At 37.9% G+C, this 119,554-nt stretch overlaps 1 protein-coding gene across 1 annotated transcript; it reads right to left on the bottom strand.

The window, feature by feature from the left end:
• Positions 1-586: 586 nt before the first annotated feature.
• KPNA3 (karyopherin subunit alpha 3) lies at positions 587-100,818 on the bottom strand. The gene is made up of 17 exons (XM_030310186.2): positions 100,578-100,818; positions 50,874-50,918; positions 34,511-34,600; positions 34,295-34,324; positions 34,156-34,208; positions 33,928-34,023; positions 30,939-31,024; positions 27,222-27,308; positions 26,689-26,858; positions 25,293-25,337; positions 11,097-11,228; positions 9,991-10,119; positions 7,344-7,448; positions 7,176-7,247; positions 6,862-7,024; positions 4,912-5,006; positions 587-3,172 (listed from the first exon to the last, which is right to left on the bottom strand). Exons 1-17 carry the CDS (start codon positions 100,644-100,646, stop codon positions 3,074-3,076), a joined length of 1,566 nt encoding a protein of 521 aa, XP_030166046.1. The 5' UTR covers positions 100,647-100,818; the 3' UTR covers positions 587-3,073.
• Between the last annotated feature and the right edge of the window lie 18,736 nt (positions 100,819-119,554).

The raw sequence follows: 119,554 nt of genomic DNA, 5'->3' as shown, positions 1-119,554 counted from the left end.
CCACAGTTACTTGTTTTCAAGGATTAGACAGGCCATAAAGTGTGATTTTGTCGTTGTGGTTTCATGAGAGTCACAAGCACACCATTTTCTCACCAGGCCTTTCTAAGTCATGGTATTTGAACCTGAGGTATGCGCAGAGAATGCCACAGGACGATGATGAAAGCAGAGGCTCGAGGGACGCCAAGCACTGCCGGGGACACCAGAAGCCGGAAGAGACAAAGAGGGGCCTCCCAAGAGCCCACAGACACAGCGCGTCGCACCCAGCAGCTTGATTTCCGACTTCCGGCCTCCGAAACCATGCAACCATAGGTTTCTGTTGTTTTAAGCCACCTGTTCTGCTGTACCGTGTGGAAGCTCTGGAAATTAATAAAGATTTAGGTATTTCTTATTTGTCATAAAATACTCTTAAATCGAGCACTGCTATTGTCCTAGTTTGTTAGAGTGGAAGAGAGATATTAAAATACAACGAAAGAGTAATTCATGATTTGCCTCCACTGTGGTTGATGTTTGAAAAATAGTTCCAAATTTAAATTTAACCACGCAGAAAACAAAACTAGGAAATTAAGAAACTTTTAGAAATAAGTTCTTCAATGTTTTATCAGATTTGATAGCAGCTTTTTTTTATTGGTTACAAAACCTAAGCCCATATACAAAATTAGGAACACATTTAGATGCCTCTTTTGAAAGAACGTTTTAGTCTTTTTTAACTGAGTTTAAAAAAAATAAAAACAATGCGATTTTCAACACTGTTCTGAAAACTTAAAAGTGCAGCAATATACTTAGTTTCCTTTGTCTAAGAAATGGTGCAATTCCAATTCCAAACTGATAAGGTCACAACAAATTGAATCAAGCAAATGCATACATATGTCTGCACTACTTGATGCTAATGTTCACTTATGTTAGTTTGCACTTAAAACACAAGAGGAAATCGGAATCGGCACAGTAGAGGCCTGATTTAATCTCAATGTGTGCAAAATTTAAAAGGTAACTGTCAGTAAGTAGGATGGAGAGTCCAGAAGAAACTAAACCAGGAGGGGTACAATTCACAATATCAAGAAGATTTGGACTTTAAGGGTTTCACCGAAGTTTGTGACCTTAATTGGCTTTGACTTTGTTATTCCTACTTTTAGTGAACACCACACAGTTTCAAAAATTTAGACTACAGTGTCTGAACAGGATGCAGTTACCATATGAAGCTTTAACTCAAAATTTGGATAAAGAAAAAAAGGCACAATGAACTTCAACTCAATTTTATGTGCACAAGAGTTGAAAAATCTGAGCCACCTTAAAGAGAAATTGATTCTAAAATTTATAAAACCTATAAATAATCAGAGGCCAAACCACTATATTAAAACAGATTCTCTAGCAAGTAAAAATCTTGCAGTTTAAACATACGCTTGTATCCATTTTGGATACAAGACAAAACTCACTCTTTAAAGTGGCTCCACCTTGGCAGATACATGTATTTGTAATGAATGCACACCTGCTATGTGTTGTTTATCAGTGAAAACACCCCAGCTGATTCACAAAGCTCTGATGGCATCGGTCTCATCTTCATCACAGTAAATACACCCCCATCGGATAACTACGTTAGTTTAGATTTTCTATCCCTTCACATCAACGCATTGGGAAATTATACCCAGTAAACAATAGCAACAAAACCATTTCTGTGACAGCACAAATCATTCAGTTTAAACATGTTCAAATCCATATTCTTTCATTAATAACTGGGTCAGATGACAATTTACCAAAAGCAATGACTTTACATAGTAATACCAGATTTTGCTTCAAGATCACTGCAAATCAGGTTTATGTCAAATAACTGCAGATTATTCCTCTACACAGATCCTTGACTGAATCTTTTAATATGTGAATATGCTTTTAGAGTAGGATCTGAATTAACTTTCCCAATACTCAAAGAATGAAGTTGTATAACACTTCTAAATAGTTGCTGGTTTGTTGCCAACCACATTATCAAAAGCACTGGTTACTAAGTAAAAAATATTTTAAGACTAAATTACAGTAAACATGAAGGCTCCACAGTTTAAACCCAATATAAATCAACCATATCCAATTATCAATTTAAAACAAAAAATATTAACTCCTGAAAGCTGAAAGCAAGATTTTTTTTTTTTTTTTTTTTTTTTTTAAACATCACCAATCGGTACGTTAGACCTTTGCTTTTTGTTGTTGTTTTTTATTTGTTTTTTCTTTGTAGTCAGGGACTCTTGCTTTCAACTTAAACAGAAGTTCAAGTCCGTAACAGGTTGCAGCTCAGGTAAAATACCATGCACAGCATTTGATTACTTCAAAACAGCAGGAACACACAGGCTGAAGTGAGTGGTCAAATAGGGCTTGCTGTTCTCAAAAATTAGGTATAATGGCGAAAGCATTACCATCCATAGCTAAAGTTCTTCCTCCAACCCTGGCTTCTGAGGCAGATAATAAACACATCAATTACTGGTAGATGAAGCACAGTTTTTTAAAACTTAACTGTTTAATCAATAACCAAGTTTCTTTTTTTAAGTTCCTTTTTTTGTGTGTCAGTTCCACCAATGAAAATCATTTGGCTTGTACTTTAAAATCTATTCTTCCACATAAAGAATATGAAAATATGTTTGTGGAGGACAATGATGGAGGCTCAGATCAGACTGCACCTCTTTAAAGTCTTCCAACGTGTATATGCATCATACCGAAGTGTCTTGATCCACAGCGCACCATTTTCCAAAGGAGTATCAAGTGGGCAGCTGACATGCCACCACTATGGAATATTCTAAACTGGAACTGCAGTTGTCAGCGTGTGGCACCAGGGAACAGGGAAAAATAGGGTAGTCGAGATTGTTAAGGAGAATTCTAAAACAGTTTAGGAAATCATGCATATGCATTTACAGTCCATGTGATAGTAACTTTTGGCAACTGCAAAGTGACTGAGACATGGCTTGCTTTTAGAAGCATCAAAACGAAGAGGCATGTGTGTTTTGGAGCCTTTTGTTGTTGTTCTTCTTCTTGTCATTTGGTAGCCATCTGGTGGTGCTTCGTATTGAATTGGGGAAGATGCTGCACTCAACTGAACTTAAAAATTAAATTCTTTTGTTTGAAGGTTGGCTGTTGGGTCAAAATTGTAAGTACCTCCTTGTGTTGCTTCAGGAATCAGGCTAGGATCTTCATCAATCTATAAAAAGCAAAACAAAAAAAAGGCCTTTGTTAAGATACTACATGTTATGGTATAAGCAGAACTTACTTCTTACGAGAGAATTCTGTACGGATGTTGTAATCGTTCTATATGATGTTTTAATCGATAAATTAAAATATTTAAGTAAATCAGTAACATTAAGAAACTTAACAATTTAATTAAACTGAACACACATTTCAAAATTGTTTTAAGTTCTTTTTTTTTTTTTAACCCCCTCCCCTGTCCCTGCCCCATTATTAAGTTTCTGTATCTGTAGATTTATTTTACCTATTTGAACACACGTACTTTCTTTCGTTTTGTGATGTTTATTTTGAGAGAGAGATCACGTGTGTGGATGAGCTGGGGAGGGGCAGAGAGGGAAGAGAAAGAATCCCAAGCAGGCTCCGCACTGTCAGCACAGAGCTTGATGCGGGGCTTGAACTCACGAACCATGAGATCATGACCTGACCCAAAATCAAGAGTTGGCCGCCCAACTGACTGAGCTACCCAGGTGCCCCTGAACACACATCATTTCTGTAACTGCAGTTGACCCTTGAACAACACGAGCTAGGGGCACCAATCCCCCACCCCCTGCAGAGTCAAAAATCTGAGTACAACTTCTGACTCCCAAAAACTTTACTAATAACTTACCAATGACTGGAAGCCTTACCAATTACATAAACAGTTGATTAGCACATATTTTGTATGTCACATGTATTATATACTGTATTATTACAATGAAGTAGGCTAGAGAAATGAAAATGTTACTAAGAAAATCATAAGGAAGAGAAAATACATTTATAGTACTATACTGTACTGAAAAAAATCTGCATATAAATGGACCCATGTGGTTCAAACCCTTGTTCAAGAGTCAACTGTACTATTTTTTCCCATTTAACAGATTAGAAATATAACAATAAGTGGGTTTTTGTTTATTTGTTTGTTTGTTTATTTATTTATTTATTTTTAAGTAATCTCTATGCCCAATGTGGGGCTCAAACTCCTAAGCCCAAGATCAAGAGTCACATGCTTTACACCGACTAAGCCAGCCAGGTGCCCCTCAGAGAACTGTTTATACATTTTTTACCTTATAATGAAGTTTCAAACATAGTATTTAAAAAAACTGATTGAGGGGTGCCTGGGTGGCTCAGTAGGTTAAGCATCCAACTCTCGATTTTGGTTCAGGTCATGGTCTCACAAATTTGCGAGACTAAGGTCCGTTGGGATTCTCTCTCTCTCCCCCTCCCCTGCTCTCTCAAAATAAAAAAACTTAAAAAAAAAAGTAAAAGAAAAAAATAAAAGAAACTGATTGATGGAAAACAATCATTAATTTTTTAAAATTTAGATTATTAAAAATAAGTGGAAAATGCCACCTCAAAAGTATCTGATAGAAATAGAGGGGTGTCTAGGTGGCTCGGTCGGTTGAGCAACCAACTCTTGATTTCAGCTCAGGTCATGATCTCACGGTTCATCAGTTCAAGCCCTGCACTGGGCTCTGCGCATCGGATGGTGCAGAGCCTGCTTGGGATTCTCTGTGTCCCACTCTCTCTCTGCCTCTCTCTGCCCCTCCTCAGCTTGCGCATGTGCTCACATTCTCTCTCTCTCAAAAATAAACCAAAAAAACAACCAAATACAGTATATACTTGTCATATTAATGATAAAAAAATTCTTAGTGAACGTAACAGTATGTGTAGGTTTTAATGTACATGTAGGCATACCATACTTTAATGGATACTTACATCATCACCAGAGAAATACTGATCTATGATTTCAAATGCTAATTTATATATGTCTTCATTTTCATGTTGCTGTAAAACTTCGATTTTCTCCAAACCTGATAAAAACAAAAAATCAAATAATCAAGTGGACATGAATAAAAACTGTGTTCATTCTAGTCATGGAAAATCCTAAAGAACTCACAACACCCTACCACCACACCCCGAAAATGACAGTTTGTCTAAAACACAGATAAAACCCTGAGCTGCTCTGATTGGAGGACCAGCATCCCACTAATTTCTTCCTCTCTAGAAACCCTTGACCCCAAGAGTTATCTGGTATCTGAGGCAGACAGTTTAAAAAACACCTAAATACTCCATCTGACAGATGAGGAAGCTATCGTATAGAGATGTAAAGGGGTTTATTTTAGGTTGAGTGGCAAGTTAGTGACAGAACTTGAACTGAGATCTCCCCAGGCTGCTTTAGTGGAATCATACCATCTCATATAGTAATTTTTATCTTTCCTTTTGTTTTCAAAATGCTATTACTTTTATATAACAACAAAAACATGTTTTCAGAAACTTCATGATTAACTGATATAAATAGAAGACAAAGCTTTAAATTTTGAAATAATTTCTTTGAAGAAAAAAACAAATAGGGTGCTTATATCCTATAGCCACAATGAAATTGAAAAATAAGTTTTCAGAACTGTAGAATGTCTTCATTTACATTCCCAATATATTTACTCCATGCATCAGATGCACAAGTCTATAAATTCAAATCCTTAACAATATTCTTCCTTGAAATATCTTTTTAGCTAGGTTATTTTGAAATAGTTGCATTTTTTTTTCTTTTTAACAGCAATATAAAAAACCAGAAAAATGGGAATATAAGTGTCACAGATAATGGATGTAAAGTTCTTTACAAAATTATAAAATACTAAGTAAACGTGTATCCTAATTGTGAGTATACTTCCCAGAGACCGAAGCAACTATATTGATTAAAGCTGAAGAATAACAATTCTGCAGCTCAAACTTTCTGGGGTAAGTTCTGAATTAGACTACAATGCTAATTTCAAATTATCTCAAAATATCTTAAAACCAGAATGAGCAGTGAATTAAGAGTATGAGGATCTACTTCCATGGCCATAGACAAAACTTAACATCTCTAGGATAATTTCTTCTTGTTATTAAGAAGATACTTCCAGTCTGAATGTTTTATGATGTGACTACATTTACTTTCTCTTAAAAAAAAAAAAAATGAAAGGGGTAATATAACTGTACATAATAGTCAATAAAATATACAAAATAAAACATGACAATAGAATAAATTAAGGTTTGGGCAACTTAGTACATATTGAACAGGTATCCTTAAAATATGCCTCATATATCATTATCAGAGAAATATTTAATATTTCAAATAAGTTTTTTTATTAAAATTTCAAAGTAACTTCTGTGGTAATAACTTCAGCAGACAGCTCTAGCAATCACAAGACTGAAATAAAATACCTAGATGACTCCAAAATCATTAACCTTTCCAACAACATGGAATAGTATTTCACAAAGTAAGGTCTATAGAATCACGTATCAGGTACAATGTGAAGAAAGTGTTTCACTGTCAAGGATTCTAAGAAATTCTGGATTAAATAAAGCTTATAACTTTCTCTATCATAGCAGTTCCCAAGCTTTTGCTCTCGCACACTGTGACTTCAAGAGGAGTGTTCGTGTCACCTAAAAGGCAATGTGACCCTCTAGGAAGGTCACAGAATGACCTTCACAACCAGTTTTCCCCAAGTACGGACTGATGCCTGCTGGAAAACCCTCATGTAATGCTAACTGGTGAATACAGGACAGCAGCATACTTTGATGATGGAGCAGTGTTTCCTGACAGTTTTCTTTCTACTTAGTTGCCTTGAAAGGAACTGATCTTTCAGCATTCCACTGCTCAACTATTTTTCTTCAATGCACTCTTACCTCCACATTCTTCTATTATTTCAGCTATTGTGCTTGCTTCATCACCAGCCATGATCAGAATGTTTTTCAGACCATCTAGAACCACCTGAACAACTTGAGAATCTTTTACAGACAGTAAATTACAGAATGGTGGTATTACATTCTGCTGTACAAGGTACTCAACCTAGGCAACAAGAGAAAAATGTTTATTTATATAATTATCTTTTACCCAAAAAGAACACACTACAGGGCTTATGAACAACCAGCAGCTCCTAAACATAAAAGAGTAGTGTACTTTCCGATATTAACAATCCTAACAGTTTTTCCAAACTTACCTGATCTTTTCTGCCACTTATCGTTAAGTTACTAATTGCCCAGGCAGCTTCTTTTTGTGTTCCAAAGTCTCCCTGAAGGTTAAAAAAGAAATGATTGTATGAATTCTTTATTAAAAAATCTTGGTTATAATATGTTAATGTACACGATAAACTCACAATATGACTGACCTTAGCAAGCTGATGAATAATCATAGGAATTAACCCGGCGTCTATTACAGCTTGAACTTGTTGCTGGTTGCCTGCTGTTATGTTGGAAAGGAACCACACTGCTTCCTATAATTGAACAAAATACAGGGTACCTTTGTTTGAAAGATTAGTTTTAATGCATTTATATTTTTATTTTTATGTAGTTTACATAAACTATAACAAAGTCACTTGAGTTGCATTAGGGAAATGCATCTAAAAAGCAATGAGATGACACAGAATGTCTCATTTTTTTTTTCAACGTTTATTTATTTTGGGGACAGAGAGAGACAGAGCATGAACGGGGGAGGGGCAGAGAGAGAGGGAGACACAGAATCGGAAACAGGCTCCAGCCTCTGAGCCATCAGCCCAGAGCCCGACGCGGGGCTCAAACTCACGGACCGCGAGATCGTGACCTGAGCTGAAGTCGGACGCTTAACCGACTGCGCCACCCAGGCACCCCCAGAATGTCTCATTTTAAACACGTTATAAGGAAACTTCCATCCATAACATGTGGGCCCACTAACCTTGCACTGATCCACCCAATAAAATATATGCCTACATCACCCAGGAACTACTTTATTTTATTTATTTTTTAATGTTTATTTATTTAATTTTGAGAGAGAGTGAGAATCCCAAGCAGGCTCCGTGCTGTCAGCACACAGCCCAACACGGGGCTTGATCATACAAACTGTGAGATCATAACTTGAGCCAAAATCAAGAGTCAGATCCTTAATCAAGCCACCCAGATGTCCCTGGGCACTATTGTAGACAATGGTAATATGGCAGTGAACAAAAGAGACAAAAAAATCTTTACTCATGCAGCTTACATTTTTTGGTGCTTAAGCTCCCTCTAAAAGATAATGATATAAATAAATAAGAGACTCAATTTCCTAAAAGTTTGTTAAAACTACTCCTAAGAAAGGAGAATTGCTTTCCTGTAAAAATATTTACTTGCAAGATATATTTAGAAATTAAGTGTCCAATTAGTCTGGGATGGGTCTATATAACAAACTTTGCTGTAACCTTTAAGGATTTACAAGTCACAAACACGCAGGTCTGCTGTAATTTTAGTGTCAAGTGCTGTCTCTTCTTCCTCTTCTACAGTGAAAAAAGTTAGCTGTAAATTTATTTTGCCCAATTGTGGGAGAGGTTAACAACTGGTAAGTCAGTGTTCACTGTACCATTCTTGCAAATTTCTTGCAGGTTTGAAACATTTTAAACTAATATGCTGAGGGAATAAACCCAAGTTTGATTCTACCTTGAGGGTCCCATGATGATCCCAAGTCCAAGTAACACAAATGCTCAAGGTGAAAAACTTCTAAGGAGACTAAATGGCTGCTGAGGCTGAGTAAACATCTATGTGAACCCTTTGTCCCCCATGATACCTTCACTCAGAGCATATTGATCACATGCCACAACTTCTCTACACCCACTTCTGTCCGGCTTCCTCACTTCTCAGCTCTGTTTCCAATTATGGAATACATTTAGCTATAAAAATCCCAAATTATTGAAATTTCTACAGTAAAAATAACTGGCCCAGAGGCTAAAAGACTCTGGCTTCTTTCCCTTCATTGGAGCAAATGCATTCATAAAATGCACTTTTTCGACAACATACTTTTCTGTAACAATCCAACTGTCAAATTATAGTTGAGCAACTATATAAATACAGCTATGACACAGAAGAAATGATCAGTTCTGCTGGTTTGGGGGATGGTGGCATTTCAGGCAGATAAAACTACATTAAACTAAATGCGAATCAAATCCATGAGACATCATTTCACACCTACTAGAGTGGCTATAATAATTTTAAAAAAGGAACTGGAACCCTCATACAGTGCTTGTGGGAACGTAAAGTGGTACAGCCACTATGGAAAACAATTTGGCAGCTCCTCAAACAGCTAAACACAGAATTACCATATGACTGGGCAGTTCTACTCCTAGATATATGCCCAAAGGAACTGAAAGCTGGGACTTAAATAGACATCTGCATGCCGATGTTCACTGCAACATTATTCACAACAGCCACCAGTAGAAAAACTCCAAGTGTCCACCAACAAATGACTGGATAAACAAAATGTGGTATATATGTACTATGGAATATTTATTCAGCTATAAAAAGAAATGAAGTTCTGACACATGCTCCAACATGGATGAACCTTAAAAATTGTATGCAATGTGAAATAAGGCAGATACAAAGAGACTGAAGTACTTAAGTATATTTAACAATTAATAATAAGTCTGTATCTAAAGTTGAAATTTTAAAAAAGACTTTTTTGATCCTTCAATTTAGGCACTGCATCTTTTGGTCCAATCTAATTTCATAGGGAGATTAAATTATGATCTGTTTATAAAAGATACCAGCCATCCAGTGAGAGATTTTGTATGGATTCTCACTTCATGGCTACTAATTTACTGATCCTTGCTACTGCCCAATTTATTTAAATAAAAACACTGGTTATAACAAAATAACACTTGTAACAAAATAACTGCAGAGGTGATCTGAAATAATTCTCATCATAACTATAGTGCTTGTGAAGAAAATTATGATCAAACAAACAGCAACAGAAAACAAGGGGACAGTTTATACAGACAGAAAGAAATGCACCAATGAGGCTATTATGTGCCTTACCTTATTTATCTTCTCTTTGGGGTGTGATAAGAGATTGGGGAAGTGTGACAGGACATCACAGTTGAGAACAACCTGGGTCTGCTCATCGGTGCCAGTCACTATGTTGCCAACTGCTCTGAGTGCTGCTGTCTGGGGTGGGGATAAAATACCTTCTATACATTTATTTGTTTATGAGGAAACTGACTCTATAGTTTTCATAATCCTGAGAAAACGTAAAAATGCAAGGGGTGAATGATTAGCACTTACTGTATTCTTAGGCAAAGTACTATGTAGAACTGAGAGGCAATTTTGAATTTTAAACAATAGTCATAAAAAATGGAACTGCAGAACTATGGAACTACAGAAAAATGTGTGAAAAACTATCGAAAAAAATTTTTCAAAAAATTTAAAAAAAAAAGAAAAATTAACAGGTAAAGGTTCATTTTAACAGCAGCTATTTCTAATCTATTACTAAATGAGTAGCACAGAAATATTTTAATAAAGGCCTGGAATGGGCACACATTTCCATCTAGAAAGTCACTTTGGTAGAAGTGGAATAAACATCTATCAGCCACCCACACCTAACTAAAGTGAGGAGAAACGAGAGAGGAAAAAAATGCAGTTAGGATGCTGTTCTAATTATTTGGACAGAAAAAAAAAATGAGTCTTGAACTAAATCAGTGGCTCAGGATACTAATGGAGTAGACAGATTCATAAGCTATATAATAAGAATTAACAAAACTTTGTAATGGAGGGGAAAAGAAAGGAGGAATCAAGGTTTGAAGCTTGGACCATGTGGTCTACTGAAAGGAGATATATAAAGAGGAGCAGGTTTGTGGAAGAAGACGATACACTTTTTGTCTGGTTAAAATGGCAATAGAATGCTTTAAAGGAGTTCTCAGAGGAGACGTCTAAGGGCTCAAGGACAACTGGGTTCTAGGAGTCTGAAACTGTGAAGAATCTGGGTGAGATAAAGATTTGGAAACCAACAAAATCAGGTTCAGTAAAACAGAGGAGAAATATGGAAGATATGTACATATGGACCGAACTGAACCCTGGTTGTTCAAGTTAACAGGTTATAGCAAACACAATTTTAAACAAGTTAGAAAAAATTTTTAAATACTTACTTGGACTTTCACTTCCTGGTGGCTCAAAAGGGGCACAAGAAATGGCACAACCCCTGAATCAATAACCATCTGTATCTGCTCATTACCTCCATCTGTCAGGTATGACAGAGCCCAAACAGTATCTACGAGAATCTACAGGAAGTAAAAAAGAATTACAATTCAGTTATTTTTTCGAATGCTTAAAATACATAACTCAGAGGTGGTAATGTAAAAAGTAATTAAACTATGTTTTAGCTTGGTGGCAAAAGTATCTGCTTACTTGATAAATCTACTAAGCAGCAGAGTACTCTCTCAATGCCTACCTCAGATCAATCACTCTTTACAAAAATGAGACATGGAAGTGTGAGACAACTTCTACCCCAACTTATGCATTTATATATCAGATAAATGAATTTAAAAACAAGCAGAAAAGTTGTTCTCTCTGCCCCGCAAACTGAGTACCTAATAATCACAAGGAAACACTTTATATACAGAACAAGACCATATACCAAGCTGCTTCAAGTCTAGAAGAGCCCAAAAAGATCACCTGTCTATACCAGTGGTTTTCATACATGTTTAGCAATATAATTACTTGTTTAGGCTATTAAAATAAACAGATAAAAGAATTAAGTTGGCATTTTAACCTTAGGAAATTATTTGCAAAGCCCTTGAAAAAGGTCCCCAAATGAAGAGCACAGAACATAAACCATGACCCATAGCCATCTGATTTTGCAAATAACAAAAAACAAAAGAAAGACTCAGGTTTATTGACTCTTTCAAAGTCAAAGAGGTTATATGTAAGCATAGATCTTATCTCATGTGAAATCCAGAGATGTTTCTTACTAAGGTATGCAAATTAAAGACATTCTGTTGCTTTTAAAATAATGCCACCAGGGGCACCTGGATGGCTCAGGTGGTTAAGCATCCAGCTCGATTTCTGATCCCCGGGGTTGTGAGATCAAGCCCTGAGTAGGGCTCTGCACTGAGCATGGAGCCTGCTTAAGATTCTCTCTCTCCCCTCCCCTGTCCTCCCCCACCCCACACCCTCCACCACTCACACTCATACTCTAAAATAAAAACTAAAAATAAAATAATGCCATCTGAATTAAGTCCATCTACATATCTTTCAAGAAGTATAGAGATCAATAAAAAGAGCAAATAAAACCACATTTAACCCACACCTTCAGCATTACTAGAAGTCAGAGACTACAAATTTCAAATTACCTGTAAGAAGAGAAAAAATTAAAGTCTAGCTTTTGTCTGGACCTCCTACCCCAGGCCTGTGTAAGATTTCAAAGAAGAGGAGTGGTAAGGAGAGTTAAGTGTTTAAAACTACCCCATGTTAGTGGGACAGAGACCATGTGGCCCCAAAAGCCTACAATATATACTATCTGTCCTTTTCAGAAAAAGCTGCTGACACCTTCTTCATTAGATGATGAGCTTCATTCAACTAAGAGATGCTTGAGGAAATAGATCATTACAGATCACAAACAAAAGTGGAAGTAAGAGTAGAAGAAAAACTTATAAATGGTATTTATTCTGAAAAAACAGAAATATTGCAACTTCAAGAATGGGACAGAAGGAAGTTGTGCATGAGAGCCGAGCCCACCTACCATCCCACCCCAGCACTAAGGCCTCCCTACTAAAGGGTATTTGCAGACGTGGTGTGTGTGAACAAAGCCTGTCTACTACCCAGTGTGGCAGTAGCAGGTAACAAGACTTAAATAGAAATTGGAGTCACATAACAGAACACCCAAAATGTGCAGGCTTACAAGTGAAAACAACTTGTCATACCAGGAACATCTCAAACTCAAAAGGGAAAAGACAGTCAACAGATGTCAATGCTGAGATGACAGAGATATTGAAATTCTCTGACAAAGATTTTAAAGTAACTATCATAAAAATACTTCAGCAAACAATTGTGAACATATTTAAAACAACTAAATATAGGAAATCTCAGCAAAGAAACACGACATAAAGAAGAACCAAACAAATTTTTAAAAAAAGTTTTTGTTTATTTTGAGAGAAAAGAGAGAAAGTACGAGCAGGGGAGGACAGAAAAAGAGGAGAGAGTGAGAATCCCAAGCAGGCTCTGCCTTTCTAGTGCAGAGCCCAACATGAGGTTCAAACTCCCGAGATCATGACTTGAGCCACAGAGACTTAACCAACTGATCCACCCTCGTGTGCCCCAAACAGAACATTTTAAACTAAAAAATTCAGTAATCCAAATTTAAAACTCACTGGAAATACTCCCTAGTGAAATGGAGAAAGAAAAAAAACAATCAACAAACTCAAAGATCAATACAAATCATCCAATCTGGATAACAGGAAAACAAACATCAAAAAAGATTGCAAAGAGGGGGCTCCTGGGTGGCTCAGTCAGCTAAGGCTAAGTGTCTGAGTCTTTGTTTCAGCTCAGGTCATGATCTCAGGGGTCGTCGGGTAGTCACTGTGGAATCGAGTCCAGCATCAGCCTCTCTGTCTCTGCCCTTCCCCCACTAGTGCTCTGTCTTTCTCAAAATAAATAAATATTTAAAAAAAGATTGCACAAAACCAACTGAGATACCACCTCACACCAGTCACAGTGGCTAAAATTTACAACTCAGGAAACAACAGACGTTGGCGAGGATGTGGAGAAAGGGGAACCCCCTTGCACTGTTGGTGGGAATGCAAACTGGTGCAGCTGCTCTGGAAAACAGTATAGAGGTTCCTCAAAAAATTAAAAATAGAACTACCCTACGACCCAGCAATAGTACTACTAGGAATTTATCCAAAGGATACAGGAGTGCTGATTCACAGGGGCCCATGTACCCCAATGTTTATAGCAGTACTTTCAACAACAAATCATGAAAAGAGCCCAAATGTCCATCAACTGATGAATGGATAAAGATGTGGTTTATATAGACAATGGAATACTACTTGGCAATGAGAAAGAATGAAATCTTGCCATTTGCAACAGTGTGAATGGAAATGGAGGGTATTATGCTAAGTGAAATATGTCAGTCAAAGAAAGACAAGTATCGTATGTTTTCACTCATATGTGGAACTTGAGAAACTTAACAGAAGACCATGGGGGAAGGGAGGGAGAAAAAACAGTTTCAAACAGAGAGGGAGGCAAACCATAACAGACTCTTTAATACAGAAAACAAACCATAAAGGTCGATGGTGGGGGAGAGGGGAAAACGGGTGATGGGCATTGAGGAGGGCACCTGTTGGGATGAGCACTAGGTGTTGTATGTAATCAGTGAATCACGGGAATTGATTCCTGAAACCAAGAGCATAATGTATACACTCTATGTTAGTTAACTTGACAATAACGTAAATAAAAAAAAAAAAAAAAATCACAGGGGCGCCTGGGTGGCTCAGTTGGTTAAGAATCCGACTTCAGCTCAGGTCACGATCTCGCACTCTGTGAGTTCGAGCCCCGCGTCGGGCTCTGTGCTGACAGCTCAGAGCCTGGAGCCTGTTTCAGATTCTGTGTCTCCCTCTCTCTGACCCTCCCCCGTTCATGCTCTGTCTCTCTCTGTCTCAAAAATAAATGTTAAAAAAAATTTTTTAAATCACAAAGAAATACAGAGAGTTTCAGAGATCTGTAGAACAATAACAGAAGATGTAACATTTCTGTCATCAGAGTCGCAGGAGAGTGAAGCTGAAAAAATATTTTAAGAAATAATGGCAGAAAATATCCTAAATTTGGCAAAAGACATGAGCCTAAAGATTCAAAAATGGGAGGATGAGGCAAGACAAAAGAGAAAACAGAATAAGCTCATCAATTATTGTATAGCTATTAGATACTAGTCAAAATATACTATCTGCCAAACCAGATAGTAAAAGAAAAGGGCATTATAAAAGGTATAAATAAAAAGGTAATATTAGAACAAAATGAACCTTCCTAAATAACAAAATAAATGAAAAAAAAAAAGCACACCAAATAAAAAATAAAACACACACAAAATATCATACAAAATGTGACTGAGCTAAAAACAAACATATCAAACAATGTGAACAAGCTTAACTCACCTATAAACCAGAAAAAGGTTCTTAAATTGGCTCCCAAAACAGAACCGAACTCTCTGCTGTATACAAGAGACACAACTAAAATTAAGTAATTCAAAAAGGCTAAAAATTAAAAGAATGAACTAAGGTACACCAAGTAAACATTCAGAAAACAGAGACTATAATCCTGTTAGTAGACCAGAACTTAGGCTAAAAAGCATTACAAAGAACAAATAATGCTGCTTTATAAAGCTAAATCCTACAATTTACAGTAAAGACATAACAGTTATAAAATCTACCCACCAAATAACCCTGCAAATACAATTACAAAGCAGAAACTAAAAGGATGTGAGACAAAAATATAAAAATAAACGAGTAATGTATTTTCACACACGAGAGATTTTCAGTATGAGAAAAGTAGATAAAAAATGAGGACACAGATCTTATGAATATATATTGAAATTTATACCTTGCTAATAGATAATATAACTTGCATATGGAGCATAAAAATCATGTTAGTTCCAAAGAAAACATCAATAAATTAGATAAAGCAGAAATACTATAAAACTATTCCAATACAAAAAGTTAGATAGACATTAATAAAATAAAAACCAAAAAGACTTCTGTTATGGAAATTTAAGAGCCATATAACAAACAACTCTTGGATGAAACAGAAAATACCAAAAAAACTAAATTTTGAAAAAATTACAAGGAAAACACCACATACTAGAAAATAATGGATGTATGTAAAGCAGTGATCAAAGGAAAGTTCATATTCCTACAAATTTACACAACACAACTAAAAGGATGCAAATAAATAAATCCCAAATCAAGAGCTAGAAAAAGAACAGTAAATAGCACATGGAAGTAGAGTTGAAATCTAGATGAAAAGAGTAACTTCTTAGGGCAATAGTTAATAAAAACTGATCTCGGAAGACACAGAGAGCTTAAGCAAGTCAATTTCCATAGCAAAGACAGAGAAAATTATCAAGGAACTAACCCCACAAAGTACCAAGACTCAAAAATTTCAAGGGCAAAACTACCAAGTCTTCAAAGATGGGAGAGCCCCCAGTGCTATATATATTGTTTCAGAGCATAGAAAATAAAGGAAGCACAATGTTAATACCTAAACTTTAAAAAAGCAATAAAAATATAATATCAATACCTAATGAAGATAGCATAAAGTAAAACCACAGACCCAGTATCACTTATGTGAATACTGGTGCAAAAATTCTCAATAAAACATTAGCGAATATGATCCAATACTACACTAAGAAAACAATATATGATAATCAAGTGGAATTATTTAAGAAATACAAAGAAGGTTCAATTTTAGAAATATCATTTAGATGTTAGATTAATAGATTTAAGAAAAATCCTGATTATCTCCACAGTCACTGAAAAATTAAACACCCATTCTTAAATTTTTTTTTAATGTTTATTTTTGAGAGAGAGAGAAGAGAGACTGCGCACGTACATGTGAGTAGGGGAGGGGTAGAGACAGAGCTGGAGACACAGAATCCGAAGCAGGCTCCAGGTTCTGAGCTCAAAGTGGGGCTCGAACTCACGAAGTGTGAGAACATGACCTGAGCCGAAGTCAGTCGCCCAACCAACTGAGCCACGCACGTGCCCCTAAACACTCATTCTTGATGTCAACACTCAAAATAGGATTTTATGGATATTTCCTTAACATAATAAAAAATTTATTAACTCAGGAAAAGGATTTAGATTCAACAAAAGATTGATAAATCTGATTACATAAAAAATAAGTCTGCATGGCAAAATGTATCAAAGACAAAAGACAAATTAGGAGAATATCTGAAATAATGTATCACAAAGAGCTAATATCCTTAATATATACAGAACTTTTAAAACCTAAGAGAAAAAGACCAAAAATCTGATAGAAAAGCAGGCAATAAATACAAACAGGCTACTTACAAAGATATAAAAATGGCCCTTATATATACAACATCATGTCCAACTTCACTAATTAAAAAAAAAGAAAGAAAGAAACAAGTGCAAATTAGGGGCACCTGGGTGGCTCAGCTGGTTAAGCACCCAACTTCAGCTCAGGTCATGATCTCACATTTTGTGAGTTTGGGCCCCACATCAAGCTCTGTGCTGATAGCTCAGAACCTGGAGCCTGCTTCAGATTCCCTGTCTCCCTCTCTCTCTGCACCTCCCCTGCACCCATTCTGTCTCTCAAAAATAAGCATTAAAAATTTTTTTTAAAAAAAGAAATGCAAATTAAAACTGACATACATGGGAATGCAAGCTGGTGCAGCCACTCTGGAAAACAGTATGGAGGTTCCTCAAAAAACTAAAAATAGAACTACCCTACGACCCAGCAATTGCTCTACTAGGCATTTATCCAAGGGATACAGGTGTGATGTTTCGAAGGGACACATGCACCCCCATGTTTATAGCAGCACTATCAACAGTAGCCAAGTACGGAAAGAGCCTAAGTGTCCATCAACTGATGAATGGATAAAGAAATTGTGGTTTATATACACAATGAAGTACTACGTGGCAATGAGAAAGAATGAAATATGGCCCTTTGTAGCAACGTGGATGAACTGGAGAGTGTGATGCTAAGTGAAATAAGCCATACAGAGAAAGACAGATACCATATGGTTTCACTTTTATGTGGATCCTGAGAAACTTAACAGAAACCCATGGGGGAGGGGAAGGGGAAAAAAAAAAAAGGGTTAGAGCAGGAGAGAGCCAAAGCATAAGAGACTCTTTTTTTTTTTTTTTTCAGTGTTTATTTATTTTTGGGACAGAGAGAGACAGAGCATGAACGGGGGAGGGGCAGAGAGAGAGGGAGACACAGAATCAGAAACAGGCTCCAGGCTCCGAGCCATCAGCCCAGAGCCTGACGCGGGGCTCGAACTCACGGACCGCGAGATCGTGACCTGGCTGAAGTCGGACGCTTAACCGACTGCGCCACCCAGGCGCCCCCATAAGAGACTCTTAAAAACTGAGAACAAACTGAGGGTTGATGGGGGGTGGGAGGGAGAGGAGGGTGGGTGACGGGTATTGAAGAGGGCATCTTTTGGGATGAGCACTGGGTGTTGTATGGAAACCAATTCGACAATAAATTTCATCTATTAAAAAAAAAAAATAGCCAAAGTATGGAAAGAGCCCAAATGTCCATTGAGGGATGAATGGATAAAGAAGATGTGGTGTGTGTGTGTGTGTGTGTGTGTGTGTGTACACACACACACACACACACACACACAATGGAGTATTACTCAGCAATCAACAAGAATGAAATCTTGCCATCTGCAACTACGTGGATGGAACTGGAGGGTATTATGCTAAGTGAAATTAGAGAAAAACAAAAATCATATGACTTCACTCATGAGGACTTTAAGAGACAAAACAGATGAATGTAAGGGAAGGGAAACAAAAATAATATAAAAACAGGGAGGGGGACAAAACATATTTTTCTTAAATATGGAGAACAAACTGAAGGTTACTGGAGGGGTTGTGGGAGGGGGGATGGGCTAAATGGGTAAGGGGCACTAAGATATCTACTCCTGAAATCATTGTTGCACTATATGCTAACTAATCTGGATGTAAATTTTAAAGAATAAAAAATAATTAAAAAAAACCTGACATACAGTTTTTTTACCCATCAGGTAGGCAAAATTTTTAAATGTGATAACATATGCTATTGGCAAGGCTATGGAGAAAGTCACTTTCATACGGTGCTGCTAGAAATACAAAATGGCACAGTCTCTAAGACAAGGAATTTGGGCAGTATGTAAGAAAATTACAATGCATTCATTCTTTGGCCTAGCAATCCCGCTTCTAGGGATTTACTCAAGGGTATTCCAATAATATGAAAATACACAAGAATATTTACTGCTACATTATTTATATTTGCAAATTCAGGAAACAGCCTAAATACCTATCCATAATAGTGTGTCTGAATAAACCATGTTCACAAAACAATACTAGTTAAGTTGGCCTGTGTTTTAGGAGGCTGCTAAATAAAATGTAACCTCCCCCCCACCCCCGCCATGTGGCACCCACTACTAGCAGAAAACCACCTTTTTCTATTATACAGAGGTTTAGAAAAATGAAATATTTAAGGCTTCTAAGCTGAGGTCAGTGAATAATTTTCAGTGGATCTCCATGACAGTATCTTAAAAACTGGTGGGTTCAGCTAAGTCTTAGGCCTCCTAAAACTGCAGGCTCTAGTCTCTCTTTAATTTTGTTTAGTGATATACTGGGTCTTCACTGAAAATTTCATTTGAAAAAAGCTCTAAAAACTTTTAAATTCATAGCACACGATTATCAGGCCATTCTAGCTTCTTCTGTTTTCATCAAAATTTGCTTTTCTCATCTCCATTATCAGGCTAACAGCTGCTCTATGTCTCTGATGTTTATAATTTTACCTTTTGTTAACTCTTCCCATTTGAACTGCTTCTGCTCTTTTATACCTTCTCCTTCTGCTATTCTTTTTTCTTGGATTTCCCCTTTTCTTGATTTCTATGCCAGGCTACCTGGCTCTTACAGCTATTAATAGTCTATGAGTGTACTCTTTTCCTTCTAGCTAATAATCTGATTAATGATGCTCCAACAAAGTCTTCAGCAACCCTGGTCTACTTTAATTATTTTCCACTATTCATTTCTGTTTTTCTCTGCTACAAAGCTTTAAAAGTTTTTTACTTCAGCCAATATTTCAGGTACTTAAAGACTTCCAGGAAAGCTCATCTCTAGACACACAACAGAAAGCACAAATGCACCCATGCAAAAGACTGACAACTCTACATGGTTAATGTTCTGAAGAAACAATCTTCTTGAAAACTAGTATATGAGTCAAAGGGCAATCTCTTGCAACACAAAGTCTTCCAACAAAAATATGTTCAGCTCAGAGACCTTCAATGGTCTCCACTCCAATAAATGTGCTAACAAATCATGTCCTGCTAGGTACTGTTACTAAAAATGCTATTAACATGTATAGCATTTCCTAGAAGATTAGACGTCTGTGGAATATCTATGAAATGTCAACTTGACACATGCTTCAGAGACAACTAGAGCTGAGTCGAGTTACAAGAGTATACTTACATTTAATCCTTATATGCAATAAAGGGTAACTTAGGAGGCCTGAGGTACTCACATTCTATACATTCCAAAGAAAGGACTGGCCCTTGATCAGCAACTTTGAGATAACCTCTGAGTTCTTGGATTATACTGCCTAATGATGTTGTGTACCTCAGATCTTGGGCAAATAAATAGCTATGTAACAATGTGATTTTATGTGAGTACCTCTTTTAGTTTGCTTGAGGTTGTGGGACACACTTGTATCAGTTTGACCTCCGGAAGAGGGTGAAGCCTGAGGTAAGGGCCATCATGCGGGATGTCCATGCCTTTGGGACTGACTCCCAATAAATACCTGCACACCAAAGTTCAGGAGGTTCCTGGTTAGCAGTATTTCATGTGTTCATATGTGTCACACATGACTGCTGGGAAAATAAAGCACTGTCCTTATAACTCTACTGGGAGAGAATAACTGGAAGCTTGCATCTGGTTTCTCCTAAACTCTGCCCTCTGTGCCTTTTGCCTTTGTTGATTTTAATCTTGTGAAATAATAGGAAATATATATTTATATACACATATATATGTGTATATATATACATATGCATACACACACACACACACACACACACACACACACACACATATATGATATGAGTAGTGTATTTATATATAGGTGTCTGTCTGTGATTCCTGGCACAGAAGTCCTAAAACCCGGTAGTTTTTAAAGTGATAAGAGTACTAGGAGCTTCTCTTGTTCTAGTATTTGCCTTTGACCCTGTCCCTAACACAGAGCTCCTAAACTCTTATAAGCTCCTAAGTGGTAAGAGCACTAGAAACATCTTTTGTTCTACTGAGGCGACTCTGGGTGGGTGCTGGTTGCCAGAAAGACCAAGCCCTAATCAGAAGTTTTGGAGTTTTCAACTCCATGCCTCATCCTCCGGAGAGGGGAGAAGGGCTGGAAATAGAGTTAATAATTGATCATGCCTACATGAGGAAACCTCCATAAAAATTCCAATAGGACAGAGTTCAGTGAGCTTCCAGGTAGGTAAACATGTCCCCACCAGAAGGGTGGTGGACCCTACCTCCACGAGGACAGAGCTCCTGCCCTCAGGGCCCTCCTAGACCTTGGCCTATGTATCTCTTTATCTGGCTGTTCATCTGTATCCTTTATCATCTCCTTTAATAAACTGGCAATTAAAGTGTTACCCTGGCTTCTATGAGCCACTTTGACAAATTAATCTAATTGAACCCAAGGAGGGGACTTGTCGGAACTTCCAATCTATAGCCAGCCGTCATGAGCACAGGTGATAACCTGGGCTTGCAACTGGCATCTGAAGGGTGCGTGTGTTGGGGTAATCTGGAAGACCTGAGCACTTAACCTGTGGGACCTGACACTCTCTCCAGATAGACCATGTCACAATCAAATTAAATTGCAGGAAACCCATTTGGTGTCAGAGACTTGCCTGTTGTTGTGGGGAAAACTCCCACACATCTGGTGACCAGAAGTGTCAAGAAGTAAAGTGTTCTGTGTGAGTAATAAAGGAGACACACAGAAGATAAACACACAGCCAGGAAGAACTAGGTCGTTCCCTATGTAGGAAGGAAAAAACTGAGTTTTTCCTAAATGGATCTGTATCCTTTTGTGGTAATAAACTATAAGCAAAACAGCTTTTCAGTGATTCTTTCCGGAAATTCACTGAATCTGAGGGTGGTCTCCGGGATCCCTGACACACTTATCATCAAGTGTCACTAACAATCAAGTCTCTACACATAACCCATCTGCTACAACTGATTAATTTTATTTGTGCTAGCAGTAAAAGAAGCTAGATTTATATCAAATGTTAGGGAACACTAAAAATTGTCTAGGCATGTCAAGCCATGGACAGCTTCAAAAAGGGCAGGAAAACCAAATGCTACAGAATCACTGCAACTGCAAATTAACTTTAAGAAGCATAATAGCCAGAAAGCAATAAACACAGACTAACCTGAATCCGTCCAGATTTCTTCTGTAGTCCTAAGGGTCAATATTTAGTTTTTCTTCTAATGTCCACACCCCAACCCAGCTTCTCCAGCATTCTCACTAATAAATTAAGTCATTCCGGCTGTTTCATTCCTCTGCCTGCTACTATTCTTGTTTTCTGTTGTGCCCTATACCCTAAAACCCAAATTAGAAAGCTGGATATTATCCCCGACTTCCTCTTTTCTTACCACCCACGTCAAACCCAGCAAGTTATCATCGAAAAAATTTTCAAGTCTTCTCTTGTCTTCCTAATGTCTGAGCTCTAACACTGGTGCTAATTTTCTCTCATCCATACTACAAAATCACCATTGATTTGTCTTTCCAACCTTACTTTCCCCTTAACTCTACACTCCACTTAATGGTATGAATCATCAATCCAGAACACAAATTAGACCATTATTCTTTGGTCTGCCATCAGCTACATAAAAAGGATATATGGCTCTTAAGGTGGTATACGAGATGCTGTGTGATCCAGAAACTGCTAGATTTCTGCCATATTTCCCCCCAATCTTTGCTTTATAGCTTATTCTTCGATCTCTCTAGTTTTAACAACTCCTTTCCTGGCTCTTTTTCTCTTGCTGCCATTGCTTAAGTGTAGAGAGTTTCTTAGAATTCAATTTTTAGCCCTTTTTCCATATTTTCATGAATCCCTTAAATACGGACAAATCTCAAATCTGTATTGCGTTTTCCTACTTGGACTACTGCTATGGATGAACAACATGGTTCAAGTAAACCAGAATCAATGTGTCTGCCCTACGATAAACTCATTAACTTCCTCTACTAGTCTCATCCTTTTGCTTTTTACTCCTTCTGATACTTATGGCATTATTATCCATGAGGATTGCTAAATTAGAAAACAAAGTAATTTTTACTTTTCCTTCATTTTGATCCTTTCCTCTCGAAGTCCTACTTACTTTATCTCTTAACGCTCAAATTTTCCCTCTCTTAGCCATTACTGTCTCTAGCTCAGGCCTTCATCAATTTCTTTAGACTTACTATGATAGCAAAATAGGCCTACTTAACATTCATACTTTCCCCAGTCCAAACCTTGCATACCTTTTCTAAGTTATTTGACCATAACAGATATGAGCACATCATTTCTGTTTAAAAATCTTCAAGGACTCAAAAAAAAAAAAAAAAAAATTTAAGGCACGCCTGGGTGGCTCAGTCGGGTGGGCATCCAACTTTGGCTCAGTTCATGTTCTCATGGTTTGTGGTTCGAGCCCCACATTGGGCTCTGTGCTGACAGCTCAGAGCCTGGAGCCTGCTTCTGATTCTGTGTCTCCCTCTCTCTGGCCCTCCCCTGCTCACGCTCTGTCTCACTCTCTCTCAAAAAAAACAAAACATTAAAAAAAAAATCTTCAAGGACTCTACACTGATTACAAGATAAAGTCAAAACTCCTTAACACAGGATTCAAAACCCTGCAACTTAACTCCCCAGCAAATGTGCTGGGTTATTAATTATCTGTGTTCTCCAAACGTCCTAAGTATTCTCTTGAGTCTTTAATATTTTTCTCCTCATATACCTGAAATGACTTTTCAACTTGACAAAATACTACTCATTTTCCATCTGTATATCATTAGACAGATTAGTTACTTAGATATCTGCCTCTTACCACATTTGTAAGAGAGAGAAGTTTCACTTACTTTTTATGATATTTTGGACTATGTCACAAATGGACAGTTACTTTAGTTGCAAAAGTATTCCATCCTAAGAGCTTAAAGTTCTAAAATGAACTAGAGAAATGTGGTGCAACATTAGCATAGATGTATCTTCTTCACCCCAATGACAAATTACACACATAATTCTGGCATACACACATTCATATTATGTATGTATGTAAACAAACACAGAATTATAAAAACACAAACACGTAACAAATCAGAAAGAGATCTTAGCTGAAACAAGAGATGTCAAATCGATGCTAGATGAACACTAGAATCAATACCAGATTCACTGAAATTTATTCATTATATTACCCCATGGAAGAGTAACATTTTGCATTACTACATTAAGGAGAGTTTTCAGATTATCTAATAAAAAAATCTGCCAGAATATATATAGGAAATTCTTAAGTAAATCTCAGTAATGACCAAATCATCTAAAAATACCTTTGCATTTAAAATTATACTTGATATTCTTCAATACTATACCTCCAAAGGTTTGGGTCTTCAACACTGTATGTACCTCCAACTGTCTCCTGGGAGACAGTGTGGTTTCAAAGAAACCACACAAGATCTGCCATCAGAAGATCTCAGTTGTGTATATCAACTTTGATCCTTATTAGCCCTGCAACTTTGGATAAGTCACTTAATCTTTCCCCGAGGCCCAGTTTTTCACTCAGTAAAATGGTGACAATATCTATTCTATCATAAGATTAAATGAAGGGCGCCTGGGTAGCTAAGTGGGTTAAAGGTCTGACTCTTATTTCAGCTCAGGGCATGATCTCGTGGTCTGTGGGATCGAGCCCCATGTCAAGCTCTGTGCTAACAGTGAGGAGCCTGCTTGGGATTCTCTCTCTTCCTCTCTCTGCCCCTCCCTGGCTCACGCTCTCTAAATAAATAAATAGACAGACAAACATTAACAAAAACAAAACAAAACAAAAAGAACCAAATGGGATTTAAAGAAATATAGAGGTGCTTTCTAAATTTTTTTAAATGTTTATTTATTTTTGAGAGAGAGCATAAGTGGGGGAGGGGCAGAAAGAGAGGGACACACAGAATTTGAAGCAGGCTCCAGGCTCTGAGCTGTCAGCACAGAGCCTGCTGCAGGGTTCAAACTCACAAACTGCAAGACCATGCCCTGAGCCGAAGTCAGACGCTCAACCGACTAAGCCACCTAGGCACCCCATGAAGGTGCTTTCTAAAGATTTCACCTCTTTATAAATACTGATACTTTAAAATACACTAATAATACAGATACATTACACATGCAAATCTTCTCCAAAGTTAGCATTATTGCTGTCTGGATGATTTAAGATATAAATTTAATATAACCTTAACCCTGTTTCTGAAAAATAGTTATACATTGTGGAAGCTTCACGAGTTAATAAAATATATGCTGACACTTACAAAAGACTAAAAAAATAAATAACCTTTCCAGTTCCATCAAGAACAAAATCCCAAATCTAAGCTTCTGCTTTACTTACATTTATATCCGTATGGTATATGAGGACACATAATGCTGGCAAAATCTGAGGAAAGAAGATAAACAATAAATAACACAGAGTTGATGAATATGTCTTTGTAAAAATGAATAACTGTGATACAAAAAACAGTAAATACTATTTGCAGAGCAAGAAAAGACAACGTTAAATTTGCTTGAATCCCTATTAGGAAAATGAAAATCTGATAAATTCAATCTGAAAAACCTAAAACATACTTCAGATATCCGATTAAAACTTCCAAATAAATCTGGCAGAGATTAATGTACCTTAAAAGAAAAAACAGTTGTTTTCAGTAACTTTCTTTATGACATAAAATGTCAAGTGGAAAGAATGGAGATGAAACTATACAGTATAGCTCTCTAAAAAAAAAAAATCTATTTTTTAAGGATTTTATTTTTAAGTAATCTCTACACCCAATGTGGGGCTCAAACTTACAACCCCAAGATGAAGAGTTGCATGCTCCATCGACTCAGCCAGCCAGGCACGCCTAAAGAAAGCTATTCTGAAAACTGTCGTCTCACTTACCTGCCTATATTTAATAAGCTACTTGAGTCAAATTAAAGTTTCTGGCTCCAGATTTAGTCAAGAAAATAACAACCAGTACAAAGTATACAGTTTGTTGAATTCAGGCCTTACAGATCCTTTTTTTTTTTTTTTTTTTTTACATCTGGGAGGGAAGAGGTAGAATCACACTAAGTACCCTTTCCATAACAGCAAAACGCAGTAGAAGCTGGTGAAAGATATCAATTATAAAGATTCAGAGTTAACATTTTTTGACACAGTTAAGTGATTAAAGGCTGCATAGAATTTTTAAAAACTTAAAATATTCAGATTCATTTATAGATTAAATGTAAATTAAAAATTTTCTACTTTGTTTTAATTAATAAATTTAATACAAAGCATGTCACACATTTCAGAACACTAATTTAGATTAGAACACTAATTTTATCAGAAATCTAGGGAAATTTCAATTGGATTTAATGTAAATTCATTCAAGAACATATGAATTTAAGTACACCAGGTTTTATCTGCAGCGATCCTTTAATTTTTTTTAGCAGTAAACCAACAATGCAATGTAGTAACAAAATTTCTGAGATTTGATTTTCTCCTTTTATATTTTTCTTTTTGAAAGTTTGTTTCCTTTTCGTGAAAACAGTCATTAAAAAATAAGAATTAGGGTGGACTAATATTCTCTCAGGTGCCACAAGATACTCAACTTCCATTTCACAGGAGTCAAAAATTAAATATGATATGCTACTTAAAAAATCTCATACCTGCAATGAAATCAGTATATGCATTGTTTCATTCCCTGTGCATGAAACTCTAAAGCATAACATAGGGAAAATATACCATCTGGGCTTTGCAATTCTTCATTTACCTCCTGAACTGTCTCCATAGGCGGTGGGGGATCCTTATTCCTGCAGAGATTGACAATGACCCATGTGACGTTCCGAAGGAAGGTGATGGGAATGGAGGGATTGATGAAGGACAGAAGAGGTTTGACAACTCCCAGTGATATGACATAATCTCTACATTGAGGACCATCACCTACAGAAATGAAAATTGTATTTAAAAAAAAATTACATTCAGGATGAGAAAGTCTGAAATGTATGCAATGGCTCATGTTGGGACACTGATGTTCTATGTTTCCTCACCATTAGTCAAGGGCATCAAGTGTTGCTGTTTCTCCAGATTTTGATTTGGAGAACACAAATTTAACCTAAAAATCCTGACAGCAAATTGCATATCTGTTTCAAGAGGTACCATCTTAAGTTTGTACTTATAAGGCAAGAAGATAGTCAACCCACGTTAAAATTAGAGGAAACATAGGATGTAATGGCTATGCCAATGTAGGAAAAAAGTTAATTAAGATTCTTAATTGGTCTCTTTTTAAACCTAAATCCAACTTACCTATAATGTTTCCCAAAGCCCATACTGCTTGTTCACAAACATTCTGATGTGGTGAATGGAGAAGTCTCAAAAAAAGAGGTACGGCATCTATAATAAAGAAAAATAAATACTGGTATTATAAAATGTCGAAGAGTTTATAGATTTCAGTCTAAATACATTGACAAAATATACAGAGCTTGGGGGTGCCTGTGTGACTCTGCTCATTAGGCAACCAACTCGATTTTGCCTCAGGTCATGATCTCATGGTTTGCGGAGTTCAATCCTCGCATTGGGCTCTGCACTGGCACAGCAGAGCCTGCTTGGGATTCTGTCTCTATTTGCCTCTGTCCCGCACTCTCTTTCTCTCTCCCAAAATAAATAAATAAACATATATATATATATATATATATATATATAGAGAGAGAGAGAGAGAGAGAGAGAGAGAGAGGGAGAGGGAGGGAGGGAGGGAGGGAGAGAGGGAGAGAGAGGGAGGGAGAGAGAGAGAGAGAGAGACAGAGGGAGAGAGAGAGCCTGGCATACTATAGTTACCCAATTATAGTTCAATGAATGAATAAATGTGGCATATACCCTTACCCTAAAAAAATTTAGTATTTTCCCCTAATTATATTCAATAACGCACCTATTGACAATATTTAAAAGTTGTTATATCATTAACTAAAAAAAAAAAAAAATGAAATTTTTCCTGTAATGCATTAAAAAAAAAAACCCTAAACACATAAACTTAGAATATAATACTTTAGTCAATATGATCCCAATCGCTGATATGGGATTAATTAAAGAACTGATTATTCCCATATCTGGCTTACCTTGAATAATAAAAGAGATTTATCATTATAATCCTTATGCTTACATAATTTACATGTTAGCTTAAGTTCTGAAACAATGGTATCATACCCATTCCAGGTGGGAAGCTAAAATAAGCTGGATCATTTTTTCTTAAATTTCAGACAACTGTTGGGGCGCCTGGGTGGCGCAGTCGGTTAAGCGTCCGACTTCAGCCAGGTCACGATCTCGCGGTCTGTGAGTTCGAGCCCCGCGTCAGGCTCTGGGCTGATGGCTCAGAGCCTGGAGCCTGTTTCCGATTCTGCGTCTCCCTCTCTCTCTGCCCCTCCCCCGTTCATGCTCTGTCTCTCTCTGTCCCAAAAATAAATAAACGTTGAAAAAAAAATTAAAAAAAAAAAAAAATTTTCAGACAACTGTGTACTACTTACAGTATTTTTTCTGTATCTCTCTGCACTACCAACACTTAAATTAAAACCAACTCACACTTTTAACAGCTTTATTAAGATATAATTTACCTGCTTAAGTACACAATTCAACGTTTTTTAGCATTTACACAGAGTTGTATAGTTACCATCACAATTTAATTTTACATTTCCATTACCCCCTAAAGAATGCCACACCCACATAGCAGTCCTACTGCCCATTCAGCTTTAGGCAGCCATTTGCTTTCTATGTCTATAGATTTTCATACCCTGGATATTTCATACAAATGAAAGTGTATAATAAGTGGGATTTTTTTGTGTTTGGCTTTTTTCAATTAGCATAATGTTTTTGAGGTTCATCCTTATATAGCACATACCAGTAGTTCATCCTTTAAAAAAAAATTATTTATTTAAATCCAAGTTAGTTAACACATAGTGTAATAATCTTTACAAGAATAGAATTTAGTGATTCACCACTTACATATAACACCCAGCACTCATCCCAACAAGTGCCCTCCTTATTAATGTCCATCATTCATTTAGCCCATCCCCCTCACCCCCTCCTCTCTCCCCCAACCCTCAGTTTGTTCTCTGTATTTAAGAGTCTCTTATGGTTTGTCTCCCTCTCTGTTTTTATCTTACTTTTCCTTCCCTTCCCCTATGTTCACCTGTTGTGTTTCTTAAATTCCACATATGAGTGAAATCATATGGTATTTGTCTTTCTCTGACTTATTTAGCTTAGCAATTATGCTAGCTTCATTCTAGTTCCATCCACGTTGTTGCAAATGGTAAAATTTCATTCTTTTTCATCGATGAATAATCCATTACACACACACACACACACACACACACACACACACACACCACATCTTTATCCATTTGTCAGTCGATGGACATTTGGGCTCTTTCCATAATCTGGTGATTGTTGATAGTGAGTAGTTCATTCTTTTTTATTGCTGAATAGTATTCTATTATATAACACATTTTGTTTATCTACTTATATCAGTTAATGGATATTGAGATTATTTCCATGTTTGGGCCATTGTGAGTAAATGTACAGCATCTGTGTACAAGTCTTTGTGTGGACATGTTTTCATATCTCTTGGTTCCACCTAGTAGTAGAACTGCTAGGTCATATGATAACTCTATGATTAACCTTTTGATAAACTATTTTCCAAAGAGGCTACACCATTCTACATTCCCACCAGCAGTGTGTGAGGGTTTCAACTGACTCACATTTGTAATTTAACTGATTTTATTTATCACTTCTGCAAACAGAAGACCAGTATCACTTACCAGTATCACAAATAGAAAGTAACCAAAAGATTAAAAATGCAAACAAAATACTGTTACTAAATTGCAGGTACAATTAATAGGTAGATTGGTAACTAGTAGGTACCTACTAGTCTCTACTGAAAGCCCTAGTCTAAAATCTGCTACCTTTTTGGTACAACTAACATCTAACTGGGAACTTTCTCCTTTGGTATTACCAAAATACCTGAAAGAAAGTAGTATTCTCACTAATTGACACAATGTAACTTATTGCTATATTGTATACTACTTAAAATCATTTTCAGTGCCACCTAAAGCCAGTTAAGTGTTACACGTATTAAGAGTACTTGGTTGGGGCGCCTGGGTGGCGCAGTCGGTTAAGCGTCCGACTTCAGCCAGGTCACGATCTCACGGTCCGTGAGTTCGAGCCCCGCGTCGGGCTCTGGGTTGATGGCTCAGAGCCTGGAGCCTGTTTCCGATTCTGTGTCTCCCTCTCTCTCTGCCCCTCGCCCGCTCATGCTCTGTCTCTCTCTGTCCCAAAAATAAATAAACGTTGAAAAAAAAAAATTTTTTTTAAAAAAAAAGAGTACTTGGTGACATCTAGTTTTTTTCAAAGTGCTGTTTTGTCTGTTTGGGTCAACACACTAATAATAGCCCATCCTGAGGTGGGCAAAAATTTAAAAATATAGATGTTCCAAGTTAAAAGGCACAAGCTACTCAATACACTGGAGGTACTAGAAATAGAAATTTTAAAACCTGTCATTAGCAGATAGTCTCTACCCAAAAAGATAAAACTATTCACTTTTTAGTAACCACAATTGAAATTATTTAATGATAGATTAATGATAGCTATGGGAAAGATATCAACCATCAAAATTAACTCCTAAAATTCACTAGTTTAAACATATTGGAAGGTAAAATTCAGTCTTTACAATAAACTCCACATCTTTGCCTTTAAATTTTTTTTTTAAATGTTTATTTATTTTTGGAGAGAGAGACAGAGAGAGAGAGAAATAGAGCGTGAGCAGGGGAGGGGCAGAGAAGGAGACACAGAATCTGAAGCAGGCTCCAGGCTCTGAGCTGTCAGCACAGAGCCCAACATGGGGCTCGAACTCACGAACCATGAGATCATGACCTGAGTAGAAGTCTGACACTTAACCAACTGAGCCACCCAGGTGCCCCACCTTGCCTTTATTTTTTTTAAAAAAATCCCAGCAAGTAAGGATGTTAATTTACTTACTAGACTGTACAACAGCTTGAGTCTGTGCAGAAGTTCCTGATGCTATATTAGTTAATGCCCAAGCAGCTTCAAACTGTAATGAAGGACTGTAAAACACAATAAAAAAATCTTTAGACACAAAACTATCACTTAAATTTATGACCCGCAGATCTATACAGTTATCCTTTACCGTGTCCTTTAATTTCACCTTGTTATATCCACCTTGGATATCTCCACCTGACTATCACTGGCTCCCAAAGTCAGTCAATACAAACCTACTTCTTTTTTTTTTTTTTTTCAATATATGAAGTTTATTGTCAAATTGTAAACCTACTTCTTTAAGTGAGTGACTGACAGCTGCAACATTTGGCCAGTCATTATTGTCCTTGACTCCTTCCTCTCCCATAAACATCTAATATAAAAGTCATGTCAATTTTACCCCCTAAGTATTTCTTATATTTATAGTACTCCTCTTAAGACCACTGTACTAGTTGAGGCCTTCACCCACTTCACTTGAATCACTGCCACAGCCTCTGTCTTAAAGCTGGGTCCCTATCTGACTCTACTACATCATCTGCTTTACACACTGGAGATATTATTACAAGACTGCATAATTTTACTGAAAAGATGAGATCATTACAATTTGGAATTGTGACAGAACACCTCACAAAGAAAGTAAAAACTAACCTAGCTTTCCAAAGACAGATAAAGAAAGAAAGGCACTGTCAGCTGGAAATACAAATAAAAGTATCACGGGTGGAATGACCACAATGTGTATGGAGGACAAGGAGCAGATCCAGAGAGTGGAAGCTAAGAAAATATGTAAAAACATGTAACAGGGGATGAAACTGGAAGGGTAGGTTATCCAAGTGTGTGTCAGTGGACAGAGAGGAGTAGAACTCAAATCCCAAGCTTCAACACTTGGAATTTATTCTATAGACATACTAAATATAGAGGGCTCCTACAGAGTATAGAAAATAATGCGGTGCGTCCATGGTATGTAGAATTAGGATAAAAAAGTTAAAGGCTGGTGGACAGACCTGTTGAAAGTAAATTATGTACATCAAGTTAGGATAGATGGCTGTAAGAATATAAATTCCTTTAAATAGAATACCAAGGTGGGAGGAGGTGAGCAAAAACTGAGGAGAGCCAAAGGTTAGGGACTTAGAAGAAAGCTCTATGAATATCGAAGAGAGTAAGGTTATAGTACCAAAGGTCAGAAAAATCCAAGAAGGAAAAAGGTTTTAAGGAGAATAAATGTCAGAGATAGAACAAGCAGTGAGGTCACAAAGACGGGCCAGATAAGAAAATGGAGGAGCAGATAAGAACTATGATGAATTTTGGCAAAAGGCAGGGGATAAAGAGTATATTGGAGGCAGAGAAGAAGCAAATGGACAATAAGATCAAAGATGATGAATTTATGTCATTCTAGGCCAGAAGAAGAAGGGGTTATTATATTAAGCCAGCCCTGGTAGCTTGGCAAAATACTAGAAATGAGGGCCTTAAATGAGAAAACAGTGAGATATAAAAAAATAAAATTACAAAGCAGGGAATGTTCTAAGATCTCATTTAAAAAAAAAGGAAGAGAAGACACAGAAAAAGAATGAGTGCAATAAGTAAACAATAAATGAGCATTTATTGTAAGTTTGATACTGTGTAGTGTTTTGTGTATATCATTTCCATTCCTCACAATCACCTGATTTTTGTAGATGAGGTATCTGAGGCTCAAAAGCCACTTGAGTTTGGGTCAGTAGCAAACCCTGGATTTAAATCAATGCCTATTTGGCTCCAAGTCTATGGGCTTTTATATGATAACACTATTTCCTATGACCAATCCATAGAATCAGATCCAAACTACTGACAATTTTCTGCTTTTGCTTCAGGTAGTAGTTACAGAGGTCTGTATATATTTTAGCATAATTTTTTGTATATGCTATTCACAAACACATCCACAAAATGAGGCTATGCCAAAGGCTGGAATATAAAGTTAAAAAAAAAAAAGATGAAGAAAGAGAAGATCAAAGGGAAAAAGGGTGTCCCTAAAAGTAGAGGTAGAACAGATTGTTTTTTAAATAGCTGATATAAAACTTACTTTTACTTAAATAAATCTTGTTACAGAAAATATGTATGTATAAAGTGAGTGTTAAGCATTTTTGGAGGAACGGTTGCAGCATATAATGAAAGGAAAAAGAAGTATTTTTAAATAAAAATCCTTAGTGGCTACATTTATCTAGTCAACTGAAAATTCCATAAGACAACATTTAGCAAAATACACCAAATTTTAGTCTAAATACTTTCAAATGCAAAACTAGCATTTGTTTTAAAATACTTTGTGAAGTTAAAACTCACATTCTTCGCACTTAATTCAAACTGATGAGGTGTAAGATACAACACACCAAGATATCTCTGAACACTAACAGAAATGGGGCTGTACCTTAAAAGGTACAAAGTAGTGTTTTTTCCTTTCTATTCTGGAAAAGTATAACCTGATTTTTAATCTACTGCAAATAAAAAGCAGGACATTAGACAATTAATCATGGTTGGAGTTCTGTTAAAGACTTCACAGAAGATCAGTGGATTAGCTGGAATATTCCCAGGGTAAGAGCCACTCGTTCTGGAAACCATTCATGTTGACTCAGTCATGAGGTTAATCTATATATAGACTCATAAGCAAAGAGTGACTCAAACACTATTTGGGTTGTTTTAAAATATTACTAAAAACAAAAACAAAATAAATAAAGACTATAAATAAAATATTTGAGGTAAGTTAGAAGAGGCAATAAACAGAAGCTAATATTTTCCTAGAAAATATACACACACTTCAAATAGTAAAAAAAGAAGCACTCTAGGTCTAGTGAATATGATCACAGAATTAGAAAATTACATAAAAATATATAACAAATGAAAAACGTAATAAATGCAAAACCTAAATGAATCCATTTGTTAAATAATAATCCTAAATTTTCTGGTAAGTGAAAAAAAGTGAACAGGGACTCAAATCCATACTTACTTATCATCCCTTTCTAGACATTTGACTAGAATTGGTAAAATCCCAGATTTTATTAGGTCATCAATTGGTGGGTTTCTGTCACTGGATAATAGCTTTCTAGAAAAAGAAATATAAGAAATTAATTGCTATAATTTTCAAACTATGAACAGACACAGCAATGTATTACTTCTAGCAATGTATTACTAAGACACCTATAATAATACTTCCTCTAGACAAATTAGTATTTACCTTGCAGCCTGGACAGCACTTAACTGGACCACTGGGTTATCACTTGTGGCATTCTGTAACATCAAATGTAAATTTTAGAAATTTAAAAAATATCAATTTCCAAATACTTCAAAATGCAAATATTAAATTAATAACATACCTGCAATATAGCTTCTAGTGTTACATTTTGCTTAAAAGAAAAAAAAGACAGTTCAGGGAAGAGTTTATTAGCAAAATCACATTTATTAAATAATCTATTTACTAAAGTTATGAGTTAATATACATTAATTATCATAAAATTGATCTTAAATTCAAAATGAAGTTCTCTGATTATAAAATTATTGTAAAAACACTTTACAACACCAAAGTAACTTACTGCTTTAAAATCAGCATCAACATCTGAATCTTCTAAGCTTTCTTCTTGGGGAACATTTCTTTTTTTCAGTAAGTGTTCATCTCTTTTGTTCTGGATAAGGATAACATGAATTAAATGTGTATACTACAAACCATTGACGGGCCACATTCTGGACTTGGTAACGAAATTAACTGGTAACAGTACAGCTTTCTCACACACACACACACACACACACACACACACACACTTATTAAACATGATAGTTTTGACCAATATCATGCCTCCCCATCTTTAGTAAAGATTCACATTTGGGAATGCAGTATTACTGTAACAGTCTAGCAAATACATTTCAACTAGCATGCTAGCTTTCATCTACTTACTAAAGCAAGAAGTTGCCTAGATGGGAAAGAGTTTAATGCTCAAATGTTAAGGTCTGTATGCTTGTTGGGAATGTGGGGAAAGGGAATTCATTAACATAAATGCCACCTACTTGCCAACATCTCATATTTAAATTCTTGCTATCTGGCTTTTACAAACAAAAATTCTCTTCTAGCAAATATATTTCTACATTTTATGGGATTTCAATTGTTTGTAATGGCAGCAACATATGCCATTTCACATATCACTCTGGATAAATCAATCTTCTTTTAAGTTTTTAGTTTGTTTATATAATTAAGTCTAAATAAATTAAAGTCTGAATGACTTCTAAAATCCTTTTCAATTTATAATTTCAAAGGCTGTACCACCTAGTCTTCAATACAATATTTACAGAAGTGTTTGATTATAACAGAAAGTTACTGAAGAGGTATTAATATTGATGTTAAAATTCAGATCAAACAGAAAGGTAAAACTGGAAATATATGTATATCTGAAGTTTTCTGGATTATCTGTACATCTACTTTTGTCCAATGTAAAAGCAAGCATCTTAAACAAACTGAGGCTTATACATATGCTAATATTAGATTACCTACTAACTTCTATTTATATCACAGCATACTTCTTTAGCAACTACTCAATCAATTCTACATCATTTTTAAATTAATGCATTTCACAAATATTAAAATCCATGCACTGATATTTTATAGTCTCAAGTGGCTCTCCACAAAATACTTATTAATTTATAGTGGAAAAACTTGGCAGACAGCATCTTAACCAAGTGGCAAGGGTTATTTAGCATGAGTAAAGAACAAATCCACACTGTGTGCCTTCTGGTCTGATGCACTGAGAAAACACCACTTGTATGGTATTCCTGACCAAAATCCCCACCACAACCACCACCACCACTGGAGGAAAATGAGACAAACCTAAACCTGCCATTCTACAAAAACTAGTCTGTACTCTTAAAAAACGTGTCACGAAAGATAAAAACTGAAGAACTGCCGGATTGGATGAGATTGAGGAAAAGTGACAAGTGCAACGTCTAATCCTGGACTGGATCTTAGATTCATAAGGACATTATTAGGAATTAGCAAAATATGAATTAGATCTATGAATCAGTAAATATTTATGTGTTAATTTGACAAATGCAATGTGGTTACATAGGAAAGTATATGTTTTTCTGAAATATGAACTGACATATTAAGGGTAATGGGGCATTATGCCTGCAACTTAACTGGTTTAAGAAAAAGTGTGTGTATGTGTGTGTAAATCAGAGAGAGAGAGAGAGTAAGGCAAATATAGAAAAAAGCTAACAAACAAGGAAGCTGGGTGTTGAGTGAAGAGTGCACAGTGTTTTTTGTAGTACTGCAAATTTGAATTTCACAATTTAAGTTTGACATTGTTTCAAAACTTAAAAGCATCTATGCATTGTACTTTGTGATTTGTAACATGGTTAATTTTAAATCTTTTATACGGCAATTTTAACATCTCTTGGAATTTATTTAAAAGTTTCCCTAAGTTCATCCGATTCTATTTTTATTGTTTTCTTCTAATTAGTTTCCAGTCTGAACAATGAAGCCTCCAAAGGCCTTTCAGGAATCGTACTCCATTTCTCCAACTCCAACAGGTATTTCAGGCATAAAAGCAATACAAAGCATAAATATAGCTAAAGCCTCTTACAAACAACAATGCCTAAAGCAGGGATAGCATTTTATCATGACATATGATGTTTGCAGTCTTTTTTTTTTTGGGGGGGGGGTAAGGAAGCTCATTTCTATACCTAATTTGCTAAGATTTTTTTCTTTTACCTTTTCAGCCACAAATAGGTGCTTCATTTTATTAAACTGTGCTTCTTTTGCATCTATTGATATTGACATACAATTTTCCCCTTTCATCTGTAATGGGGTAAATTAATTGACTTTCTAATGTTAAACTTAGAACCTTGCAATGTAAAATTTACAAGTTTGCAAGACCTGGGATAAACTGTTCTTGAAATTTTTTTTAATTAAAAAAATGTTTTTAATGTTTATTTTTGAGAGAGGAGAGAGACAGAGTGCAGGCAGAGGAGGGGCAGAGAGAGACACACACACAGAATCTGAAGCAGGTTCCAGGTTCTGAGCTGTCAGCACAGAGCTAGACGTGGGGCTCGAACTCATGGATGGTGCGATCAAGACCTGAGCTGAAGTCAGATACTTAGCGACTGAGCCACTCAGGAGCCCCTCCTGAAAGTTTAAAGAGTTATTCTTTACTGGATTTAATTTACTAATATTTTATTTCGTATTTTTAAACCTATGTTCATAGGTGAAACTGGCTTATAAGCACCTTTTCTTATGCTGTCTTGGTCACATTCTCAATGTCATGGGTTTGCTAGCTTCACAGAACAAGTTGGGCAGTGTTCCCTCCTTACCTTCTCTAAAATCATTTAATAAGAAATTACCTGTTCTTTGAATGTTTGCTGGAGTTCTGTCTCCAAGATTACCTTTTCTTTTTCAGGAGGTTAGAAGAGGTTAAACATTTTTAGCTACTGAAATAATTTCTTTATTTTTAGAACTATTCAGGTTTTCATTTCTTCTTGAGTTAGCTGGGTAATTTTTTTTTTCCAGTAGGAAGTTGGTCATTTCAGCTAAGTTTTCAAATCTATTGGCAAAAAATTACTCATCACCAAATTGTGGCACACTGTTGGCAAAATGGCTGTAATTCCCCCTTCCAATGCCTCTGGATAGTCTGATCCTGCCCCTGCACTGATTCCAGGTATGGCTGTGTGACTTGCTTTGGCAATAAGACATTACTCAAACGTACTTGAAAACTGCTTACACATCTGAGGATGTCCTCTCTTGCTGCTCTTACAATTCTAAAACCACCATGTGAACACTGTGCTAGCCTGCTACAGGATGAGGCTATGTAGAAGGCAACCAAGGTCTCAGCCAATAGCCAGAAAGTTGTGTGAGACCATCTTTAGATCATCTAATCACCAGCTAACCCATCATCGGTGAATGAGGGAACCCAGCAAATATCAGCTGAACTGACCCAGACTAGAAGAACCACTCTGCCAACCCACAAAATTATTAGTTGAATAAAATGGCTATTGTTTGAAGCTACTTGGTTTTGGATTGGTTTATTACACAACAAAAACTAAGTGATGTACTAATATTTTAAAACCTGTGCCACATATACATTAATATGCCTTTTAAATTGCTATTATTTGTTCTATATCTCCACTTACTATAAATTTCTCTTGAGAAGTATCTTTTTAACTGTATTCAACAGGCTCTGACGTAATTATTTTTCCTATCGCTCATTTCTAGGTAATCATAATAGCCACTAGGATTTCTGTGATGGTCAAGGTTAGAAGTCCTTCCTTCCTTTCCTCCTTCCTCCCTCCCTTCCTTCATTTCTTTCTTTTCACACTATGAGGTTTTTGTAACTATCTTATTCCCAGATTTCTAATTTAACTGTATGGTGATCAGAGAATATAGTCTGCACAACACTCTGAAATTAACTGATATTTGCCTTATACCAGATTTTCTTGAAGTTTCTCAGTCCACAGGGTAGGCCAAAGGAAATACCTAAATTTTTTTTAATGTTTATTTATTATTTTTGAGATAGAAAGACAGCAGGGGAGGGGATGAGAGAAAGGGAGACAGAGAATCCCAAGCAGGCTCTGTAGCTGTCTGTGCAGAGCCCAACATAGGGCTTAAACTCACAAACCCTGAGATCATGACCTGAGCTGAAACTAAGAGTTCAGCACGTAACACGTAATGGACTGAGCCACCCAGCTGCACCTAAATATTCTTTTCAAATAGTTAGGTGCAAACAACTTAACAGTCATTGGCAGGGGATTGAGGGGTTGTGGGGTTGGAGATTGTGTGGGGGGGTAGGGAGGCATATATATTGAAAGGAAAAAATTTTATTTCACTCTTAAACAAAATATGTGATTAAACAAATGCAGTGAGATCTAATGTCTAAATCATAAACTACCTCAATCAATCCCTAATAGTTCTGTGATATCTAAAAGATGTTAAATGTTGCGATGTTTCCCTTAAAATCTCACAATTTCCCAAATGTCCCTCTGGAGCCCCATGTTGCCTCAGTGCACTTTGGAAATTATAGCTTTATACTATCACAGAGCCATTTTTCAAGGGGTTTTATACATGTTTTTTAGAAAACACTTGCAAATTAAGTTATTTAACTTTTCTTTCCCCTATTAATTGGTGTGTTTATTACTGACAAGAAAATCTACCACAATGATTATGTCTTTAAGAAATTCTGCCTTGTAATTTTGTCAATTTTTGCTTTATATGTATTTGGACATACAGCACAACATTGAGTTGTGACTAACTTGTTCTGCGAGTGTTCCACAAGATAAGCAAACATTTCTAATACATTTTAATTTGGTAAATGAGTAGGGCGTGATGCCAAATGTCATGTGGTCACAACTGAGCCAATGGTTCTTCTCACTCTCTCAGTGTGGGATTGTGGGGAGATCATCTCCCATGCTCGGATGCTTGGTCTCAGGCCACGCTGCTTGGCAGAAATCAGTGATTTTTCAGAACGTTGCAAGGTGCCCACAACTGGCACTAGTATATATTTTGTCACTTCAAAGTACCAATGGACAGTCCTTTGCTTTTCCACCCAAGAGTAAGCTTAGGAATTCTTTGCTTCATTCTAGGTCAGATTGCCTGCAGATATAAACCCTTCTCTCTGCTGCTTATTGCCAGTTACATTAAGTACAGTATATGACAAGAGTTTATTAATACTGTAGTCAACATCCATGAGAACATATATAATAGCCCCCATGCATAAAAAGGTTGAAAAGAAAGGCAGTAAGAAGGAGATGATTACAGTGGAAGTTAAGAATGAAATCATTGAGAAGTACGAACGAAGTATCCGAATGGCCGAAACTGCAAGATTTTATAAGAAGTCTGCATCTGCACCTTGTCTGCAGGGGAGGAGGAGAAAAAGGCGGAGGAAACTCTCACTTCAAATGAGATTAGAGATGTGTAAAATTTTGTAGAAAACCACCACCTGAATAAGGCTATATAAAGCAGTGTGAGCAAAGAACCTGTCTAATAACCATGCGATGTCACATTTCTACAAAATCCTGAAAAGGAAGCAAAAGCAAGTGTCATTGGATAGGTTTCTTGTTATAGTTGCATGAAAAGAAAAATATTCCATTGAGCCAATAGATAGTAGTGATTCTGTTACTTGATAGTGAAAGTCATCTACACAAACCCTCCTGTCTCCCTCACACCAGCCACGAAGGTTTTCAAAGGCAAGTGCAAGTTAATTTGTTTTTAAAGTTATTATAGTTACTTAGTAAATTGTCTCTTTTATCAAAAATAAAGTAATGAATCCCACATTTGAACTGAAAGCATCCTAAGTAAGCCAAAATATCCTAGGGCATGAAAATCATACATTACTCTTAATAAAAACTATGTATAAGCCAAGAAAACATAATCCCTGGGCAGGTTTCTGGTGATTTAATTAAGCATTAAAGGGAGCTTCATCAAACCAGTAACTTAAACTGTCCCTTTACTTGACAATCTAGAAATTTTTACCCTCTAAGACATTGTACTACAATAAATTCAGCATCCATAAAAGGCATCTCTTTCATCAAGTGGGAGGGGAGCTCAAAAGATATGGGAACGACCCTAGTTTCAACACCTACTTTATGTTCAATCTCTCTCTCTCTCACACACACACAAACACATGATCCATTTTTAAAGTTCCTTTAAAAACCTATTATTAATCTATTACCCAACTATATATTTAACCTATTTAGACTTTCTGTTTTCTGACTATTAGGGTTGAACTACAGGGAATGGCCACTTTGTATGTTAAAAAGGTTACTTATGGGCAATTTCTTAAGACTCACCTAGTATTTTCTGAGTTAACAAATTCTATACATTGATGTCTATATAAAGTTCTTTTTCACTCCCAAATTTCTCTCTTCATCTTGAAAAAGTACATTCTATATCTAAATTCTATACCTAAATCTGTGGAATAAGCAATCACTTTTTTTTTTTTAAAGTTTATTTTCAGAGAGAGAGAGAGAGAGAGAGAGAGAGAGAGAGAGAGAGAGAGAGAGAGAATCCCAAGCAAGCTCCACACTGTCAGTACAGAGCCCAATGCAGGATTCAAACTCAAACTGCTGGATCATGACCTGAAGCGAAGTCAGACACTTAACTGACTGAGACATCCCCAGCAATCACTTCTTAAACACGTTATGAAAAAAATATCTATCAGCCCCACTTTGAATGCAACAGAATTAAATTTGTTTTTATCCAGCAATACATTCATTGTGTTAAATTCTTATCTAGCTTTAGTTCCTGTAAAATTAAAAATAAAATTACTTTTATTTCACAGAGCAGTAAATGAAGATACAGAGAACCTGGATAAATTAAATTATATACCTAGGAAATATCGGATAAGATTTGAACCCAGGTTGTGGCTGGTTACAGAGCTGTTTCTTAGATATATTTTACTACTTGCTTTATTTATTTATTTATTTTTTATCTAAAGCGTTCTAAAGAAGTAGGAAAAAATGCTCACAAGATAAGGCCTTCTCTTCAACATTAACATTTATGAAATGATACTACTGCTGTGCAGACATAAGGATAGTCACCCACAAGTTTTATATGTTATATTTACATTTTGGCCACTCTGCTCAGTGTATTATACTCTGATTAATTTCTTTTAAACCAAAACACTACTGGTTCATCAATCAGGTAAAAATCTGACAACATAACAAATTATTTTTCCTGAAGGATCACTTAGTTAATCTTATCAAACAACTGCTGCTTTCTTTTGGATTCTCATTTATTAATTCAAAGTTTTACATATGATCATTTCAACAGACATTGGAAAAGCATTTGACGAAAGTACAACATCCATTCATGACAAAAAAAACCTCAACAAAGTAGGTTTAGAGGGAACATAATAAAGTCCATTTATGAAAAACCTACAACATTATCCTTAATAGGAAAAAACTGAGAGCTTTTCCTCTAAGGTCAGGAACAAGACAGGGATGTGTCCACTCTACCCACTTTCATTCAACATAGTGCTGCAAGTCCTAGGCACAGCAATCAGACAACAAAAAGAAATACAAGGCATCCAAACTGGTGAGGAAGAAGTAAAACTCTCACTCTTTGCAGATGAATGATACTCTGTATGGAAAATCTGAAAGATTCTACCAAAAAACTGTGAAAACTGGCAAATGACTCAGTAAAGTGGCAGGATACATAATCAACATACAGAAATCTGTTGCATTTCTATATACGAACAATGAAGCAGCAGAAAGAGAAATTAAGAAAAAACTCTCAGTTATAGCTGCACCCAAAATAACAAGATACCGAGGAACACACCTAACGAAAGAAGTGAAACACTGGTACACTGAAAACTGAAGGCGGGGCAGCTGGGTGGCTCAGTCGGTTGAGTGTCCGACTTCGGCTCAGGTTACGATCTCAGAGTTTGTGAGTTCGAGCCCCACGTCAGGCTCCGTGCTGACAGTTCAGAGCCTGGAGCCTGCTTCAGATTCTTTTTCTTTCTCTCTCTCCCCCCTCACCTGCTAGTGCTCTGTTTCTCTCAAAAATAAATAAACATAAAAAAACCCAACAAATACCAATAGCATTTTTCACACAACTAGAACAAACAATTCTAAATTTGTATGGAACCACAAAGACCCCAAATAGTCAAAGTAATCTTGAAAAAGAAAAGCAAAGCTGGAGGCATCACAATTCCAGACTTCAAGTTGTATTACAATGCTGTAGTCATCAAGACATTATGGTACTGGCACAAAAATAGACATATAGGTCAACAGAAGAGAATAGAAAACCCAGTAATAAACCCACAACTATATGGTCAATTAATCTTTGACAAGGCAGGAAAGAATATCCAATGGGAAAAGGACAGTCTCTTCAACAAATGGCGCTGGGAAACTTGGACAGTAACATGCAAAAGAAACTGGATCGCTTTCTTCACCAAACACAAAATAAATTCAAAATGGTGTTAAAGACCTAAATATGAGAACTGAAACCATAAGAATCCTAGAAGAGAACACAGGCAATAACCTCTTTGACATCAGTTATAAAAGCTTTTTTCTAGATATGTCTCCTGAGGCAAGGGAAACAAAAGCAAAAATAAACCTATTGGGCCTACATCAAAATAAAAGCTTCTACATAGTGAAGAAAACAATCAAGACTAAAAGGCAACCTACATACAGAATGGGAGAAGATATTTGTAAATGACATATTCAAAATATACAAAGAATTTACAAAACTCAATACCCCCAAGATAAATAATCCAATTAAAAAATGGGCAGGGGTGCCTGGGTGGCTCAGTAGGTTGAGCGTCCAACTTCGGCTCAGGTCATGATCTCGCACTCTGTGAGTTCAAGCCCCGTGTCGGGCTCTGTGCTGACAGCTCAGAGCCTAGAGCCTACTTCGAATTCTGGGTCTCCTTCTCTCTGCCCCTCCCCCCACTCATGCTCTGTCTCTGTCTCTCTCCTCTCTGTCAAAAATAAATAAACATTAAGAAAAAAAATTTTTTTTAAATGGGCAGAAGACATAAACAGACATTTCTCCAAAGACATAACTATGGTCAACAGACACACGAAAAGGTGCTTGTCATCATTTATCATCAGGGAAATGCAAATCAAAACTTCAATGACATATCACCTCACCCTGTTGGAATGGCTAAAATCAAAAACACAAAAAGAACAAGTGTTAGTAAGGAGGTGGAGAAAAAGGAACCCTTGTGCACTGTCAATGGGAATGAGAACTGGTATAGCCACTCTGGAAAACAGTATGGAGTTTCCTCAAGAAACTAAAAATAGATCTACCCTATAATCCAGCAATCACGCTAGTGGGTATTTACCTAAAGAATACAAAAACACTAATTCCAAGGGGTATGGGGAACTCAACGTTTATCACAGCGTTCTTTACAATAGCCAAGATATGGAAACAGCCCAAATGTCCATTGATTGATGAATGGATAAAGAAGATACAGTATATGTATATATTATTCAGGCCTAAAAAGAATGAAGTCTTCCCATTTACAATGACATGGATGGAGCCAGAGAGTATTATGCTAAGTGAAATAATTCAGAGAAAGACAAATACCATATGATTTCCCTCATATGGTTTCATTTATAAAACAAATGAGCAAGAAGAAAAAAAGGAGACAGAGAGACAAACCAAGAAACAGACTCTTAATTATAGAGAACAAACTGATGGGTACCAGAGGGAAGGTGGAGAGGTGGAGGGTTTAAACAGGTGATGGGGATTAAGGACTGCGCTTGTGATGAGCATTCAGTTGTATGGAAGTGTTGAACCACTATATTGTACACCTGAAAGTTGTACGGTTTTACAACAGAAAGGTGTACATACACCTGAAAGTTCACTATATGTTAACTAACTGGAATTAAAAGAAAAAAGAAAAAAACTAATTCAGCATTAAAACCAATAACAGCATTTCATTAAGTTTTGATTGAGATAATTGTAAATTTGAATGCAGTTATACGAAACAATGCAGAAATCTCTAGCTCAGGTTCTCTTAATTAACATTTTGCAGAACTATAGTATAATATCACAACCAAGACATTGACACTGATATAATCCCTTGATCTTATTCAGATTTCCTGTCTTACTTGTATTTACTGTATGAATGTTTTAAGTGTATTAAATCTATACAATTTTATCACCTACACAGGTTCATATATCCATGATTTTAGTCAAAATACTGAACAGTTCCAAAAACAGAAGATGCCCTCCTGTTGCCTTTTTATAAGCAAACAACCTCCCTCTCCCTGTATCTAACCCTTGGCAACCACTAATCTGCCCTTCATTCCTAAAATATTGTCACTTCAAAAATGTTATATAAATGGAATCACACAGTATATGACCTTTTTGTGATGGGCTTTCTTTTGCCCAGCATAATTCCCTAAATATTTGTATAAGTTGTTGCATCTATTAACAGCTTGTTCCTTTTAATTGCGGAATGGCATTTCATGGCAAAGACATGCTAAAGTTTAACCAATTACCCTTTAAAGACATCTGGGTTGGTCCCAGGTTATGGCTATTCCAAAATAAAGCTGTTTTCATGTACAGGTTTTGTATGAATACCAGTTTTCATATCTCTGGAATAAATGAGTAGGAGTATAACTGGTGGTTATATAGCAGCTACATGTTTTCCAGAGTGATTATACCATTCCACATTCTCATCAGCAACATATGATTTAACCAATTTATCTGCATCTTCACTAGCTTTTCATGTTGTCATTATTGTTTATTTTAGCCATTCTGATAGATGCTTGCTTAGTTGGTTTTAATCCATAGTTCTCTGATGGCTAATCATGTATTAATAATCATCATCATCATAAGTACCATCTGTATATATCCTTCACTGAAATCTCTTCCATCTTTGCCCATTTTCTAATTAGACTCTTTTTTGTTTTTTGATTTTTTTAATTTTTTTTTCAACGTTTATTTATTTTTGGGACAGAGAGAGACAGAGCATGAACGGGGGAGGGGCAGAGAGAGAGGGAGACACAGAATCGGAAACAGGCTCCAGGCTCCAAGCCATCAGCCCAGAGCCCCACGCGGGGCTCGAACTCACGGACCGTGAGATCGTGACCTGGCTGAAGTCGGACGCCCAACCGACTGCGCCACCCAGGCGCCCCAATTTTTTTGATTTTTTTTAATATTAACATTTAAGAGTTCATTATATATGCTAGATACTAGTCCTGTATTGGATGTGTGGTTTTCTTCTTGCCTCTAGTTTTTATTTTCATCTTCTTCACATGGGTTTTCACAGAATACAATTTTTTAATTTGTTAAGCTCCAACTTTCTTTTTATGGATTATGCTTTTGTGGTCAACTATAAAAACTCTTCGCCTGGCTCTGGATCCTGAAAATTTCCCTCCATTTATAGTTTTATGTTTTACATTTAAATCTAGGATCCATTTTGTGTTTTTGTATAGGTGTGACAATTAGGTTGAGGTTATTTATTTATTTATTTTTGCTCATGAATTTCCAACTGTTCTAGTACCATTTGCTAAAAACGATATTCTTCCTCCATTGAATTGGTTTCGCACCTGCTAAAAGTAACTTGAGTGTATTTGTGTGGATTTGTTTCTGGGTTTTATCTTCTGTTCCATTGATAAATGTGTCCAAGAGCCTTAATACTGGGTAGAGCAATTGCTTCTATGTTATTCTTTGTCAGGATTGTTTTAGGTTTGTAGAGTCTGTGCCTTTCCATATACATTTCCGAATAAGCTGGTCTGGTCTACAAAAAGACTTTGGTGGGATTTTGATAAAAACTCCATTAAACCAATAGATCAGAGAATAGGCATCTTTACTATGATGAATTTTCCAGTTCATGACCACAGTATACATCTCTCCATTTACTTAAGTCTTACTTGATTTCTTCCATCAGCATTTTATAATATTCACCATACATATCCTATACATGTTTTGTTAATGTATAACAAAGTATTTTATTTTCTTCAGAGTGGCTATAAATGGTATTGTGCTTTTAATTTTGGTTTCTGCATGTTCGTTGTTAGCATATATAAGTGATAGACTTTTACATGTTAATCTTGTTTCTGTGACTTTGCTGAACTCAATTATTAATTCTAGGACCTTTTTTGCAGATTCTATATTAAATAAGAGCAGTAAGAATAGGCATCCTGCCTTGTTCTCAGATCTTAGGGGGAAACCATTCAGTCTTTTCACCATTAAGTATGATGTTAGCTGTAGGTTTTTTTGCAGATGTTCTTTATCAAGTTGATCAAGTTCTAGGGGCACCTGGGTGGCTCAGTCAGTTAAGCATCCAACTTTGGCTCAGGTCATGATCTCATGGTTCACGAGTTCGAACTCCACGTTGGGCTCTTTGCCGACAGCCTGAAGCCTGGAGCCTGCTTCAGATTCTGTGTCTCCCTCTCTCTCTGCCCTTCCCCAGCTTGTGCTCTCTTTTAAAAATAAAAAATAAAATTAAAAAAAAGTTGAGCAAGTTCTATCTGCAATGTATCAAGAGTTTTATCAAGAATGAGTGTTGGATTTTGTCAAATGCTTTTTCTGTATCAACTGATATGATAATATAAATTTTCTTTATTATCTTGTTAATATAGGGAACTTAGGATTTTTTTAAAAAAGATATTTTACTAAAAGGTCAAACAAAACAATTGTACTGTATCTGATTAGTGAAAGTATGGCATTTTGGTGGTGGTTTTCATTATGTTAAGAACTTAATGTGCCCCACCCCCAGATCTAATGACAATAAAATCCTATGGGATATCTAACTGATAAGTCACCAAGAGAAGATTATATAAAGTTTAATATAATTTGCCAAAGTTAAAAATGCCAGGGATAGGCTTTGGATGGATTTTCAACTCATGAGGCATTATTCACTGAACAAACATTTATATTGAGAGGCATTATAGCATAATGGTTAAGAGCTTTCCCATTTATCAGCTGTGTGATTTTAGGCAAGTTATTTAATTCCTATGTGACTCTGTTTACAACATGATCTAAAACAGAAGTACAGACCTCTGTGTAAGTGTTGATGCATAAGTACCTAATTAAATAGGAAAGTAAAATATCAAGGAGGTAAAGGCAAAAAAGTTCAGAGAAAAAAATTTGAGGCCAGTAAAACACTACATATTAATAACTAGAATTCATCTTTAATCTGACAGAGCAGTATCAATGTTATTCAAAGTATAGTCCTTAGGGGCGCCTGGGTGGCTCAGTCAGTTAAGCATCCGACTTCAGCTCAGGTCATGATCTCACAGTTCGTGGGTTCAAGCCCTGCATCGGGCTCTGTGCTGGCAGCTCAGAGCCTGGAGCCTGCTTCGGATTCTGTGTCTCCCTCTCTCTCTCTGCCCCTCCCCTGTTCACGCTCTGTCTCTGTCTCAAGAATAAATAAACATAAAAAAAAACCAAAAAACAAAGTACAGTCCTTGGACTGGCTAAGATTTTCTCAAACTCTATGCTACAGGTCTGCCCCAAAATATGGAGATTTTGCCAGAAATCGATTGTCAAACTATACACATTGTTTATTTACATTATTTATTTATTTACGCAGAAGGATTTTTTTGGAAAAGGAAGCAGCCAGTCCCTTGTTTAGTATTTGACATAAGCTCCCTAACTTGTCAGATTAGGACTTTTTGAGTAGCACTGCTCTGTAGCATAGTATTTTTTCTTGAAAATTCAATAAATTATTTAAATACACAGAAAATTTTAAGATATCATAATCAATTTCATTTCTTGAAAATTAGCATTTAATGAGTATGAACTATTGGTCCAGAATTTGACTAGGCATTTAGGATGGGCTGGGAGAGAGATTTGGGAGTACTAGGCAGTGGGGAGTGCTGGTTATTACCTCCACTTAAGAGGATACAATCTAATAAAAATAGAGCTCATCTATGAAACTCTGGAAACTAGTTTTCTTGTATTAACAAGAATCTCAATGTCATTAACGACAATGCTGTGATTTTCTCCTTAATGGAGCTATAGAGATAGCAAGGCTAGAAGTAGACAGACACTCTGACCATAAAGAATAAAGGAATCTTCTCTTGAAGGGCTCTCCATACCTCTACAGAATGGTATCAAATCAATTAAGCTTTGTTTGAAGTTTAGGCTTTGTTTCAGGAACTGTTCACATTCTGGGGCTTACTCAGGGAATTCTGAAATGTGAAGTAAGGAAATTTCTTGCGATTTCCTTAATTAATTTCATTTTTGGTCCTTCTATAAGAATTTCTAGGAACTAATTCTAGTAACCGGAAAGGAATAATTCTTTTTTAGGAATAAAAAGAATAAGAGGACTCTAAGGCAAACAAAGTGGATATTAAAAAAGATGTACTGTGACAAGCAAGAAATTTTAATTCTATAAATTAAATACAGAAGGACAGTACAACTATAGAAAAGGAACAAACAACCAAATATTAAGACAAGTGAATAGCTTAAGTTAATAAGCATATTTGAAGGGCTAAAAAGCTTAAAACAAGAGGAGGATTCTGAATAATACCAGGACCAATATAAAAGTTTTGAGTTGTATTCCAAGCATGAAAATTTAAGGGAAAGTAAAGGCCAACTCTGGGGATAGCTGGTATAATGTTAACGATGTTTTATTCTACATTCTACTGTCTCAATATTAAGAACACATGATCTTCACATGATGAATGAAAACCAGACACAAAAGGACCACTTACTGTTCTATTACATAAAGTTCAACTATGCAAATAATCTCTAATATTAAATATCAGGATAATGGTTACCCTTGGGGAAAAGGAGTAACTTGGAAGGAGCCTTGGAATACAAGTAATGTTCTTTCTTGATCCAGAAGCTTATTATACAGATAACTGTATAACAGTTCACTTTGTGAAAACTCATCAAGCTTAAGATGTGTTGACTTTTTTTTTATTAAAAAAAATTTTTTTTTACTGTTTTTATTATTTTTAAGACAGAGAGGAGACAGAGTATGAGTGGGGAGGGCAGAGAGAGAGGGAGACACAGAATCTAAAGCAGTCTCCAGGCTGTGAGCTGTCAGCACAGAGCCCGATGTGGGGCTCAAACTCACGAACTGTGAGATCATGACCTGAGCCGAAGTCGGACGCTCAACCAACTGAGCCACCCGGGCGCCCCTGACTTTTTTCTATGTATGTTATATGCTAATAAAAAGTTTAAAAGAAAAGAAAAAAAAAAAAAAAAAGAAGCTAGGTACAAAGTGTTCAGATTGGCAAGGAGCCTACCTCACTCTTTATTTAGCTAGTTGACTTCTCTGGTCCAAATGAACCAAGGATGTGAAAAAACTTGAAAATATAATTGCCAAATCACTGTTGTTAATTGGTAAGTATCTTTGAAGAGGTTAAGGAGTTGAAATAACACTGGATTTACCAAGCATTTTTCAATTGTAATAAAGATTGGGGGGAGGGGTTGCAGGAGAATGAATTTCAGTAACTATATACTATTTATGAGCATAAACCATTGATGCTGGGTAAAAATTCATGACCCAAAATGGGTATTAAATAAATACATATTAAGTACATAAATGCACAGGTCTATTTAGTTTTAGTGACTGGGAGAGTGTTACTCTCAGAATCAAGACTTTCCTTCTCTTTAAAACTGAAAAATTTTAAGATGATAATTTTAATTTAGGAATTTCAGGAGTGAAGGAAAAGGATCTAACCTAAAACAAACACAAAGATTTGAATATAAGTTCCAAAATATATTTTTTTAAATGATCACATATAGAGAACTAGTTATGTGTATTTTTTTTTAAGTTTTTATTTATTTATTTATTTCGAGACAGAGACGGCACAAGTGGGGGAGGGGCCAGAGAGAGAGAGGAGAGGAGAGAGACAGAGAATCCCAAGCAGGCTCCTCATTGTCAGCACAGTGTCCAATGCGGGGCTCATACTCATGAACCTGAGCCAAAACGAAGAGTTGGATGCTTAACCCAACTAACCTACCTAGGTGCCCAATTATGGTATTTTCTTGATTGGCAACTGACATATTTGCTTCAAATAAAATGTGCTTGCATGAAAACACAGTATCATAAAGGTAACTCTAAAGTCCTCCAAAAAAATAGATGAAAATACAATAAAGTTTAACAGCAGTTGCATTTAATTGGTAAGATATAAGGTTATTCTACTTTTATTTTTCTAAAGAATCTTGAACAAGTATATATAACTTTTACACGAAGAAGGTGGAGGAATCCTGTCTGGCACATAGCCTAAAAAAAAGAGGATATTAAGGAAAAACCCACAAGAGTATCTAATTTCATCAGATGTGACAACTTCAATGCTGGCATTAAAGTACTTCACACAGTACATAGCACCTCAATAAATGAAAGCTTTCAATATATACCATTATAAACTATTTAATGATGTATATGCTGTGTGGTTTAGGGTTGATCACTAATTTGCACAGTATTTTCATTATTCAAGTCATACAGAATTTTAAAATCAGAAAAATCTCCTATTTACTTTCTGTTTCTGTTACTTTCTTACCTTTCGCAGTTCAACTGTCACTTCATTTCGGTGTCTTCGCATTGTCTAAAAAGAAAAATAAAGAATATTTAAGTACCTACATATTGACACTGCTAGTAGATACGTTAAGGTCTTAGGCATTTTTTTTTAATTTTTTTTTTTCAACGTTTATTTATTTTTGGGACAGAGAGAGACAGAGCATGAACGGGGGAGGGGCAGAGAGAGAGGGAGACACAGAATCGGAAACAGGCTCCAGGCTCTGAGCCATCAGCCCAGAGCCCAACGCGGGGCTCGAACCCACGGACCACGAGATCGTGACCTGGCTGAAGTCGGACGCTTAACCGACTGCGCCACCCAGGCACCCCGGTCTTAGGCATTTAATATTTAAAAAATTTTTAGAAGTAATTGCTCTTTAAGGGTTGAGGATTGGTCAGTTTTAGACTTTGAATGAAATATAGGAGGTTAAAAAGCCAAAACTCCTGTCTATTTTACTGGATATCTGTTGGTTAATTTTGCGGGGAACATGAGGTGGGGCTTGGCTGCCTAGAATCCATTCCCCTTTCCTAACTGCACCCAGGTTTCTCTGTGGAATTATATATCCTCTGCTGTAGACTGCCCTGATGGAACTGCCTATTAAAGTATCTCACTCTGTCCTCGTTTTGAATAGGGCATGAGACCAAAACCATGCCAGCAGAACTCTCTCCCTCATAACTCTGAACCCTGAGCAAAGTGGAAAGGAAAAAAAAAAGAGTAGGTTCTATTCCCAGTTCTCAGGTGTTGCTACTCATTCTATGAACTACCCATATGTTTCCAAAAAATTGTTTTTCCTTAAATCAGCCAGAGTTGGTTTTTGTTGTTTACAACCAATTAAATCTATCTCAAATGATTCATGTTTTAAAAAAGTAAAGAACTCATTGTCATGGCCTTAAAACCACATGAAAAGGAAAATAAATTTGGGATAAATATTTTGTATCAAAAGGCAAACAAGTATCCTTTTTTTTTTTTTAATGTTTATTTGTTTTGAGAGAGAGAGCACACAGACAGGAGAAGGGCAGAGAAAAAGGGAGAGAGAATCCCAAGCAGGCTCCATGCTGACATGGGGCTCAATCTCAGAACCATGAGGTCATGACCTGAGACGAAATCAAGAATCGGAACGGATTGAGCCACCCAGGTGCCCCCAAAGAAGTATCCTTCAAAGTTTACTGAGAGGCTCCATCAGCCATGTCTTATCAGGAATGACTGAAATGATTAGATATCCCCTCTCTCCCTTGATATGCTAATACAATGAATTATTTTATTACATATGTAAGTATGTAAAATCCTTAGTTTTGGAATAAAGGCTACATAAAGGTTACATGGTCATGGTATATTATTATAATATATTGCCAGACTCAGTATGCTACTATTTTATTTGATAATTCTTTTGTATGGTATCGCTGTCAAGTTTTCTTAAATTGCAGTGATAAACTCTCCTTTGGGGAGAAACCCCATGAAAATCAAATTATAAAGTTTGCTAAATATACCAAAATATTAATCTAAACTTATGCTTAAATATAGATATATATTCAATGTAAACAAAACTGCCAAACAAAATTCAAATTAGTAGCATTCATTTAATGTAATGAAATGATGCACTGATAAAATTATTATCACTATTAGGGTTCAACAGTAGAAAGACAGCCTTGAATCTAATTCTATACTATGTTTCTGTGTTTTGACTTTAATAGTATTAATATAGAGACTGCTTAATACACAGACTGCTTCATATATTTATCATAAAGAATGGTAATAAATGTTGAGCAATCTTCAAATACTAATATTAATTTGATAACTCTAAATTGTCTTGATTCACTGAAGATTAGAACTATACTGCTGTTAAAATTTATTTGCCTACATGAATATCTAATTCAACTGTTACTGGAACGGAGAAGAAAAAAATATCTTTTTTTTTTTTAATTGGTTTCAGGAGTAGAATTTAGTGATTCATCACTTACATATAACACCTAGTGCTTATCACAAGTGCCCGCCTTAATGCCCATCACCCAATTAGCCTACTTCCCCCAACCTACCTCCTCTCCAGCAACCCTTGGTTTGTTGTCTATAATTAAGAATGTCTATGGTTTGCCTCCCTGTTTTTATCTTATTTTATTAGAAAAAAATATTTTAATTGCAATAACAACTACACTTGTTTATGAACTGTTATGATAGGAATACAACAAAAAAGATCTAGGCAACATATCCCTTAAAAAATATGATCAGGTTAATGCTACATTGTAATTCACATCAAAATACTTCAGGATCCATAGGAGTAGTGAGTCAACTTCCGAAGTTCCCTAAATTAAGAATCCACACTCCACATTGGGTTAGCTAGCATTTAAAGCACCCATATCAGAAGTTAGCTCCCAGTTAATAAGTGCTTCGAATACCAACATCTGAATTTAGGGAGTGGTTTGTTAATTAGTATAAAAGAGATATTGGAAATAGCTTTTTATTGCCAAAATGGAATTGCTCAAGATATACAGACTGGTTAGGAATGTTGTGCAGGTGCCTTGATTCTTACTTGTTTGCAGTTTAAGAATCTGGAAAGCCCTGCAGTCTGTCTTCAGAGAGGTTTTTGAATCCCTTTGATCCTATATCCCACACCTTCTAGGAGGATTTTGTCACCTAACCCTAATCAGTTCTTTATGGTGTATGCTTACAGATGAAGTTTTACTGCAAGGTGGTAACTGCTTGCTAATACGTGTTTGTGTAAGTGGCAGAATTCTAAAGCTTGTTTTATTATAACGTAACACACTGGTAGTAAAATTTCTAAGGAAAATACATATATTATCTCACCTATCTCTAATAGTTAAAGGCCTCCTACTCATCCAAAAGAACCATATGTATGTAAAATAGCCAAATGGCTTAGGTCAGTTAGCCACAGGTACTGACTACTATGTACACGATGAAAGTACCATTGAGTTAGTCATGACTTGTTCCGTTCTCTGAATTACAGAAGAGGCTCCACTTTGGGCCTCTTTCTTTCATTCTTCTGAAGTTGATGGCATCTGCTCTCATGTCTTCAATTTCTGTTTGATGACCACTCTCAAAATATCTATCTTTAGCTCAACCCTCTTGCCTGAGCTCCAATCTGTAAGAATAATATTCACTCACTCAACAAAAATTTACTGAATTCATCTAAAACGCACCAGGCAATATGCCTGCAACTAGGACAAGTATAGAATTTACAGCCTAGTACAGTGGTCAGCAAACTACAGCCTATGGCCCAAATCTGATTGCTGTCTGTTTTTTTGTAGGGCCCGACAGGAATGGTTTTATACTTTTAAGTGGTTATATCATAAATGATACTAAGTATCCACATAATATCCTTATTTTTTTATTTTTAAATTTTTTGTAATGTTTATTTACTTTTGAGAGAGAGCGAGAGACAGAGTATGAGCAGGGGCAGAGAGAGGGAGACACAGAATCCAAAGCAGACTCCAGGCTCTGAGCTGTCAGCACAGACCCCAACACGGGGCTCAAGCCCACGGACCCTGAGATCATGACCTGAGCCAAGGTCAGATGCTTGACCAACTGAGCCACCCAGGTGCCCCATAATATCTTTTTTTTTTGTCTCTTGGCTCCCAAAACCTTCAATATTTACCATCTGTCTGTCCTTTTAAGAAAAAGTTTGTGAACAGTTGGTCTACTAAAAAACATAGGATTAATAAGCAGTAATACAAATGTGTTAAATGTTAAGATGGGAAAGTAAATAAAGTTCTTTATCAGAAGGAGACATATCAGAGAATCAGGAAAAAGCTCCCTGAAGAAATTAAATACGTCTGTATGTGTGTTTGGGGGTAGAGGACAGATTGTTGCAAGGCCTCCCATCCAGGATGCTTACAAATATCGTAATAGCTGGTCCCTCTTGTCCCTTTACTCCTCACCTCGCAAAAAAATACCTTCCCCCTAAAAAATTACTCTTCCATGAATATTCCCAATATTAGGAAAAAGTACCATCATCCAAACAGTTGTAAGAACCCCTATCTTGGGAGATCATCCATGTCTACGCAGTCTCTCACTCTTTGTTATCCAACAAGTCACCAAAATAGGATTCAAACCTTCTAGCTCCACTGCCATTATCCTAGACTAAGCCACTATCATCTCACCTGGTTCACCACAATAGCTAGTGTACTTGTGTTGTCCTTCTCTTGAATAAAACTTCTCAATGAAGTTTTTAATCACCTGCCATCTCCCACCTCACACAAAAAAGGGAAAAATGTTACCAGGACAGCCAAACCAAAATCCCAAGGACAAAATCTACAAAATTGGGTGACAGGGTATCCCCTTGAATTCTCAAATACAAGCAGGATCTGGTTACATCGCCAACTATAGGACTCACATGGTATCAGCATATATATAGAAGGAAACAGAAGGATAGAAGTAATATAATAGGGTAAATGAAGGACTTGAAGCCAGAAAAACCCCAAATCACAAATCACTAGAGTCTAGAAAGGCAATTTGAGAATAGCTACAAATGGAAAAGATCTTTTGTATATACCAATACTATAAAGTAGGAAAAGTAAGGCTCTAGATTCAAAAACTAAGGACTGAAATCCCCCTTCTTGGGCGAAGCCCTAAACTGAAAAGAATTTCTGGGAGCAGAATACCAAGTGAGCAACACAGGCACAATGAAGCAAAGAAAAGGAGGGTCCAGATATAAGTGGGTTAATGAAACAGATCTCAGAACACAGGAAGCCAAATACTTCTTATCATTTCATAAAAATCAACAGAGGAAGGGGTATAGATAGGGCGGAAAAGGAGACAAACTATCCTGACCAACCTCTTGCTCCAAAAAGTTCAGGAAAGCCTATTATAAAATGAACAACAGAAAAGGATTGGGGTCAAATCCCATGTCGTAAGAAATGGGAAAATAAGGAGCAGAATGTTGACACTAAAAGCTTGCTACCAAAAAGCCATACCTATAAAACATAAAAATTATATCCAAGATAATGTGAAATAACATTTTGTATCAGAATTAGAAAAACTCAGAATTAGAAAAACTTAGAAATTAGGAAACAATTTGAAGTAAAAGAAATAAATTATTTCGGAAAGGAAACCTAACCAAGAATAATCATGAGATTCAATACACAATAGATAATGCTTAAGAGACAAAGAATGTGCAAATAAATTTTTAAATCAAAAAGAAATGAAGGTGAGGGGTGTGTGGCTGGCTCAGTTGGTAGAGCATGTGACTCTTGATCTTGAGGTTGAAATTTCGATCCCCACATCGGGTGTAGAGATTGCTTAAAAATAAAATCTTAAAAAAAAAAAAAAAACAGAAATGAAGGTGAAAATTATTAGAATGAAAGTGACAATAAAGTTAAGCAAAGATCCTAAATACACATAAGGAGTCTTCAAAGAAGAAAACCAAAGCAATGAAATACAGCAAATATTAAAAACTATAATTAAAGGGACGCCTGGATGGCTCAGTCAGTTAAGCATCCGACTTCAGCTCAGGTCATAATCTCAGGGTCCGTGGATTCGAGCCCCGTGTCGGGCTCTGTGCTGACAGATCAGAGCTTACTTTGAATTCTGTGTCTCCCTCTCTCTCTGCCCCTCTTCTGCTCATGCTCTCTGTCTCAAAAAATAAACATTAAAAAAAAAAAACTATAAAGAGAAAAAAGTCCTGCAACTAGAAGTCTTGAAATTAAATATTGAAAGAGTACACCAATGCCTGGGAAATCAACTGAGAAAAACCAATACTAAGATATATTACAAAAACAAATGGATTTCCAAAAAAGAAAAAGAAAAGAAGAAGAAAGAAGAAAGAAAGAAAGAAAGAAAGAAAGAAAGAAAGAAGAAAGAAAGAAAGAAAGAAAGAAAAAATGCCTCTGGGCATTAGACCAAAAAAATCTAGCGATTTATAAGGTAGATCTAATAAATCAGTTCAATAAGGTCACAGAATACAACATAAAAACACAAAAATCAATTGTATGTCTATATACTAGGAATGAACACATGGGCACCAAAATTAAAAATACACCCAGTATCCTTTATAATCTCTCAAAAAATACTTAAGTATAAACCTAACGATACATGTATAGGACATACATGTGGAAAGCTACACAACACTGATGAAGGAATTCAAAGATCTAAAACAATAGAGAGACATACTGTATTCATGGATTAGTAGACTCAACTTGGTAAACACGTCAATTCTCCCCACAATAACATACAGATTTAACCCAATTCCGCTCAAAATCTCAGCAACATTCTTTGTAGATACAGAAAACAGTGTTCTAAAATTTATATAGAAAGGCAAAGTAATATGAAGAGCTAAAACAATTTTTAAATTTTTTTAGTGTTTATTTTATTTTTGAGACGAAGAGAGACAGAGCATGAGTGGGGGAGGGGCAGGGGGGGAGAGAGGGGGGGGAAAGAGAGAGAGAGAGAGAGAGAGAGAGAGAGAGAGAGATACAGAATCCAAAGCAGGCTCCAGGCTCTGAGCTGTCAGCACACAGCCTGACACGGGGCTCAAACTTGTCAACCATGAGATCATGACGTGAGCTGAAGTCGGATGCTCATCCAACTGAACCACCCAGGCGCTCCAAACAATTTTTAAAAAGAAGAAAGTGGAAGGGACCAGTCTATCCAATTTCAAGATTACACAGCTCTAGTAAACACTGTGTGATACTGGTGGATCAATGGAACAGGATTAAAAACAAAAACAAAATAGACCTATACAAATATGCTCAAACTGATTTTTGACAAAGGGTAAAAGTAATTCAGTAAAGGAAAGACAGACTTTTCAACAAATGGTGCTGGAACAGGTAGACACTGCTAGACAAAATGTATGAATCTCAACTTAAGTCACATATACTACACAAAAATTAATATAAAATGAGATCACATTTAAGTGTAAAACTATAAAGCTGTTAGAAAAAAAATCTCTGGGATCTAGAGCAAGGCAAAGAGTTCTTAAACTTGACCTTAAAAGCATGATGCATAAAGAAATAACTGGTAAATTGGACCTCATCAAAATTAAAACATGTTGCTCTGAGAAAGCCCCCATGTCAAGGGGATAAAAAGCTATAGACTGGGGAAAAAAAACTGCAAACAACATATCTAATAAAGGGCTAATATCTAGAATATATAGAGAATTCTTAAAGCTAATTAGACAATCAATTAAATTAGAAAATGGGCAAAAGAAATGAAGAGACATTTTATCAAAGAGGATATACAGATGGCCAAGAAGCACAAGAAAAGATGTTCAATGTCATTTGCCATTAGGGGAATGCAAATTAAAACCACAATGAGATATTACTATACATCTATCAGAATAGCTAAAATAAACAACTGTGACAACACCAAATGTTAGTGAGTATGTGGAAAAACTCATACATTGCTAGTGTAATCGTAAAATGGTACAGCTATTAGGAAAACAGTTTCTTAAAAAACTAAACATGAAGATACCACAGTACACAGCAACTGCACTTCTAGATATTTCTCCCAGAGAAATGAAAACTTATGTTCACAAAAAATCTGTAAATAAATATTTACAACAGCCTTATTCATAAAAAACCCAAACCTGGAAACACCCCAGGTATCCTTCATATAGTTTATATGGAGTTTTGGTTATATAGTTTAACCACACTACATATCATGTAGTATTACCAAACAGTAAAAAGAAATGAACTATTGAGACAAACAACAGGAACGAATCTCCAGGGAATTATGCTAAGAGAAAAAAAAAAGCTAATCCCAAAAGGTTACATACCATATGATTCCATTTATATAACATTCTTGAAGTAACAAAATTACAGAAAAGGAGATTAGTGGTTGCCAGGGATTAAGGGTGGGGGGCAGGGATGGGAAGGAGGGAGAATGGCTACTAATTGGCAACAAGAAAGAGCCTTGTGATAGAAATGTTTTATATTTTCACTGTATAAATATCAACATTTTACTATAATGTTACAAGATGTTATCACTGGGGGAAACTGGGTACAGGGTACATAGGTATTTTTCTGTATTATGTTTTACAATTGCATGTGAAGCTATAACTATTGCACAATAATGGCCAATTTTTAAAAACTTTTTTAAAAAGGACACACTTGACATCAGATGCTGAGGAAAAGGGAAAGAGGTCACAACCAATGTCAATGCACATAATAGGGAATCAACAGATAACTGTAACTTAAAAGGGGGGGGAGCTAAATGATGCTAACCACTGTAACAAATATACAAACTTTCCAAAATTCCAAAAAGTAAACTAAAAAATTGTAAATAAAACAGATCCCATATAAGTATTTTACACAAAAATAAATGGGAATAGGGAGGAAATAGGGTAAAGAGCTCAAGGAAATGAGGCTACCCTTTGTCTTCACAAGCATATGAAAATGCATCACACACATGTATGAGAAAATTAAACTTAAAGAAAAGCAATTCCTAAAAATAAAAGATTAAAAAAATTAATGAACCTAAATATGTATCCACATGGCGACACAGTTACACTATCCCACATAACTTTTCAAGATAGTAATTTGTATATGCCCAGTCAACCCTAAAGACGAGGTAAGCACAAAGAAAACTCTACACTTTTTTCAGCAATTCTACTACTGGTTAGCGTCTTGAGATTATTCTTACCCTGTTGTGTATGTATCTGGAATAAAGGAAATGAGTAATAATGTGATATTCTAATTCTATCATCCCAGGTATCAAAGGAACTTCAACCTGGGACAAAGGAGTCAAAGTTATATGATAGATGAGGCTCAGTAAAACTCTACCTACTTGAGTTGGAAATACCAATATATGCAGAATACATCTTTTTTAAAACATTCCTAGGTGTGTCCACTTAAAATTCCTAAATCTGTCAAAAACACTCAGGAGCCACCTTGAAGGGGCTCCAATGGGTCAAAGATGGCCAATGAAAGTACTAATAAAAATAATAACTATAATGAACAGAAACATACACATGATTCAATTCATGAATTCAGAATATGAAAGAAAAACTAATTGGTCATCACTGGAAGGTGCTAATGAGCCACCTCATTGTTCTGAAAACTGATAAATGGAAAGAATCAAGAACTCGTTTTGCCTTTACCTAAACAAATTTTATCATGGGGGTAACCTAAGTGAGGGGAAGCTTCTGTTGAAAATATTATTCCAACTAATGAAGAAGAAAGGACAGAATTAGAGTATCACCATTTACAACTCCTAGTAAATAATAAATTTAGGCAATGTTCCTCAATGGCTGTCAGCATTACAGAGAGAGACATCAGACACTAAGTGTAGTCCTGATGGAAGAGAAAACCATCACATAGTATGTACTCTTGTCCCCTCTGCCTAAAATAACCTGACCCTTATTCAGACTTCAGATTCAACTATTAATTTTAGGAAATACAGAGGACAGATAAACATGTTAAATGACACCGTAAGAGGCAAAAAAAAAAAAAAAAAAAAAAAAGACAGTGAAATTAAAAAAAGACTTCAAACTTAATCACAGTAAGGTTACAGACCTTTATCTGGATGTTAATCCAAACTGTTCAAAAATATGTAACATTTGAGATAATTGGAAATTTAAACACTGACTGGATACTCTGATACTTTTAAAGGCGTTACTGTTAGGGTCAGGTGTGTGTGAGACAGAGAGAGAGAGAGAGAGACAGACAGACAGACAGACAGACAGACAGACAGGGAGAGAGGGCGAAATGAGAGAAATGTGGTAACTGTATTTATTTTAAATAGCATACATCTTTCTTAGTAACAAAATACGTCAGGGTGCCTGGGTGGCTCAGTTGGTTAAGCATCCAACTCTTGGTTTCGGCTCAGGTCATGATCTCACCGTTTTGTGAGTTTGAGCCCCAGGTTGGGCTCCACACTGACACTGTGGAGCCAGCTTGGAATTCTGTGCCTCCCCCGCTCCCTGCCCCTCCCCCACTAGCACTGTCTGTTTTTCTCACAATAAATAAATAAACCTAAAAAAAAAAATATGTCACTTCTGGAACACCCCGTGCTTTTGAGAGGTCATCTGTTTCATTAAACCGGACCCCAGCTATAGCAGAAAAAAATACTTTTTTAATGCATTGTTAGACTCATGTAAGTAACTCACGTAAGTAAGGGGATAGAGGAGCCAGTGAAGTTAAACCTATGGGGGAAGTCAAGTCATCAAAGGTAAATGTGTGAAAGGCAAAGTATGAGGCTAATAATCTATTTCACACTAGGAACTGAAACTAAGTGCAGACTCTGAGGCAGGGTTAGAAAACTAAATTTATTTAGCCAGAACGCTCAAGATGGCCAAAATGAACTGTTTATCAACAGATGCAAACCTTCTCTGTTGAAAAGCAGTTCCATCAGGTTCTCAGGATTAAGTAAACGCCATCAAATATATAAGGAAATAAATCACTTTAAAGAGAGTCAGAACTAGAGTCAATGACAACAGTTAAAAACAAAGGCCCACCTTCCTTGGAATTAGAATACTAGAATTAATGTATGAAATATAAAATAACTTCAACAAATATTCAAGGAAAGGAAAAATGCAATGAAAATTATCAGCAAGCAAGAAGAAATTATCAGAAATGAGCAGATTTGAAAAAAAAATACAGAAGTTTGAGATATGAATAATAATTGTTGAAATACAGTATGATAACCAAAATTAAGATATCAACAAATGGGTTTTAGAGTAGATTTGATACAGTTTAACACAGATACAGTGAGCTGTAAGGCAAGCCAAAAAAAATGATCAATTATGAAATGTAAGACACACAAATTTTATAATTACAGAAGAAAAGCGTAAGCAACATAGAGAATATAGTAAGAAGTTACAAAACAACGTTTATTTGGGTTCCACAAAGATAAGAGGCATTGTGCAGAAGCAGTATCTGAAGCGATACTGGTTGAGAACCTTCCAGAATTGATGAAAAACATCGAACCACGCATTTAAGAAGCCAAACAAACTGTAAGCAGAAAAATAAAAAGAAATCACAGTAGAACTGCAGGACACAAAAGGAAAAAACAGAAAGTAAAGAAATCCTCAAAACAGAAAAAAAAAAAAAAAAAAAGGAAAAGAAAAACAAAGAAATCCTGAAAACAGCCAGAGAAAAACAGACTATCTTTAAAACACAACAGACTGAAAACTGACTAAAAAAAAAAATTCTCTATTGATTTTATCTGCTACAGGTGAGCCCTTATAGAAATGGTTACATTTTACAGGTCTGTAATTTTATAATGAAATTATAAAGTACACAGTTTTTAATTTTTATTTTTTAAACAGCATATCCCATATTTTTCCTTCATAAAGCTTCTCAGTCATAGGAACAATTTCAGAATCACTTTAATAAAAAACACTCAATGGTTTTGGTTTTGACTGTATTTGCATAATTGTCACTTTACTAAAAAATTTTGCTTTGTCAAAACACAGGCCCTGTGTTGTATTGTTGACATGCAATTTCAAGTGGTTCTAGGGCCATGAAAAGTCTATGTTGGGGTGCCTGGCTACCTCATTTAGTGGAGCATGTAGCTCTTGATCTTGGGGTTGTAAGTTCGAGTCCCATATTGAGTTGTGGAGATTACTTAAAAATAAAATCTTAAGTAAAAAAAAAAAAAGAACCTAAGTCAACCCCAGGTTAAGAATCTATAATAGTAAATAAATAATTGATGTGAGAAACAAAAGCAAAAGAAAAAAATCAAATTTCCTTGCTACTTACAGCCCAATGACAAGTCTTTGAGATAGGCAAAGTGACATTCCTCTAGGAACTCAACTGCCTCAGTGTTAATACTTCACTAAGGGGCAAAAGACAATCTTAGCTTAACATTATCCCCAGCTCCAGGATTCTGCAAGTCTACTTTAACATGTAAAAATTCCTTTGGAAACTTCCTCTACTCCCGAATATGCATTAGCAATCATCCTCCAAGTACATGGCCCACTAATACATATCTGAAGGGTCTCATTCCTGAGTTTTTACTAAACAGTAATAAATGACCTTTTTCTAACAATAGCTAGCCCCTTCAAGGTCCTGGAAACCTTGCTTCCAAATTCCTTAGAAACTTAACGCTATGTCAACCCCCCTCCCAACTTGAAAGTATATAATCAGTCACCCCTCACAACCCCAGTGCCGCTCTTTCTGCCCATGGGTCTTGTCTCTATGCTTTAATAAAACCACCTTTTTGCACTGAAGATGTCTCAAGAATTCTTCCTTGACCATTTGCTTTGAACCCAAGCATTTCCACATCAATGATTTCAGAAAAGGGCAGGATTTGCAGTGATGGAAGTGTTTTACAACTGGATTGAGGAGATGGTTGCACAACTGTAAAAATTTTTTATCAAACTTTACACTAACAAGTGAATTGATGATATATAAACAATGCCTCAATAAACCTGTTTTTTTTTAATCCTCTATAATATGGATATTTATGTATTGTTCCCTGGGCTACAAACTGTTTTTCTATGCATACCAACTGAAACAAATGTATATTTTACTTGAGGAGAAGGAGGTAGGAGACTGTATAAGGATACAAAATTGCCTTCTCAAGAGGTGATAGAGCTAGAAAACTAGAAAACTATAGCTCTGGAACAAAAACAATCAAACAAAAAGCCCAAAAAGCAAAACCAAAACAAAGCCTAAAGGTTATTGTGCTGATACTCCTTTAGACTGCCATCAACTGGGTATCCATGTTTCAAGGAACATAAGACAAAGCTGGCTTCTGAAAAGCAATGGAAACCACAGGCAGTAAAATGATATCTTCATGTGCCGAAAGAACATTAACCTCAAACCCAAATTCTAATAAAGAAGGAATAATAGAATTCAAATACTACCACTTTACAAGAGTTAATACATTAATGGATCCAGGCAATGATTATCAAGCTTGCTAATATCATAACAAGAGGTAACATGACATTATGTATTATCTAATAGAAATATATAATACCCAAGAAACCAAAGAGCCATCTCCTGGGAGAAAGGATTTGTAAAAATCATATTATCTGATAAGGGATTTTTATTGACCCTTTCAATTCAATAAGACAATAAAATTTTAAAAATGGGCAAAGCATCTGAATACAGTTCTCCAAAAATGATAAACAAATGGTTAATAATAAGCACATGAAAAGATGCTCAACATAATTATCCATCAAGGAAATGCAAATCAAAACTACAATGAAGGGGTGCTTGGGTGGCTCAGTTGGTTGAGCATCCCACTCTTGATTTTGGCTCAGGTCCTAATTTCAGGGTTGTAAGATCGAGCCCTGCTTCGGGCTCCGCGCTGAGCATGGAACCTGCTTAAGATTCTCTCTCTCTCCCTCTTCCCTCACTCCCTTGCTCACATGTTCGCTTGCTCTCTAAAAATGAAAAACTACAGTGAAACACTCACTAGGTTGGATAAAATTTTAAAAGGACAAATAAGTACTGGTGAGGGTGCACAGAAATTGGAACCCTCACACACTGCTGGAGAGACTGTAAAACATCATAGCCACTCTGGAAAAGTTTGTCAGCTCCTCAAAAGGTTAAACATCATACTACCATTTGATCCAGCAATTCTACTCCTAGGTAAATACCCAAGAGATATGAAAACATATGTCTGCAGAAAAACTTGTACATGAATGTTCGATGCAACGTATCCACAATAGCCAAAAAGTGTAAACAACCTAAACGTTCAACCGATGAATGGATAAATACAATGTGGTATATCCATACAATGGAATACCATCCAGCAATAAAAAGGAAGGAAATACTGACATGTACCAATAACATTTCAACATAACTTGAAAACATCATGATAAGTGAAAGAAGCCAGTCACAAAAGACCACGGACATGTATTATATGGTTCGACTTATATGAATGTCTTGAATAAGCACATCTGTGGAGACAGAAAGCAGATTCATTGTTGCTTACATCTGGGGAAGGGGGTTGTTTGGGGAGGATACAGAAATGGGAAGTGACTACTAAAGGGCCTAACATTTATTTTTGTGGTGATGAAAATATTCTTTTTTCTACAATGTTTATTTTTGAGAGAAAGAGAGTGGGGGCGGGGCAGACAGAAGAAGAAAAGGAGACAGAGGACCCAAAGTGGGCTCTGTGCTGACAACAGAGAGACTGATGTAGGGCTCGAACTCCCACACTACGACATCATGACCTGAGGGGAAGTCAGTCAGATGCATAACCGACTAAGCCACCCAGGGTCCCCGAAAATATTCTAAAATTAAGTGTGGATGGTGTGCCTGGCTGGTTCAGTCAGTGGAGGGTGTGACTCTAGATCTCTGGGTTGTGAGTTCGAGCCCCATGCTGGGTGTAGAGATTACTTAAAAATTAAAAAAAAAAAAAACTTTATAAATAAATAGATAAAATTGACTGTGGTTACAGTTGTGCGACTATGAATACGCTAAAAACCACTGAGTACACTTTAAATGAGTGAACTGTACAACACATGAATATGCATGTGAATTGTATCTCAATAAAATGTTTTTTTTAAGTATATGATACTATCTATAAATCAGTCTTAGCAAATGAACAAACAAAAAGCCATATTAAATCTCTATATCTAACAACCAATTTACAGGAAACACAGAGAACAGAAAGACACTACACACTATTGGGATGCAACCAGCCAAATACAGAATAACCCCATTTCTCTAGCAACAGGTAACAAGTCAAAAAAGAGGGAGGAGTGGTTTGGGAAATACAGTAGGAGCCTACAGATTAAAAGATTTAAGAGACATACCAACCAATCAAAATAAATGGACCTTATCTGGATACTAATCCAAATAAACTCTAATGTGTTTTATACACACATGCACATGCATATGTTACACATAAAAGTTAACTGGGGAAATTTTAACATTGACTGGATCTTTAATGGTAAATTACTAGTATTAATCATGTTTAGTTGTAATTTCAAAAACAGCAGGGCTCCTGGGTGGCTCATGTCAGTTAAGCATCTGACTCTTGGTTTTGGCTCAGGTCGTAATCTCATGGATCTTGGGCTATGCCCTCTCTCCCTCTCTCTGTCTCCCACACCCCGTGCTCTCTCCCTAAATAAATAAACTTAAAAAAAGAAAGAGCCCCCAGTAAACCCAAATATATACAGGAATTTGATATGATAGAGATGGCACTGCAGGCCACTGGGAAAAACATACTATCCAGTAAATGGTTCTGAGCCAAATAATTATCCCTTTGGGGGGGAAATGACACTGGATACCAACTGTATCAAAATCAATTCCAGATTGTTTAAATTCTTATAAAAGCAACACTTCAAATTTTTAAAGAAATCTGAGTGGAGAAAAATTTCTTAAGGAGAACACAAGAAATGCTAAAACCAAAAGAACTCTGTTAAAAATTGAATTTGTTTTTTTGAAAGAAGCCACATAGAACGTAAAAAGACAAGCCAAACTAGAAGGATACCTGAAGCATGAACAGTGAAAAATAATTACCCAGAATATATAAAGTATTCATATTCTGGGTGGCTCATTCAGTCGAGTGTCCAACTCTTGATTTCAACTCAGGTCATGATCTCAGGTTGAGCCCCCATCAGTCTCTGCGCTAACGGCATGGACCCTACTTGAGATTCTCTGTCTCCTTCTCTATCTGCCCCTCCTCTGCTCATGTGCTCTGTTTTTCTCAAAAATAAATAAATGTTAAAAAAAAAAGAATTATATTTAAAAAAAAAAAGGATAGTCAACCTTATTAGTCAAAATGCAAACTTAGATCACAATGAGATACCATTACCCTTAAGATTGCCAAACATTAGGGGTGCCTGGGTGGCTCAGTCGGTTAAGCGACTGACTTCAGCTCAGGTCATGATCTCACAGTCCGTGAGTTCGAGCCCCACGTTGGGCTCTGTGCTGACAGCTCAGACCCTGGAGTCTGCTTCAGATTCGGTCTCTCTCTCTCTCTGACCCTCCCCTGTTCATGCTCTTTGTCTCAAAAACAAATAAATGTTAAAAAAAAATTTTTTTTTAATATTTATTTATTTTGAGAGAGAGAGAGACACAGAGATGGCATGAGCAGAGGAAGAGCAGAGAGAGAGGGAGACACAGAATCCAAAGCTGTCAGCACAGAGCCTGACGGGCTCAAACTCACGAACCATGAGATCATGACCTGAGCCAAAGTCAGTCACTCAACTGACTGAACCATCCAGGAGCCCCTATTGCTTCAAAATTTGTATGTACATTACCTATTTTTGTATATCGAATATCACATAATTTTTAAATGTTTAAAGGAAAGAAAATAATGCTGCTGATGTGTACCATTTTGAGTGGTCAATAGTAGTGATCCACTGACGTTTTGCCTCCCATCTCACTTGCGTCTAGTAGCATCAATATACCAAACTGCAGCCACGCAAAGTATAAACTAATGTTAAATATTCCCCATCAGATTCCAATTCAAAGAACATGATCCGAAAGACACGGACAATCTCAATACCACCTCCAGTGTCTACTTCAAACTCTCATTTATCTAAAATATCTAAATATCTAAAGTATTTACTTTACTCTGGGTTAGGTTAGTAGTTCTCAAACTTTAGCCGGTGTCAGAATTAACCTAGCTTGTTAAAACAGACTGTTGGACTCCATTCCCAGAATTTGAGCAGCAGGTCTGGAGTAAGGGCCAAGAATTTGTTTCAAGCAAGATCCCAGGTTGATGCTACTGGTTCAAGAACTACATTATTAGGAGCCACTATTTTAGGGTACAACTCTAGGGTAATAAATAAAACATATAGCAAGCAACTCAATTGTCACCAATGAGAAAGCATCAAAGAATTCTACTGAACGATTTTCCTCTAAGCTACTTATAAATAATGTGAATTCATCAATGTACACTGGATACATATATATCAGGCAAATTACATTAGTGCACTGCTGATGGCACAAGTGGTGGTTAGAAACCTCTGCTCAGGAGTCAGCGATCTACATTTAAATCCTGGCTTCCCCACATGCAAACTTTATGATATTTTAGGAATGTTACTGGCCTATCTCAGCTTCTTTATCCATAAAATGAAGATAACAATGCCTTAAAGGGTTACTGAGACAAATAAGTCCAATTCATGCTGACTGTGACAGGGTCAGTGCCTGGCATAGAAAGCCCTTAGTACATGTTAGCTATTTTCACCATCATTATTAATAATGCTTTCATATTCCACATGTGTCACGGCCAATGTCTCATCTATCTCTATATCACTTCAAGAATGCTTCCACGCAGTTGTGGAAAAGGCTTATACCATCTAATCACATATCCCCCATGTCCATTCTCATTTCTGTCACCATCTCCTTAATATTCACTTAAGACTCTGGCAGCTGGCTCAATTTTCTTCCCCCAACCGAGTCTTGACGGCATCCCTGGTGCCTTCAACAACCCTTCAAACAACCCAGTTCAAGAGGCTGGTCAGGGCAGACTGAGGCTCTTCCTTTTTCCTAAATTTTAATTTCACCATGACTCAAGACTCTGCAGCAATCCTTTCATCAAGAGCCAGCACAGATCTGCCAGTCCAATTAGGATAAATTTTGGATGTTTTACATTTCATTCAAAACCATGAAATGCTCAACATTTTAATATGAAATGAAAATATGAAATTTTAAACAGTATGTACAGTGTTCTCTAATTTGAGGAATCTCTGATTCTAGCAGCAACACTCTCCCTAGATCCAATTAAGACATTAAACAATTTCCCATTAATTAGCCATTCAACAGATTGACCTAGATCCACAAAGATTACCTTAATCCCTTAACTCCTTGAATTTCTCCCAATTTATCAACCCTCTCTGGTTTTTGCTTCCTTCTTACATACTTTATACTTTATTGCCCTGGCAAAAAGCTAACCCTGGGTCACTTCAATTTTCACTCTAAAAGCTGGGCTGCTAAGTGCTATAAGAGAAAAAAACAAAACAAAACAAAACAAAAACAAACTCAACCTCCCTGCATTATGGGTATTACCAATTCTAGGTCTAAGATCTCTATGCTTGCTGTCTGGAAATCTTTCCAGGGTGCTCTAGCTAGATTTTGCACCAAAGGTGACTGCTTTCAAACCCCCTTCTCTATATCCTTTCTTTTAACAGAAGACCAGACCTCCTATTTTAAAAAGGCAGTAATCAACAGATAGTAGCAATTCTCTCAAATCTCCTCTCCAATGCCATCCCCAATAACCTGCATCCTCCAACATTCTCTTCTTTCATCCTAACACAAATGACACAGCAAGAGGAGTCTGTCTTTGCTCTCATCTTAGGGGTCTTACTTCATCAATTATCTCCTCTCTCCCATGGTGCAACCTCTATTTCCCATCATCATGAGTAACCTCACATCTCTTTCATCTTTTTTTAAGCCTTTCCTCACCCTACATCTTCTTCTACTCCTTAGAGCCAAATTCTTGAAAGAGTGGTTTATACTGTCTTCACTTCCGTTCACTTAGCCTGCTCCCAACCAAAGTTCCATTGGCACTGCTATTGCCAAGACGATTCATGGAACACAATCCTTACGTGGCATCTCTGCAGGAAAACACTGTTAGCCATTCATTGTCACCCCCTTAACTTGCATACCATCCTCTACAGTCTTCCTCCATTTATCCATGTTGTTCTTCCCTATGTTCTGTCTACAGCCCTATAGGCCTATTCATGTACTCACTCTACCTAGGATATCACATATATTTCCGTGGCTTCAATTACCAACTACCTATTAATAACTGGATCATCTGGATTTGTTTCCTGATGAATTCTGAAACATGCAATAATGTATAACTTTTCAGTAAGGTTATCAGGTTACATTTAGTTAATCTTTAAATACAGGTAAATATTTATGCCTAGTATTTAAAATAATACTGTATACTGTTTTGTCTACCTGTATATAGTCTACATTGCAATTAGTCAATATAATATATCACAGTGGAACAATTACTCTTTTTTTTTTGGTATCATAACAGCTTTGAGATATAATTTACACACCATACATTTCACCCATTTGAAGTATACAATAGTTTTTAGGACATTCAGGGTTGTGTAAACATTTCCAAAATCAATTGGAGTTATTTTCATTACTACAAAAAGAAACCCTGTATCCTTTAGTAGTCATCCCCCATCCCCGCCCCAGCTTCTGCCCACCCTCCCATCCCAATGCTACACGACGATTAATATACGCTGACTCCATAGATTTGCATCTTCTGAACAGTCATATAAATGGAATCCTACAGTATGTGTCTTCTGTGACTAATTTCTCCTATTTATCCATGTTGTTAGCTTTTAACAGTATTGCATTCCTTTTTATTGTTGAATAATATTCCATTATAAAGATATGCCACATATTATTTTTTTATTCATCAGCTGACAGACATTTGGATCGCTTCCATTTTTTGACTACTATGAATAATGCTGCTATGAATAAGTTTTTATGGGGACATACGCTTTTATTTCTTTTGGATACATAACTTGGAATGGAATTAATGGATCATATGGTAACTAAATGTTTAACTTTCTGAGAATGCCAAACTATTTTCCCAAGTGGCTATACCTTTTTATAATCCTACCAACAATGATGAGGTTTCAATTTCACTATATCCTTACTGACACTTATTATCTGTTTTTATTATTTAGCCATCCTAGTAGGTTTTGTGAAATGGCAACTCCTTGTGGTTTTTATTTGTATTTCCCTATGACCAATGACAGTTGGCATTTTCCCACATGCTTATCAGTCAACTGTATATCTTCTTTGGAGAAATGTTTATTCAAGTCCATTGTCCACTTTTGAATTGGGTTGTCTTTTTATTATTGAGTTTTAAGAGTCCTTCAAATATTCTATCCCTATCTGATGTGATTTGCAAATACTTTCCTCCATCCTGTGGGTTTCTTTTTACTGTCTTGATAGTGTTTTCTGAAACACAAAGATGTTTAACTTTAATGAAGTGCAATTTATCCATTTTTATGTGATCGTTTGTGCTTTTTTGATGTTGTTGCTAAGAAACTACTAATTAATCCAAAATCACAAAGACTTGCACCTAGTTTTTTTTTCCTCCATTTTTTTTAAGAATTAACTCTTACATGTAGGTCTTATATACATTTTGAGTTAATCTTATAGTGTAAGGTAGAGGTCCAACTTCATTCCTTTGCATGAGGATATCCAGTTCAGCTGTCCCAATACCATTTGTTGAAAAGATTTTTTTTTTCCTGTTGAATTCCCGTTTTGTTGTTTCCTGTTTGGGCACCCTTGAAAATCAATTTACTATATATGTAAAAGTTTATTTCTGGACTCTCGGTTCTATTCCATTGATCTACATGCCTATCCTTATGCCAGTATTATACACTCCTGATTTATGAACCATTGCTTTTGATTGGTAAACTGTTAAAACAGTACTACTAACATCTGAAGACTTCATTCAAGAATAAGCCAAGAAAATAGAAAATTAGTTAAAAATAAAATTCAAGAGATTATCCACACCAGATGATTAAAAAAAAAAAATCTGTGCACAACTAAAAAAAATTTTAAGATGCTACTGTGCACAACTAAAAAAAAAAATGTTTATGGGGCTACTCATAAAAAAACAAAATATGTAATGGGGGCAGGAAGACGGTGTGTAAGGAAGTTTAGTTTCTGAGAAGAAAAGGTAGCCACACAAATTTCATATGCCAGACTTGAATCATCCACTCAACTGCAGCTCCCTTTAGCCAGCATACTTCAAATAAACTGCTGGATTTGCAAATAAGCAGGTTTGGGCATATTCTGCAAGACCAACACCTTGGGAATGTAAGCAGCTTAAAACTCTCCTGAGCTGAGTGTCTCTGGATCACTCTCAAGAAAACCCCACAAGTCCCTTAACATATTCAAAACTGAGCTCATCATGTCTCTCACTGATCTTGCTTCACCTATTGTTTTTACCCTATCTGTAGATAATAGCACTTTTCAAAAGTAGGATATTAAATTACCTCAAAAAGTGGTTCTGAGAATTAAATGAAATAAACGTTAACAAAAGCACAGTTTGAATCACAGAGTAGGTAGTCATCAATGTGTATTTCCCTTTTCTACAGGTTGTGGTCTGTATTTTCAATTTTAAATCCTATTATTTCTGAACACTGAATTTTTATGGTAGAATACCATTAACAGCCCCTTGCCTGTATATTGAGAACACCTTCCAGGAGGACTGAAGACTGAAAAGGGCTACTTAGCTTTGAACAGGAACCATGAATTCTAGATACACATTTTATCTCACTAAAAGATACTCCACTTTAAAGCAATGACGGCTGCAATTTGTTTTTTAATCTTTTCTTAGCCTTTAAGTATGGGTTACATTGTGTGTGATCATTAGAAGCACCAACTAGTTCTGCCTCAGGGTATTAGAGGAATTTCCCAGAAAAAGATGACATTTCCTAAGTGATTTTTTTTTTCTCAAAGATTCATAGTTTATGAACCAACATTGCCCTTTCAAAACAAAACAAAACAAAACAAAACAAAACAAAACAAAACAAAACCCAGCCCGATGACTTAAAATCTAAATACCAGAATTCCACGTTACCCTTATTACATATAATTTTCCATCCTGAAAATGTTTTCATTATGTAATTTGTGCTAATATTAGGTGTACTTTACCTTTTTTCTTTTAATAACAGTTTTATTCAGATACAATTCACATACCATAAAATTCACTCCTTTAAAGTATAAATTTAGTGGGTTTTAGTACAGAGTTGTGCTACCATCACCATTACCTAATTTTAGAACAATTTCATCACCATAAAAAGAAACCACATACCCTTTATCATTCATTCTCTATACTTCTCCACAACCCCTGGCAATCACTAATCTATTTTCTGTATCTATAGACTTGACTATCTTTTTTTTTTTTTTTTTTTTTAATTTTTTTTTTCAACGTTTATTTATTTTTGGGACAGAGAGAGACAGAGCATGAACGGGGGAGGGGCAGAGAGAGAGGGAGACACAGAATCGGAAACAGGCTCCAGGCTCTGAGCCATCAGCCCAGAGCCTGACGCGGGGCTCGAACTCACGGACCGCGAGATCGTGACCTGGCTGAAGTCGGACGCTTAACCGACTGCGCCACCCAGGCGCCCCTAGACTTGACTATCTTGATATTTCATATAAATGGAATCATGTATGTGGCTGGCCTTTTTTTTTTTTTTTTTTTTTGTCTGGATTCGTAGCATAATGTTTTTAGATTCACCTAGGTTGTAGCATGTATTAGTACTTCACTTCTTTTTATTGCTGAATAGTACTCCATTGTATGAATATTACACATTTTATTTATTCATTCATCAATTGATGGGGACACTGGGTTGTTTCTATATTTGCCTATCACAAATAATGCTACCAAGAACATCTGTGTACATGTTTTCATATCTCCTGAGTATATACCTTACAATCCTACCAGAAGAGTATGAGTTTTCCAACTGCTACATACCGTCCTCAACACCTGCTATTATCTGTTTGTTTTAGCCATTCTAATGGGTATGAAGTGATATCTCATTTTCTTTTGATCTGTATTTCTCAGATGACTAATAATGTTGAGAATCTTTTCATGGGCTTATTGGCCATTTGTATAATTTCTTTAGAGACTTTTCTATTCAAGGCCTTTGCCCATTTAAAACTTGGATTGTCTTTTTACTACTGAGTTCTTTTATAATTCTAGGTAAAAACTCCTTATCAGATATATGATTTTCTCCCATCTGTGGGCTGCCTTTTTACTTTCTTGGTATATTTTGAAGCACAAAAGATTTTAATTTTGATGAAGTCCTATTAGATATTTTCTTTTGTCACTGTGTTTTTAGTGTCATACTAAGAAAACATTGCTTAATCTGAGGTTATGAATATCTACACCTGTGTTTTCTCCTGAGACTTTCACAGTTTTATTTCTTACATTTAGATCTTTGGTCAACCTTGAATTAATTTTGTATATGCTGTGAGGAAGAGGTCCAATTCTTATACCAGTACTGCAGTCTTGGCTATTGCAGGTATACAGTAAGTTTTGATATTGCTAAGTTTGAGTCCTCCAACTCTGTTCTTTTTCAAGATTGTTTTGACTACTTTGGAGTCACTTGTATCCACATAAATTCTAGAATCAACTTGTCAAAATCTGTTAAAAAAGAAAAAAAAAAAAAGCAAGCCAGCTTGAACTCTGATAGGAATTGCAGTGAATCTGGAAATCACGTAAGGAATATTTCAGTTTACCATTATTAACTCTTCTAATCCATTCACATACAGTGTCTTTCCATTTATTCAGGTCTTTTTTGATTTCTTTCAATAAAGTAAATAGTTTTCAGGGTAGAAGTCTTTTATTTTTTATTTTTTTAATGTTTATTTTTGAGAGAGAGAGAGAGAGAGAGAGAGAGAGAGAGAGAGAGTGAGTTGGGGAGGAGCAGAGAGACAGGGAGACACAGAATCCAAAGCAGATTCCAGCCTCTGAGCTGTCAGCACAGAGCCAGACACAGGGCTCCAACTCAGGAAGGATGAGATCACGACTTGCGCTGAAGTCAGATACTCAACCAACTGAGCCACCCAGGTTCCCCCAGGCACTTTAACAAGACTTTAACAAAGTCTTAAACTTTTGTTAAATTTATTTCCCAGTATTTATTCTTTGTAATGGAACTGTTTTCTTAATTTCATTTTCAGATTGTTCATTGACAGTGTGCTAAAATAAAACTGCTATGTATGTAGTGACCTTATATCCTGAACCTAGCTGAACTCACACATTAGAGTTGCAATAGTTTTTTTAGTGGATTCCTTAGGATTGTCCATATACAAGATTAGGTCATTTTCAAATAGAGGATAGTTTTACTTACTTCCAATCTGAATGCCTTTCCTTCCTTCCTTCCTTCTTCCCTCCCTCCCTTCCTCCTTTTCTTTCTCTTTCTGTTCTTTCTTTCTTCCTTCCTTCCTTCTTCCTTCCCTTCCAATCTGAACATCTCCTTCCTTCCTTCCCGCCCTTCCTCCTTTTTTCCTTCCTTCCTTCCTTCCTTCCTTCTCTTCCTTCCATTCCTTCCTTCCTTCTCTTCTTTCCCGTCTGCCTTCCTTCCCTTCCAATCTGAACGTCTTTCCTTCCTCTTCTTCTTCTTTCCTTCCCACCCTTTCCTCTTTTCTTCTTTTTCTTTTCTTTCTTTCTTCTCTCTCTTCTCTCTTCTCTTTCTTCTTTCTTTCTTCTCTTCTTTCTTTCTTCTTTTTTCTCTTTTCCGTCTTCCTTCCCTTCCCTTTTTTATCCCTAATCATCCTGCTTAGAACCTCTAGTACAATGTTGAATAGGAAGAACAAGAATACATATCTTTGTCTTATTCCTCATTTCAGGGGTAAAGCTTTCTTTCCATCTTTTACCATTAATATGAAGCCAACTGTAGATATTTTGTAGATGCTCTTTATCAGCTTGAGGAGGCTCCCTTCAATTCCTAGTTTGAATATTTTTATCATGAGAGGGTATTACACTTTATCAAATGTTATATTTGCATCTATTATGATGATCATGTGGTTTTGTCCTAATATATACTATGTTGACTGATTTTCATATGTTGAACCAGCTTTGCATTCCAGGAATAAATCTACTAGGTCATGATGTATAGTCATTTTTTTTTTTTTTTAATATTGCTGAATTCAATTTGCTCCCAGTTTGTTGAGGATATGTGTGTCTATAAGAGACTCTGGTTTGTGTTATTCTTTTCTTGTGATACATATGAGTTGGAAAATGTTCCCTCATCCCTCTAGCCTAGGGCTTTTCTTTGTGGGAAGTTTCAGGATTATGGATTTAATCTTTTTACCTGCTACAAATCTATTCTCAAGATTTTCTATCTCCTCTTGAGTCAGTTTTGGTAGTTTGTGTCTTTTTAGGGATTTTTCCATTTCATCTAGGTTATGTAATTTGTTGGCATATAATTGTTCAAGTATTCCCTTATTATGTTTCATTTCTGTAAGATAATTTGAGTCTTTTCTTTCTTCCATCAGTCTAACTAAAGGTTTGTCAATTTTGCTGACATTTTCAAAGAACCAAATTTTGATTTCACCGATTTTCTCTATTGTTTTTCTATTCTCGGTTTCACTTTTGTCTTCTCTAATCTTTATTATCTTTTACCTTCTGTTTGCCATAAGTTTAGTTTACACTTTGTTTCTGATGTAGGGATTTACAGCTATACATTTTCCTAGGCATGGCTGAAGCTTTATCTAGTAAGTTTTGACATACTGTGTTTTCTTTTTTTTTTTTTTTTTTTGAGACAGAGAGAGACAGAGCATGAGCAGGGGAGGGGCAGAGAGAGAGAGGGAGACACAGAATCTGAAACAGGCTCCAGGCTCTGAGCTGTAAGCACAGAGCCCAACGCAGGGCTCGAACTCATGGACTGTGAGATCATGACCTGAGCTGAAGTCAGATGCTTAACCGACTGAGCCACCCAGGTGCTCCTTGTGTTTTCATTTTTATTCATCTTCAATTTCTTCCAATCTTCTTCTCCAACTTCTTCATCTTTGACCCAATGGTTATTTAGAAGTATGCTATTTAATTTCCACATCATTTGTGAATTTCCCAATTTCTTTCTGTTACTGATTTCTAATTTTATTCCACTGTGGTCAAGGAACATATTTATGTAATTTTAGTATCTTCTAATTTATTGAGACTTCTTTTATGGCCTAACGTATTATCTACTCTATAGAATGTCCCATGTAAATCTGAAAAGAATGTATATGTATATTCTAACATTGTTGGGTAAAGTGTTCTACAGATGTTTGTTATGCAGCCAAAACAATCCCAAAAAGTAGGAACAAATTTGGAAGATTACATAAGCTAACTTCAAGACTTAATTATACCCATATTTGCTGTAAAAAATGTTTTCTTAGAACAATGCGCTTATATCAAACATACTGCCTCTTTAAAAAAGACTTACTATAAAGCTAGAGCAATAGACAGTGAGGTAATGGCATAAAGATAGATACACAAATCAACAAAACTGAACAGAGTTCAGAAAGAGACCCATACATATATGATCAACTGATTTTCAACAAAATGCTACAGTAATTGGAAGTGCTGGAAGAGTATCAACCTTTACCTCACAGTACACACAAATATTAATTCAAAATAAACATAAACCTAAATGTAAAAATGAAACTAACAAATTCCAGAAGGAAACAGGGAAAAAAAAAATCTTTGCTTATGAAACTTTGAGGTAGATAAGTGTTTCACAAAGCATGAACCAACCATAAAAGACAATCGATAAATTGGGCTTCAAGACTTTAAAACTTTTGCTCTTCATAAGACACTGTTAAGAGAATAAAAAGGCAAACAAAAGACTGAGAGAAAAATATTCACAACACATGTATCTGACAAAAAACTTGTATCTAGATTAAAAAACTCAATTTAGTAATTAAAAATAAACCAACCCAACTTTTAAAATGAGAAGAGTCAGACACCACACAAAGAAGATATATGATTAGCCTGTAAGTGTGTAAACAAAACAAACAAAAAAAGCTAGACATCATTAGTCATCAGAAAAATGCATTTTAAAGCCATAATGAGATACTCCCATATACTCACTAAAATGCTAAAAATTAAAAAGACTGCCAATACAAAATATTGGTTAAGATGTGGAATAACTGGAACTCATACTTATGGTAGGAATACAAAATACTACAACCATTTTGGAAAAGACTTTCAAAGTTTTTTATAAAGCTAAATACACTTATTATAATCCAGCCATTTTACTCCTAGGTATTCATCCAAGAGAAAAAAAACCACACACAGACTTGTAACAAATATCATAGCAGTTTTACTCATAACTGCCAAAAACTGAAAAGAACCCAAATGTCCAATAACAGATGAATGGATAAGCAAATTGTGATATATTCATACAATGGAACATGCATCAGCAATTAAAAATACTGAACTCCTACATAAACAAAAAAATATTAATATTGTATTACAAAAACAGACACAAAAGAGTATGTATCATGATTACCTTTATATGAAATTGTGGAAACAGCACACTCATCTATAATGACAAAAAGCAGATGAGTATTTGCCTGGGGCTGGAGGAAAAGACTATAAAGGGCAAATATTCTATATCCTGAATGTGATGGTGCTTACAAGGAAGTAACCATTTGTTAAAACTCAAGCTAAATACTTAAAATGGATAAATATATCCCAATAAAGTTTATTAAAAGCAGCTGCTACTTGCATAGAGGTGACAAGTGAGGGTGACATGTTTCATTTTCTCCTTTGAATTTATATTACCAATTATGTGTATTACCTCTGTAATTTAAAACAAGCTCATTATCCTACTGAGTAATGCTCAAATTATTTAAAACCCTTCCTAAATTAATTTGCTTCAAAGACTAATTTTTCTATAATATACAATTACCAATAACATTCTATCTTTTTCTCCTATTAAAACTGTATTATGCACTGGATCTGTGTTGCTTATCACCACTTTGGCAGTTGATAAATATTCCCTATAATTTAAAAAATTTGTAGGCAGTCAGTAACTAACCCTTAACAGTGTTATAATAAAACTACAATGATGTTTACATGACAGTTATTTAATGTTATACTTATTCATTTGATGCAAAAGTTATTTTATTTACAGTACTGTTAAGTAGCCAAACTAACATTATTAAAGTCTATTAGGCAGAAGTGAACAAAAAAGGCAAGAGGATGCCCTATCTTTTCTGAAGACCCCTAAAACACACCCAGACACCAGGTATCTTTTACCTCACATCACACACACACACACACACACACACACACACACACAGTAACCATATTCTGAAAATTTGCAACACCAAAACTGTCTCTTTCTTAGAGTCATCTTAGTGCCCCCTTCAGTGATCGAAGGAAGGTGGAACTCCAATCTCTCCAATACAACTGGGGGTGTAATACACTACCCCAGAATCTATAGCTATAGCCTGAATTCAACACTTGGCAACAGTCACAACTAGGGTGCTCCTATAACACCTAGGCCTGCGTGTCCGGCTCCCTGATTTCTTCAGGGTTTTACATTCAGAACTTTAAAACTAAGTTTTTTTTTCTGCTTCCTTCTCCCTTTTCTGTTCCTAAGAGGGTGTGAGCTCTAGATTTCCTTTCAAGGCTGTCCCTACCCTGCACAGATTTGCTCAACCTCCCTTCCTCCCCAGTACCTGTTCTGCTGTGAAGAGTATACATATTTCTCTCAGAAATGGGTCGAGTACTTACTATGTTTACCAAGAGAAAAAACATAAGGAGGGATATTTTGGTCACATTATTTTTAAAGTTTAGTTATGACTCTAAAAGTATCACATCCTCACTTATACAAATAAAATCATGTTCACAAATACAAAATCTTAGAATGAAAGTGAAACACCTGGCTGGGACCCCTATGAACTGCATGGAGCTAATGTCCAGTTCAGAACTGGAAGACTGAACTGGTAACTAATACAACTTACTCAGATTGTGCTGTTATTACAAAAATTATCTAGATATCTTTGACAAAAGCTAAACAATATATTATATTTAAGAACTTATTACCAGGAGAGAAGTAGTAAGTAATCTAAAATTGTGTTTCCCAGGGCAGATGGGTGGCTCAGCTGGTTAAGCACCAACTTCGGCTCAGGTCATGATCTCACCACGGTTGGCGAGTTCGAGCCCCACATTGGACTCTGTGCTGACAGCTAGGAGCCTGGAGCCTGCTTCAGATTCTGGGTCTCCCCGCGCCCCCTGCCCCTCCCTGCTTGCACTCTGTCTCTCTCTCAAAATAACATTTAAAAAAAATTTTAATAAAACAATAAATAAAATTGTGTTTCTCAATCTCCTTCACAACATGGCACACAAAGAAAATGTTTATACAGCACACTGAGCTTAAGGAACAACGCTGCAAGGGCTCCACTACCCAGGTCTTTGGTTGGCTGCGCCTAGGACACCACAGCAAATGGGTAACACAGACTCTCACGCTAATGCTGAGACATTTGCATGCACTGCAACAAACCAAAGGGAAATTCATTATACACAGTCATAATAAATTAGCTTAAGAAAAAAAAAATTTGGTTTTTCCTGCTATTATAATTCACATATCTTGTTCAAACCATGAAATGTTCAAGGCCCAGTTCATGTCATCTCTGCTTTAAAGCTCTCCCAAACCTACAAGGCTGGAATTCACCTGTCCTTCTGTATGTTCCCAAACTATGTTTACTTCCTAAAAAAAAAAAAAGTTTATTTATTTTTTGAGAGAGAGAGAGAGAGAGAGACAGGGAGAGAGAAATCTCAAGCAGGCTCCATGATGTCAGCCCAGAGCCCAAAGCAGGCCTCAAACTCACCAACTGTGAGATCATGACCTGAGCCAAAATCAAGAGTCAGACACTTAACCGACAGAGCCACCCAGGTGCCCCTATCTTTACTTTCTTTAAATTTTTTTTTAAATGTACATTTATTTCTTTTTGAGAGACAGAATGAGACAGAATGAGCGGAGAAGGGGCAGAGAGAGGCAGACACAGAGTCCGAAGCAGGCTCCAGACTCCAAGCTGTCAGCACAGAGCCCAATGTGGAGCTTGAACTCATGAACTGTGAGATCATGACCCGAGTCAAAGTCAGACACTTAACCAACTGAGCCACCCAGGCGCCCCATTTTCATTAAACAACTGCATTCTGCTTTATAGTTACTTTTAGCTACCTTTACCTTTCGTCTACTATATTAAATGCCCCTTGAGGGCAGGGATCTTGTTTCATTCATCTTTATTTCCCTCTGATCCACAATATCAAAAAAGGGTCGTTTGCACAACCAATGTTAGATCTGAACTTGGGGTGAGTCATATCCAATGACAATGCTGTTTGCACTTTACTGTAATCACAGTATATAGTCTATGTATTTTCTCCCTCTATCTTCCAAATCTAGATTAATTTAGCTCCAACGCTCTCAAATATCCCACTTTCTCAGTTTCAAACGCTCAAAATAGAGAAAAGTATGTTTGCATTAGCCCTACATTCACAAAATTTAGAAAACAAAACCAAACATCCAGCCCTTACAGAACTTTAACATCAAGTATGAATTCCTTTATTTCTAGCAAAAACAACGTTTCCAAAACTCAATGCATAACTGAAAACCACGCTGCTGCCACCAGCCACAGTCCAAACTGTAAACTGTAACTGTAAACTGTCCAAAGGGAGTAAGGAAGCATTTCATTTATTTTTTTAAATATAATTTATTGTCAAATTGGCTAACATACATGAGGAAACATTTTAAACTATTGTCACTCTTACTGAATTTCAGCCAATGAGAATATATTTTCATACGGGAGTAAATTTGCATCTTATCACTAAATAGTGTGATAACACTAATTGGGAGTTACTAATTTATAAACTTTTGCCCTAAAATTTGTGAATATATCTAAATGCTAAAATTTTCTCATTAGAACCGTGATTTATATTTTCATCTTCTCTTGCTCTTTAAAATATATTTAATTTTTAAATAAAAGCAGAATAGAAGTATAATAAATGAATAATTAACTACTAATATGAATTAGTATACAAATTAATGTTATACAGCATTAATCTCAAAATATTCTATCCACTGCCTATGTTTTTGTTTGAAACACCAAATGCTAAAGTCATTAAAATTTTGTTTTTACGAAGTATTTTTTTGTTTTTTGTTTTGTTTTTACAAAGTATTTTTAAAAAAACCTCAATAAATGTTCCTAATTATACCTTATTCTAAAATCAAGATACATAGGGCACCTGGGTGGCTCAGTTGGTTAAGTGTCCAATTTTGGCTCAGGTCATGATCTCATGGCTCATGAGTTCAAGCCCCGCATAGGGCTCTGTGCTGACAGGTCAGTGCCTGGAGCCTGCTACGGATTCTGTGTCCTCCTCTCTCTCTGCCCCTCCCCTGCTCATGCTGTCTCTCTCTCAAAAACAAATGAATACTAAAAAAAGGTTTTTTTAAACCAAGATACATTTGTATGACAGTCATGGAACTAAATTCAAGTTAGCAAAATTAGGTTCAAATTTACAAAAAAGGTACCAACTGTGTAGTCTGTGGCTCTCTGCTGAGATTAACACTGTATAACACTTAGTCTGTAGGTTGTTTCTCTATCACGTGTTTGCATCTCTGCCATCTATAACCGAATACCTAGCTAACGTGATCATCTTTCTCAGGCTACCTAACTCCTTTTCACTTGCACATTTGAATTCTGAGAGGAAGATGCAGATACTATCCAACCTCTAATTATTTAAATGCCTGTCCAGCTACCTTCCTCTATACTCTGTTCAGCTTTCTACTGGTCTCTCTACTGTTACCTTAAATACAGAAAAATGACAACAGTGTCTACCTTAACACCTTCTGTATACATCATAAAGACATCCAGATCAGCTGGATCTTTACCGGCTTTGCTATTCTGAGATAGGGAATGCAAAGAAAGAATATAGTGTTTCAACATAGGAAGGTCCATTGCACAAATTCATTGCTGTCCCATTTGATCCCTCTATAATTCTAATGCTTCTACATTTGATAATAAAATTTTCTGTTGTGTAAGTTTTCTTAACAGTCAAGGTATAAAAAACTGGAATACATAAAACTGTTTCAAAGACACATACAGTGTTTTAATACCTTTCTAATAATGTATAGCATTCATTAGTCATTTTCATTTTAAAAAGTAAAAGAGGGGCGCCTGGGTGGCTCAGTAGGTTGGGATCTGACTTTGGCTCTGGTCATGATCTCACGGCTCATGAGCTGGAGCCCCACATTGGGCTCTGTGCTGACAGCTCAGAGCCTGGAGCCTGCTTCAGATTCTGTGTCGCCCTTTCTCTCTGCCCCACCCCAGCTCATGCTCTGTCTCTCTCTCTCTCTCTCAAAAATAAACATTAGAAATAATAATAATAATAAAATAAAAAGTGAAAAGAAAAATTACTATCAAAATATTGCAAATACGGAGTCACCTTTATTTCCATAAAGTGTAACAATTTCTACACTATTTTTATAAAACTTAACTACACATTATCACCAACCTATTCTGAGTAAGGTAAGATTATTCTCTTATTTCTTTTTAGCTGGAAAGTAGAGAAGGCAAAATTATTTAAAATATTATTTATTAATTTACTATGTCATACCCAACCCCAAACAACTGCTCAAGAAGGTTCTTTGGGGTCTGTAAATGTGTGGAATAGCAGGTATTTTTACTTTGAAATTTCATATCAAAAGTACATTTTTAGCCTCAGCAATCAGACAACACAAAGGAATAAAAGGCATCCAAATCGGCAAGGAAGAAGTCAAACTTTCACTCTTCACAGATGACAAGATACTCTTTACGGAAAACCCAAAAGATGCGACCAAAAAACCTCTAGAGCTGATCCATGAATTCAGCAAAGTCGCAGGATATAAAATCAATGCACAGAAATCGGTTGCATTTCAATACACCAACAATGAGGCAACAGAAAGAGAAATCAAGGGGGGCGCCTGGATGGCTCAGTCGGTTGAGCCTCCGACTTCAGCTCAGGTCACGATCTCGCGGTCCGTGAGTTCGAGCCCCGCGTCGGGCTCTGGGCTGATGGCTCGGAGTCTGGAGCCTGCTTCCGATTCTGTGTCTCCCTCTCTCTCTGCCCCTCCCCCATTCATGCTCTGTGTCTCTCTCTGTCTCAAAAATAAATAAACGTAAAAAAAAATTTTTTTTTAAAGAAAGAGAAATCAAGGAATTGATCTCATTTATAATTGCACCAAAAACCATAAAATACCTAGGAATAAACCTAACTAAAGAGGTGAAAAATCTATACACTGAAAACTATAGAAAGCTTGTGGAAGAAACTGAAGACACACAAAAAATGGAAAAATATTCCATGCTCATGGACTGGAAGAACAAATATTGTTAAAATTTCAATACTACCCAAAGCAATCTACATATTCAATGCAATCTCTATCAAAATAACACCAGCATCCTTCACAGAGCTAGAACAAACAGTCTTAAAATTTGTATGGAACCAGAAAAGACCCTGAATAGCCAAAGTAATCCTGAAAAAGAAAACCAAAGCTGGAGCCATCACAATGCCTGATTTCAAGATATATTACAAAGCTATAATCATTAAGACAATATGGTACTGGCACAAAAACAGACATTTAGATCAATGGAATGGAATAGAGAACCCAGAAATGGACCCACAAAACATACGGCCAACTAATCTTTGACAAAGCAGGAAAGAATATCCAATGGAATAAAGACAGTCTCTTCAGTAAGTGGTGCTGGGAAAACTGGACAGCAACATGCAGAAAAATGAACCTGGACCACTTTCTTACACCATACCCCAAAATAAACTCAAAATGGATGAAAGACCTAAATGTAAGACAGGAAGCCATCAAAATCCTCGAGGAGAAAGCAGGCAAAACCAACTTTGACCTCAGCCGCAGCCACTTCTTACTCAACACGTCTTCAGAGGCAAGAAAAACAAAAGCAAAAATGAACTACTGGGACCACATCAAGATAAAAAGATTCTGCACAGTGAAGGAAACAATCAGCAAAACTAAAAGGCAACCAATGGAATGGGAGAAGATATATGCAAATGACATACCAGATAAAGGGTTAGTATTCAAAATCTATAAAGAACTTAACAAACTCAACACCCAAAAAACAAATTATCCAGTGGTGAAATAGGCAAAAGACATGAATAGGCACTTTTCCAAAGAAGACATCCAGATGGCTAACAGACACATGAAAAAATGCTGAACATCACTCATCATCAGGGAAATACAAATCAAAACCACAATGAGATATCACCTCATACCTGTCAGAATGGCTAAAATTAACAACTCAGGCAACAAAAGATGTTGGTGAGAATGCCGAGAAAGGGGATCTCTTTTGCACTTCTGATGGGAATGCAAACTGGTGCAGCTACTCTGGAAAACAGTAATGAGGTTCCTCAAGAAATTAAAAATAGAGCTACCCTATAACACAGCAATTGCACTACTAGGTATTTATCCAAGGGATCAGGTGTGCTGTTTCGAAAGGGCACATGCACCCCAATATTTACAGCAGCACTATCGACAATAGCCAAAATATGGAAAGAGTCCAAATGTCCAATGACAGACGAATGAAGAAAGAAGATATGGTATATGTGTGTGTGTGTGTGTGTGTGTGTGTATACACACACACACACACACACACACACACACACAATGGAGTGTTTTACTCCGCAATCAAAAAGAATGAAATGTTGCCATTCGCAACTACATGGATGGAACTAGAGGGTATTATGCTAAGCAAAATTAGTCAGAGAAAGACAAATATCACATGCCTTCACTCATATGTAGAATTTAAAAGACAAAAGATGAATATAAGGGAAGGGAAACAAAAATAATATAAAAACAGGGAGGAGGACAAAACATAAGAGACTCAAATACAGAGAAGAAACTAAGGGTTGCTGGAAGGGTTATGGATGGGGGGATGGGCTAAATGAGTAAGGGACATTAAGGAAGGCACCTGCTGGGATGAGCACTGGGTGTTATACATAGGGGATGAATCATTGGAATCTACTCCTGAAATCATTATTGCACTATATATGCTAACTAACTTAGATGTAAATTAAAAACAAAAACAAAAACAAATTGAGATGTGTGATAAGTATAATCATGGATTTAGAAGACTTAGTATAAAAAATGAATGTGAAATATTTCATTAATAATCATTTTATATGTATTAGATGTTGAATTGATAAAAGTCTGGATACACTGAATTAAATTAAAATAGGCTAATAAAGATTTTAAAAAGTATATTTTTAATGGGTAATGATACAACAAGTATCATTTGGGGGGTTTTAAGTAGTATAATACTACATGTTTTACTATGATATTGTGACTTATAATAAGAAATATATAGTTACACTTCATCTAGGTGTTCCTGGCACACAGCTCCAAAAACCCTTAGAGTTTACCAAGTGTTGACAAATATAAAGGTGTCTTTTATTATGTTACTGAAGTGACTTTTGTAAAGCCCCCCTAGGTCACCTAAGGACGGGAATTGGTTGCCAGGTGAAACAACTATGTGATTAAAGGGCTGAAACTTTTGGTACCATCCCCACCCCAACCTTCAAAGAGGGGAAAAGGGCTGGAGATTGACATCAGTAACCAATGGCCAATGCTTTAATCAAGCATGCCTCATAAAAACCCAAATGACCAGTGCAGAGAACTTCCTGGTTGGTGAAAACATGGAGGTAACAGGTAGAGTGGTACTCTCCAAGAGAGAGCATCTCTTCCATCTGGCTGATCCTGAAATATCCTTTTATAATAAACTGGTAAAACGTTTCTCTGGGTCTTGTGAGTCACTCCAGCAAATTAAACAGGAGGAAGAGGTTGTAGGAATCACCAATCTATAGATGGGAGATCAGAAGCAGGGTGGGAGGCAAGAGGTCTTGTAGAAGTAAGCCCTTAACCTATGGAATCTGATGCTACCTCCAGGTATATAACATCAGAATTGAATTGAATTGTAGGACACCCAGCTCGTGTGGGAGAACTGCTTGGTGTGGGGGAAACAAACACTCACAAGTTAGAATCGGTATCAGAATCGACTTAACTTTTAGCACATATGTTAAAACACTCACAGATAAAAGATGATGTCTGGAATTTGCTTCAAAAAAATCCAGGGAAAGATGGAAATGGGTAGAGATATAAATGAACAAGACTAGCCATAAATTATAACTGGTTTTAAATGGTACATGGTAGTTCAATATATCATTCTCTGTGCTTTTGTGTATGTTTGTAAGTTTTCTAAAATATAGGGTTTGGCATCTTTAATGTGCTGTGTTAAATAACACAAGTACTGGAATAAAAAAAAAACAAAACAACTCGTTACCAACTGGTAAGTGGTGAGTGGCCAACATTCATTATTTTTCTATGTCCTCAGTTTCCACATCTGTGGAAAAAAGAGTCTGAACTCATTAAATCCTGACATTTCTGCTAGTTCAATTTTTTTTTATGATTCAATTGAGTATGACCTCTACACTCTGAATTTTGTTTACCAATTCTAACTATAATCTAAAATGCATTTACAGCTAAATTTGATGTATATAATCAACTGAAAATTGTCTACAACTGTGACCAAAATAACATTATAGTCTTACCTCAGCTGGGCCAGTGTTCCTAGGCATTATGTTCCCCAAATATTCTGCATTTCCAGAAACACCTTTTCTTCATGTACTCTCTTAGACCCCTTTATTCTCTACAACTAATGACGCCAAATAAAATAGGGCCCATTAACCATAATCTGTTCCAGTTTCCCTACACTACTTCAGCCCATCCTCACTCCCGTCGCTTCTCCAAAGTCCTTTCCACCCGATGCCCTTCAAAATCTAACCACAACTTCTATCTCTTACTTCACCTCCCTAACAGCTCTCCACTTACTCTTGGCTCAATCATTTATTCCTTTTCTAGCCAGCTCCTTAACTCTTTTGCTCTGGCTCCTTCCATTTAGCCTACAAACAACAGCCAATTCCATTCTTCTAAACAAATAAAAAACAACAAAATGCCTTCTTTTAACCCTACTTCCTCCTCCTGCTAACCTGTGGCCCCTCCTTCCCATGGCTGCCAAATTTTTAAATTGAGTTTCTACTGACCAGTTCTACTACCTGAACTGCAATTCACTTCTCACTCCATCATAATCTAGCTGCCAGCCTCCTCCACTCTGGGTTTTCCACTTCTGCCTGGCCCCCAATTGCCAAATATAATGAAGGGCTTACTTCAGGTCCTTATACATCTCTTCTCTGCAGCACTGATATTGCAACTACTGCCCCTCCTTCAGGAAACTTTCCCCCCTCCCCTAAGTTTTAATACACTACTTTGTTGTAAGCTTCTTACAGACTCATTCTTCAGTGGCATTTTCACTAGTGCCCTAAAATGATGTACTTCCTTGGGTTCTTCCTTCCCCTAGTCCTTTTTTCTTCTTCTTTTTTAATTTTAGAAAGAGAGAGAGAGAAAGAGACAGCAAGGGAGACAGGGGGAGGGAGGGAGGGAGAGAGAGAAATCCAAGCAGGCACCACCCCTGAGCATGGAGGGGCTTCATCCTATGACTCTGAGCCAAAATCAAGAATCAGAAGCTCCACCGACTGAGTCACCTAGGTGACCCCCTTTTTTGTTCTTATACCTAGGAACTCTCATCTATATTATCATCTTAATCACTCTAATCATTGCTTGAACTATTTTCCAAATCTTCACTACTGGTCATATCATCCTAGGATAAGGTTAGGCAAACTACACCCTGTGAGCCAAATCCAGCCTGCCACCTGATTTTATAAATAAAGCTTCATTGGAACAGTGGCACCCATCTGTTTGCCTAGTGTTTATGGCTGCTTTCATGCTCACAGCAGAGATGAACAGTTGTGACATAAATAGTATGGGCCTCAAAGCATGAAATATTTAACCTTTTGAGAATATTATGACCCTTTACAAAAAAGAAAAACGTTTGCTAACGTCTGTTCTAGAAGGTAACATATGCCAAATAAGCAGTCCTGGTAAGTTTTCCTGCCATTGGACCCCAATGCCAGTGCTGTTAGACCATCCATCTCTGAGTCCCCTGAGTTTTCTAACTGTTCCTTTGAAGCTCCCTTCTCACCCTCATCAATCTATCTCCTATGGTGCAACCAAAGCAACAGTTTTAAATGCACAAAACCCACCTTCCTACTTAAAACTTTCCTCATAGGAGAGGTCTTTCACAATCTGGCCCCTGCCTATCCTATCCAACTTTCCAATCACTCCACCTATAAGAAATACTGATTTACATTATTTCCCAGAACAAGTCATGCTGTCTCTTACCCCTAAGTCCACCTAAGATATAATACCAAAGAAATATCTATACATTTTTCCAGTTTCAGCCTAAGCACAATCTCCATGAAGCCTTCTGATGCTCACCCATGCGGATTCTTTCCCTATGTGTCCACTGTTCTCTCAACATATTTCCACTGTAGTATTTATTTGCTTTAAATCACATCCCTAGTAATCTACACACTCCCTGAGCAGGGACCCTGAGGCAGAGTAGAAAATGGTTATTAAAGGAAGAGAGTTTTAAAGTAGGAAATCTAGGACTGAATTCCAGTTCTGCCTCCTCCTAGTTGCATGTTCTTAAGCAAATTACTTAACTCATTTTCTTCACCTGAATAACAGCAAGTGTGAGAATTACTTAATATTATTCTTAGAAGCACAGTGCCTTGCCCATAGTAAGTGCTCAACAATTATTGGTTATCATTACTTTCATTGTCTTATCTCTCATACTTAGTTCAGAATTCAGATAACTGTTGAGAGAAATAACTGAAGTAAGCTAGTTCTGCACACATTATTTTCAGCTGCATACTGGATATTTCCATCTGAACACCATTTGGTTCCCCAAACTCATTATCTTTAGTCCCAACTGTTTCAATTAGAGTAAAGCGGCCAACTTATGAAGGTCTGCCTAGGATTTTACTGGTTTGAATACTCAAAGTCCTGTGTCCTGAGAACTCCCTCAGTTCTGGGCAAACCAGGATAGTTGATCATCTTAAATTAGTTATGTTGCAAACCATAAAAACAGACTTCAGTTAGTCTGAGAAACAAAGGGAGGGGAGGGGTGCAGGTGAATTTACTGGAAGAATAAAGAACAATTCACAGAACCAAAGGAAAAGCTGTGGAATCTGATGAAAAACTCAGGATGAAAGCAACACCACAGATCTAGGTGGCAGGAATTAATGAAAGATTTCTTCACAGTACTTCTGCCAAAATGAATCACTTAGGTCCCAGTGTCAGCTCATTTAAGATTTAAATGCCAGGGACAGCATTTGAATGGCCTTCTTTTTATTAACCAGAAAGATTAAGGCACTTTAATTAACCAAAGGAGGCAGAAGCACTTAGATCAAAAATCTCACCAAAAGACATCCAATGGCAGAAGAGTAGCTTCCAAAGAAAGGTCAATCAGAATGAGGTTTCCGAAAGAAGGGAATGTATGTAAGGTCACCACATCAACTACTGCTTGAACACACCACACCTTTAATACTCTATGACACAGTCACTGTTATTCATGTTATTTTTCTTTTTGTCTTGGCAAACTCCTATTCATTCTTCAAGACCCAGCTCAAGTATGATCTTCTGTGTAACTTAATTCAATTTTCCCAGGTATAGTCACTCGCTTTCTTCATGCTTTCATAGTACTTTGCAAATTATGTACCTATTTCATAGAATGAGCTCTATACTAAGTACAGCTGACCCTTGAATAACATGGGTTTGAACTATGCAGATCTACTCATACACGAATTTTTTACAGTACAGTACTGTAAATGTATTTTCTATTTTTTGTGATTTTATCAATAACATTATCTTTTCTCTAGCTTACTTTATCGTAAGAACACACTATATAATACATATACAAAATGCATGTTAGTTGACTGTTTATGTTATTGGTCAGGCTTCCAGTTAACAGTACAGTATCTGTAGTTAAGTGTTTGGGGAATCAAAGGTTATATGTGGGCACCCCTAACCCCCATGTTGCTTAAGAGTCCACTGTATATACTTAGGTATCAGTCTCTCACACTAAACTAGCAAGGACAAAGTTATTTATATTTACTATTTGAGGTATTAACACTGCCTGTCTGGCCCATAGCAAATGCTTCATAAGTGTTTAATACATCTATTATCCAAGTCACTAGGATATATGAAACATTAAATTAAAAAGGAAGAGTGGAGCTACTACAGGTAAACAAGCTGACAATATCAAAGAGAAAGCTGACAAATTCTGCAAGGGTAGGATAGGCAAAAGAATTATGAAGAGCAAAAATTCCATAAGCACAAAAATTAAGGATAAAATTCTGACAAATCTAAGAACCTGAAGGCATTACTTACATAACAGCAAAAACGGATACCCATATGCATAAATGTGATTTTCAAGAAACAAGAAAATAACTAAATTATATTCTATTTAAGAAGGCAGAAAAATGTATAGGCATTTTCAGAAACAGTGACTTTTTTGGGGGCTCCATGCCCAAAGTGGCACTCGAACTCACAACCCTGAGATCAAGAGTCACGTGCTCCACCCACTGAGTCAGACAAGCACCCCAAACACTGACATTTCAAATAAAAGAAAGTTTGGTATGTAAACAAATAAACTTAAAGCCCAGAAAACCCAACCATTTAGAAAGATTAATTCCAAGTAAATATAGTCATGATTTATTTTACCATACTTTAACTTTTTTTTTTTTTTAAGGTTTATTCATTTTTCAGAGACAGAGACAGAGCATAAGGTGGGGGAGAGGGGCAGAGAGAGAGAGGGAGGCACAGAATCTGAAGCAGGCTCCAGGATCCCAGCTGTCAGCACAGAGCCCGACACGGGGCTCGAACTCACAGACCATGAGATCATAACCTGAGCTGAAGTCGGACGCTCAAATGACTGAGCCACCCAGGTGCCCCAACCATACTTTAACTCTTAGTGGTGATATCCCAGGCTGTGACAAATTTTTCTTAATAGCAAAACTGCCACAAAGTACAGCTATATCTTCCCTAGATTTTTACTATTGCTTTATCTTCAAAGTAAAGGAACAGAGGCTTGGAAATGAGAACACAGCGAAACCTTACGCTGAGATATCAAAGTCAAGTTAGGAACAGTGTCAGTCATGGAAAGAGAAAATGCCACTGGCTGTGAAGTTAGATTTTCCAAATACATCTTCTAACTCCTTGCTGGATACCAAGAAGTCAGTTTATTCTTTTTCACTTCAAATATTACCCAGTCTATATCACACTTCACCCAAATAAAATTCATTTCACCAAATGCAGTGACTTTGACATTGTAACATTAAACTATTTTTTATCTGAACTATCTTTATCTATTCTTTATCATCTGAACCTTCTGATCAATCTTACCATCACTACTGGGATATATTCTGAAGTACACAGCATCACCAATGGAAGTATTTTTTTTTAATCAAAAATGCTTAAACTGAAGATAATCATGCTTCTAAAACTAACCTCCAGTTTACAGAAAATCCAGACGGTGGCAAGAAATAGGAGGAACAAGTTAAGCAACACCACAAAGAAACAGACAAATCCAGTAATTATGACATTTTATTAGGCTGAACCATATGTAATTGCTGATACTTGGCTCATACTTTGAACCTCCCAAATGAAAATTTCATGTGGTTCAACTTAATACAAGAAAACTGACCTGATTTCTTCAACAAATTAACAGCATTTATAAAATGGTGGGGGACAACAGCCAAAAAGTAGAAGCCACCATTCATCAATGGGTGAATGGACAAAATATGGTACCTGCATACAACGGAATATTATTCAGCCATAAAAAGAAACAAAATTGTGACACATGCTACAACACAGATGCGCTTCAAAGACATTATGCTGAGAGAAATAAGCCAGTCAAATAAGCCAGACAAATATTGTATGATTCTACTTATACGAGCTTCCTAGAGTAGTCAAATTCATAAAGAAAGACAATATAAGGAAGCTTGCCAAGGGCTGGAGAAAGAGGGAATGCAAAATTATTATTTAATAGGTACAGAGTTTCAGTTACAAAAGATGAAAAGTTCTGGATATAGGGCAGTGATGATTATTACACAACAATGTGAATGTACTTAATGTCACAGAACTATACACTTAAAGTAGTTAAAATAATAAATTTTATGTTATGTTTATTTACTATAAAAAAATGGTGGGAGAAGCCTATTGTAGATTGAAGGAGATTTAAGAAACATAACCAAATATGATCTGATCTTGTTTAATCCTGACCAAATGACCAAATGTTTAAAAAAAAAAAAAAATCAGGGACAACTAGGGAAATTTAAATGTGGACTAGATTAGATGTTAATATGTCAGGGTGATACAGTGTTTATGTAAGAATACATTATTTTTTAGAGAAGTAGCCTTAAGTCTTTACGAGTAAAATGTCATGGTGTCTATTATACATATAGAGGAAAAAGATGAAACAAAGACAGCAAACTGTGACTTATTAAATCTAAGTGATGTGCATATGGGATTAATTATACTATTCTCTCCACTTTCCTAATTATTAGAACACTTCTGGGGCACCTGGGTGGCTCAGTTGGTTAAGCGTCCAACTTTGGCTCAGGTCATGATCTCAAGGTTTGTGGGTTCGAGCCCTGCATCGGGCTCTGTGCTGACAGCTCAGAGCCTGGAGCGTGCTTCGGATTCTGTGTCTCCCTCTCTCTCTCTTCCCCTCCCCCACTCGCGCTCTGTCTCTCAAAAATGAACAAACGTTAAAAAAAAATTTTTTTTAATTATTAAAAAAAGAACATTTCTATAATTAAAGTAAGAAAAATTTCAAAATTATTTAACTATGCAGGTCTTTCAATCTCCCAACACTTTACCTATCATAATAAAAAGTTTGAACTTGATTTAGAAAGCAACAGGAAAAGGCACAAAAGATTAAAAGTTTCAGTTCAGGGGCGCCTGGGTGGCTCAGTCGGTTGAGCATCTGACTTCGACTCAGGTCATGATCCCGTGGTTCATGAGTTCAAGCCTCACGTAGGGCTCTGTGCCGACAGCTCAGAGCCTGGAGCCTGTTTTGGATTCTGTGTGTCTCTCTCTCTCTGCCCCTTGCCTGCTCACGCTTTGTCTCTCTCAAAAATAAACATTAAAAAAAAATAATAAAAAATAAAAAATAAAAGTTTCAGTTCAAAAATGTATTTTAAGAAAATTATTGTGTTCGTAGTACCTAGTATGGATACATTCATTCAAGAAATGTTTTAGTGCTTACTTTGTTCCAGCCACTGCACTAAGATGTAGGCAAAGGAAATATACAGTCTATGTGCTCAGAAAGCTCACGATCTAGTTGAAGAGATAAAACATAATTGAAATATATTAACCATAACTGCATATGAGAAAGATATATTCAGGTGTGAAGAATGGTACCCAACTCAACCTGGGAAGATGGGGGAGATTCAGAAGATTTCTGATAAGAGCTAAACCCAGAGTTGAGCATTTAAAGAGGGGTAGGAATTAGTCAGGCAACAGGAGGCAGGGAAGGATATTCCAGTCAGCAGGATAGCCCTGAGAATAGAAATAGCATTGGCAAGCAGGGGAGGGCGGGATTCCAGATTATGTATAAGCATATAAGACGCTCAGTGTTGCTAGAGCTTGAAGGGGCAGGGAAGGAGAGAGGAAGGAAAAGCTGAACCTGGAAAAAATAATCAGGTATGAGACTCACTGAAAGATCTCATGAACTGGAGAAAGAACATCAATCACTTTGGGGGCAATTCTTAAATTGCCAGATGATAAGTATTAAGGCTTAAAGTCGGCTGGAGGCAGTGAATACAGAGGCAGGGCCAAAATCCAGAAACAGCACAGAGATTCAAGCTACATGACTGGCATCTGACCGAATGTGGAAGATGAGGAAGGAGTCCAAGAAGCCTCTCAAGTTTCAAGTTCAGGTCACAGTGAGGGTGATGATGCCATAAACAGAGAAAAGAAAAAAAAAGGCAGAACATAGCTTTAAACACTTTGAGCTTAAGAAGCTGATGTGATGCTCATGTGATTAATTTCCAGCAGATGCCTAAGACAGATTTAAGTCCCCCACACTGAAGTGATAGTTAAAACTAAGGGAGATGCTTGATGTGGGCAAGAAAAGCAGTCAATAGAGAAGAGAGTCACAGACAAAATCCCAAGACGTGCCTACAGTCAATAGGTAGGAAGAAGAGTTGGGAAAATCAACCAAAAAGGAGTAATCATTCAGGCAGAAGGACAAGGGGAGACTGTACACCCCATTAGTGAATTCAAGAAAAGAGAAGTATAACCTATCTGCTCTATGATATGTCGATTCCTGAAAAACTTCATGTTCTGTAAAATTAAGAAAAAAGAGGGAACTACATCAAGAAGGGTAGGGCAATAAGCACCTTAAGACAGAACATAGTTAACCTATGGAGTCTAGAGGCAGAATATGGGGGAAGGGGCAATGTGCATACTCTCCGACTTGCTGTGTTCAACTGTGTCTGTACTTCACGTGTTTATGTTTGATTGCTGTTACTTGGGAGCGTGAAACAGTTAACAAGCTGGTGAAAAATCAACTCCGAAATCAAATATGAACCAACATGAATTCTGCATTAACTAACATCATTCTTCTTTAGCATTCAAGTATGAATTAGTTCATGTTGCAGAAATACATTATAACAGAAGAGGCTGGCAAAGGAGGGCTAGGCAACAGTATCAATGCCATGGTGTCAACACCAGAAGGAATATTGGCATCTTAGGATAATATTGTTAGTTTCACTCCCAAATATAGACGTTTTTCAGATATGCTATCTAGTCTCTCTTCTCAGAATATTCCTTAAATTTTATATACTGGTCACTACGTGACAACTCACAGCCCAAGGTCTTTACCTTCAGTGGGCTTACAGAGCCCACACGTAGAGAACTTGTTGTAGCCACAGCAATTTACCCAAAGAGGTAAAGGAAAATTCACTTAGGAAAGCATTAGAGAGAAGAAAAACCCTAGGGACTGACAGTACTTACCATGTTATTGATGAGTCAGGAAAGGCCCTATGGAGAACTTCTGAAAGGTTTTTTTTGAAGTAGGATGACATGTGCGGCAGAATTACATTCTTGGTGTTCCAGAGATATACAGAAAGGAGTCTGAGTGAGGAAAGAGTTTGCCAGAGTGAGCCCCAGTAAACAGCAAAAGAAGGTATGTACAGAAGAGAATAACCTGTGCAAAGGCATGGAGAAGAAATCACACTGGTCACTCCACCATCTCAAACGTGTGATCACAGCTGGCACAAAAGAGACCTAAGGAACTATGTGTGGCATCTTAAGGACTTTTAATTTTATCCTGAAGGCAATGGCAATGATCTTACCAAGAAAGTAACACAAAAGGATTTCAGAAAGACCAACTCACAAGATACAATGGGAAGGGAAGGTATTGGTGACAGGGAAACCAGGTGCACGATCATACTTACACAGGTGAGAATAACAGTGGCCCAAACTAGGGCAGCTGTAGTAAGGTTGGCATCAAAGGCAAAAATAGGAGGGCTCTTCAGATAACTGACTAATAGGAAAAGGGAAGAGAAGGGAGTCCAGGAGATTTTAAGCTTGAGCAATTCGGTAGTAGCACTTACCAATAGAGGCTCCAGAGAGACAGAAGTGAGTTTGGTAATGCTGGTCAAATTTGCGGATGAGAAAATATATATTATCCTCAGTATTAGAAACTTAAACATAAGTTTTAAGTGTTAAGTCCAAGGATATGGGTTATTTTTTGGTGAAACCGACTAACTAGTTCCTCACTAATAAGGAAACTTTGCAAGAGTACAAAGAAAAAAAAAGCAAATAAATTAAATGATAGATATCAAAAATTTTTATTAGCAAGGTTTTAAAATACCAAATCAGGAATTTCTAGGACATAGCCAAGATTTCCTAAATATTTTCCTCATTAATTAACTTTCAGAGGTTATTTCCTACAATTCAGGTCTGAGGCTCCTTGCAGTGGGAAGACAGTACAGTGAGCAAGACTTCTGGCTTTCATGTCATCTGCTTCACTGTAAGTCCAGGTCCTGCCACCCCTGATGACTTAGGGCTAGTTACTTACGAATCGTACGTCTCAAGTTTCCTCAGCAGTAAATATGGATAATAATAGTATATACTTCACTGGATCGTTGTGAAAACTAATCCATACAAAATACTTGGTACAGGTAAACTGCAAACAGTAAGTGTTAAGATTTTAAAAATAATTGTTATTAGTTATTGTTACTGATAAAAATACTACATTCTTGAGGTATGCAGGAGCAAGAAAAAGCAAAGTTGACTTGAGTGGCATTTACCAGAGTGTTTGATTTATAAGTACTCATTAAATGGAACGTTTCCATTTCATGCACTTTTCTGTAAGTATATTTGAAAAGTTTTAAATACTTTTTTAAAAGGGAAAAAAAGCCTAAGAACAATGTCTTCTATAAAAAGGTCTGGTATTAAAATACCCATTCCAGGGGCGCCTGGATGGCTCAGTCGGTTGGGCATCTGATTTTGGCTCAGGTCATAATCTCACGGTTGGTGCGTCCCAGCCCCGCATCAGGCTCTGTGCTGACAGCTCACCTGCTTCAGATTCTGTGTCTCCCTCACTCTCTGCTCCTTCCCTGCTCGTGCTCTGTCTCTCTCTCTCAAAAGTAAACATTAACAATTTAAAACAACAACAACAACAACACCCATTCCAGACCAAATGAAGATAAATTAAGTTTCCTTTTCACAATGTACTCCCTAGTTTTAGCTACGAAATCCATTCCCCCTACCCAAGCTCCAAACTGCTATCTGGAATAATTACCCCTCCCCTATCTGTATCTGTAGACCTCAAGATAACTTTCATCCCCTTTCTCCACTATGAGCTTTCCACAGAAGAGGAAGAGAAAGGAACAGGAGGAGGAAGTTCAAATCCTCATTCCATCCCCAATCTTGATTTTTTTTTTAATTTATTTTTTTAAATTTTTTTAACCTTTATTTATTTTTGAGACAGAGAGAGACAGAGCATGAACAGGGGAGGGTCAAACAGAGAGGGAGACACAGAATCTGAAACAGGCTCCAGACTCTGAGCTGTCAGCACAGAGCTGGATGAGGGGCTTGAACTCATGGACCATGAGATCATAACATGAGCTGAAGTCGGACGCTTAACCAACTGAGCCACCCAGGCGCCCCTGCCAATCTTGATTTTTTTTTTGAAAATTCCTCTTGACATACAGGGTAAGAGCATTATTCCTCCAGAACTAATTCTAAATATTACTGCCAGTCATCTTATTCCACTGCTCTAATCATGTTGTACCTTCTCACTTTATTCTGTAATAAACTCCTTCAGATCTATCAGGAACTGTCCAAGTAACTCTTTGCCGCAAATATAGTCTCAGACCACCATGGGCCATCTGGAAGTCTCATCTCTTCACTCCCTAATCTAATTGCTCTTCTTTCTCACCTGGGTCTTTATTCACTGATTTCTTCTGCTCCCTGTTCAAGTTCAGCACATACTTCCTATAAAATCCACCAACCTCTTTTCTGTAAAGCCATTCCCGACTGAATGACTATGAAATTGCTCTCCTCCTCAGCCCTCTCCCCACTCACAACTTCCTGTTAGTGGAACAGGTATAACTTACTCCCTCAGAAAATGTGTATTTTATACTTGTACCTAGCATCTTATTTGTGTATCAGCTGGTTGTACACTTTACAAAGTTTTATCTTTCATCTATCCTATATGTGAAAAGGTAGGAATATCACATCAGAGCGCATCTCACTGTTTTGAAACAGCCTGATAATCACAACTACTTAGTCACAAAGCTAAGTTGTAGTGTAAGTTTCTTATTTAACACAGTTTCTAATGGATAAAACTAAATTAGAACAAGCGTCTAGTGTTGGCTGTACCTAAGTCCACAACAAAGGCACTTACCAGGTTTGATCCCTGATCAGTTTACCCTTCAGTCACATCCCCAGCAATTCTACTGCACTCTGTCAGGACTCTTCAACTACTGTTCAACTATTCCTCCCACAAGCCTACAAAGCCCCTTCGTTTTGCCCTCCCTTTTCCTGCATTTTGCCAGGCCAACTTTCCTTCATCTTTCAGGATTAGTTTACTCCAATTCATCCACTATGAATCAACCATAACATCTCCCTTGACTGCTCAGCCTCAAGTTAGAATTTTCTCAAAATATACTTATTGATGTACTGCATTGTAATCATCAGTTTACTTTACCATTATTCCCACTGAACTGTAAACTCCTTGAGGTACAGACTGAATTTTATTCTCTTTTGTATACCCAAGACCTAACATTGTCAGACATCCAACAATTAGTGAAGGAATGCTCATACCCACTTTGTGACCTTGTACACGCTACATAAGCACTCTCATATTTCCTCATCTAAAGTACTTTCCTCCTGTAAAGTGGGGATAATGCTATAACTAGTTCATATGTCGTTATAAGGAATTAAGTGTCATGAAGCTCCCAGTATAGTGTCTGCCGCATAGACCTATCATTTGAATGTCTGCTATGTCATGCCTTAGTTACTCTAACGTATCCTGGGAAATGTAATATTGTGACCAATATTTTCAGGCTGAAGGCTGAGCAACCATGCCTCTTTTTCATGCACCTGGAAGTCATTAATTACATTCTGATGATCAGCAAATATTTACTGTGCGCCTATTATGTGCAGGAGTCCTTACTAGGTAGCACTGAGTTCCCAGATAATAATATAGGCAAAAAAGAAAACAAAAACCTGCACCAATATCCAAGAGAAGAAACAATGTTGTTAGTTCTTCTGTACAAACAACATGGTCAGTTTTCAAACTAGTAAGTTTTGCTTTATAATAGTGGTAAGCTTCAAGAAAGATGGAAAAAGTTCAAAATTAACTCCTATCATCAAGTGGACCAATTAAGGAGGCAGTTCCAAAATTTCTTGTTGCTATTCCTAAGTTTCACTTTTGCTTTTACAAGTATTTCCCACAGAAGAAATTTAACCATGACCAGGGTAGAGATAGATGACCTTTATTTGTCTTATTCAAACGGGAACTCCACAGAATTTCCTTAGGTTTGTTCCAGTTAGTTTTAATTTTGTAGCTCTGAAAAATGGCCTGAGTTTTGTGTTTCTCTACAAAACAGAACGCTGAATGTTTCCCCACCACGTTCTCTAAGACAGGATAAAATGCGCACATCTTCCTCACCTTGGCCCTTTATCAAGAATTACAAAACTGCGAATCATGTCCCCTAGTATTAGAAAAGGAGGCTGTGGACTTAAAACCACGTTCTCCCTAACAAATCCAGAGGTCAGAGTTCCAGGGAAGTTTGTGCAGTACACTACAATGCTTTCAGTAGCTGCAGAGAGACCTCTAGCGCTGCCTCAGTAAGCCGAGTTTGCAAATAGTACCTGCTAATGTCACCTTAATGAGACAATGGCAACATGCTGTGTAGCAACGAACTAAGTGACCACGATGTTTACAGTTTTGCAACCACTTGGAAATTCTACCAGCTTGAAGCAAGAGAGATATACAAGGCCGTATGAACCTATGTATCCGATTTATTTCTGTAAAGCATGTCAAAGAAATTATTATCCTATGCACAATCCCACTACAAGAAAGGCTAAGAAAAACAGGTCCTGTGAGCGGAGGTCGAAACAACGTCTCTTCCAAAGCCTCAACACAATAGATGGTAAACTATTGTCCACCTCCAGCTTGCTCCAAATGCCAGCAGTGAGAGGAGTATGAGCTAGAACAGCTCAGCACGACCGGTCCAAAGGACAGCACTGGAATATGAGAAAATGGTCCTGGCGCATCCTACCCTCCCCCATCCACCACCCTCAAACAAGTCAGTTACCCGGCTGGTCCCCACCCCCCTCTGCGGGCCGCCACCGCCCGCCTGGGCCCCGCTCGCACAAGATATGCGCGGGGACCGGCACAGCGCCGGCTCCATGTGCGGCAGCGCGGGAGGCACCGAGGGGGCCGTGCCGGGAGGGAGGCTGCACGGGCAGCCGGCGCGAGTCGCGGCCGCCCCCTCCGCGGTGCGGTCGACGGACCAGGGTGGCAGCATCCCCGGCCCGCGAGGCGCCGGCCCGCGGACCCCGCCTCAGCTCCACATCCCTTCCTCGCCGACAGCAGGCCGCGCCCGCGTGACGGGGCCGAAAACCCCGGCATTTCCCGGTCCCCGCGCCGGCAGCTCCAGAGGGCGGGTGCAGCCCGGCCCGCGGTCCCGTCGCCCGCTCCGCCCAGCCGGGGCCGCGGTGACTAGAGGCGGCGGCCAACTCCGACCCACCGCGAGCCGGCGAGAACCAGCCCGGCGCCGGCCCCCCGCCCCTCCCCGCCGCCGAGGGGCCGGCGCGGCCAGCCGGGTGAGCCGGGAGGGCCCAGACCGCGGAAGCACACTCACTTCCACATCGCGGCCCTTGTTCTTAAAGCTCTTGATGCGGTGGTTCTCCAAGCCCGGGTTCTCGGCCATGGCTGCGCGCGGCTCCGGCGGCGGCTACTCCTGCGGCTGCGGCGGCGGCGGCGAGTCTCGGCGCGGGAGGGGGAGGTGGGGGAGGGCGGGAGGGGATGGGAGGGGGAGGGGGAGAGGAGAGCACGTTCCGTGACGCCTCCGAGCGCGAGGTGGCAGCAGCGCCGGGGGAGGCGCAGGCCGACTGCCGGGCGGGGCGGGGAGGGAATGGCGGTGAGGAGTCGCGCGCGCCCGGCAAGCTGGGGTCACGTGACCGGGGCGGCCACCAGCCTGGACGCTTGCCGGACCTTTCTGGGGATGATCCCCGCCCCTACCCCCAGCAAGGCCTCCCCACAGCCCCTCGAGGATGCAAGTCATGTGCCAGCAATGGAGCCGATTGAACGGCTTTTACTTCCTCCGACACGCCGGGCTGCGGGCGGAAACTACAGTTCCCAGCATGCCAGGTACAGCGGGGGTAATTCTTCTGGCCTTGACAGAACGGGAAGAATGCCGGGAACCCTATCCGCGCGGCTTTCGGTGCAGCGCGCTCCTTGCGCCTGGGCGTGATGCCCCGCCCCCAAGGCCGCCTCTGGGCGGGCAAGTGGGAGGAGCTCGCCAGGAGATGGCACCTTGCGCCCTATGGGAGGGAGGGGGCGGGGTTTCCTGGGAGGTGCACCTCGCACTCAGCAGCCTAGGAAATTAGAAACCGATCGATGGTTTGTGCTTCGCTTCCTTGATTCTTCGGGGTCTCCTGGAATAGCAGCCACTCTCATTTGCTGCCCCTTTGCTCTGCTTTGGCTTTATAAATAGCACTTATTTCCATCCGAAACATACATATGGGATGTATGTGTTTACGTGTGTGCTACCTGGCTTACCGCACTGGAATTAAGCTCAATGAGAGCAGGGACTTTTGTTGGTTTACTGCTGAATTCCTCGCTTCAAAACAGGGCTTGACACGTCGTGAATACTCAATAAATACTTGAACAAATTAGCACGTTAGCGTCGTCTTTCGGTTTGTTCATCATCCTCCCAAGCACAGTTCTGCAACCTTCACTCTGGCACTTGTGCATTTCCGTTTCCCCAGCACCTCTTGTTCCACCGCCACACACAATCTTCTCAGCTCTCAGGGAGCCGTCAAATTCTGATCTGCAGACTCTCCTTCAAGCTAGCATCTCCCCTTAGCGTCATCGGAGGAATGATTAAAGGAAATTTGGACAATAACTCTAACAGAAAGTTGCTTTCTGGAGCAGTTGGGTTTCTCTGATTGTATGTGAATTAATCCGTTTCAGAATCAATGGCAGATATAAGCAGATATACGATATTATAGTACAATTCAAATGACACTAAGGTCATTCAAAGGTTGGTAGATATATAACCCTAAAGAAATTAAAAGACTTTTTTGAAAGTATAAAGGCCTTAAAGATCCCATGGTCCAGAGGTCATGAATTCAGAAGCCTTACAATGTCCGTGGCATTTGAGCTTTCAGTGGTGGGATGTGGCCCGTTAATAAGCACAGGCCCATTTAAAGGCTTCAGACCACTGTGGGCCAATCTTGCCAAAGCTTCAGTTTTTCAAGGAAAACTAAAAAGCTGTGTTTTTTCCTTCGTTTATAAATGTCAAATTGTATTTTTTTTAATGTTTATTTATTTTTGAGAGAGAGACAGAGTGTGAAGGGGGGAGGGGCAGAGAGGAAGGGAGACACAGAATCTGAAGCGGTTCCGGGCTCTGAGCTGGCAGCACAGAGCCCGATGCCGGGCTGGAACTCATGAACTGAGAGACCATGACCTGAGTTGTAGTCTGACACTTAATGGACTGAGCCACACAGGCACCCCTTAATTTGTATTTTTTTTAGTGTTTATTTATTTTTGAGACAGAGAGCGACAGAGCATGAACAGGGGAGGGGCAGAGAGAGAGGGAGACACAGAATCTGAGGCGGGCTCCAGGCTCTGAGCTGTCAGCACAGAGCCCGACGCGGGGCTCGAACTCATGGACCGTGAGATCATGACCTGAACCGAAGTCTGACGCTTAACCGACTGAGCCACCCAGGCGCCCCTTTAATTTGTATTTTTAAATGCACTTCAGTGAATCAATCACTTGAGAATTCCAGGCCCTCACTTTATAGTATCTGATCCTAACGCAACTACTCATCGAAGGGAAACAACAACAAACACCTAAAATTTAGAATGAAAAAACTACTTCAACTCTAATTCTTAAGGCAATAGATGTGTGTGCTTGCCAGACTCCCTGACTGGAAGGGAAACATCTAGACTGCCATTCTATTTCTATTATGATTTATCAAGACATTTTCTTTAAAGATAACTTTACCCCCTTCCATCATTTCTCTTCACCCTACTTGCTGTCATTAAGTGTGTAAGTCTTTCATCATTTTATTTTTCCTAAATGTTTATTTATTTTTGAGAGAGAGAGAAGCAGAGTGTGAGCAGGGGAGGGGCAGAGAGAGAGGGAGATACAGAATCTGAAGCAGGCTTCAGGCTGTGAGGTGTCAGCACAGAGCCCGAAACGGGGCTCAAACTCACAAACTATAAGATCGTGACCTGAGCCGAAGTCAGATGCTTAACCAACTGAGCCACCCAGGCGCCCTAATCTTTCATCATTTTAGAATTTTAAACATGGGTCATGAGCACATACTATGTGTCAGTCATTGCACTAACACTAGGATATATTTGTAAACAAGACAGCCTGGTTCCTGCCTCTACCCAGCTTCATGTCTATCAGAGGAGACGGACAATAAAACAAGTTTTCACCCAAAAAGTGTGGTGGTTGTCAAGAAAGGGGAAGGAAGCTCAAGGCTCACAGCAGAGAGATCTTTATAACCTGCGGATTCTGAAGACTCCTAACATATGAGGGTAGGATCACAAATGGAGGTCTGTATATCACATATCTAAATATTTAGAAGTTATAAGTCAAGCTTACAAACTTATATAAAATAAAATATATTCTAACACTTGATATTGACATGTGCACTTTCTTTACAACCTAGAAGCCTGAATTTAAAGTTTAAACTTAAATTTCTCGACTTTTCTTGGACTTCTGCTTCAGAATGTGGTGGTGCAAGGCGGGCTGGAAGCCAGCCCCCCACCCAATTTTTGTTTCCCTTCTTTTCCATGTCCTGGCTTCATCCTACACTGGAGCAGACCTTAAGAACATTTGTGCATACCCCTACTCACAAAGTTCAAGTTCTGCCACTCACCCCCAAAGCTTTATTTACATCCCCCTACCTACCTAGAGAGATGTCCCTTGGCTATTGCTCAGGCCTGGAGTGTGCAAAGTAGTGGCATTGTGTACCCACATGAAGGCAGACCCAGGATAGAGGCCTGGGGAGGCCCTGGAAGCAGGTTTGGCCATTTGAGCAGGGAATCCCAGGGACCTGTTTCCCAGGGCTGGATCTAGAAGCACAGGTTCCAGTGAGCATGACCCCTTGGCCCCATGGACGAGGTAGTGCAGGGAGGGGGGCAGAAGAGAGCCAGAGTGAGGTCCTCTAAAAGACAGAGTCCAGAGCAGGGACCTCTCTTGCCTGGGTCTAACTCAGTCATTTTTACTCTTTGCCATTACCCGTAGCAACTTAAACATCAATACTCTGGCCCCAGAATCTCTCCATATTCTTAATTCCACCAGGTGTCTACCACTTATAGCTCCCACCAGGCCTTGGAGCACTTAATCTCTGGGAAATTACTAGAGCCAGTGACTCAAATTTGGTGCTTCCCATCGCTAGCACTGTCTCCTCTTTTCCCTCACTCTAGTTTTCTCCTTTGCCCTAAAACTTTTCCTGACAAGTCTTCTTTTAAATGATTTTCTTTTCCAAAGGTATTTTGAGTGTTTACCACATAGCAGGCATTGTTGTCATCAGACGCAATAAGGGGTGGGGGGGAGCAGAGCAGACTCAGGAAGGAAGGGCCTCTGCCTGGGTGGTCACTCACACTCTCCTTCTTCCTCTGACTCACCACCCACCTTCTCAGTGGACAGTCAGGTGGCGATACACAGACTGCAACACAAGCACAGCTAATCCGAAAGGGAGCTCATGGTTTTCCCCTCTAAGTCAGCTCCTTCTGCAAATACGCCACCACTGATATAGGCATCACCTTCTTCCAGGGACTCCATTCAAAGCTAAGAGGCATCTTTCCTCCCTGCGTCTCTCTCAACTCCCACACCTAGTCATCATGTTAATACACTAGTCAATGCTTCTTGGATCTGGCTCTTCTTGCCTTGCCTCCCATAAGCCTACCTTAACGCCTCCTAATTGGCCGCCTGCCCCCTCCATCCTCTCCACAATAATCTGACTCACCTCTCCAGATCTTAATTCTTTCTGTATTCAGCACACTCCTTCCCCTCCATCACTTCTGTCAAATCATTTCTAAACTCCTCAGTCTGCTGATTCAGATTGTGTCATCCAGCCACAGTGCAGTGCACTTTTTGTTTTTTAAATCTCTGACTCCCCTACAAATAGCTAATGGTTCAGCTAACATATTCTACTCACACTTTCCAAAGTATGTCTCAACCTTTCCCGCCTTCATATCTGTGCTGTTTGATTTCACCTAGAAAGCCCTCGCCTTGTCTCCACCTGTCAAAATTGGTCCGCCTTTAAATACTCAGTCCACAAAGTCACCTTCTCCGTGAAGCTTTCCTAGGATGATACGGTGGAGGGATCTTCAGAATCTGAACAGTCAGACCCTAGGGCTGACTTCGTACCAGAGCAAGCATAGGTAAGTCACTCTATTTTCCCTGAACTGTCTTCTCATCTGCAAATGAGGGTTCTGAATCACAGGGTTTTTGTGAGAATCAAGTTCTAAAATGCATGTGGAAGTGCTTTAAAATTGTTACATTAATGTTAGTCGTTACTACCTTTCCAGCCAGGAGTGATATCTTCCTCTCTGAAAGAAGAATTTACCGGCCGTTTTGCATTGCTGTGATTTGTGTAGAGTCTTCTCTCTCTCAATCACCTGTAAACCCTTGAAATAGTTTGTACATATCTGTGTCCCCCAGCCTAGAATAATTGAATTTCATGCATGTTTTTAAATGAGTAAATGAATGAGTGAATGAATGATCTCCTTCCTTCCCTCATAATCACGTGACTATTTCACTACTCTGTAAGAGCACCTAAAGCAAAGAGCAAATACAGAAAATTGAAGAAAATGACATTGAAATTCATCAACCCAACCATCTAGCAGTGGTCTTGAAAACTCTGGTGGTAGCGAAATCTAATAACAAGAGTTTACATTTACTGAACACCTACTACATGCTAGGCATGTTCATAAATCATCTCTAATCCCCCTGAGAACACTGCATGGTTGAAATGATCATCTCCGTCTCTTTCTGGGGCAGGTGGAGCCCGAGGCTCTGGTTCAAAAGTCAGTAGCAGCAGAAGTAGCAGCAGACACAGCACTGTGGCAGTACATTGAGAAGTCAGAGAGGAAGAACTTGAGAAACTCTCAGAAACAACCGGGGACAACTAGAGGGGGGCTGGTGTCTGGCCAGTGAGCACTCATACATGAAAATGTAGTGACTTCATTTTATAGTAATGGGCCCATGGGCCTAAGACAGACACACTATACTTCCAATACCATTCTCAAATCATCAGAATATAATAAAATAAACTTAATGTTAACATTGTAGTGAGCATATGGTAATTATAAAAAGCATAACTCAACGATTCAGAATATACGTAAGTACCTCATCATGTCTCAAGGTCATGATCTTGGCCCTTAGTTATAAGTTTACAGTATCCTACCTATAGAACCAAATGATACCCTAGAGATGAGCACTGTCTCGGAAGTTTAATGACTTGCTGATTCTCTAAATAACAAGCTGTGTGTCCTTGAGCAAGTTATTTGACGTCTCTTAAGTCACAAGTTCTTTACCTGTAAGAGAAGCAGATTGGGGGCACCTGGATGGCTCAATCAGTTAAGCATCCTACTCTTGATTTCGGCTCAGGTGATGACCTCAAGGTTCCTGAGTTTGAGCCCTATGTCTGGCTCTGCACTGATGGTGGAAGGGGATTCTCTCTTCCCCTGCTCACACATGCATGCCCTTTCTCTCTCTCCCTCCCTCCCTCTCTCTCTCTCTCTCTTTCTCTCCTCCTTCCCCACTTGGGCACTCTCTCAAAATAAATAAATAAACTTTTAAAAAATTAAAAAAAGAAACAGGTTGGACTGGATGATCTCTAGGGTCCTCCTACAGGCATAGTTCTGAGTCTGTGAGATCATCTATCCAGCCTAGCAGCATCATTTCTATTTCTCATTATTTCACAAATGAGAAATCCAGAGATGGTAAATAATCATAATTGGCAGAGGGACTAGGAGCTGAGTGTTCTGACTTTTTCCATGGGTAGCCAGTTCTTCATAGGCTTTCTGATTTTCTGGAGGCTCCCACTCTGCTCAGCACACCAGCTCTGCTCTCTCTCTCAAATGCTTTAGGCCACCAAATCACCCCCGAGCCACAATTTTCACTTTCTCAGTTATCATCTCAGATAAGAAATAGTTCATTCACGTCAGGGTATGAATGACTTTATTAAACCACTGGAACTCCAGTGGATGGAATGTCTGGTATATCTGGCCTATTATTAACATCCATCAGCCCCTCCCTCCACCAGAAAACAAAGAACAATTGCGCCAATCCCTGCTGGAAGTTGTTTTGATAAAACAATACTTACTGGAAAGTGACTTCTTTGAATGAATACTACATTTGGGATCTGCTTCTGTGTTATCTTCTCCAGTAAACATGAGCATCTGGAGGAAATGTGTCTCCCTCAACATTCTGTCCCCATCTCTAAGATGGTACCTGGCACATCATGGGGCTTCAATGAAGGTTGGATGGTTGAAAAAATACATAAACTTGAGTAGAGAAAAAACATGAAACTGACCAACTAGAGGGGAATCCATAAAACCTTTGGTGTAATAAAACTGAAGAGTGTATTTCTTCATGTTATAAAAAAGTCACATTACCGGGGTGCCTGGGTGGCTCAGTCGGTTAAGTGTCCGACTTCGGCTCAGGTCATGATCTCACAGGCCGTGAGTTCGAGCCCCGCATCGGGCTCTGTGCTGACAGCTCAGAGCCTGGAGCCTTTTTCAGATTCTGTGTCTCCCTCTGTCTCTGCCCCTCCCCCATTCATGCTTTGTCTCTCTCTGTCTCAAAAATAAATAAACGTTAAAAAAAATTTTTTTTGGGGGGGCGCCTGGGTGGCTTGGTCGGTTAAGCGACCGACTTCAGCTCAGGTCACGATCTCGTGGTCTGTGAGTTCGAGCCCTGCGTCGGGCTCTGGGCTGACGACGGCTCAGAGCCTGGAGCCTGCTTCCGATTCTGTGTCTCCCTCTCTCTCTGCCCCTCCCCTATTCATGCTCTGTCTCTCTCTGTCTCAAAAATAAATAAACGTTAAAAAAAATTTTTTTTAATAAAAAAAAAGTCACATTACCTTAAGGAAGGGGATTATGGTCATTAAAGAATAATGATAACCAATAATTATAACAATCAATAATCATTGAGTGGACACATGTTCCAGGAACCATGCTAAGCCCTTATTTTCATTTAATTCTCACAACACTATTATCAGATAGAAACTATTTTTATCCTGTTTTATAGATGAAGAGTGTGAGGCCAAAAAATGTTAAGTAACTCTTGCTTGGCCAGGAGGAGATTGGGTCCAGGCAATCCGATTCTGGTGCCCACATTTGTAATCTGTTTTTCTGAGGGTAGGCACACAGAGAGATGGGGGCAGGAGTAGTTCCAACCTCAGGTTAGGGCATCTGCAAGGTCTGGTCAGTTTACCCGTCTGCTGCAGGACCCAGCATTGCTGAGAGCCATGTTCCCGGTTCTGGCCCCCCTGGATTTCCACAGCAGTAAACAAAGAGATTTCCACAGGACAGTGAAGTTGTAATCAATTGAAAGAGAAAGAAGAAAAGTTTAGGTAGACTGGCGACTAAGAAAGAAAGAATTAAACTAGTGCAAGAAAACTGGTCTCTACTGAAAAGAGACTTTACAGTCAAATTAGCCAGTCTGGGAGACAGCCTAGCCTGATGAACCATAAATCCAGAGGTCAGACAAGGAAGGGCTATCATCTAGAGTTCTGTTAAGTAGGCATTTATGTTTTGTTTTCATATCACTGTTTGTTGGAGGCATAGTCTATTTATGAATATTGAACACTAAAGACTCCAGTTTGTAAATATTCAGCTCTAAAGCCATTTATGAAAAACCAGATGACTGGAGGCAGGAGATACCTGAAAGTAGAAATCAAAACAGTTTTGTTAATTAGTTTGATTATAAACATACTCCTGTGTCCCTGCTACTCGGGGAATTTGTGATTCCCTAGATTGGAAAATGCCTAGAGAACTGAATCTTGCAGTAAGAGTACAGTTCCAGGAACAAATTTTTCCCTTTTTCAAATTGCTCTGCCCCTTATAATCAACATTGCCAATATATTAATAATCACCAAGTAAAACGTACAATAGAAATTTTCCAATTTTGGTATATGCGCTGCTGAAGTGAGCACAATAGAAATTTTCCAAAAGAAGTTTTTCCTACCTAAATTTTATGAGTCATTTAACTTTGAGGTCCACATCCCTTTAAATTCTGCAATTTAAGTGACTTTGCTTTGGTCAACTCTACCCAAATAAAAAATTTTTAAATAATAATAAATGACTTTGATTTCCATGACATTTTTTTTTCTCCAACTACATCTTTACATTTGATGTCTTTGATATCTAAATGGACTACACATGAGATCACAATAGTTCAAGTGTTCATAGACCAGACAATGTGATGTCTGGTGCAGCCACTACATGTGGCTACTAAAGTTTTTTTTTTTTTTTTTAATTTTTTTTTTTTATTCAACGTTTATTTATTTTGGGACAGAGAGAGACAGAGCATGAACGGGGGAGGGGCAGAGAGAGAGGGAGACACAGAATCGGAAACAGGCTCCGGGCTCTGAGCCATCAGCCCAGAGCCTGACGCGGGGCTCGAACTCCCGGACCGCGAGATCGTGACCTGGCTGAAGTCGGACGCTTAACCGACTGCGCCACCCAGGCGCCCCTACTAAAGTTTAATTTTAGGCATACCTGGGTAGCTCAGTAGATTAAGTGGTCGGCTCTTGATATCAGCTCAGGTGGTGATCTTGCGGTCATGGGAATGAGCCCTGCATCAGGCTCCGTGCTGAGGAGAGCCTGCTTGGGATTCTCTGTCTCCCTCACTCTCTCTGCCCCTCCTCCGCTTGCACACACACTCTCTCAAAACAAATAAATAAAGTTTAGTTTTAATTAAAATTAAATAAAATAAAAAATTGATTTCCTCAGTTACACTAGTCTCACTTCAAACGCTCAATAGCCACAATGTGGCTGTCACATTGGACCACAGAGATATAGAACATCATCACAGAAAGTTCTATGGGACAGCACTGCCTTAGAAAGAACACAGATTTAGGGGCAGATTTAGGTGGCTCAGTTGGTTGAGCATCTGACTCTTAATTTGGTTCAAGTCTTAATCCCAGGGTTGTGGCTCTGTGCTGAGCATGGAGCCTGCTTGGGATTCTCTCTGTTTCTTTCTCTCCATCTCTCTCTCTGCCCTGCTCTACTGCTTACTCTCTCTTCCCACCCCTCCCCACCCCCCCCCCCACCAAAAAGAACATAGATTAACAACAGACAGATTCCCATATTTCACTAGACTTGTAACCACAGGAGAGTTTCTTAAACTTTCAAAGTTTCAGTTAGTTAAATTATAAAGCAGAGATACAAATACCTACACCATTAAAGTAAGCAGTACAATGCCCAGCACATTTTAATTGCTTAATAAAACTATTATAATTAATGAACTATTATAATTATTATAATTAAGTATTACAATTAATTTAGGGATCCAAAATGCAAGCTTTTGAGACTCAAATTAGACATCAATATTTTCTTCATGCTCTGAGTACTCAATAAATCTTGCTGGCTACCCAAAAATATTAAATTGAATTAAAATTCAGAGCATCATAGGACACTTAACATTATTTTATTTCTTCATCTAGGACATCAAACTTCTGTAGGCAAAAAACAACTTGAATTTCCCTGGAGAAACCTTAGACTCAGGTAGCTATGTAGATCTATAAAGTATGACCCAGGAGGTTTCTGATTCCCAAGCCATCCCTGAAATTTGATTCAAGAATATGTCCAGCAAATGTTTGTATTTGTACAAGAAATCTATTGGCTAACTAAAGCTGACTTGGAGAACAATCAGGTGAAATTCACATACCCCTCCCCACCACTCTTTAGCCTAGAGATAAAACCCATGGAAGTTACACATCCCAACACTTTTGAGAGTATTCCAAGTTATTAGGGGCGCCTGGGTGGCTCAGTCCGTTAAGTGTCTGACTCTTGATCTCAGCTCAGGTCACGATCTCGTGGTTCATGGGTTAGAGCTCTGCATCGGGTTCTGCACTGATGGTGCAGAGCGTGCTTGGAATTCTCTCTCCCTCTCTCTCTGCCCCTACCCGACTTGTGCGCTCTCTCTCTGTCTCAAAATAAATAAACTTGAATATATATTTAAAGAAGTAGTTCAAGTCATCTAAGTGTCTCCCCAGCCCTATCCACTCTCCCCTCCCCCTTTCAGGTCAATATGAAGCCTTATGTAACAACATCCAAAACAGAGAGAGAAAGCTGTGGATAATGTGCCCACAGAGCTTAATCCCTGCTACTCTCACAGAGGGACACATTGCAGTTAGGAATGCAGGCAGCCAGAGCCAAGATAATTCCAGACTCAAGAACAATTGTTCTATCAACTGCAACTACACAAAACAACCCAAACAAAAATAGCCAGGAGAAGCTGAGTAACCTATGAATTGCTAATATCACACTTACTTTGAAATTTCCATTTTCTAAGCTTCTCAAAAAAAAATCAAGATTGTGTAATAAGATGGTAAAAAGATAGAGGACGATATTCTGCCCTTACTATTCAGCGCTGGATTGCAAAATGTATAGTAGTTTTCAAAAACCTTTATTTTGTCCCCTTTTAGGCCTTTAATTGAACTTTACTTAGGTTTGAAAGGTTTCCTTTCATACCAAAGAGGTACAAATAAAGGGGAGGTATCTCTCTTGGAAGGTATCTACAGTCCAGTAATTGATGGGACCATGGCTGGGGCCAGTGTAAATACACAGCAAAATTCTGTCAGGATGTTTTCTGACACATAATATGAGCAGGTACAGTTCCAGTCACTCACTGCCAAGAGATAAATCTAAACCAGGTCAACACCTGCCATCTAAAATGGTCATAATTCTGAAAAAAAAGTCTACATTAGTGGTCATTTGTTTACAGTAGAAATGAGAATAATAATGAACATTTATCAAGCACTTAGCATGCTCTAAACACTCTTATAAGTGATTTGCGTGTGTTATTAACAACAACCCTTTAAGGTATGTAAATAATGCCATTTCCCATTTCACAGATGAGTGAACTGAGACACTGAGTGGTTAAATGACTTGCCCAAGGTTACACAGCTAATCAGTGTGGGAGTCAGGATCCAAACTCAAGCAATCTGAATTCGTTTTACAATCTTGTCTCTGCAGACAGTTGGAACAATGATGAACTTAAACACCAACTCTTCACTACATGTTAACCTATGAACATACACCAAGACCAAGATCATAGCTGTGTTGGTTTGCAGAAAGTGATTAAAAGGAAGAACTCCATATATTTGATTGGAACCTGTTATCCTCAAACCCATTGAAACCTGTGATCATCAAACCCACCTTTCCTTGGCTTTCAAAATCCCCAGTAACAAGTGTCTCGACTGGTGGTAATTTTGAAAAGTCAAGAGGTGAATTCTGGTGATGTTCTTTTAGCTCTAAATTAAACTGCACCTAAAGTTGAAACAGTCCATGAATTTTTCTATCTCTCTTTTTAGTTATACGAATGAATAAATTCCCCTCTTAAAAAACTGTTTGAAGGGCGCCTGGGTGACTCAGTCGGTTAAGCATCTGACTCTTTGATTTCAGCTCAGGTCATGATCCCAGGGTCATGGGATTGAGTCCCACATCTGGCTCTGTGCTGAGTGTGGAGCCTGTTTAAGATTCTCTCTCTCTCTCACTCTCTCCCTCACTCATTCTCTGTCTGTAAAAAAAAAAATTTTTTTAATTAAAACCTGAGTTTTAACAGAAGGAGCCATAACCAATATACTCTCTTCTCTAGCCCCCACCATTTCCACTCATCCAAAGGGATTTTCTTGGGGGTGGACCTATGACCCCAGCCAGTCTATTCAAAGTGGATCTCAAAACTTTTGTAGCATGATCAGGAAAGAAGATTTTTCTACTGGACTTGAAATAGGGAAGACATAAACCGAGAGGTACTATACCCAAGGTCACTGGAATCCTCTGTGCAGAGTCCAGGGAATCACTCAACTAAGGGAAGGTAGAGCCAAGAGATACAGAGAAACTGAACCCTGTGACATCATTTTAGTTCTGAATCCTTTTCAGTACCTTAACCCAATAAATTCCACTTTTTGGTTAAGTTCTACCATTAGTGACTGAAAGAGTTCTAAACCACCTCTTTAATACTTCTCAGTTCATCTTCTCCTCTCATCTGACCTTGCCTTGGTTCAGGTTGACATTCTTTCCTTATAGGATGCCCCAGCTATCTATTGTTATCTTACAAAGACCCTAAAATGTAGTAGCTTAAAACAACGATGACTTATGATTTCCCCTGATTCTGTGCATTGGCAATGGGCGATTGCCCAGATTTATTAGTCAGTTTTACCACAGTGACACATGACTCCTTGAGTTGGCTTGCAACAACCAATGTCCTTCACTCTGCCATTACATGTTCACCACCACATCAGTGAAGGCTCTGCTTCTGCTCCCCATGTGTTTTCGTATTCTGGGACCAAGGCTGCAGGGGTAGCTCCTATTGGAAACACTCCATTCCTATGGCAGAATGGAAAAGAGCAAGGAAGCAGGCGGAAACATACACAATGGCCCATCCTGTCACACCTCACTGATCAAAGCAAGACCCTGGTTTTGAGGGCTCCCCATAGCTGTCAGGGTAAATTAGGTTGGCACTCAAGGCATGTTATGAGAGGGTAAGTAAGATAAGGAGATACACGTACACACATAAACAGAAAGAGGAGATTTTATGTGTAGATGTGTACACACACACACACACACAGGATGTATACTACTCTCGAGACTCATACACACACCCATACACAGTATGTTTAAAACTCGACTTAGGGGCGCCTGGGTGGCGCAGTCGGTTAAGCGTCCGACTTCAGCCAGGTCACGATCTCGCGGTCCCTGAGTTCGAGCCCCGCGTCGGGCTCTGGGCTGATGGCTCGGAGCCTGGAGCCTGTTTCCGATTCTGTGTCTCCCTCTCTCTCTGCCCCTCCCCCGTTCATGCTCTGTCTCTCTCTGTCCCAAAAATAAATAAACGTTGAAAAAAAAATTAAAAAAAAAAACAAACTCGACTTATACATGGAAGGTGGAGAACCAGTCTCAATCTGGATCTGGGACCTATCCTTTTCTAATCAGGGAAAATTCAGGAAGGCCCACCCAAACACGTCAGGCTCCTGTTGAGCCTGTTATGATTGCAGGCCTTAGTCCTAGTAATTCGTAGTAAGAAACAAAAAACATAAAATTACCATCTTAGCCATTTTTAAGTCGATAGCACAATAGTGTTATATGCACATTGCTGTACAACAGATCTCCTAAACGTCTTCATCTTGCATAACTGAAACTCTATGCCCATGGAACAAATTCCCATTTCCCTCTCCCTCCAGCCCCTGGTCCAGCCATTTGCTCCATCTGCAGGATCATCATAGCTCTGCTAGATGCCCCTGGTGCCAACTGCCCACCTGCCAGGCCTGCAGCCAAGTGATGCTTGGCCCCAGGCTGTCTTCCTACAGCCTTCGTCACAGAACTTCTTCTCAAAGCCTACTGCTGGGTCTGCCCCCAAGTACAGGCTTACCCATAAGCATCTGATTTCTACCTCCTTGCTGGCTACCAATCAGGAGCTGAGATAATAATACTGGTGATGTAAAACAATAATAGCATTTATCATTTATTGCATGTGTCCTACATTCTAAGCACCATTGTAGATGCCTGACAGATATGATCTCTAACCTTTACATAACGTAGAAGTACTGCTACTCCCAGGTCTGTCTCTGTTTTCATCAGGCATCATTCTTGATGTAGATCTCAACCTTTGTTCAAATCCCCTAGAACGATCCACTAGCCCCAAAAGTATTTGTAAGCACTGTGGAATTTACTGGAGCTTCCCAGAGTGGAGCAGAGGCTTACGCTGCCCATCCAATAAAAGTTAAAATCCTCAGCAGAAGTGGCTTTTGTCTAATGTCCTCTTTTGCTGTGCTATCATCAAGCCTCCTCCTGCTCCCACCTCCAAGGTTTAGCCTCCCTAATTTTATGCTGAATATACAATAAGGAAACAGGTAACAGAATATGTAACTAAATATGGCTTAAACAATAGTGTTTATTATCTCTGGAGGTATCATTTTCAGGCTTGGTTAATTCAGAGGCACAACAATGTCATCAAGCACCCAACTCAGGCACTTTCTATCTGCCTTTTCTCTTTGCCATCCATAGCCTGTAGGTTTTTCATTGTCAGAGTTGTCCCTCATGGTCACATGATGGCTGCCATAGCTCCAGGAATATTATCTGCAGACAATTATAATTAAAGATAAAAAGAGGAGCATTTCTCCTCATTCCCTGCCCATCCAACTTCCTCCCCCCCAACATCAGAAATGAAAACATTTCCCAGAAATATTTCAGAAGATTTACCTTTAAATTCATCCACCAGGATTGAGTTACAAACTTGTACCTTAATAATAAAAGCTAATATTCTTTATTCTATAGATTTGGAAAGTGGGTTCTGGACACAAGGGTGAAGTATGGGAAGAGAATGGTTGTTGAGAAGTAACCACCAGTCTCAGTCATACAGAGCAGCTTGGTATCTGCTCACCTCTGTGCTCTGCAAAGAAAGCTGCCTGATTGTTAATAGGTCATGCTCCCTGCAAGTCAGGTTCACGGCCATCTAATACTGCTCAGAGAAGCTTCTTAGAGTCCCACCCCTGCCCCTAACCCCAGTGCAATTATCAAAGCACACGTTATCAAAACTCTTCCCTAAGAGGACATCTTGAAATACCTCTGCTGTCATTTCCATACACATAGCAAATCTGCATGCTGAGTGTTATTACCCCATTTTACAGATTTGGAAACTGAGCAGAGAATTGAAGTGCCTCAGCCAAATTAAAGCAGCTATCAAATTGTAGATCAGAGTTTGAACTCAGGGCTGTCTGGCTCCCATGTACTTGCTGCCAATGAAAGCAGAACAGAGCACCAAAGAAGAAGGAATGGGCTACAATTGACCAGAAGGGTAAATAACCTCTTGCCCCAGTAGTAATTGAAAACCATTGCATGGTTCTAAGGAGGAACGCAATTTCTGTCCGTGGCTATCTCTAAGAGATAAAATAGAGCCTAGCTTTTAGCCCTTGGCTGAGGATACAGAGGCATTTTAAAGTGTCTGAATGAAGGAACACAAGCCTTGCTTCTGAGTTCCTGACACCCAACCCTTTAAGTGGGGCCTGGGGAGATCTTTATTCAACAGCAAACACTTACTCAGGACCTGGCCCCTGCCCTGGGAAAGGAGGTAAACAGATATTTTTGCCTCTGTGTGGTAAGTGCTATTATGGAAGTGTGCACAGAGGCTGTGGGAGTGCTCGGGGGGGTGGGGCGGGGGGATGGATATTAGAAACCCCAGAGATCATCGTCCCCCTGACTGAGGTCATCTTGTGTTCCAGGACAGTGCAGTCACTCATGTTCAAAACAAGGACCCTGAGTCATGAGGAAAGACCTAAACTGGATTAGGTACACACCATTACACAAGGTGGGGGTGAGAAATGTTTTGGAAAGATTTCCTTTCAAAATGGTTTACTGGAAAACATTTTAGCAATTCTGAATGTAAATTTCAGGGTTTTGTTTGTTTTGAAGCTTGGTTTATGGAGCACTTCACATGGCTTATGTATGTTACTTTATGAATGTAGTAAGTAATTTGCATACATTATCTTGTTTAAAGCTGACAATAATCCTGTAAGGTACATAGTCCTATTTTCCCACTTAAAAATTAAAAAAAATTGGGGGGGCCTCCTCCACCCCACTCTTTTAGGTGCAGAAACTAAGGATGAGAGAGGTTAAGCAACTTGTCCAAGGTCTCTCAGTTCCTAATCGGCAGAGCCCAATTCAGACCCTCCCTGCCACAGGGCCAAGGTGCCTTCTAGAAACTTCACTCCCAGTTAACACATTTCATAGGAGAGGTAATTATAGGTTAGTACACTGGATCCAAATAGAGAGTAGGTGTCCTGTAGAAAATCAGCAAAAGTAGCGATCAAGGTTGGACCATACGTCAGTAGGAAGGAGAGGAGAATCATTTTTTTAAACGGATACTGTACAATGCTCTATTCTCACATCTTTTCTGTAACAAAGTATTTATTAAGGAATGCGGTTTTAAGGAGAACAATTTTGCCACTTTGATCATCTGTTCAGACTGTATTTTCTATATAACTTGGGCAAATTTACAAATATGTTTTGAAATGGAAATGGTTGAACAACATTGAATCTAGACACTTGCTGCTCAGAGAGTGGCCCATCCCCTTACTGCTTTTCCAAAATGCAGATTCTTGGGCCCTTCCCCAGCATCCCCGCCTCCACCAGGGTCCCCAGTGGTTTGTATGCGCTTAAAACTTGAGGAGGGTGCTGCTCCCACCTTCGTGGACAATGTTCTATGAGCCTATGAAAATCAAACACATAAGTAGGTCATGCTGTGGGCTCTACAAGGCAAATTTTATATCAAGGCAACGTTTGCTATCTTTTAACTGGATTTGTTTTTGCTTTATTTAATCTAACAGCTCCTTCTGAATAGGTTTTTAGAGAGATCTATGGTTGTACAAGAGGAGGGGGAAAACAATGAGGAAAAGGAAGTGATAGGGAAGGAAAACGAGGGTGTTGTGGTTTCCCAAATGGCACAGACTGATCATGCCAACCCCTTGGTGTGTTGTTGAATTTCTACCTGGGTCAGGTGCAAGCCCATTACCTGAGGTGCCTGCTGGGTGGTCTGGATTGTGAGCCACGGCCCCTCCCATCCAGAAGCCTTTGCTATTTTGCAAATGTTTCAATGTGTCTGCTGAAAGCAGTGAAACAACAGCTGGTGAGTCATCCCATTCTGTATTAATAGAGCAGTGTTGACCCATCGAGGCCCCTCAGGACTTTATAGAACAGAGCATCCTTTCTTTCTCAGGGCAAGGAAGGGAAGTCTTAGCCACTGTGCACTCTAGGACAAGTAGGCGCACCGGAGAATACACACCAAACCACCCGGCACTAAGCGCCCTTTCCTCACAGACAGAGCTCATTGCACTCTTTCAGATGAAAATGAAGTTAGGGTAAGGAGGATGGGAGAGAATACCTGCATTAAACCACCAGACTTTACCTATGCGAAGAAACAGCCACAAAGGAAGACGTTTCTTGCCCCAGCCCTGCACCTCAGTTTTCTTTATGTGAAGCTCTGTCTGGAAAAGCAAGGTAGAGATGTCAAAGCTAGGTGACAACCTTGAAAGATAAATCTGGGCTATTTTTAATACGAGGGCTAGCTGGTGGCTTAATATTAGTGGAGTCAAACAAAACAGAATGTGACAACGCCACCAGTTAATCAGCGTTCCTGCCTGCACCAGCAGCGTTTTCAACACTGTAGAGAATGGCAAAGGGATAAAGTATAATCTGCGATTTCAAGGACTTCATTTGACTGGAGGGTTTATTCAAGACAAACAACTAGAGGCAAGGATGGAAGATAGAAACATTAAAGAGACACACCTTAGGCAATCACATACTATCGTTGGCATACCCAGGTGGGAAGGCCAAAATATTTGCATCAAGCAACATTTCCGGAGATTTTGTCAAAACTTTCCTTTTTTTCCAGGAGAAAACTAATGCTTTCTTTAACATTCTTTAACATTTACTAAAACTGGACTGGGAATTCCTGCCCCAATTCTTTCAGTGTGGAATAGATGGAAGTTGCTACAAGGGAGTTGTTAGGCAGATTTTCTACATGTCACCAAAATAAGTAAGCTATTCTAGGGCCAGGCACAGAAACTGGGTGATCATGGAAGCTTGACTATAGAGAAGGAAGGAGGATGGTGGAAGTTTCTTAGAATATACTAGAATATAGTTACTAGTCTCTACCTCTTTTGGGGGGGGGAGGGGGTCAAGACTCCTGTGATGGTTAATTTTATTCATCAAACTGGCTGGGTCATGGTGTCCAGATAGGTGCTCAAACGTTATTCTGGATGTTTCTGGGAGGGTGCTTTTGAATGAGATTAACATTTAAATAGGTGGACTTTGAGTAAAACAGATTGCCCTCCATAATGTGTGTGAGCCTCATCCAATTAGTTGAAGGCCTGAATAGAACAAAAGACTGACCTCCCCTAAGCAAGAGGGAATTTTCCAGCCAAACAGCCTTTGGACTTGGATTTCAGCATTGGCTCTTCCTGGGTCTCCAGGCAGCCAGATTCCGGGCCTATGCGAGCCAATTCTGTAATCGTGCTCTCTCTCTCTCTCCCTCTGTGTGTGTGTGCGTGTGTGTGTGTGCACAGACATACACATACATCCTATTGGTTCTGTTTCTCTGGAGAACACTAAGTAATGCAGACCTCTTTGTGCGTTTTAATTTTTGTATATATTTTTTAATTTTTTTCCTTTGTGAGTTTTTGGGAAGAATATTCATTAAATGTGCCAAACCATGGACACTTTTCTCAGAAAATCGTACACTGACACAAATTTTACATATGGTTTTCAGGGAATCACCAATCTCTTGAAGTGTATCATGGACCTCCTTCCTCAAATTAAAAACCTCTGAGCCTCTAGCTAGGGAAAGGAATAGAACCAAATACCTCCCTG

Source organism: Lynx canadensis, chromosome A1, assembly GCF_007474595.2.
Source record: "Lynx canadensis isolate LIC74 chromosome A1, mLynCan4.pri.v2, whole genome shotgun sequence".
Taxonomy (NCBI): domain Eukaryota; kingdom Metazoa; phylum Chordata; class Mammalia; order Carnivora; family Felidae; genus Lynx; species Lynx canadensis.
The sequence above is the reverse complement of the archived record's forward strand: the minus strand, read 5'-3'. Positions and strand labels throughout refer to the sequence as shown.

What these genes read in the sequence shown, in the direction of transcription:
- KPNA3 (XM_030310186.2), bottom strand. Translation starts at nt 100,646, where the DNA reads ATGGCCGAGAACCCGGGCTTGGAGAACCACCGCATCAAGAGCTTTAAG. An exon ending in TGACAGTTGAACTGCGAAAG is followed by an intron (nt 34,601 to 50,873) that starts GTAAGAAAGTAA and finishes ATCCTTATCCAG; the next exon opens with AACAAAAGAGATGAACACTT. An exon ending in TGTCTAGAAAGGGATGATAA is followed by an intron (nt 31,025 to 33,927) that starts GTAAGTATGGAT and finishes TGTGTTTTACAG; the next exon opens with TCCTTCATTACAGTTTGAAG.